The sequence below is a fragment of the Labeo rohita genome, chromosome 7, assembly GCF_022985175.1.
Source record: "Labeo rohita strain BAU-BD-2019 chromosome 7, IGBB_LRoh.1.0, whole genome shotgun sequence".
In the NCBI taxonomy this organism is placed as follows: Eukaryota; Metazoa; Chordata; class Actinopteri; order Cypriniformes; family Cyprinidae; genus Labeo; species Labeo rohita.
The window spans coordinates 19,514,055-19,645,752 of NC_066875.1; the positions used below are offsets into that span (position 1 = coordinate 19,514,055).

General features: G+C 37.4%; 1 protein-coding gene across 2 annotated transcripts; it reads left to right on the forward strand.

Moving 5' to 3' along the window:
• Positions 1-4,915: 4,915 nt before the first annotated feature.
• mtss1lb (MTSS I-BAR domain containing 2b) lies at positions 4,916-83,345 on the forward strand. Of its 2 annotated transcripts, none has more exons than XM_051114334.1 (14): positions 4,916-5,442; positions 17,848-17,909; positions 18,009-18,082; positions 57,757-57,841; positions 59,716-59,807; positions 60,082-60,156; positions 61,821-61,978; positions 65,069-65,176; positions 65,314-65,411; positions 68,446-68,665; positions 72,632-72,706; positions 73,579-73,755; positions 75,766-75,931; positions 77,067-83,345. In XM_051114334.1, the coding sequence occupies exons 1-14, from the start codon at positions 5,359-5,361 to the stop codon at positions 77,843-77,845; spliced, it is 2,253 nt and encodes a 750-aa protein (XP_050970291.1). In that variant the 5' UTR covers positions 4,916-5,358; the 3' UTR covers positions 77,846-83,345. The 2 variants fall into 2 exon arrangements, with proteins under 2 accessions (XP_050970291.1, XP_050970292.1); XM_051114335.1 differs by having other exon boundaries at positions 4,917-5,442; positions 68,533-68,665.
• The last annotated feature ends 48,353 nt before the right edge of the window (positions 83,346-131,698 follow it).

Below are 131,698 nucleotides of genomic sequence, written 5' to 3' on the forward strand. Positions count from 1 at the left end.
CTTAAGAGAACCACAAAACCTATTCATTTAGGAGGAGAACCTGTTTACACTGACATTCAGGTATGTTGCCAAAGAACTTTTGAAATGAAAATATGATAGTAATTCCCTGAATTTAATTCGGCAAGTGCCATTCCAAGAGTGCTGATATACAGTCAACAGCACTTGAGCTTTTACTCTACTCCGCTGCCTTTATGAGTGAATCCTTAAATGTTTCAGTCAACTGATTTGTTCAAAATACCGATTAATCAAGGTGCAATACAAATCCATAGCTGTGTCTGAAGTCACAAATTGTCGGTACAACATAAAAATATACATACACCCTGGTGAAAAAACCAGCATATGCTGGTAGGCATGTTTTGATGCTGGGATGCTGGTTAGGTATGTTTTGGTGCTGGTTTAAGCTGGTCCTTTGCTGGTTTTTGTTGGTCCTTTACTGGTTTATGCTGGTCATGTTGCTGGTCAAGGACCAGCATGACCCAGCATAAACCAGCTAAGGACCAGCACAAACCAGCACCAAAACATATATACCTAACCAGCATCCCAGCATCAAAACATGCCTACCAGCATATGCTGTTTTTTTCACCAGGGCATACATACATACACACATATATATATATATATATCTGGATGTATTACATTTGTCATGTTGTCATCATTGTCACATGACCTACTAGCATAATTCGCATTGCTTGCCTGTCTTTAACAAATCCTCTCAGTTCGTAGTAGGTCATCCAGGTACTTTCGCATATATGTCGTACTTTTCGTTTTATGAATGCTGTGAATATGGACATATTTCTCTTCACATACTGTTTTCCATCTACTATATATACTATATAAATCTCTGTCTTTATGAGTAGATCATTGAATTGAATTTTGACTGATTTGGTCAAAAACATCAATTCAGGATTCTTCTTTGGCTTTAATTGGAAATACTTTAACTTACGATGCAAAAAGTAACTGGAAATATCGCGTCTTACATGTAAATTACTCAGTATTAAAGAAAGGGTTCACCCCAAAATTAAAATTTTGTCATTTATTTCTCACCTTTATGTCGTTTGAAACTCTTAAGACTTTTGTTCATCTTTGGAACACAAATTAAGATATTTTTGATGAAATCTGAGAGCTTTCTGACCCTGACAGCAATTCAACTACCATGTTCAAGACCCAAAGGCAGTAAGGACATTGTTAAAATAGTCCATGTGACATCAGTGATTCAACCATAATGTTATGAAGCTACAAGAATAAATTTTGTTCACAATGAAAACAAAAATAATAACTTTATTCGACAAATTCTTTACCGTGTCAATTCCGCTGCGAGTCTGTCATGTTACTCTCGCGAACGCATGTTTTAAATTGTTAAATAAAGTAATTATTTTCATTTTCTTTGTGCACAAAAAGCATTCTCATATCTTCATAACATTATGGTGAACCACTAATGGACTATTTTAACAATGTCCTTACTACCTTTCTGGGCCTTGAACGTGTCAGTTGCGTTGCTGTCTCTGCAGGGTCAGAAAGCTCTCGGATTTCATTAAAAATGTCTTTTTTTGTGTGTTCCAAAGATGAATGAATGTCTTACAGGTTTGGAACAACATGAGGGTGAGTAATTAATGAGAGCATTTTTATTTTTGGGTGAACTATCCCTTTAACTTTTTGTTTAATGAACTGTCGCACACTTGCAATCTTTCTGTTTGTCTGAATAAAAACATTCTTGTGTGAAACTACTTAATGGACAAGTGAAGGGTATTCTATAAGCATTTAATTACCCTTTGTCAAGTCGATGTGTATCTAAGATCAGACTCAACAGAAAGAGATCAACAAAAGCCACTGGCACGCAGGAATGGCATTGCACACTTTGGCCATGTCACACCCACAGTCTGTCATTACATGCCTGCGTTATATGTGGCTCTAGTATCCACACAAACGGGTTTATTTTTGGAAAAAGTATCTCTGGCCCAGTTCCTTCTTGCCCTAAAACTTGATAACTTTAATAGAGCATGTGAATGGTCATAAAGCAAGAATTCAAATGTAAACACAGCTTACTGTGAGTGGAAAAGAGAGCAAAAACGTATTAGTCACGATGCCCTGTGGCCGTGCCCAAGTTGTTTGTGGTCATGCCTGGCTAGTGCACATAATAACAATGGTGCCCTGAGGTTGACGTATCACTGAATATGGGATATTGCATACATGTTGTTGTATTCCATAGCGTTGAAGAAGTGATTGAGCTGTATTTGGATGACTAGACTGCATAAAAGACCCCAAAAATGAGACAGTGGTTTTCTTTGGCTTTGAACATTTGAAAACTTTCCCAGAAATAGTTTGACGAATTGAATTCGTTTTTTCTTGTTATTCTCTCTCTCCATTTTAAGTATTAATAGTGTAAAGACCCAAAGAAAGGGGGTTTGGGGGAGGGTTTATGTTCCACCTAAAATGAATCTGATGTAATATACTTGGAATTTGGTTAAGGCTATATTAAAGCTTTGTGTTATTGTGTGGAAGAAAAAGAACAGTTGGAATGCCTATGTGTCCAGCAGAAGGTTAAACAATATCCATTACAGTACTGCTCTAGACAATAATCTATATTTTACACGAGAGGTAAATGGGATTGAGATTTTGTTATATATGTATATATAACCTTACAAAAATCAGCAACCATAATAAAGTTTTGAGATTTCATTACACAATGAAGCAAAAGGAAAATTATGTAACCATTTCTAGTTTCTCCAAATATGTATGACTTTTTCTGAGGAACTCAAAAGAAGATATATTTTTAATCAATTAGAAAAGATAACTTTGCTAATACACATTGATAGATATCTTCAAAACATATACATGACTAATTACATTACATTTTGAGAAGAATCTCTTCTAGAAGAAAAAAAAACTAATTTTCACCAACTGTAATTCACTTTTGATTACATATCTGTACCTAGTTATTACTTTTTCTTCTCTCAGGTAAAATTTTAATTCACACTCTGCAGATCTCTGGAGATTTGCGTCATCACTAACTCACATGTAAAACATGTTCCAACAACCGCAGCAGCACTGCTCAATCCCCGGTCATCAGACTCTGAGCTCATATTGTGCCAAATATAGTTCAGTTTTTGTGGACTGTCAGATATATGAGAATCCGAATACTAAACACATCACAACTTTCTGAAAAATAACAAAGAAAATGTTCAAGATAAATGATAATGTATGTATTTTAATAACAGTGGAGATAAAGGATGGGTGAAGCAGGTGTCTCGGTTCAGTGGTGGTTGGCAGGACAATTTGATGCTGATGCAGGCAGTCTAGCTGTCTTGCTGAGTAATGTATGAAATGGAGGAGAACCTTGTTAGACACAGACAGTGAAGATCAGCAAAGATAGGTAGCGAGAGAGGGCAAAAGAGAAAAGTTTTAGAATGAGGGACATTTACATTTGTGACCCTGGACCACAATTAGCACGGGTATATTTGTAACAATAGCCAAAAATACATTGTAAGGGTCAAAATTATCAATTTTTCTTTTATGCCAGAAATCATTAGGATAAAAATCATGTTCCATTAAGATATTTTGTACATTTCCTACCATAAATATATCAAAGCTTAATTTTTGATTAGTAATATGCATTGCTAAGAACTTAATTTGGACAACTTTAAAGGCAATTTTCTCAATATTTAGATTTTTTTGCACCCTCAGATTCCAGATTTTCAAATAGTTGTATCTCGGCCAGATATTGTCCTATCCTAACAAACCATACACTCTTAAAAAAAAAAGGTGCTTTAAAAGGTTCTTCACAATGATGCCATAGAAGAACCATTTTTGGTTCCACAAAGAACCATTCAGTCAAAGGTTCTTTACACAACCATCTTTTTCTTACCTTTTTATAAACTGAAGAACTTTCTTTCTTCCACAAAGAAACTTTTGTGAAACGGAAAGGTTCTTCAGATGTTTACGGTTCTTTATGAAGCTATTTAGACAAAAAGATTCTTTTATGGCATCGTGAAGCACCTTATTTTTTAAGAGTGTATCAATGGAAGGCTTATTTATTCAGCTTTCAGATGATGTATAGATCTCAATTTCAAAAAACTGACTCTTATGAATGATTTTGTGGTCCAGCGTCACATTTATGGTCCAGTCAGATCTTTTCTGACCAAAGTGTCTTAGAGTAATAGTTGAAATAAATACAGAACTGTTTATATCTCTCTTTCTGTAGCCAGTATCCTGTAGGCCATAAACAGTGCCTTGACTTAATTCTTGCAAAAAGCAGAGCAGAACAGTGGTGTAATGTGAGAGAATCCCAAAAGAGTTAAGAGGGAGAGATCTTAAAGCTATTTCTGTAAATATGACACCCAGTTTTGGAGACAAAGGCCACACGGGCTCTGTGACCTTGGTTTTGGATCTTTGCGAGAGGGCGTCATTATCCCCCTTCCACTGTGACGAGAACAAGATGATTGGGTTTTTATCACAGCAGTAAGACATAATCATGAAATCTCATTTCAGCTTCATTATCATTTATCACAGAATAACTTTGGCATTAATGAAGTCCCTGAATATGCAGATTGAATCCCACCCTTTATATCCAAACTGATATGGTTTTCATTAAAGGGATAGAAATTCTGTCATCATTTACTCATCCTCATGTCTTTTCAAACCTCTATGACTTTTTGACATCTGTGGAACATTAAGATATTTTGAGAAATACAGTTGAAACTATCTATCTATCTATCTAGAAGTTTTCCATTGTATTATGTTTTTCTTCCAGAATAAATAAGATCTCGTTTGGAAATTTCTGTCTGTCGGACTTTCAGATTCAGACTGTACAGACTGGATAACTCGCATATCGGTCTGTGTGTTTGTGTCCCGTCTCTCCTCCCTCTGGCCTCCATGTGACAAGAGAAACTGTTCTGCCCAATACGATTCGCATGGATCGAGTTACTGGCCCTCTCCGCTGCGCCGCTTCTGCTCAGTTCACTCACTCACCAGTCTCTACCGGGCGGGTGGCGCACCGACCCACCGCTCCACACACACGCACACTCCGCTTCTCACATCCATTCAGCTCGATTCCGCATCGTTGTCCGAAGATGACCGTGACTATTGCGGGGCCATCCACGAGCCTAACCTCCACCAACCGCGGAGAGTAGAACCGGAGCCGAGGAGAGAGAGAGAGAGTAACCCACCTCTCTCTCGTCTCTCCCCATCATCTGCCTCAATCCTTTGGGCAGCAAACCGACAGCTGAAGACACAGCGATTTCTGCTGAAATCTAGCTCTCACCCACAAAACACCCTCCTGCTTTTAGCTCTCAAGACGCGTCTCGTCGGGATATTGTGGAAGTAGTTTCACACAAGGAATTTTCTGATCTCTATTCACTGAAGATGGATAATATAAACGTGGAGTCGGTGGAGAAGGAGTGCGGGGCGCTTGGTGGATTATTCCAGGCGATTGTCAATGATATGAAGGTGAGAGGTTTGACACGACGCTTTAAACGCATGCAACCGTACATTCTTCAAAAGCGTGACCAGCATGCAGATGCAGAAGCTCTCAAACCCTTATCACTTAAGTGGCTTTGTGCAAATAACCATAATGCAATATGCAATCGCTTATTCACGTTAGACCGAAATGACAGGGGAGCGCTATGACATTTATTTTTCTTCCATAAGAGAATAGATAGATTGATGCATACAGGCCTTTATAGGTTATAGGCTGCATTCGATTATGAAGGCATGTTGTGTGTCGTTCAACTAGATACGGTTCGCCCTAATACCGGTGCGGCTGAATACACTGTATCCACACGAGAATGTTGTGCATGTAGGGAGGAAATGGAGGGGGTTTCACACACACAATGGGAAACAGACTGAACCGCTGCTGATTAAGCAGATGCAGCCGCTCGCCATTCCGTTTCACACACCGTGAGATTTGTTGCGTCTGTCTGAAGGATTGCAGCGTTTCGTCATATCATTGGGTCTATGAGCGTAAAAGAGCGGCCGCGCTCTCATGAAAACACCGTATTGATCTTCTGTCGGGTTTAATATTTTAACCACATCGCGAAAAGGACGCACAGTCGTTTTGAATGTCTGTTGACCGGGTTTCGGGATTCGTTTCAATGCATTAGTTTCATTTCTTATCCATGCATCTCATGCTCTGGCCAGTGAAACCCAATAGCAACCACATGACTTGTGGTGGACTGTAAAGACGCCTTCAAGCTGCTTGTTGATATCACAGTGTTTTATTAACTATATTTACAAAAAGACGTGATTTTCTTAAGGTGTAACCTCTAAGCAGCATATTCTCTTCTCATTCATAATTTAACTCATGCTTCTCCAGCACACGCATGATTCCATTTGCTTCCTTGCTGTTAAATGGGGGATTGCAAAATATGGGTCAGCTATCATGCCGACATGTCTGTTGAAGAATATTGAGCAGACAGTGGAATTGGCACATAGGGTCGATGAGGTTTGCCTCAGAGCTTTTCATTTCTGTGTCTGGCACAGTTCAGTCATGAACTGCCTGAGAGACCCAGATCAAGGCTTCACCTTTAAGATGTAGGTTGATTCAGGTTCTGGTCTTCCTCAAGCTCGCTCTGTGATTGGACCGCTTTTCCACGTGGATGCAATGCAGACATGCGGTTTGCACTCGCCATCCTCTGATGTTGCTATATCGAGATGAGGAGCTGAGGACCGAAAAGACAGTTAAAATATTTTATGATGATTACTCAGAGAAATTGCAGGCAATTCATTCAGTGATGAACCAACAAATGAAGTTATTGTTCACGAGCCAAGATCTGAAAATCTACCACTGTCTGCTCTCTGCTTCTGCCTTTGCGTGTCTTTGTGGGTTGTGGGTAGCCTGTGGGTATTGCCAGCTCACTTGTCATATGTGTCTCATCACCCGAATGTCAGTTGGATCTTCTTTGTTCCTTCTCTGAGATTCCAACAATACTGGAATAAACAAGGAGCCTAAATTCCCCAACGGAATCAATAAAGTATAGATTCAGCTTACTGTTCTTCTAAAGCTCTTCTTCATCACCCGTCAGATCTAAAGGATGCTGTTTGGAAACTAGCCTGTGGGAAAAATTAAACTGTATGTGAATAATTACTTGTTTCCTTCCAAATAGGAACAGGAAGGAATAATACGCCATGATTCTGTTTAAGGTGAATGTGAACATCAATTTCAAAATCAAGATAGGTTTGGTTTCGATGCAGAACTGTACTGTACGTGTGTGTTTTTTTGTGTGTCTGGCTCTTGGGAGGGCATTGTTGTAAAAGGGTTGTTATGAGTATGGCCCTGGATCATGGGGGGAGGATGATCGGATTTGAAGGGAGGGGGAAGGAGAAATGAGATGGAAAGCGTTGAGGAGTGGGCTGGGCTGTCATATTTAGGTTCACATTCTTACCCCCCTTCTTTAGGTGAAAGGGCCCTAAGCAAGCGAGAGAGGGACACCAGCATTAGACGATGTGATGATGACACAAGCACACAGTTGTCTGTTTGCCAGCTGGACCTGTTGTATATCACTGCTGTTTACATTCACATGCCTAACACTGAGTTGTGCATACCAGTCTGTAGAGCAGAGACTCTCATATAGACTCACACGCTCGGTCTAGATCTCATTCTGCCTGGCTACTGAATCTGAGCTATGCCTTTAGAAATCCTTCGAATGTTTGTCTGGAGATTGAACTGGGATCATGGGATATAAGGGTGTTTCATTGGCTTTGGGTGCTTTGATGCTCAAAGTGTTGAATTTTATTAAAATTAAATGTAAAAAATAATTGATTAATTTAATTTTTTTTTAAATTATATGGTAAAAATAAAAACTAAAAAAAAAAATTCTAGTTGGCTTGACTGATCTTAAAATATGAAAATCCATCATAAAAATAAGAATCATCATTTTGTATGAATTGTCAGCAAGGTAAATGACATATGTGTGCTTAAAATTATAAAGTTATAAATATAAAGGAAAATGTCCAATGATATGTCCAATCAAGCTGTTATTCTGTCAGTGAAGGCAAAGTGAGAATTTTACGTATAATTTAATACAAATATGCAACCCTGGACCACAATATAAGGACTGGATAAGGGTAAATATTTTTATTTTAAAATTTATACATCATCTGAAAGCTGAATAAATAAGCTTTCCATTGATACAACTGTTTGAAAACCTGGGATCTACGAATGCAAATAAATAAATACATAAAAAAAAAATACTGAGAAAATCACCTTTACAGTTGCCTAAATGAAGTTCCTAGCAATGCATATTACAAAAAGCAATGGAATTTACAAAATATCTTCATGAAACATGTTTACTTAATATCCTAATGATTTTTGGCATAAAATAAAACCTGATAGTTTTGACCCATACAATGCATTTTTGGCTATTGCTACAAATTTACCCCTGCTACCTAAGACTGGTTTTGTGGTCCAGGGTCACATATTAATTAATGTGTGTATTTAAGATGCACAAAATGTTAGGTAGGAAATTAGCTGTTATTTTAATGTTAATGTTTAAAATGTCATTTCCACCACTGCTTTTTTACCATTTAATTAGTGGACAAATAACACAAAATAGAAAGAGTCCACACAGCTGGAAGTGACCATAATTGAAGAAACAGCTGTAAATGTTGCTTACTGGTAAATAAAATGTAACAAAAATAACTGGTAACGTTTTACAATAAGGTGTCATTTGTTAACATTAGTTACTGTATTAACTAACATGAGCAAACAATGTATAATACATTTATTAATCTTTGTTAATGTTAATAAAAATACAGTTGTTCATTGTTAGTTTGTTAATTCACAGTGCATTAACTAATGTTAACAAGCACAACTTTTGATTTTAATAATGCATTAGTAAATAAATGCTGTAGAAATATTGTTCATTCCTAGTTTGTGTTAACTAAAGCAGTTAACTAAAGAACCTTATTGTAAAGTCTTAACAAATAATTTTTTGTCCTGTCCTAAGGCTTGTTCACACCAAGTACAGTAGCTGTAATGATAAATATAACTATAAAGCTTTAATAATTGCTCTGATTCTTTGAGAATAGGGAAGTCCACACCACAACTATAACAGTAACAGCATAGAGGAACAGCATAGTTGGAATCACATTCAGAATGATTTTTCCAGCTAATGAATGATAAAAGCATTGACTGCCAGCCAGAATCCACCCCATTTAAAGAGCTTGATCATTTAAAATGTCAGATGACATAACTGCTGTTTTCGTATAATAGACAGAATATTCTTGTGCGCTGTTGTGGATGTGGCTTTACTGCTTTGGTCAAAGAGTGAAGCTGAGAATCCTTGTGACCACTCAACTCATGTCCACGTTTCTCTTTATTCTTAATTTGGGAAAGCCCTTAGACAACAGGTTTGCAACCTCTATATGAGCATGTGTTTTCACCAGCCTCTTGTTAGGCTCGTTAAAGATGAATCAAGTTGCTTCGGATGGAGTAATTTTCTTGGCAATGTTCCAGGAATGCTCAGTGCGTCTTTGTTTGGCCTGTCAAACTCTTCTCATCTCTTATGTCTGCTGACATGAGGAAAATCTCCCAAAGCGTGATGACTATGGCTAAGCACTGAAATATGTGTCAAACGAACATTTTACTGCTCAGGTTCAAAGCGGGGAGCTTTGTTGTTGGGAATACTGTCATATGAGCCCAGTGGCCTCTTGGTAGGGCATCAGATTTGGAGCTGAGGATTGTGGGTTTGAGCCCCATCTGGGTTGCCGCATAAGCTCAGCTGATCCCGCAGCTGAATATGTGTCAATCTAAACTGCATTTCATTTTTAAAGCCCCTTCTTTCACACATGGTCCAACCTAATGGCCACAGATCAGGGGTGTTAACAGAAAGGTTTAAATGCAGTATCAATTAAGGGATAGGAGAGGCACATATTGCTCTTGAGACCTTTTTGACGTTAGAAATACATTTAAATGGTTCAAGGATCCCCAGAGATGGTTCTCTGTAAGTCTTTTATTCAGCAAAGATGCATTTAATGATCAAAAGTGAGAATATTTTTATTTCAAAGTACCAAATCAGCATATTAGCATGATTTGTGAAGATCACGTGACACTGAAGGCTGGAATAATGGCTGCTGATAATTCAGCTTTGCCATTACAGGAATAAATTACATTTAAAATGAAAACAGAAGACAGTTCTTTTACATTTGAATAACATTTCACAATCTTTTCGATCAAAGAAATGCAACCTTGCACGTAAGAGATTTCTTTTAAATATACAATAAATTGAAAAACCCTGTTTTAAAAGAAAGTTTGCATGAAAGAGTCTAGACATACTTCATTGTGTTTCTCACTAGCTCTAGCCAGAGCTCGACAGATATTGTTACACACAAAGGCACCTGTTCCTTTCAGCTTACAACAACCTTGTCATTAAAGTTGCACCATTTCTCTGACTGGTAGTCAATCACGGTAACCTCCCTTCCTTTTAAATTACATACAGCATCAGGATATACAATATCTAGTGTCTCTGAGTGGTTTCTATCATATAGCTTTCAATCAGACTAAGTACCCTTACTGAATGTGAGGAAGGAAAACAACAAAAAGATTTGAGTCGGGCCGGCTGGTTGAGTGTGTTAGAAAGATAAAGATGTATGTTTATGTACACTCAAATCAATCTCTGTCTATGCCTAACAGCTCTCAACCTTATGTTCTGCTATTATCAGGAAACAAAAAAAGAACGGAAATGACTTAAGGTTGCATGTAGGATTCGTGGAACCAAATGGAAGGAAAGGGAATGAAAATTTGCAGTTCAAGGAAAGGCACATTTATATCAGTGAATGGATGAGAAAGAAAGCGCTCGTGTTAGTGATTTCCATTATTCATTAGGGCATGATTTCAGGCTGCTGTGGTAAATGTCAGAAATAGAGATGATTTGCCCCCATCTTTCATTCATTCATTCATTCGTTCGCTCGCACCAAAGACCTCTGTGTACTGTATTGAGGGCCTGACAGCTTTGAACACACTGGCAGTTTCTGTCCTCTGCCCACAAAGGCACAAAGCCAATCAGTGCCGCTTCAAAGGAGCCCAGCGGAAGCAGGACAGCCAATCACGTTTCACGGCTTCCACTAGCCCCTTGATGTCCGTTCTCCAAATACGTGCATTCCTCCATTCCCCCATTCATCCCTTTATCTGCTGGTTGTAGAGGTGGAGGAGGTGACAGCGGAGCAGAGATTGTCTTATCAAGAGCATATCAAGGTCTCGGAGGTTCTGTCACAGACCCTTCATTAGTTATAGCTGACGGAAAGTCAAAAAAAAAAAAAAAAAATCAAACAGAGCATATCCCATTCAGCTGAAAAGGCATCCAAGTGTTATAATTTGTTTGTATTAGTATGTTAGCATAAGTAAGCCGCTTTGCTCATAAATTATGAAGCATACAATCTCACTGTTCAATCTGACAACAATTTACTGCCTGTCTGGCAGTGTAATTCAAGCTTGGTGATTTGCCAAGAGTCAGAGATGTGATGCGCAACAGACAATCTGTTAGCAATATCATTTCATTTTGTGCAACTCTTTAACCCTATAAACATCTTTGTTTATATACATTTTGATCAGAGAGAAAACTCAACATCCACATCATATATACCCAGCTAAATATTTAAGTATAGAACAATTAAAGTTGACATATCATGAAAATCAGACTTTTTCCACATTTGTGCTAGGTCCCCGGTACATCTACCAACCCAGAAAACGTGAAAAAGAACAACATAGTATTTTTTTGGTAAGCCTTTCTCTGCAAGCATGTGATGCAGAAAGAGATCTTATTATAATATTGTCGCTCTTTAATCTGCACATTTCCACCCACGGCGCCACCATTCTGTTTTTCGCAAGTGACAATAGTGGTCCATGCTAACTGTTCTGTCTTTGGCTGAGTACTGAACACTATTTAGAGTCCCAGCCTCAGAGGAGACAACAGAGCAGTGGATTTATTGATTTATTCACTATATATTACGTTGCTGCCGCACAGATCTAATAAAAACGTGATTTCTTTCCCAGCTGTTTAATTTCACAGACAAAACTGACTGTTTTTGTAGCTCGTGTGTTTTTAACATGAACTTGTGTGTATTTGACAGTTTAAGTGCATGAAAGACAACTTAGTTTAATACTCACATGCCATGTTACAGCCGCTTTCTGTATGTGTGTGCTTCGGATGTGTGCGCTCAGAACACCCCGTATCAGAAGTTTAAACTAATATGGCTTTAAAACGCATTATTTAAGTGCAACAGACATGATAATCAAAACCAAGTTGATGTTTTTGGCAGAGTATCTGAGGTATGAGCTGTAAGGCACAGCATTATTCTGAAAAAGGGGGTGGGGAGCAGTAGCTCATTTGCATTTAAAGAAACATGCATGAAAACTGTGCTTCCACTCAAAATAGGCATTTTGAAAATGAAATAATAAATGATCTGTGGGATATTCACAGACAAATTCTGAGGACACATGAGACTTATATTACATATTCTAAAACGGCACATAATAGGTCTCCTTTAAATATTCATTGCTTACATTTAACCTTCACAACTCACATAGTGAATAAAGATATTAACAATGAGGCGGCCCTCTTATGTACTTCTTAATGAGCTACTGATCAGTGCACAGTCCTCAAGGATCACTTATTACAGTCATGTGACTCTTCCCAGTATGAATTTCTGATTTAATTAAAGTTATTTGACTCTACCTTTCAGGCTCTGTAGCCCTCAACAAGTCTTTAGTTTCTCATTGTTGTAAGATGTCATTGTTGCAAAAAACTGAACTACACCTCTAGAGCCAAGTTTGTGTTACAACACAGTTCTAGCCGTAAGTACTTGAGCTTGGACATAGCAGAGAAAAGAAAAGACTGACAACAGACTTGCAAAAATGATACTGTAGATAAGTATATGAATTATAATATAAAAATCCATTATTGTTTAATGGCTGAAGCCATTGTTCGCCATTTGAATTGATTCAGTTGTAGAAATGGAATTAGTTTAATGCAGCTCTGCTTTTGTCTTCCGCAATCACCAGTGAAAGCAGCGGGGAAGAAAAGAAAAATTAAACCAGCAGTGAGCTATTCATTTTCAGAGCGTAAATGAAAATGAGTCAGTTGAACTTTGACAGAATGTGTCTTTAAGCTCTGAGGCAGTGGCTCCTCGTGGGATTCCATTAGCAAGAATGATGCCAGAGAGGGCTTCCTTTGTTAAGCCAGATCAATAGCAGGAAAATCAGTCTTCATGGACATCTATTGGTCTATGGATGTGTCACTTTTATAGTCTGGTTTAGAGGAACTGCATAGCGGACATACTGTAGTTTTGAAGTTTAGGAGTTAGTGGATTTGCTTAAGGATCACTGACAGTGATGGAGCTCAAATTGAGCAAGGAGTATTTCCCTGAATACGCTGAGCTGACCTTTGCAAGTGCCATCATTATAATCAATTGAATTTAATCCTCATCACATTATCAAGGCACAGGGTTTGTTTGCCCTGTACAGCTCTACAACAGAAGCAGGGATAATGGCTGACAGAATGTATTTAAGGCCAATGAGAGTAAACAGTGCAGTGGTTGATCAATACAGATGTTCATTCTACTATTCACCTGTCATGAGCAATATGATTCTCAGATATTTGAAATGATGTTGATTGAATCATATGTTTTTTTATTTTGTTTACATTCACAAGATTTTAAAGGCTATATGAATGCAATCATTTAGTACTTGGCACATGCATTAAATTTGTAAAAGATATTTCCTTTTCTTTATCTTGGACTCATTGTCATTGACCCAATGCTAAATCCTCTAGCAGCTGCCAGCTGTGGTAGCGTTGGCAGATTTTGTAGTATCACTATAGTGCACTCTTGCTTATGGAATGCATAAACTGGCTTTAGCTTTTATCATGTGCCAGGATTCTGGCTGTTTTTTGTTTTTTTTTGGCCTTATTAAAATTCACCTTTAATGTCGTTTCTCTGCTTGGTTTGGCAAAACCGAAAATAGCCTGCTTCCTTTACAGGGCCCATCTGAGCATGTTTTATCTCAGATGGTGGGGAGAGGTACTTATCCAATTGTTTGTGGATCACTTGGCAAGTCAAGAAAGAGATTGAATAAAGCAAGGGATAGAAAGATGGGAAATAACTTTGGTGAAAATGAGCCAGCTAACAATATTTGCATAATTGCAATCGTTGTTGGCCTGCTATTGGATTAGCCGTGTGAATATGCTAATGTCCGGGGATGGATGATGGGGGTGGGTCTTGTGCCTTATCACTCTCCCACAAGCCCCCCGAAGACGATGAACCTCAATCCCGTGCAGCAGATTAGGGCACTTCAAACGGTGCAGGGGTCCCCAGGGAGTAACATGTTCAGATTTCAGAGCAAATTAGCAGACATCAAACAAGCAGGACGAGATGCTGGATCAAAGGAGAGACGCTCACCATCTTTGTCAGCGTAGCAGCTTTTGTAGTGTCACCCGTGACTGTGCCCTTCTGCACTTGTCCTGCACTGTTCTTCATCCTTACCTTACACTTTCGTTCTTTCTCTTTTTATCCTTTCCCATCTGAAACAAACATATCTGTTTTTTAACACAACTAATCAAAATAAACCTACAGTGCTGTTTTGAAAGGATAGTTCATCCAAAATAGAAAATTCTGTCATTAATTACTCACCTTCATGTCGTTCTAAACCCGACCTTCGTTCATAAAATAGTCAATGTAACATCAGTGGTTCAACCTTAATTTTATGAAGCTACAAGAATACTCTTTGGCACTTTAGGCTATGCATTTTGCTATTCCCCCTGTGTCAGTCCCTTTTCTCTGTATCTCAAAATCAGTCTTGCTTCTTTTGACTGTGGGGCAAGGTGAGAGATGGCACAGGGGGGTTTTGGGTAATGTGTGGGTGTATGAGAAAGGGGAGGGGTCTTTTTCCAGTTGCTGAGCACAATCTTGACCTCCAGCTATGCTCTGAAGTGCGGCTAATTTCACCCCTTGACACACAGCGGTCTGAATCTGCCCTGCTCAAAGCTCAACTGAGCTTAGCAGTCTTAAGACGCTAACAAAGACAGCTGTGGCCAGAAGCTGCTTCACCAGCAGTTTCACAGGTACATGAAGATACTGTAAAAATAGAGCTGGAGATGCGATAGTGATAGTGAGATCGCAATATGATGTTTGATATGTTGAGTGATAATAGTAGGAGATTCTTGGGTTTAAAGGGATTGTTCCCCAAAAATAAAAATTGTCATTAATTGCTCGAACCTTCGTTCATCGTCAGAACACAAAATTAGATATTTTTGATGAAATCCAAGAGCTTTCTGACCCTTCATAGACAGCAACACAACTGAAACGTTCAAGGCCCAGAAAAGTAGTAAGAACATTTATTAAATAGTCCATGTGACATCAGTGGTTCAACAGTAATGATTTGAAATTATGAAAATACGTTTTGTGCGCAAAGAAAACAAAAACAACAACTTTATTCAACAATCTCTTCTGTGTCACAAGAGTATCACGAAACATGCGTGTGGTGCTGCTGACGCAGGAACCGGCATTCTGACGTAGAACGTCCGTCTCTTTTAGTCCATCATCTGGTTCAAATAAGTAAGGCTGGGCAAAAAATTGCAAGTCATCCTCTCTGTCGAAATCTTTAGACATGTTTACAAAGACTTTGATTTCATCGAAAATATCTTTATTTGTGTTCTGAAGATGAACGAAGGTCTTATGGGTTTAGAATGACATGAGGGTGAGTACTTAATGACAAAATTTTCATTTTTGGGTGAACTATCCCTTTAAAATTGAAGTAACAGAGATACTTCATGACTTTTGCTAATATTTTGGGAGCTGATTACAATATCAACTTCATACCACATTATAAAAAGTAGTAACCTTTAAATGTCACATAACAGAACTGTTTCTATCTGATCTTACCGTTAAATTTAAATTTGTTGGTACCTAATATATTTGGGTTGATTTAGTCACATTTTTCAGTTGTGATAATATTTTTGTAGATTTGTAGATATTACAACATAAAGCTCATTTTTAGGTTACTATTTTTCATGTCTAACAATGTCTTTTGTTATTATGATGATGTTTTTGCAAATTTGTAATGTCAAATTTCAATGTCTTACTAATTTAAACTGCTAAATTTCAGTCCCCAATTGAGCAATTTAGGGATGAAATTTAATGAAAAATTGTATTTTGAACATTTTTTAAATTAGATCTTATTGAAGTGAGGTTAAGAGAGAAAAACACCATTACGGCTTAGGATGACAGTCACGAGATTGTGTGTACTAGTTGTCATGCTTGTTAGTTTCTGCTCGGCTACTGTGATACTGCATTTAGCCCGTGGCCTGTTGTAAAGCAGACTTCACACAAAATACTTCGTCTGCTGCGTTTCCGTGGCAACTGGGCAGAAATGAACATGGCTCGTCCCCTTATCGCCGGACGACACTCCTATTCCTGCCCCAGGACAAACCACATCCCCCCAAATTATTATATGCATATAGATACACACACATTATGTATGTAAATGCCCACATGACTACAGTTTTTTTTTTAATCTATTGCTAACATACTGCTGCAATGACTATACATACTTGATTAAATTCATATTGACCGATGGCACATTTTTAAAAAGTACATACATTTGCTTTTATTAGGAATACTGATGGCATTCATACAATCAGGAATACTGATTCTATACAGCAAGGGTACATTAATTTGATCAAAAGTGACATTAAATATATTTATCTTGTTACAAAAGGTCTCTATTTAAAATAAAGGCTGAATATGCACTACCAGTCAAAAGTTTTTGAACAGTAAGATGTTTTTTTTTTTTTTTTTTTTAAGTCTCTTCTGCTTATCAAGCCTGCATTTATTTGATTAAAAATACAGCAAAAACAGTGAAATTGTGAAATAATTTTACTATTTAAAAAAGCTTTTTTTTCTATTTGAATATATAAAATAAAATGTAATTTATTTTTGTGATTTCAAAGCTGAATTTTTAGCATCATTATGATCCTTCAGAAATCACTCTAATATTCTGATTTGCAAATAAACATTAATTATTATTATTATTATTATTATTATTACTATTATGTTGAAAACAGTTAAAGAGAAACAGCATCTATCTGAAATAGAATTATTTTGTAACATTATAAATGTCTTTATCAGTCTTTGGATCTTTCTATTCATTAAAGAAACCTGAAAAAATGTACTCAACTGTTTTAAATAGTGTATAAATATTTATATTGTAATAATAAAAATGCTTCTCTAGCAGCAAATCAGCATATTAGAATGATTTCTGAAGGATAATGCGACTAGAGTAATGATGGTAAAAATTCAGCATTGAATCACAGGAATAAATTACATTTTAAAATATATTCATATGAAAAACAGTTAAATAGTAAAAATATTTCACAATATTACTGCTGTATTTTGGATCAAATAAATGCAGGCTTGATGAGCAGAAGAGACTTTACATTACACATCTGTTCAAAAACTGACTGGTAGTCATCATAGTTTGAGCGTTTAAACTTTTCAACACTGATGATAATGTTGAATAAAGAATGATCAAATTGTTTTTTGAGCAGCAAATCAGCATATTAGAATGATTTCTGAAGATTCATGTGACTGAAGACTAAAGTAATGATGCTCAAATTCAGCTTTGTCGTCACAGAAATAAAATATATTTTAAAATGTATTAAAATAGAAAACTGTTATTTTAAATTGCAATAATGTTACTGTTTTACATGGAATTAAAAAATCTTCCTGCTTCTAAATTTCGACCGGTAGTGTACGGAAAATGCACCAAACTTAAAAATGACACATTTACTGCTTTGCACATTGAATTCATCCTTACACAAAGTACGCATTCAAAACTCACCTTGTGTTTTTGTTCTTTTGCAGTGTTCATATCCTGTCTGGGAAGACTTCAGTGCCAAGGCCACCAAGCTGCACTCTCAACTCCGGTAAGTTCAGTCTCCGGCTCACATCCGCACCTGTCATGTGAGGTTTTATTGAATGCTGAGAAAAGACATCGTCATCAATTTACCCCATTTCTTTTTCAGAACCACGGTTTTAGCAGCAGTGGCATTTCTGGATGCCTTTCAGAAGGTGGCGGACATGGCGACCAACACAAGAGGTAGGCATGATCAGGGATGTGTAATAGTGTGTGTGTGTGTGTGTGATTGAGTGTGATTTCTGTTCAGCATGCAGGGATATGTATATCCCACTATGAGGGTTATGCATTGGAGTGTCCAAAATCAAGGATTATAGAAGGTACAGAGCCAGACCCCTCTAGATTTAATGCTCTCATCTGGCAAACAACGTGTGTGAGGATGTCTTTGTGTTAGTGGTTCTATTCGTGTGAATGTAAGACAAAAGATCATCTTGTTTTTAGGAATTTATTGGTTTTATCAGCTGCGTTATTCATCTTCATCTCTGGTGAGTTTTCAACAGTCTGTTCACATGGCAGAAGTGAGCGGATGTTGTAAATCCTTGACAATAATGGATAAATGAGAGGGAACAAAGACGTGCCTCATAGCTGTAGAGAGGCTTGCTGGGTGTTTTTGGTTATTTATGGCATGGTGCTTTAGTAATGATTTGACAGAGTCAAGATCTTCAAGGAGAATCGACGGACGAAAATAATGTTGTTTGGAAAATAAACCACCAGTCTCATTATGATTATATTACTGCATTGGGCTCTGGGGATTTGGAATTTTTTTTTTTTTTTTTTTCTTCATTTCATCTTGTGCCCTGCCTGAGGTAAAGAGTGTGTTTGAAGGAGTATGATGATCTGTGTTATTATGGGTTCATGTGGGCATGTTGTGTTTTTAATGAGCTGACGGAGCTGGGAGCCTTCCTCTGTGCCTTGTAAAAGCAGTGAGGATCTCATCCGACCCCAACTGTGATTCATAGGCGGCTGTTTTAGATGGAGGCTTTTGGGTACAAAAAGCAAAAGGGAAGTTTGAAGAGAGACTGAGAACAATTAACAAAAGAAACATTAAAAGTTACAAGGCTATAAGAAAGTGAGACAGCATATTTTCTTACAGCAATTTTATTTTATTATTGATTTTAAGTAATATATTTTACGTTTTTTATTTTAATTAATTTACTTTTATTTATTTCATATTATCGTTTATTTTATTTATAATTTTTTATAATTCAATTTTATTTTTTGTTTTATTGTATTTTGTTTTATTTTATTATTTATTTTTATTTTATTTATTTATTTATTTACTACCTTGTAGCTGTATAATGTGATCTACATTTTGTACATTTAATTCATTGTTTTATTATATTATATTATTTATTTTTATTTTTAATTTGTAATTGTAGTTATTAATTTTTATTTTATTTTATATTTGGTTTTGGTTTTATATATATATATATTTTGTTTTAGTGTTATATATATATATATATATATATATATATTCATTATCTGTTATTCTTTATATTTCAGTTGCCTTGGACAGATCATTGTTCTTAATTCTTTTTAATTTTCTAATCTAAAATTTGCTTCTAATTTAATTTCTGTGAATAAAATGTATGCTGCAAAATTCTTATAATGTTCTCTTTTCAATCTATTCTCAATTTTATTTTCAGTCAGTATTTTCTAATAATAATACTAAATTCTTAAAATGCGTCTTAAATATAAATATAATTTGTTATTCCAAATGCACATTTTTGACTAATTCTAAGCATAAATCCCACAAAATGTATTATTTTATTTCTTAAATACTTCTTAAATCTGGTCAGTTCACATCACTGTTGTGCACTGTTGTATCATTGCTCTGACTAGTAAATTTGTATAAATTATAGATGACAGTAAAGTTATGTAGCACAGAGCTGGTATCTGGGATGTAGGTCAGATGCTGCATCACACTCATTTTTTTCTTTAACATTATTCTAGTGATTTGATATGCAAGCCCTTGAGTCAAATTTTATTTCCTCTGTTGTGATTTAGACATGCATCAGCCATATCCCACATAGCTGAAAGGATGACAACGGCTTTCACGTTTACATTTTAGAATGAAATAAACACAATTTTATATTTCATCAGCCAATAGAAAGGGATTAGCATGAGATGGAGTAGATAAGAGTGGCGTAGATAACCTGGTGCTCAAGATCGTGGCACAGGTCAGGGCTCTTAAGCACAGGAAGCAGGGGTCGCATACTGCTCAGTGATCATGTGACCTGACTGATGTGAATTTGCTGAATGCCAAAGGGAGGGCGGCCGCCAAGGTCTGACACACCTCACAGACGTGCCCTGGAACTACTTCAAAGAGAGAGAAAGCGGCAAGCAGACAGTCTATGGATCAAACAGTGTGTGGACTACAGGGCTGCTGGAAGACAAAATTGAGAGATGGGGATATTTTAAAGGATTACTCCACTTCCAGAATAAAAAAATCCTATATCATCCAAGATATTCATGTCTTTCTTTCTTCAGTTGCAAAAAAATTAAATTTTTTGAGGAAAACATTCCTCAAAGGATTTTTCTCCATATAGTAGACTTCAGTGGTGCTTAAAGGATTAAAGTAGAGATGCACGATATTGGATTTTTGCCGATATCCGATATGCCGATATTTTTTCATCTCATTTTGGCCGATACCGATACCGATACCGATATATATCATTTTATTTGGAAAGTTAGTTTTTAACAATAACTTATTTGTTAGGATTAAATAAATAGTAATGAGTGGTTTACATTCAATCCCTTCTTTTTCATCAGTAGACTAGCATTATTTATGATCTGAATTTTGTAAATTAAGTTCACTTTTGCTATGTTATAAGCCGAACTTCGGATGCTTTCACTTTCGATTTTGCAATCTGAATACAACATTTCAAAACGAAAACAGAAAAGTAGAACTAAACTGGGTGACTGTGAGGGTGCTTTGCGGGACATGAACAGGACATAATTCATTGCTACAATTTCTTAATTCGTTCCTATGATTTATTAATTTATTAATTTGTAAAATGAGGGAACGAATTAATATGTAGTATTAACGAATTGTTAATTTATTCCCACAAAATATTTTATTTCCCACCCGCAATTTATCACAGTAAGAGATACGAAAACATGGATTAAAAGTGAATGACAAGAAAATAAACCTAAGAAATTAAAAGGTGAGACGGTGAGGATTTGGGAAAATAAAAATATTAAGTTATGTCGCAATTCGTGACCAACTGGCAAAACAGTACACCTTTTTTGCACAAGAATACCAACATGTTTACCTTCTCTGGTTTAACAAGCGGTCTTTTACCCTACTCGAAAACCAAATCCTCCGTCCGCAATCTTTCCAGAATAGTCGCGTCCTTTTTGCCGTCACCGCCTGGCTCGTGCTGACACTACAAATACAAACCAGGCTCTACACCCGAAGCGCTCACAACGAAAACTACTCTTCGCGTGATCAGTGAAATCCTGAATATGCCACGGCTTTGTAACTCTGTAACCCGCGCTGTATGGAGCAGTGCGACCATGTCAAATTTTAACTTGCACATTTAAAAAAAAAAAAAAAAAAAAAAAACAGTTTTGATCAGTCTAGAGCCCTGCAATACAAAGGCATTCAACATGGAAAGAAAGTAATAGAAATGTAGTCACTAAGTCATGTTTAATTATAATTTCTAATTATTTTATATGGTGCACTTCGCTCTGACAGGGCTGCAGGACACGAACATAATTATTTCCTACAACTTGTTAATTCGTTCCTACGTTTTATTAATTTATTAATTTGTAAAATAAGGGAACGAATTAAAAAGTCGTATTAACGAATTCTTAATTTATTGCCACGAAATCTTTTATTTCCCACACGCAGTTTACCCGCATAAATGATCCGACAACATGGATTAAAAGTAAATGACAAGAAAACAAACCTGCGAAATTAAAGGGTGAGACGGTGATGATTTGTGAAAAGAAACCATAAATATTATTAAGTTTGTGGCAATTCGTGACCAACCGGGAAAACAGGACACACAGCCGCTTATGGCTTTAAATGTATTGGCTCGAACGGCATGAATCCAAAAGTATGGTCGCTACTAACATTTGCCTGCTAACCAATTATTTAACTTATAAAGAATGCTTTGTACCTCACTTGTGTCATATTCACGAAAAATGTTTCATATGAGCAACAGTGTGTTTTGCCGTCGCGCCGCCGAAGAAAGAGAATTCACTGACCGCGCGCCGTAATTACTTTTTATTTTAAATGCAGATCATGTCATGTGCAAACACAGCCATTGGGTTTCAAAATACAACAAAGAGCACCATAAAACCATTTAAAATGTGCATTTAGCGATCTAGTGACTGGATATGAAACAGGCAACAGTAAATTATCCCAAATGGAACAACGGCGCGTTTTCTCCTATAGCCGCTGCTGCCACTGCACGTGCTATTGCTATGCATCATTCTATATGTGTATTCTCAGTTTAAATGCAGCGATCCAAAACAGTGAATCTACTCCTCATTCAGTCAAAACTTTGCTTCAAGAATGAGCCACACTGCTGACATGATCTAATCCCTAGCACACCCTTAGCACATGTGAGTTAACATATTCATCTTATCAGCAAAACATATCGGCATAATGTTTCATATCGGGCCGATGCCGATATTTACATTTGAAGTCATTATCGGCCGATTCCGATATCAGTCCGATAATATCGTGCATCCCTAGATTAAAGGGTAAAAATGCAGCTTCAGAGAGCTCTACACTATCCCAGCTGAGGAATAAGAGTCCTATCTAGTGAAATGATCTGTATTTTTTTTTTTTTTAATTCATATTTATACACTTTTTAACCACAATTCTTGTCTAGCTCTGTGATGCGCATGTGTAATATGTGCTCTCCGGTTCAAGACAGTTAGGGCATCTAACTAAAAACCCATCTCATTTTCTCCTCCAACTTCAAAATCGCCCTAGATCTCTGTTTGTAAAGGGTGTTTGACCTTTGCACATTCACTTTGTAAATACTGGGTCGGTACTTCTGCAGCGATGTAGGACGATTTTGAAGTTGGAGGAGAAAATAAGATGGGAGTTTTTCTTCATACCCTAACTGTATTGAACCAGCTCCATATGAATTGCTTTTCTCTACCTGATCTCATGACGAAAACATACCTGTGGAAACCTTTTTGCAAGATGCGAAATAAGTAAAATAAATACATATCACTTCAGTTTTCAACAGAAATGAACACTAGAAGCGGTTATACACAGTTATGATTACAGCTCCATGTTTCACTTTCCAGATGTTACAAGCTTGCTCGATAGCTCAGCCAGCACGGAACTGGACTTGGGATGTGAAATCCGTGGGTACGAATCCCGTGAAAAACATGACTTACGGTGAAAGAGCTGTCTCATCTTGCGAAAAGTTCCCACAGATATGTTTTTTTCTCATGAGATAAGGTTGGCTTTTCTGATGTAAACTTGCTCAGTAGCTTACCTGGTACATGTTTTGCACTTGTGATGAGAGATCAAAAAACAAGCTAAAATGGCATGCTTGCAATTGCGTTTTTACGTTACATTCGCTTTTGTTCATACTATCGGGTAGGTTTAGGTTTAGTGCAAATGGTACATTATTTTAAAAACGGCACAGAGCATTAGTGTTATAACACCATTTAACGGACATTTCAAGTCAGAACTGTAGTGACACGTACTAAACCAACATCACATAAAACTTACCATATGTACGTTCATCTGTTCCAGGGGGGGATAAACGAACACTTTTTTTAGTGTCACTCAGTGGACATTTCACATCGAATATGTCACAAAATGTACATGTTGCTACGTATGTCTCATCTTGCGAAAGGTTCCCACAGATACGTTTTTTTTTCTCATGAGATAAGTTTGGCTTTTCTGATGTAAACTTGCTCAGTAGCTCACCTGGTACACGTTTTGCACTTGTAATGTGGGGTTCTGTTAAACAGAAGTCATTATAAAAGAACTCAAAGACTTAAAATAGCTAAAATGGCATGCTTGCCCAGCAGATTCATTTTATTTTTTTCTCATGTTTGTTTTTAAGACTATTGGTTAGGTTGCAGGTGGTATGTCATCTTCAAATGCGAAGAAGCAATAACTTTTTAGTGCCACTCACTGGACACTTAATTCCCAAACTGCCATGATACGTACAACAATAAACATAATAAAAGATTGCCAGATTCATTTTCATCTGTTTTTGATAAAACAGAAAATGCTTTTACCGCCACTCACTGGATATTTCACTTTGTAAGTGTTGTAAGCATCAAAAAGCAATGTAATATCATTTTGCAGAAATGTCACCACAGGCACATTCTTCCAATGAGTATGGGTTGCATATTCATGTTTAGCTGGTAAAGTTTATGTTTGGGAGACAAGTTTCACCCCCTCCCCGTTGCAGCGGCACAGACTGCCACGAAGGAAAGAGGAGGGAACGGCAGTGAACCGCAATGAAACGGAAGCAAACACACAAACACAACCGCACACACACACACACACACAAACACACTCCAGGCCTTCATCCTCTCGATGGGGGTCCGCCACTATAGTGAGAGAGGAAGCTGATGCTTCCTGCCAGTAACTGCCTATAATCTGCTTCTCATTTACTGTTCTTTACTGCTCTTCATCCTAAAGTTCATTCTCCTCCTCCTGTCCTGCCATGATTGAGTCTAGCAAGCTCTCTTCATCTTCAGCATTATGTTTTGTGTTTGTACATTGGCTACGGATTAACTTAAAGAGACAGCTCACCCAGAAATTAAAATTGTCATCATTTACAGGCTCATGAAGTTACATGCCTCTATATACATTTCTGCAACAGTGAAATTACGTACTGCACGTTTCGCGGCAGTTTCAAAGTGAAATGTCCAGACAGTGGGGCTAAAACACAATATGTTCAATATGTGACCTTAGCACGTTTTTATTAGGTTGGTACAGATGCGTATTGCTGCGTTTTTATTACGCTGCTTGAGGTACATATTGCGGCTGTTCAGAATTCAAATATCTGGGGAGTGTCGCTAAAGGTTAAAGCTCTATCGCTGGAAATTTCCCCTACACCAAACCCAACCCTAAACCTACCTGATAGTGTTAACAAATGCAAAAGTGATTTAAAAATGCTTTTGCTGATGCTGCCATGCTACTTTATCTTCCTTTGATTTGAGCTGTTTTTTCGAACCGTAGTTTTATCACTCAAGTGCAACACAGTATCAAGTGAGCTACCGAGCAAACCTACTGAATCATATGTGACGACAACATTCAAAAGTATCAGTTTTCAAATCAAGCAGGATTTTAAAATGGTTTTGAAGCCATAACAATATTCTGCAAGTAATTGTACAAAATTTGGCTTTATTTATCAAAACTCTGTACCTTTAAATCATACTTTGTGTGAAGAGGAGTAAAAGTTGTTAGAGTTTTCCTGGCACTAGTGTTCATTTCAGCTGGAAACTGCTGTGATTCGTACATGTGGATACGTTTTTTTTTTTTTTTTTTTCAGTTTTTGCAGAAATGTATATAGATGCACGTCTCTCCAATGAGCCTATGTTGATTTACTCACACTCATGTCGTTCCAAACCCGACGTTCTGTGGAACCCAGAAGAAGATGTTTTAGACCCCTTTGACTAACTGTACAGACAAAACTGTGAAAAAAAATTCTTTTATATCTTCCACAGGGAAATAAGAACAGTTTTGGATGACTAAAAGATGATAGAATTTTCATTTTTGGGTGAATAATCTATTTAGACTGAGCCAATATCAAAACAAAAAGTACTTTGGCTTGTCTTCTCTGCCTTCCCCTCGGCCTCTCACTCTCTTTCTCTTCTTGCTGAGTCTCTCACACAGAGTTACTTTAAACTGTAATAGTATTTCACAATATTACTGTTTAGACTGTATTTTTCCTCAAATGGAGCATACTGTAAAAGACTTATTTCAACAAAAACGAACAAAAAAATCCTTCCAACCTCAAAATTTTGAACAGTAGTTACCTCTGGCAGGTATCGGTTAATGTCAAAACAATAAATAATATAAAAACAAAATTAAAATTAATATAAATTATTGAAAAATTAAAGTATAGTCCTATTTTTATATCATATTTATATTCTTAATGTAAAAAGACTAAATTATTTTATTTTTACTGTGAATGATCCCTTTAAGATTATGGATTCAGACTCTCTCCCTTAAGGAAAATCGGGGCTTTAGCCAAGTTTTTGGCTTTTTCACATGTGTACAATAAGTGGCAGGGGGAAAGAACACAGCGTCGGGAGGCCTAGATAATAATCTTGTTCTGTATGGATGGATTCAGTGGAGGGAGTCTGGCTGTGTGTGTGAAAACCCTAATTCATGAGCCAGAATCAAAACAAAAAGTGCTTTGGCTTGTCCTCTCGGTCTTCCTCTCGGCCTCTCGCTCTCTCTTTCTCCTCGCGCTCAGTCTCTCACACAGAGACTCTCTTTCCCACTCTGTTCTTGCCTGTGGTGGGAATGAATGTTGATAGATCGCAGTCTGTCCTGGAAGCCTGGCACGGGGGCTCGTAAAAAAAAGGCGGTCTGCAGATGTGTGCGCGGCGCAGAAGGCTCGTCCGGCGCTTCATAGGGGTGTTTTACTGCCCTGCCTGCATGAGCGGAATAGTAGCGACCATAATGAACATCATAAATCTGATTCATACACCAGGGGGCAAAATGGCTGCCCCTCATAGTCAAAGAGGACATGAAAAAAATGTCTGCCAGCTCAGCAGCCGGCAAGCTATTTGCAGGATCAGTTTGTGTGTCTGAGTGTGTTTGTGTGTGTGATGGGGGTTAGTATTTCCCCAGATGTTTGAAGTAGAGTGGTGTTACCATTCACACGGCCGTGTAAGCAAACACCAGCCAAACAGTCTGAGAGGAACGTTCTCAGTCGCCTTAACACGTCTATTTCTGATAGGGCCTAGTGTAGATTTACAAAGTGCACTCTATAATATCAACAAGAGATAGTAAATGCTGCTTGAAGTGGTGGACTGATGATACTTAATGAAATTTTCACCACAGGAGCAGCCACTTTTTATTGTATATATATATATAAATTCTCGTTGTAAATATGTCACTATGTCTGCTCTTTCTACAAGCATGCACTTTCTTTCGCCATCTCTAAATTTAATTAGCATTCCTCATTTCTCTCATCTGTTCTGCTTCATGAACGTCAAGCATGTGTGAATGTCATCCAAAATGAAAGGGAGCAGGTGCAGTTGTGAATGCTAAATGTACAGTTTTTAATTCACTACAATCCATTATTGTCCTGTTTGTAATAAGTAACTACTTTTAGAATGATAGTAACTGTAAGTGCTTTACATTGCTTTGTCACGAGGAAGAATAGTCTGATGCTGCATTTAAATGACAGAGGATCAAGTCCATCTGTGTCTGCCAGTCTGTCTCTCCACAGCCGAGTGTTTGACAGCCAGTGACCTTGAATGATCCCATTTCTGTCCAGTACAGCCGGACACTATTATGTCTTCTCCTTTTAGAGCTGCAATTCCTTTTATTCATTAAAAAAGATGCATTAACTATGGAGACGGAGTGTTTTGAGAACGCAAGCTCTGTTTATTAATATAATGGCACCTTAAAGACAAAAGAGGGTTTGTGTGATTAGGAAGAAAAGTGAAAAGAGACAACACACAACACACTACACAAGCCTTGTGATATTTGTTTGATAGCAGCGGCTGCCAAAAAAAAAGGATTAAAAAAGACAAGAAGAAAGGATCTTTTCTTACAAACCATCACTGGCTCCCATCAACACTCTCTTATTACAAGAAAATTACTGCTGCTCTTTAATTCTACGGGGCGGTTTGATGGTGCAGGACCTCCCACTAACATGGTGAGCCTGACTCAGCTTTCCCCGTATACCTCCCCAAACGCACACACACTCACTCCTGACCTCCTCTAGGGAACACCTGTTCTCACTGAGAGACTTGTACAGCTCAGCACTCCTACACCCTCCCAAACTATACTATCATTAAGACCTTATAATCAAGAAGCACTATTAGCGAATGACGGGAAAAGATCACCAGGAACAGGTTCTTTGAAGAGAAACACATTTTTTTTCCCACACTGTGATAAAGACCACCAAGATAGAAGGAGACACTTTTTCACTGTCAGTAAATTTCTTGCTGTTGTAGTTATTTCAAAGCACTGTAAGTTTGGATTCTAAACTTCAGCAGATAATCTTTTGTGGATTTTATTTTGAGCTACTGGCTGCAATATCCTTCATTTCTCTTTCCAACCTACAGTACATCAGTAGCTGTCTATACAGAAGTTTGTTCCAGAACTAGAATTTGATTAGTTTCCCATTGTCTGCTTTGTTTTCCAGACAGACTATCAGTGTGTGTGTGTGTTGTGTGTGTAAAACATTTTTTTCTCCAAGTTACTTTCTTACTCCAGTAGGTGGCTACAAGTGGCTATCTGTACGAGTCATTGAATTATTCACTCAATGAACTTATTTGTTCATTCAGGAAAAAAGGCCATTACTGGGTGTTGAGAAATGATTGTGCAGTGATTCAGCAAATATATTGGTTAAACATTATTACTGTATTTTAAGTGCTACAACGGTGTACCAGTTCTAACGGCATGGCAAAAGTTTAAGCGAAGCATGCTAACTGTTCTATCATTGGCTGCACAGATGAACAAAGAATACTATTTGGAGTCCCAGCCTCAGACAAGACAAGACAAGACAGCAGTGGATTTATTGATTTTTTTACTGTATATTACACTGCTCCACACATATCTAATGTAAACATGCAATTTCTTTCTCAGCTGTTTACCTTAAAAGACATATCCGACTGTTTTTGTAACTCCTATGTGTGCTTTTAACATTAAATTTTGTGTATTTGACAGTTTAAGCGCAATACGACATGAACTTCATTTAGTACTCACCAGTGGAATTTCCTCCAAGGAGGCAAGGGAGGCAGTGTCTCCTCTCCTCAAAACTGTGCTGTGCAATGATTAATCATGATTAATCGCATCCAGTTTTTGTTTCAAAAATATATGTGTGTGTACTGTGTATATTTATTATGTAGATATAAATACACATGCATGGATATATTTAAGAAAAATATGTTATGGTTATATATAAAATAAATGTATATATAATATTAATTGTATCAATAAAAATATATGCATGTAAATACATGTACATATTTTCATATACATATTATACACAGTACACACACGTATATTATGTAAACAAAAACATTTTGCATGTGATTAATCGCAATTAATCGTTGCACAGCATTAAAAATAATAGATATTACAAAAATAAAACATCGCAAATATGACATTAAAAGTCTAAAAGTCTATAAGTCACTTGATGTTATAAAGTAACTCTGTCCAACACCAACACCCGCACGCAAAGTTACAGTGGAGGCGTGCCTCCCATTGGTCCATTGACTTTCTACAGAGACCCCATAGCGTGCTGTGACTTTTCCGTGGGCTAAATAGCCCGCCTCGTTGGCAGAGGCTATTTACACTAACTCCGCCCACTAACGTGTTTTTGACTGAGTCAGTTACAAAAGACGATCGTCTAATAACAGCTCCAGTAGACACCCCCGCACACCACTGGTACACCATGTGACAGCCACTTTTCCGTGCTTCAGATGTGTGCGCTCAGAAAACCATATATTAGAAGTTTAAATTCAGCACGATAGACATGATAATCTGCTGTAATAAGCTGTAATAGCAGCCCTATTGTGGAAAAGGGGACGGGGAGCAGCAGCTCATTTGTATTTAAAGAGATATACACAAAAACAGCGTGTTTCTGCTTCCACACAAACTTGGCGTTCTCAAAATAATATAATAATTGATCTGTGGGGTATTTGAGCTGGAACTTCAGAGACACATTCTGGAGACACCTGAGACTTGTATTACATCTTGTAAAAAGGGGCATAATAGGTCTTTAAATGCAATTTTAATTTATAAATTTATAAATGATTTTTACTAATTTTGTACGAATTACTATTTTTTTCTGTATGTAAACATGCAAAAGACACACGTCTTCGACCATTGTGCAGTGCTTTGCATGTGAAGGCTGTGTTTTGATGTCCACTTTTGGCCAGCTTTTTCCTGTTCCTTTTGTTATTTCTCTGATTGTTTCTACCTGTGTCTTGTTAGTCTAATTAGTGTTTTCTGGGTTCATTTTTGGGTCTTGTCTTTACACAGTGTTTCATTGCAGTGCTTAATTTTGATTTTCTTGTTTTTGTTTTCCCATGTTCTTTGTACTGTACTTTGAATATTATTTAATTAAAAAATCTGAATTTTGATCCATCTCTCCTGTGTTTTTAAGTTCAGACGGTACATTTCCATCACTATATGAACATGCTCTGAAACAGCGTGTACAATATGGAAATTCTGAGGCTCGACTTTGCCTTAATGGCAATTAAATATTAACAGTGGTTTGAGTTATAGACCTAATTAAGATAGCATCCTGTGTAGACCCTCCAGCTCAGTCCCCGTGAGATGATTCACAAAGCTGCTCAGAAGCTGAAGGAGTTGTCAAAAACTGATTGAAAGACCCTCGTTTTTATACAAAGACTGCTTTCTGGTGTGTATGGATTATTTTAATCATACTGTAAGGTCCCAAACCTGGGTAGTCGTAGAAAAAAAAAACAACACAGAATGCTAAATTAGAAAGTCCAGTGTGAATTACAGCTCCTAGAGAGACATTTTATGCTCTGCCTCATCGAACTGTATCATCTTTTTCTGCTTCTCCTTAATTCCTGTCTTCTGATTGGCTCTGACAGCTCAATATGACCAGACCCTCGTTATAATAGACTAATGCAGGCGAGTGCATGTGCGTGTGTTTCGTGGGGCTCTTGGCATTTACCACAGGATGTCGACTGTTTTTCCTCAAGCTAATCTGAAATGCTGGATGCGGCGCAGTGGCACATGACACACAGGTAGACTCTGTACCCCACTGCCAGCCTGCTCATCGCGAGGGGAGGGCGATCGCTGCAGTGTTGCCTAGCAACAGAGACAGAGGTGCCCCTGTTGCTTGTAGTGTTGCTAAGAAACTGGGAAAAAATGTTGCAGTCGTTTACGGTGTTTGCGGAGTGGCAAATAGTAACATGGTAAGCTACAAGCAGAGCTGATGTTGTCACAAGCTGTTTCAGTGTTGTTTTCAGCTTGAATGAATGAAACGGTTCAATACAAACTTAAACCTTCAGGCTGTAGGTGAAAACTGATGACAAATCTGAACCAGAATTTAAAGTGTGGGCGAACAGAGAAGAGGATGTGTCTCTTGTCATTAGTAACAGAATCTCTGTCTCGCACATAGATACTCCCAAACGCAAACGCACACACCCGCCGCTCTCATTAAGAAGATGGGAGACTTGCCTTGGCAGCGCAGTCTAGTTTCTGCTGCTTCCCACGTACATGCTGCTGGCTGCAGGCACAAAGAGAGCCTGTGACACAAGGAAGTGTCCTCACAGAGCGGCTAAAGAGAGAGAGAGGGATGCAGAGGGAGGAAGAGAAGCAAATAGATGAGCATTGTGAGTGCAGCTTAATTAAAGACAATAATGTTGTTTTTGTAGCACATTCTCAAAAACAAATGGCTGACTCAGGGAGGTGGAGATGGCCTAGTTTCCCACTCAAGAGGAACTCTCAGCTTTTAAGAGAGTTTAGATGAGATGAGCTTTAGATGTAAAGAATTTTCATGAGAGGTGTAAGAGCGGTTGTTTGTGTATATACAGTATATTTTGTTCCTATGCTTGATTTGGTGACACATGTTAATGGCCTGTCCACCAAACAATGATTGGACAGCTGACCACCTTGTGGTGGGCCTCCAATGACCTGACCAAATAGCATGACCAAGACGATCACAAAAATGGAGAGTTCACTCAAAAACAAAAAAATCTGTCATCATTTACTCACCCTCATGTCATTGTGTCACATTCCTTCTCCCGTGGAAGGCAAAAGAAGATATTTTTAAAGAACCAAACAGTTTTAGCAACTATTGGCTTCTATTGTATGGACAAAAACACTGGGGAGGTTCTTCTCTTGTGTCCCACAGAACAACATTAAGGTGAGTATGATGACAGAATTTGCCTTTTTGGGTGATCCCTTTAAAAAATTTGTTAATTCCTGAATTAAAATTTCCTGATCATTTACTCACCCCCATGTCATCCATGTATTTCTTTCTTCAGTTGAAAAGGTTTTTGAGGAAAACATTCCAGGATTTTTCTCCATACAGTGGACTTCAATGGGGATCAATGGGTTGAAGGTCCAAATTGCAGTTTCAATGCAGCTTCAAAGGGCTCTACACCAGGGGTGTCAAACTCCGGTCCTGGAGGGCCGCAGCCCTGCAAAGTTTAGTTACAACCCTGCTCTAACACACAAACCATGTAGTTGTCAAACGAGCCTGAATGACTTGATTAGCTGGATCAGGTGTGTTTAATTAGGGTTGAATCTAAACTGTGCAGGGCTGCGGCCCTCCAAGAACTGAGTTTGATACCCCTGCTCTACACAATCCTAGTTGAGGAATATAGGCGGTGCGTTCAGTGTGTGACCGCCTTAATGGTCTTATCTACTGAAATGATTGGGCATATTCCCCCCAAAAAATTCGATAACACTTTAGTATAGGGACCAATTCTCATTATTAACTAGATGCTTATTAGCATGCCTATTATTAACATATTGGCTGTTCATAACTTACAACATGCACATATTCTGCATGACCATATTCTACATCCCTAGTCCTACCCAGTACTTAAACTTAACAACTACCTTACTAACTATTAATAAATAGCAAATTATGAGTTTATTGAGCCAAAAATAGTAGTTAATGGTTTGTTAATAGCAAGAATTGGAGCTTAAAATAAGGTTTGACCAAAAATTCTATACTTTTTAACCACAAATGCTCGTCCTGCACTAGCTGTGCAATGCACGCCTGTGACTTCAGGCATTACATAATCATGCTGAAAAGGTCATGCGTGGTTAGTTCTTCATGCTTCAGTTCAAAAAGGTAGGGTAGGGTGAAAAACTCCATCTCATTTTCTCCTCCAGCTTTAAAATCGTCCAATATCGTTGTTTTACCTTTTTTAAAAGGGTGTTTGACCTTTTTTGCACATTCGCTTTGTAAACACTGGGCTGGTACTTCTCCCTACGTCATGCGTGACCTTTCCAGTATGTCATGTGTGAAGTTGTGGACGCAGAGCTAGTGCAAAACGAGCATTTGTGGCTATAAAGTATATACATTTTTATTATTTTTTTTAGAAAGTGACAGAAAGACCTTTATTCTTCGGCTGTGATCATGTAGAGCTTTTTGAAGCTGCACTGAAACTGCAGTTTGGACTTTCAACCCATTGATCCCTATTGAAGTCCACTATACGGAGAAAAATCCTGGAATGTTTTACTCAGAAACCTCTTTTCTTTTCGACTGAAGAAAGACAGACATGAACATCTTGGATGAGATAATTATCAGGAATTTTAATTCTGGAGTGAACTAATCCTTTAAGCAAGTGAGTGAACTCAGTTCAGATGTATGGAAACATTGTATCAGAACTCATTTCCATTTGAAAGAATTTAAATGGGTCATATCATAAGGAGTTCTCCTTGATCTTTTGAGATAAAAGAGTTCATCGCACTGTATACTGTAACGGATCTCAAAACATCTTGCTCTCCAACCTAAAAACAGCATTTAATGAAACGAAGCTGCAAAAGCACATTCTGATCACTCACACAGTCAAGACAGGTGAATACATTAACACATGACCACGTAAGTGTTCACATCAAAACAGAGAGAAGACACAGTAAACACAGTCACACCCAGAACTAGACTTTGTTTGGATACGCATTTCGTGTCAGGAAGTCTGTATAAACATGGGCTCGTTGTTGTCTCATGTCCTTGTTTCACTCTCGGCAAGGACTTGCCCAAATTGAATGTTGCCAGGTAATGAAGAAAAGGCTATTTGCGCTTGTAATATTCAGTCAAATGTTTGTTTTCAAGGACTCTGTGTTTGCAGATCTGGCAAGATGGGAAGTGAAGTTTCAACATTTCCATTAATTTCTGCCATTAAGGCCCATTTTTGAATATTTGTGAACATTATAGGTGGCCATAATCACATTCATGATAGAATACATGATTGTTTTTCCTATATTTTGTCATGTTTTCATATTCACGCTTTTGAATCTTTATGAAACCTTTTGAATGAACGCCGGACTTACACAAACATTTGCATGTTTTCAGTGCTAGATTTTTTAATTTATTTTTAATGGAAAGGTGTTCCAATCTTTTTTTCCCATAGCATTATCGTTTTTCACTTTTGGTCACATTCCCAGAGCCCAAACTTTTTACTAAAAAAGGCCAAACTTTTAAGAAGTTGTCAGTGACAACTTTTATGCAATGTTGGCTTGGACCATACAGGGTCAAACAGCCTAGCACAGCCAAATACACAAATGTCCACACTGTATGAATCCACTGATAATGATGGATGACTGTGATATGGGTTGTGTTTATAAGGCATGAATGAATGTACGTGTTTTCATCTGCGTGTACGTGGAGCATGAGTGTTGTAGGGTGATCAGCGTGTGAGCCCAGGCCGGACTGAGCATAATCCCTGCTATTAAGAATCAGTAATCAGGCGTGATCTACTTCTACAAGCACTATTGCTGGCTCAGCTGGTGCTATCATCACACATTTCATTAACCCTACACTGGCATTCTCACTTTCTGTCTTGTCTTTGTGTCTCCTTCTCCGCCATTCACGGACTGAATATGTCAGTCAGAGAGCTTTTGATCTACTTGTGCTTTGTCTGCACTGCACCCTTTGTGTTCCCCTCACGTACATTTGCATGTCAATCCAGCACAGTAAGTGTGTCAGATACTTGCAGGCTCCACCTTTGCACCCCAGGCAGTCCCAGAATGTCTTGAAGGGACATGTGCTTTTCTAACATGGCCTGCAAATGACTTAAAAAGCTATAAACTGTTGAAGACATGAAGTCCACTCATCACATTGAGAGGATTGAGAGGTGACGGGGTCAGATGGACAGAGAGAATGAATATAGATCTGTATGATAAGATTATTAGAGCATGAATGAGGCCAAAATGAATAGGCATTGACAGGTTTATTGATGGAAATGTGAAGTGGATGTGCCCTCATCCCATGTTCTGCTCTCTCAAGCTCTAACCTTCCTCATCTTTGACTATTATAGTCTCTTTCCTGCCCTCTTTCTCTTGTTCCCAGTGGAAGAAGCACATTTATAGTGCCTCTATCTTCGTCTTTGGGCAACTACTTTCTCTTTTTAATACGTCTGCTGTTATTTTTACATTTTCCTGTTGATTCTCTCTGATTTTACCTGAATCTCTTTGTCTCTTGCTGTACTTCTATTTCTGTTGGTCCTTTGGGTGTGTTGGCACAGCAGTTGCCTCTGCAATTCACAATCCTGATTTAGGCTTTGTTGTTTTATATGCCCTCATATCTTTGTCTTACTTTGCTCCTTTTTTCTGTATGTGTTTATGTCTACAAATAGATGTCTCTAATGCACAGACACTGCTGGGATACTTGAAGCTTATAGTATAATAAGTACAGTACACACAACAGCATCAGAAATAAATATTATTTATTGTATCTTATAACTTTTCTTCTTTTCGTCAATGTGGACTTTTGGACCCCACTGTATGTAGGTGGAGGATATAACTTATATGAAAGCATATTAGGCCCAAAGAGAGTGGGAGAGGTTGGACTTTGGCAGGGGTTTGTGGGGAATCTCTTAGTCTCCCCTGGAGGTACATGGAGCGCATGAGGGTGCGGATTATGTCCCCGTTAAAGTTCCTGTGAATGGCCATCTTGGCCATTGGTGTGTTTGTCTGGTTTGTTACTATTGTCTTGTCATGGTTGAAACTCTGGACACGGAAAAGGTCAGCAAGGGCTGTGGGTTTTCAGTCCTGGTGAAATGATTACGGAGCTCTGCAGTGCCGGACACTTTTTCCCACAGCCTGTAGAATAAGGAGGGCTGGAGCTCAGCCAGATGGGATTGCTGTTAGCAAGGCTATTCTCAGGGAGCCCCTCCGCCCAGTGCAAGAGGGAAATCTGGACCCATGACAGAGGGGAAAGTGTTTAAACGCTCATGTTATGCTGCAGTGATGCTAAATTTACACAAAATGGCAGCATTTGGCAAAATGCTGGAGTCTTCCCAGACTGAATTTATGATAAGTTAAGTTATGACTTAATAAGTTAAGTCAACTTGAAATGTTGAAATGAAGTGAAAACTTAGATATTTGAGTTGACTAAACAAACAATTTGGATTGTTAAACTTAAAAGCTGGGCTTGTTACCCAGCTGCCTTAAAATTTTAAGTTGAATGAACTCAAATATCTAAGTTGTCACTTAGTACAACTTAACATTTCAAGTTGACTAAACTTTTTTTGAGTTGACTGAACTTAAAATTTTAAGGCAGCCGGGTAACAAATTATTTTAAGTTGAATCAACAAATAGTTTTTTTGCAGTGTGTTGTATAGAAGCCTGTTTCTGCCACTGAATAAAAAAAATAAAATAAAAAAGGTTATTGTTACTTTTTATCTCACACTTTTTTTCTCAGAATTGCGTGATACAAACTCGCAATTGCGAGAAATAAAGTCAGAATTCGGACTTTTTTTCCTAGCAATTCTGAGTTCTTATTTTCAGAAATGTTAGCTATGAGCTCCCAATTGCGAGTTATAAAGTTAAATTTTGAGGGGAAAAAAAGACATATGTTCTCAGAATTGCGTGTTTGTATCTCACAATTCTGAGAAAAAGTCAGAATCGTGAGATATGTACTCGAAATTCTGAGAAAAGAAGTCAGATTTGAGTTTATATCTTGCAGTTCTGTCTTCATTTCTCAGAATTGCGATTACATTTCTCAGAATTGTGAGTTTATTTCTCAGAATTGCAAGTTTGTTTCACAATTGCGAGTTTGTATCATGCAATTATAAGAAATGTAATCAGATTTGTGAGTTTATGTCTCACATTTCTGACTTAATAACTCGCAATTTGTGAGTTTATACCTCAATTATGACTTTATAACTCAAAATTGCAATCTATATAATTGTTTATATCTCACAATTCTGAGAAACAAATGTCACAATTGTGAGATATGAACTTATATATAAAGTCAGTGAGATTATATCTTGCAATTCTGACTCCATTTCTCAGAACTGTGATTTAATTTCTCAGAATTGCATTTATTTCTCAGAATTTTGAGTTTATGTCTTGTAGTTGTGAGTTTATATCATGCAGTTATGAGAAAAATAGATTTGTGAGTTTATGTCTTGCAATTCTGACTTTAGAACTCGCAATTTGCGGGTTTATATCATCCAATTATGAGAAAAAAGGTCAGATTTGTGAGTTTATAACTCAATTCTGACTTTATAACTGACTTTATAACAATTGCAATTTATATCTCACAGTTCAGAGAAAAAAGTCTGAACTGTGAGTTTGTATAACAATTCTGAAGGAAAAAAAATCAGAATTGTGAGAAAAAGACCTTTTTTTTTTTTACTTTTTATTCAATGGTGGAAACAGACCTCCATACTGTTGCCTTTGTAACAATGTTACAAACATTCCTACAACAGTTCCTACAGTACTTGCTTTGCAAACTTCAAGGATTTCCCAAAAATGTAAGGAGTTGCATGAATCCCATTATCCCTGTGGAGTGTTTGGAATGTCTGAAATACCCAGAATTCTGTTATGCTCCCTGTAATGAACTCGCTGACAGCAACTTTTTGTTTACTTGAGTAGTTCAGTGTATATGTTATTTAACATAATTGCCCTAACAGAATTTGATTCCATCCATCTGTCCAATCAAACAAATTCCCAGAATCTTCTTATCCGCCTGTATAAAGCAACATAACATAAGGTCATGAATGGATTTTTTGTGGCTGTGAGTTTGAGAACATGAGGTCAGACTGTCTCTTCTGTTCTATTCAGTTGTGTTCTAGTTTTTACAGCTATATGTGAAAATATATATATTTGGTCTGCAGAGTTTTTTTTGTCATGAGACAACAATTCTTATCAGAAAAAGCTTTGAAGGACTTTGTGATTAAAAAAATGCATTTTCTCTTACAAGAGTTCTTACAAATTTGTTTATTCTGTTTTTCTGTTGTATTTTTAATTGTATTAACTGTTTGTATTTATTCAATGTTCTTCAATTAATCTTCATGTGCAGTGATAGCGTGTGATGCTAATATGGTATTAAACATAAATACAACAAATACAGTTGTGTGTGTGTGTGTTAGAGAATATAAGACATTGTATTGATTGCTGTATTTATAGTAACACTGTTGTGGGGATTTTCTGAATGAAATTAATTTTTCATGAAGACACTGATAGACTGGCTAGTGTGGCATGCGTCAGTATGTTGTTTGCGTGTTTAATATGTGGTTATATCACCACTGTCAGTTTCAGTGGGATTACAGCAGGGCTAATAGTTAGTGGATATTACAGCACTATTGCATGTGTGTGTGTGGGCATGTGCTATGTCTGTGGTCGTATACGTAATCCTCTTTGTCACTGTGACACACAGACCGAGTTTTTATGAGACCTGGCATGCCTCTACTTACATACGCCTGTATGTTTAGGTCGAAGCTTAGCAGATGGTGCGTAATCATTGCAGCCATCAGGTTTAGAGGTTGATGGCATGTGTGTGACATGTGAAAGATAAACGCATGCATACCAATGTGCATTTACACACATGCTCATATGCAATTCTGCAGTGAATATAGAGAGCCGTAGACACTTTTCAATGTGTAGCATTATGTTGGAAGCTCCTCTGTGTGCTTTTATAGATTATTGGATTGTTCTGCCCATGAACTACATATTTTCAAATTTGTCTGAATTGCTTATCATGAACAGAATGATAAATAATAAGAGATTTCTGTTAATGCCTTAGAGATTCAGTAGCCGTGCTAAAATGTATGCTGATTTAAAGCTTCATTGCTGTTTCACAGCACACAGAATATGTTTGAGAAAAATGAATGATGATAACCCATATGAACTGAAACGTATTAGCATTATCTGCAAAAGCATTTTGAATACTTCATGTGTAACTATGCAAAAGGTGCTGGCTTTCACCCTTAACCACCCCCAGCTTGCCCTTTATCTGTCTGTTCATCATGTGTCTTTAGTTAAAGGAAGAGTAAAACATTTTTGGCTTGTTTTTCTTTCTTCTTAGAGCTGCTGTCCATATGTGTAGTCTGGAAGCTTTTGCCCAGGGAGTTTCTAATATATTTTGGGGAAAGCTTTCCATTAGCATCCCATTCATCCTAATGGCAGTTGCTTGGCTGGTGTTTTCAGCCACAGAAGTATGTGAACTGGCTTTTTGGAAATGCAGTCTTTCAGCTGAGCCGTAAGTGCAATTTGACTAATCATGCTGGAATTGATGTCATTTTCCAGTATGAGACACTGAAAAACAGTTCATACTGTAAAAACCCCTCTAGAATTTTTTTTCACTTCAGTAATATAATTATTTTTAAATGTTTTTTAATGGAGATTCTGAAGTTGACCATCCAAACCTTGACCCCTGGTTCATCCTCTCTTGCCCTGGAGAGTGTCTGTGGGCCTTTGTCTTTCCATCCCGTCAGCACTTCTCCTGTCCTGACAGATGCAGAAACACACTTCCTCTTTTCTCGTTTACATGCATACAATACACACACACTTTCCCAATCTCATCTCAGTGCCATTCCTCACTCATTATCTGTGCATCAGGAAGTGAGCTGCTTGAAACATGAAACATCAATGGGTCACATCCTTTTAACTGGTCATTTTCTGTCCCCAGAGATTGGGTGAGATTTCCACCAAATTCTTTATCTCTGGACTGCTTTACATACATAATGCACAGTTGTATTGGAAATTTGGTCATTTCTGGAATGCATCAACACAAAAAAAGAGAAATTACCTCTGCTGAAAAAAAAAAAAAAAACCCAGCTAAAACCAGTATAAGCTGGTTGGCTGGTTTTAGCTGGCCATCCAGCCTGGTCTTAGCTGGTCATAGCTGGTCAGCAGGCTGGTTTTAGAGGGATTTTGGCCACTTCCTTAGCCGGTCAGGCTGGAGACCAGCTGGAACAACCAGCTAAAACCAGCCTGACCAGTCCAGCCAGACTGGGAGACCAGCTAAAACCAGCTACTTCCATCTTAAACCAGCTAAGACCAGCCAACCAGCTTAGGCTGGTTTTGGCTGTTTTATTTTAATTTTTTTTTTTTCAGCAGGGCCAGCACATCCCAGAGTACATTCTTGCATGTAGATGTTTCAAGTGGTGTAACCCTATAGAATACATTATAACTAAAAGTTCAAAGCTCATATTTGGTGAACTGCGACCTATGAATTCCTATAGAAAAGATAAATGTTTGACCAACAAAGGATTTAAATGTCACTTTTTACATACTTTTGTAGCTTGCATTGCTAGGGAAAGTAGAGTATATGGTACATTGAACTACCTAGGCTCATTGCAAAAACATGCCTCTATATATATTTCTGCAAAACTGAAAATATTTACCTATACATGCAAATCACTGCAGTTTCCAGCTAAAATGAACACTAGAGGCAGCAAAACTTCGACAAACTTTTATTCCTTTTCACACAAAGTATTATTTACAGGAGTTTTGATTAATAAAGCCTAATTTTCACACAATTACTTGCAGAATATTATGTTACGACTTCAAAACAATTTTAACATTCTTCGCAATTTGAAAATTGATACTTTTGAATCTTGTCATCACATATACAGCTTCATAAGCACAAGTTTTCTAAATTAGTAAGTTAGTTCATGCAATACAGCATTGCACTTGAGTGATGAAGAACTCCGGTACGAACCCCGTGAAACTACGGTTCAACAAAACAGCTCAAATCCGCATAAGGAAGTTAAAATAGCACAGCAGCATCACTTTAGCATTTGTTAACACTATTGTAAATAGGTTTAGGGTTGGGTTTGGTGTAGGAGATATTTCCAACACGATAGAGCATAAACCTTTAGCAATTCTGAACAACCACAATACGTAACTCAAGCAGTGTAATAAAAATAGCAATACATGCCTGTACCAGTGTAATAAAAACGTGCCACAGTCATGTATTAAATGTGTGTTTAGGCATTTCACTTTGAAACTGCTGCAAAATGTGCAGTATGTAATTACGGTGTTGCAGAAATGTATATAGAGGCACATATTTTCATGAGCCTGGGCTGACATTGAATGTATTGCTATTTCTGTTTTTTATTTATTAAAATCAGAAAGCTAGGAAGTGGCTCCCTTATATCTCTTCATATTCTGTTGCCCATATTAATAGCAGAATCTGAAGTCATTTACATAATATTAATTCATACATAATAGGTCAGAGACTTCATCAAAATGTTTCCCCATATTTTGATACTCCTTTTTTTACGACTGTGATGGATATATGAATATTGTCTTTACATGCAGAGTGACATTTGAGAGTTTTGTTTATTAGAAATATTATTAAATTTCAGAATGAGATTAGTGATTGGAAGTTCGGATCATTTTACCGACTCAGACCTTTAAGTCTCCTTCAGCAAAATGAACTAATCTAGTAATTTTGTTAATTTCATTCTTTTTAGTGAAATATAATTAAAATGTTACGTGTTACCTCCCTAACACATCTACTGCTTACACAAACGTTGATCACACTACGAACAAGACACAACTATAATGCTATAAGAAACAGAAACGATTAATTCATTGTTTACCTGGGTCTTTAGTCTTTGATTAGCTCACCTCACCTCTGTCAAGTTTTCGGGTTTGAGTCGTTCATTTATCTATGCAGTCTGAGCCGGAAAGAGAATTGATTAGTTCATCTCTCAAGTCTTTGGGTTCGAGCTGTTTGTTCATGATGTGACAGCCCCATAAGATGAACGAACGACTCCAAAAACCCGAAGACTCGAAATAGGTGAACTATTTCCAGGATAGAACCTAATAGGATGTTGCGCATGCGCGACTTAACAAATCACTCCCTGAGATGACTCGTTTGTCCCAAGTCACATTAAAGATTAGTTCAAAATGAACGAATTGTTCAAGAACGATCCATCACTAAATGAGATATGACTGCAAGCGACACTGCGTGTGTGAGTGAATTTGCTCAATTTGATCAACAGTGATTCATTTGCAAATCTCCCATTGGTATTTTTTTATTTGTTTTTTACTGGGTCACATCGGTTTTTCACTGGGGCTAAAAACAATGTCATGTCTAAAGGTAAACAGTATGCTCCCATGTCTCAGAAGAGTGTGGGAATGGGTGAAGAAAAGAAAAAGTTTGGACTATGCACTATGGCAACAGCTCAAAAAAAAGTGAGCGTTTGTATTGTTTAGTGCTGGTGAGCTCATGTCCTCCGAGTGCTGTTTTTACCGCCTACTGTACATGGATCCATCAGCCGTGAGGTCATTGTGTTTCCTGAAATGCTTTGGCAACTATCTGAAAGAGTCGGGACGGAAAAAGAAAGACTAAGCAAGATTGGGTGGATTGATCCAAGAGCAGAACTGTCAAAGGGTTACGACAATGCCAAAGCGCGACAGAAAAATAGAAATAGACAGGGGTGAGGTTGTGCTAAATTATACTTGTTTGGCTAAAACTGCTTTTCAGCACACTTTTTATGTTTAATGAAAAAGACATCTGGTGTCGACAGTGGCGTTGGAGTATTTTTAGCCACAGCGCTGTTCCTTTGCCAAGAACTTCCTTTTAGAGTAAATATTTCTTGCCCTCTGTCTGTTTCATTCTCCCTTAGCCTCAGGAGGGCTGGGTAAGCGCTTGCTAATCAAACCCAGTCCCTGTCATGGCCTGCAGCCCAGCTGATTCCAATCATCCTCCATTACACCACCATAGTTAACAGCTGCGCTGATTGGCCGGTGGCTTTTGTCTTGCACTTCAGGGCCAATCGCCTGTTTTGGTTCATGTTAAAGCAGGTGAACGCAGGCTTTGAAGTGCTCACCATAAACTAAGCCAACATTCCAGATTATCTGCATTACAGCATAGCTCATAATGCTGCTAGCTGCGTTAATGAAAAGGTTCACCCAGCATTCACCTTTAAACCAATCCAATAATGCCTTTAAACTCTCTCTGACTTTGTTCATGGATGCCTTGATCTTTGCGTTGAGTTTCCATCTGGAAAGCATCAAACTCACAGTCTTACATGGGTTTAGAATTTGAAATTGTTTCTGACATTGAAGACCGTTGATAAGACGTGACTGGAAGGTTAATGTGTTAATGTGAGCTCTCCATGGAGTGTTAAAACAAACAATCAACGTTACTGATTAAATCTCACACACTCAACTGAGCAACTGAGAAGTCTTGTTTTGTTTTGTCCATCTTTCAGGTCACTGAATAACCAGGTTGATCTTTTGAAAGTGGTCAATTAGGGATTTTCTGGGGGCCTGGGATGACAGTGGTGGTTTGACAGACACTAAATGAGTCTTCTTCACGTCTAAAAACAGGCCTGGTCAGGGAGATCAGAAGGTTGCGAGAGGAGCACACTGACCTAGTGTTTTTGTGGTAATGAATGACCAGAGGGCCTGGTTGATCTGGATCTATGCTTCTAACTTTGGTGATGGAAAGTTTCATGTCTGGATTAGAATGGCACTTGATTGGTGTTTCAGTGTCTCTGTGGGTTTGTTGGCCTCAATCAGAGGGACATTGAGGCCTGCAGACCTACTTTCCCTCATAATTAGACTTTTTTTAACTGCTGATGTGTGTTAATGGACAGTATATGACTCGATAGAAGATTGGAGGCACTTGGCTCCTCTCAGATATGAACTGACCTCACTCTTAAGACATAGATGTCCTACTGGGCCTGAAAGAATATGGATCGTTGATATTTTTAGAATCACACTGCCATTTGGGATTTTCAACAGAGTATGTCTATGCAAACAACAGAAGGATGATTAAGCTTTGTGCATTAAATACACATACGGTATGTAAATAGTAAGGTTTTTAGATCATTCAATTGACCCAGCTGTACATAAGTTACCCAGCCTAACTGTAGCATAAAAGGACACTAAAAAACATGCACTTCAAAATGTTTCAGTATTGCACCCTTAAACTTTTTAGATATTCACTAAAGCTATTATTGAGTTATTGCAATTTAAAGGGGACATTGGATGCCCATTTTTCACAAGTTAATATGATTCTTTAGGGTCTTAATGAGAAGTCTATAACATACTTTGGCTAAAATTTCTCAGTGGTAGTGTAAAAAACACCCTTTTTACTTTGTCAAAATCAGCCATGTTCAGAGCGAGCCATTTATTGCATGTTTCTTTAAATGCTAATGAGCTCTGCTCACCCCGCCCCTCTTTTCTGTAGGGTGATGAACCACTCTGTTTACTTTAGCCGCATTTAGCCACGTTTAGCTGCGAAACTTGCTAACTAGCAACATTATTAAGAAAAGCAATTTGCAAAGATGCATAAAACCCCTTATACTCACTTCTGCTGTAGCTGCATCACGGATGATTCGCGCGAACATAGACGCATTTATGTAAATCCTCTGCATCTTCAGTGGCTCAAATATCCGGTGTAAATGTCGACTGCTATGGTCATTATTACATCCAGCAACAGAACACCTCAACAGACATTCTTGTCTTCTCCTGCACTGGAGTTGAAACAATGGCGGTCGGAGTCGAACTGTTCACAGCTCAATCAGGGCGGGTCTAAGGTAAGACGGTCATGTCAATCAATTATCGTGAAAGCAGCCTCTATTGGTGTGATGTCACACCGACAAGAAGCTTTCTTTTAAAGAAATTTTTATCATAATAGGGTGGTTGTGTACACACACTGCCAACACACATTTATGTTCAAACATGTAAAAGTGAGTTTTGCATCTGATGACCTCTTTAAGTAATTGCAGTTTAAGCAATTGAAATTTACTGAATTTACAGCAGCCATTACTCCATTCTTCAGTGTCACATGATCCTTCAGAAATCATTCTCATATGCTGATTTGCTGCTCAAGAAACATTTCTTACTAGTATCAATGGTTAAAACAGTTGTCCTGCTTAATATTAAATTATATTATTTCAAGACTATGCAAAATGTCAGCTTTTATTTCATTTAAAATATATTTTTTGTAACATTGTAAATGTTTTTACTGTAACCTTTTATTAATTTAACAAAGTAACAGAGTTAGCAAACTAAATAGTAGTTTGTATGCCCCGAGTGTGAACTCAATGCCTCAGTATCAAGTAAGATCTTATAAATAGCTGGTGCAACCCTACACTGGACTGTATCAGTGTTCTGTAAGGATGAGTATGAGTTCTTCCAGATGTCTCAGATGTTGGTCTCAAGCCAATAAAAGATGAGGACAGTGTCATCCAGAGACTTGTCTCTGCATGTTAGTTCACTATCTGCATTAATGTGGGGTCAAGAAAAAAAAAATTGCAAGCGAACATTTTAATTAATGTGTAAAAGCTGCCATGCATAAATCCCAGAATGACACGAGTGGTGAGATCTGAGAGAGTGTAACCTGGTGTTGATCATGACGTCAGGTACAGTTCACCGCTGTAGTCAGCCCTGTTACTGTAATGCAAAGTGACACACATACACTCTGACTCAGTGCTGCACCTCACCTGACCTCACGAGTCACTCTCCAGGAACTGAGCTCAGCCAGTGGCCGTGTCATCATGCATTATATGAATACATGTCACTGACTTACATATTAATTATAGTGTTATTAGTGTTAGAGTTCATGGATTCTTAATTGTAGAAATAATAATAATAATAATAATAATAATAATAATAATAATAGTGTAATATAACTGCAGTGTAAAATAATAATAATATATACATTTTACAAGAATTACATTAGTTATTTTACGTTATACAACAGTTCTTTCTGGTCCTCGAATCTGATTGGCTGATAAGAGTGTTGAAATTACAGTCCAGAACTCCAACACCAGTGTCACCGTTTGTGTTACTCCACGCAAATCCACTATAATGTAAAAAATAATACTGTTTTGTGTCACGGAATGTAGTTTTAAGAGCTTTTTATGCAAGAATGTACTTGTTTGAACTTCAAATATACAGTTTGTTAATAAAGATAATGTTTATTTGAAAATTTGCATCAACGTTTTCGTACATGCAAGCTCCAGAGTTCATTTCAGCGCTCATGAATCCGCCCAAGAGCGCCTCAGCTCGGCCAGATCTCAGGGAGTTTACCGCTGGCTTAGATGTCTCTGTAATATTTAAACATGAGTTGTAATTCGTTTTGGGTAAATCTAATGGCCAGCTTTTGGTCTCATTAATCTATAATTTGTTCCAAAGCTAATCGTTTTGGTAAGATCTCATCATGTTTATGTAAATTCAATGCTGTATATCAGCCTCGCAACTTTTATGATGGCTGTTGTTGTTTATTAAATATTGTTATTCACTGAATAATATTTTATAGAAATAATAGTAGTATTTAGTATTAGGAAACAGTGTGTGTGTTCCGTTTTAGTTACGTTGTTCTGCCATTAGATGGTTACAAGAGTCAGCAATAAAGACTTTTAATTTGAAAAAAAGAAGACAGTTTTGAGCAAGGAAGTTATTTTTTCTGTCAAAACAAGCTTGTACGAACCCGTTGCAGTAGGAAGTAGTTCTGCACAAAAGAGGGTTTTTAAAGATACTCCATTGTTATTTTATGTATTTACACACTGGTGCCTTCGAACTGTTGTATAAACACAATATCACACTCGTAGACGTGAGATATGTCTGTATATTGGCATGCTGTGATTACCTACGCCACTTGGCCTGCGGCCCGTGCCTACGGCCAAATCACAGCAGTACCGATATACAGACATAAGTCACGCCTACCTGTGTGATATTGCTTATTTACCATATGTCTTAATTTCTTTAAAGTTAAGTTAAAGTTAAACCCTAAAACTTTTATTTTGGAAAATCTGCAGGGAGACCTTTAAGTTTTAATGACAACAAGTATACATACATTTATCAATACAAAGCCAGTGAAATGCTAAACATAAAATATAAACATTTGTCCACAAAATGTTAAATTATGCAACAAGAAACTACTTAAATAAAAGCCTTTTTGCATTTTGATAAGTACAAATATTATAATGAGAAGGTGAAATTATTTATAAACAACCTGTAAATGTGTATGTGAGTGAGAAAATATAAATAAAATATGGAGCTTACAGTTAAAAGAAGTTAATCAGTATTGTTGAATAAATATTCAGTAACTTACGTTTAATTTGACTAGTTATTTCATTTATATTTCTTTTTTAGCTACTTAGCTTACATAGTTCCACTATAGCCAAAGCCTCAGACTTTGAGCGCCGCCAAGAAACACATTGACTAAAAGCCTGTATTAGATGCTGAAAGTCAGGAATAAAATTTGTATTATAGCGAATCGACATGATGAAAGTGTTTTTAATCACTTCTTTCAAGAGCCATTCCGTCTTTTTCAGTTCCTGCCAGTTCGCTAGACACCAGTCACTATTCTTGAGTGATTTTGGTGTGAAAGAGGATACTCCAACAAAGAACGAATACACTTTCACTGCAGTCAGTTTTAAAGTTTTCTCTTCTCTCTGCTTCAATTAATTTTCATGGTCACACTTTATTTTAAGGTCCAGTTCTCGCTATTCACAAACCATTAATTATGACATTTGCCTTAATAAACACCTAATTTGCTGCTTATTCTAGTTAGTAAGGTAGTTGTTAAGTTTAGGCATTGGGTAGGATTAGGGATGTAGAATATGGGCATGTAGAATGTGCTTTATAAGTATTAATAAACAGCCAATATGTTAATAATATGCATGCTAATAAGCAAGTAGTTAATAGTGAGAACTGGTCCCTATACTAAAAGTGTTACCATTTTCTTTTACTTTTCACACATATTCCTTTCATAAGCAATGCAAATGCAGATAGTTGGCACTCAGAGAATGGTTGGACCATGTTTTATTTATTTTCATGTCCACATTCCCAACTCAGCACTGCTGGATTAATGATTATGAACAATTATCAACCTAAACTGGGTCAGATCAACCCTGATTCCCCAACAGTCTCAACCCAGCGCTTTTTACGGTGTATTAACATTTCTTTTCAGTTCATGTTTTTATTCATGTGCTCGCCCTTTTATTTATTTGATGAAATTCACGCAGTGTCAGGTCCGACGCAGATTTCAGTGTCAGTAATTGTCAGTGATTCTCTATGCTGTGCTTTCTGAGCATCTCAGTCTAATCAGAAGCAGTTTTTGGGGGCAGAAGCTCTGAGGTACAGATGCATGCTGAGATGGGAATCAAGGCTTGCATGAATTATGCTATTTCATGTGCTGCTGCAGTCAGCGTTTGTTGTCTCGGTTTTTCTCTTTCTTCCTGTTAGCTCTGCTTTGCCTCAGCCTGCACACTTAAACAGCACAGTAATGTTATATAGTGAATTTTTGCTTCTTTTACAACAACCGCACATGTCTTTGCAAATCAAGATCATGCAGTGATGTGGAAATAATATTTTGTCATTCATAGCAATATAACAGAAGCGACAACAGATCATTTTTTCCGTATTGTGACGTGCATCCAAGTGAAACGGATTATCAAAAAAGACTATAAAATGTAGAGGGGGACATGGTTCTGTCTGTTGGTTGTTGTTCAGATGGAGGCCAATCTAAAATGTGAGCTTGAGGTCAAGTGTAAGAAAGTTTTGGGATTTAAAGGGATAGTTCATCCAAAAATGAAAATTCTGTCATTAATTACTCACCCTCATGTCATTCCAAACCCGTAAGACCTTTGTTCATCTTCAGAATGCAAATTTGAATAAATTCTGAATTACATTTACTTAAATATTCAAATTTTTCAGATTTATGTGTTGTATTTTTGTAGTAAAATCACGGCACTACATATGTCGACGAATGCCTGATGCTAGGAGACACAGGTCATCCTGGGAACTAGGCCACCTTGTGTGGTTTACACTACTGAGACTTATACATACTGTACAAACAAGCACCCTCTATAACCCATCTGACCCTTGAGACCCAGTTCTTCATAATCTCTTGTTTTTAATTGTTGCCTGTATTTGAGCCTGTACTGGTGTCTCTACATGGACTCATTTTGCGCTGTCTATTGATGTTGTATTATTGTGACGCTTCTGATCATTGTCTCTGTGTATAGCGCTAATAGATTTTCTTCTTGGATATATGATATGAATATGTAAAGTATTACTGTGTACATGCAGTTATATTGCAATGAAACCTGAAGTATGTGTGTTTGTGTGAGGGCATGTCTGCATTATATGAATGGTGCAGAGAGAAGAAAGGGGGCGGGCACAAATCCTTCAGCGGATTTCATGTCTCCTGTTGCTATGGCAAATCAGGAGCTAGAAGGGCATAAAGCCATAGGAGCAAAGCAAAGGAAACACTTGCGTATGATTCAGAGAGAGTGAGGAAATGATGATAACACCATTACCTTACTAAGGTTAGCTGATAGTTCATGAAAAATGAGCTTGATGTGAATGTTGTAAATAAACATCTTCTTTATTGAGTGATTGAATTAAGTTGAGGCTCTATAATAATAATAATAATTTAAAATAGTTGTCTTTTTTTCTTACACTGCATGTGTGTTTTTCTTTTGAGTCTGTGGGTTTATTAATATGTGGGAAAGACAAGTCTTGTTTGACAGCTGCCTCTACCTCCTCAGTGATTGTTGACCTGTTCTGTCAGATCTGTTCTGTGTTTATACACGGGTGTGTATGGATGCGGCTCGATCTCATATGATTGTTGTGGTTCAGGACTCCAATGTCACCTTCAACTCAGATTATGATATATATTTATACTTCCGGAGACCATATTACCACAAAAGTATCAATGAACAATGAAGTATGAAATGAACAGTGAACAGAAATTTAATAACGGAAACCAATGAGCATAACTTCGACACAGGAAATGTTTTGATGTCTAAATATAGTCTGAAATAAAAGCAACTTCAGGGTGTTTATCAGGTTATAAATGTACAAATCTGTGTATTGTCAGCATATAAATTATAGATGCTGAGCGATCTCAAGAGATGACCAAGTGGTGACACATACACTGACCAAAATTATAAACCCAACACTTCGTTTTTGCCCACGTTTTTCATGAGCTGAACTCAAAGATCTAAGACTTTTTCTATGTACACAAAAGGCCTATTTCTCTCAAATATTATTCACAAATCTGTCTAAATCTGTGTTAGTCAGCACTTCTCCTTTGCCGAGATAATCCATCCACCTCACAGCACAATGCCACAGATATCGCAAGTTTTGAGGGAGCGTGCAGTTGGCATGCTGACTTCAGGAATGTCCACCAGAACTGTTGCCCGTGAACTGAATGTTCATTTCTCTACCATAAGCCGTCTCCAAAGGCTTTTCAGAGAATTTGGCAGTACATCCAACCGGCCTCACAACCGCAGACCATGTGTAATCACACCAGCCCAGAACCTCCACATCCAGCATCTTCACCTCCAAGATCATCTGAGACCAGCCACCCGGACAGTTGCTGCATCGGTTTGCATAGCCAAAGAATTTCAGCACAAACTGTCAGAAACCGTCTTAGGGAAACTCATCTGCATGCTCATCGGGGTCTCGACCTGACTGCAGTTCGTCATCGTAACTGACTTGAGTGGGCAAATGCTCACATTCTATGACATCTGGCACTTTGAAGAGGTGTTCTCTTCACAGATGAATCCCGGTTTTCACTGTACAGGGCAGATGGCAGACAGCGTGTATGGTGTCGTGTGGGTGAGCGGTTTGCTGATGTCAGTGTTGTGGATCGAGTGGCCCATGGTGGTGGTAGTATGGGTAGGCTTATGTTATGGACAACGAACACAGGTGCATTTTATTGATTGCATTTTGAATGCACAGAGATACCGTGATGAGATCCTGAGGCCCACTGTTGTGCCATTCATCCACGACCATCACCTCATGTTGCAGCATGATAATGCACGGCCCCATGTTGCAAGGATCTGTACACAATTCCTGGAAGCTGAAAACATCCAGGTTCTTGCATGGCCAGCATACTCACCGGACATGTCACCCATTGAGCATGTTTGGGATGCTCTGGATTGGCGTATACAACAGCGTGTTCCAGTTCCTGCCAATATCCAGCAACTTCGCACAGCCATTGAAGAGGAGTGGACCAACATTCCACAGGCCACAATCAACAACCTGATCAACTCTATGCAAAGGAGATGTGTTGCACTGCATGAGGCAAATGGTGGTCACACCAGATACTGACTGGTGTCAGACACACACACACGCATTTTTAGAGTGGTCTTTTATTGTGGCCAGCCTAAGGCACACCTGTGCAATAATCAGCATCTTGATATGCCACACCTGTGAGGTGGATGGATTATCTCGGCAAAGGAGAAGTGCTCACGAACACAGATTTAGACAGATTTGTGAACAATATTTGAGAGAAATAGGCCTTTTGTGTACATAGAAAAAGTCTTAGATCTTTGAGTTCAGCTCATGAAAAATGGGGGCAAAAACAAAAGTGTTGCGCTTATAATTTTGGTCAGTGTAAATATAAAAGGTTAAAGATCCCAAGACTGAACCATGAGGAACATCGGTGAAAATAGAGATAATCTTAGAGCTAATCTGAGATAAGCATATCAAAGCACCTGTGTCATTATTAGTAGTAATTTATTAGCAAGAAAAAGTGCACGTCAAAGGTTAGGCCTGTAAGGTCTGGTGAAATGAGGGCAGGAATGTTGTGGACAGGGTGGAGACTGGTCTGTGTGGGGGTTTGAGGCCCTGCAGCCTGAAGTCTCTCTGACAGACTTTCATGTTCAGCAGCTCAACAGGGAGTCATGAGGCAACATGCGCCACACATCATCAGGTCTCGTGACGGAGAAAAAAGGGATGTCTGAATTACTTCTAGGAAAGCGGTGGTGAGGGGTTCGGCGAGCAGTGGGACATTGAGAGGAAGAGAAATAGTGGGGGAGGAAGAGAATGATATCACAAAATGCATATTCTCCTTTCTTCCTGTGGTGGCTATACAGTGATGGTTATATTAGTTTGTAGTGTTTTTGGTCACACTTTCTTTTAAGGTCCCATTCTCACTACTACTGAGACTTTTGTCTCAGTAAACTCCCAATCAGCCAGTATGCTACTAATATCAACCTGATCTCATGACAAAAACATGCTTGTGGGAACTTTCTGTTTTGTGACATATTCGATGTGAAATGTCCACTAAATGATGCTAAAAGTGTTCAGTTTTTTTCCCCCAAAGAGATGAAGGTACATATTGTACATTTTATGTGACATTGGTTTTGTTCGTGTCACCGCAGTTTTGACTTGAAATGTCTGTTGAGTGGCAATATAACTTTAATTCTCTGTACCATCTGCACTACACCTAAATCTACTCGATAGTATGAACAAAAGTGAATGTGACGTAAAAATGCAATTGCAAGCATGCTGTTTTAGCTTGTTTTTCGATCTCTCATCTTTCAGCTCTTTCATTGTGAGACATGTTTTTCACAGGATTCGTACCCAAGGATTCCACATCTAATTCCTTGCCAGCTGAGCTAGCAAGCAAGCTTGTTACATCTGGAAAGCAAAACATATGGAGCTGGGGTTGGGGTTGAACTAAGCATGAAACCTCTAAAACAAAACTATTTATACCTGACTTTTATTTGTTTAATTCAACAAAGTATCTAATTATATGTAGTGGAAATGCCAATGGACAAACTATTTGAAATGTCCAATAATTTCAGCATCATTTAAAAGGAGACTGCTGTAGTAATAAATGACTCCTGGAGAGCAGCGCAGTGTCCTATCATGGCGGCATCTGTCCCGTCATTCTGCACAGACTGATTGATTTTTGCACCACTCACTGGCCTGTCTGTCCTGAGACCTGCACTGCTCTACATGTTTCACCCACCATCTGTTGCCCTGGAAACAGCAGAGAGGCTGGACGGTAGAAACTGCCCAACTGCCCATACACTGAGTGAAAACACTCATAATTCATTTCTTACTTGAACATTAGCACAGCCGTTTTTATTTTCATTCCTTTACTATATATGGCTCAGTACATCTTCTACTTTATATTTCCTATTCTGTACCACTGGTGCTCAACAGCGTCTGATGACCTAGATTTCACATTGAACATCAAGTAGTGAACCATGGCCACACCGATATTGTTTATTGTACAAAGATAAATGGCGTACACAATTATTATGTGAATTGTTTTATAGTTTATGAGGGCCCCGTCTGTGTTGGCCTACTTTTGCTATCTTGAAGCTACCAAGTGACAAAAGAATTTGCACTGGATTAGCCACACAGGTAACAAAAATAAGTGTTTTCGTTGTTTTTTTTTTTAATATTTGTAATAATTAAAATTTTTAACTACAGTGTGGATATATTTATTAGGGCCAAAGCACCGGTGGTGAGAGGAACTAATGGAATTGCTCAGTTTCTTCTTCTTCTTCTCCAAATTGAATTGCATTTTTGAGGGCCTAAACATGCTCGAAAACTCATAAAACTGGACACGCACCAAAAGTGGTGAAAGTTTACACCTGAAATAGGTTTCAGAAGTGGGTGTGGCCTTCGGTAAATTCGGTAGACACGTAACACACCAATACCTACAAAAAAATTTAAAACGAACGCCTCCTACAGATATAAACAGATCACAGAACACTAAATTTGGTCAGTGTAATCTAAAATCCTTTGCAATGTTAAATTTCACTTGGCGGCCTGACAAACTTTGTTTCGCCATGAAACATTTAGGCATACAATGTCCGATCTGCACCAAAATTCACATGTTCGGTAAGAGTCCTGTCCTGACGCATGCTCATGACCATATTTAGTTATAGTCATAGCGCCACCTGCTGGCAACCAGAAGTGACATGGTTTACTCTGTAACGAACTCGTCCTAGAGATTTAATGACGTCAACATTATAATTGGTCAGTCTAATCTAAAGTCCTTTGCGATGTTAAATTCCGAAGATCTTGAGTTTTTGTTAAAGGGTGTGTCCGTGGCTGGCTGACAAAGTTTGATGTTTCACCATGGAAAAGGAAATTGTTATAACTCAGCCATACAATGTCTGATCTGCCCCAAACTTCACATGTTCCATAAGAGTCCTGGCCTGAACACATGTAAAAGCCAATATTCTGCTATAATCATAGCACCACCTGCTGGCAACAGGAAATTACTTGTTTTACACTAACTCAAACTTCATATGTTTGATCAAAGTCCTGGCTTGAAGACATTTACATTCCAATGTTCAGTCATAGTCACAGCGCTACCATCTGGCAGCAGGAAGTTTAGCACATATAAATGACTTTGATATATTCCTCCTATATTTACCACTTTAATTGCACATTGCTCACTGTTTGCTGTTTTCCTAAAGCCTTCGGGTGGCGGTAGGCCTGGGTGCGATGGCCTTTTTAATTCTGCTAGAAGCTTTAATTTAAATTTAGCATTGTTTCAGTTGGGAGGCACAGTTCCATGGTTTTCTTTATACTAGAAGTTGGTTATTGTATATCTGTTCGCTGTCGTCATCAGATTTGCTTTGTTTACAATGAGACAGCAAGTCAAGATTAACGAAAAGAGTGTTATGTAAATGCACCTGTACATCAGCTATTTGTGAAACCTCAGCTAAACATTATAGACCTGTCTCTCTCGTGTAAGTGCTCTGTATGTCTTTCTGCTGGTCGTCAGCCAAGTAAATGGCCTTGTTTATCCAGTTACTCTATTCAATTAAGTTCGGAAGCCACAGGAGGAATTCCCGAGAGGCTGATCTCATCCATTTTTGTCTCAGATGGAAAATGATGGAAAATGATCATACAGCTGACACAGAAACACACACACGAAGTTATTATCAGGTGTTGGCAAGTAGCAAATATTCGGCCAGAATATCTGCTGGTGATTATGGAGCACACAACCATTTTGATGAGCATTATGGGTTATGATGCATAATGGTAGGGATGTATTGGTATTACTATCAGCCAATATTAAAATTCTGTTCTGTCTTATCTAAATAAATAAATAAAACACAAATAACCACTTTTTTACACCATTCCACGTGTTTGTCAACTTGTGCTCTTTCGTCTTACTCATCTTCTCTCAGAATGGTCATTTTCACATTGTGGTGACTAAATGTCATGAGAAAAATCAATATGTGGGGGCTAGTGTGGCGGTGAGGGTCTTGGCGATGAGGCCAACAGTAAACACAGACTGCTGTAACAGATGGAGGCGACAGCAATCTGTGAATACTGCCACTCTGTACAGATTACTGCGGTAACAACAGTACACTGCTTCAGAGCACACGCTGAGCCGGACATTCTCAAGTGGCCATCAGAGACATTTCAATCTGATATTTTCTCAGAAATGGTTTGCGACAGACACCCAGTGAGAGAACTGAGCACGCACATGGAGAAAATGTAACATTAGCCAGATGTCAGCTGTCTTCTTTTACATTAAAGTTGCGATGAAGCAGAAGTAGTGACGGATCATTTCTTCCATATTTTGATGTACATTCAAGTGAAATGAATGGGTTGTTCACTGGATGAGGGCAGATCTGAATGATTACTTGTAGACGAGTGTGAAAAGGGGTGGGGTTTATGTGGACTAAATGATTGGAGAAGTCCGGTATACGTCACTGGAGAATCATCTGACATTTTCACCAGAAGACTGAGTTATGGCATTTTGAATTACAGGATTATAAAATGGGGAAAAAATAATTATCTAATAAACATAAATGGATGAATCATTCACAGTAAGGACAATAACAGGCATTTAGAAAAAAAAAACAAGGTTAATTTTCATTTCATGTCAACTTTATTTTTTGGGGTATATTGTAGTGGAAGATAACCACAAAGAGAAAAACTGCAGAAACACACACACACACTAAAGATGTCTCATTTCAGAAGCAATTAAAATGTGTGAAGAACACCTCACTTGCTCCTTTTCCATTCTCACTCTTTCTCATTCCCAGTTTTTGTCTTTAGTAATTTATTCTAAGGTATGGTGGCACTTTGACATACGGCAGTGTATCATCTCACTCTGTGTGTGTGTTTGTGGGATGGATTAATGAATGGTTGCTGGGTAGAACAGGAGGCATGAGGCAGGAATGTGTTAATTATGAATGGAGCTTCTCTAGTGGCTTACTGGAGTCTCATTGGAGAAACACTCTGTTTGTATGCATGTGTGCCTTTCTGAGTGTGTGTGTGTGTGTCGGCATGCATGCACGTTTAACTCATTGCACTCAGAGCAGCCATGCAGAAAATCTGTTAATGAACACATTACTGTTATCGCAAAATGGCAATAGATAATAGACACAAGAGTCAAAGGCATGTCAACACTACATCTCACCCCAATGTCATCCAATATGTCTTTCTTCAGTCGAAAAGAAAAAGGTTTTTGAAGAAAACTTTCCAGGATTTTTCTCCATATAGTGGACTTCAATGGGACCCAATGAGTTGAAAGTCCAAAGTGCAGTTTCAATGCAGCTTCAAAGGGCTCTACACGATCCCAGCCGAGGAATAAGGGTCTTATCTAGCAAAACGATTGGTCATTTTCTAAAAAAAAAAAAAAAAAAAATGTACATACCATAAATGCTCATCTTCCACTAGCTCTATGATGTGCATGTGTGTTAGTTCTTTGTATGTGTACTTCAGTTCAAAAATGTAGGGTAGGGTGAAAAACTCCCATCTCATTTTCTTCGATGCGTTGTTTTACCTTTTTTTGTAAAGGGAGTTTGACTGTCTTTGCGCATCCGCTTTGTAAACACTGGGTCAGTATTTCTGCCTACATTGTGTGTGCGTAATTACATAATGCATTAGGTTGATAGTGCGAGACTAGCATTTGTGGTTAAAAATTATATACATTTTTTTCTTTTTTTTGGAAAATGACCAGTTGTTTTGCTACGAAAGACAGTTATTCCTTGGCTGTGATTGTGTAGAGCCCTCTGAAGCTGCATTGAAACTGCAATTTGGACCTTCAACCTGCTGATCCTCATTGAAGTCCACTATATGAAGAAAAATCCTGGAATATTTTACTCAAAAACCTTAATTTCTTTTCGACTGAAGAAAGAAAGACATGAGCATCTTGGATGATTTACCCTGTAAGGCCTATATTACTGAACTGCTCTAATCTGGCTCAATCTCATTGCCTGATTTGGAGATCTGAGATCTGCTGGAAATCTGCGGTCATCACAGTCCAGGATTTATTGCTGGCATGTAGGTTTTCATCAACCTGAGAATAAACTGAAAGTACTAATGCAGAGAAGAGATGGGTAAATCATTCCCTGCAGCCATTTCGGAGATAGAGAAGCATACACTTTTAATGTTTATTGATGCAGTGACTCGTTTAAACATGACACTGAGGTAGTTGGCTAGTCAAATGTTCACATTTTAATAGTCATATAAAAGACACAATGTTTTTAAATTGTAAATAGTCATTTGTTTCTTATATCGAAGGTCATGGTACATTTAAATCTAAAGGGCTAGTGGAGTTTCAGGCTACACTTACAGACTTCTCAGTTTAACAATTCAGTTTGACATGTAAACACTTAAGGGAAATAATAGCTGTCCAGGCCACCTTCTTTGGAAGAAAGCACACTGCCTCTTATAAATACTGGGGTCAGGATTTTCCAAACGTTTTTTTTTTTTTTTTTCCAACCTGCTGCTAAAAATAGCCTAATTTATACTGTGGCTACAGGTTTCACACACACGTTGGGGAGTCTTTTAAATTAAACCACTTTATTTGGACTGCAGAAAGTACAAATGACTGATTCATGTTAATAATAAATATTTGAATGACTGGAAGTTGTACACTTGATGGTCTTTAAAACGCTAGTGATTTAAGTGCAGCTTATAACACTCTGGACTGCAGCCATTGTTTTTTTCCATGCTGGTTTTGTGTTCGCTATGCGTAATTTAAGTGATGTTCTGACAGGTTTTTCATCTCTTGTGTCTCCTGTAGGTGCCACCAGAGACATCGGATCAGCGCTGACCCGCATGTGTATGAGGCATCGCAGCATTGAGGCTAAACTACGCCATTTTACTAAGTACGGAAACACTTCTCCTGTCATCTATGTGTCGTAGTTTAGATGTCTATATAGAACACAAATACATGTATGCATATGATTACACATATCACAAGAACATACTAGAGCACAAACAAAGGCCAAACATTCTAGTTATGAATTTCATACAGAAATCATATATGAAACTACAAAAATGGTGTGTCTGTTATGCAGTATTATTACAGTCTCTTTGGAATTCTTGATTCTTATTGGATGATTTTGGGATTCTGTGGACAAATCTTTCATTTCTCTCTCTCTTTGTCTAACAATAGTCAGCTTAGTCTTCAAATCAAACAGTATTTCATGTTTTGTTTTGCTGTGTTTTGTTGTTTTTATAATGGCCAGACCACATTTTTGTTGATGGTTTTTGTTTTGTTTCATTGATGTCCTGTTTTGTTCTGTTGTGTGATTTGTTTTGTTTTTATTTTTTGTTTTGTTGTTTTGATAATGACAATTTTTGTTGATGGTTTTTTTTGTATAGTTGATGTTTTTTGTTTTGTTTTGTATTTTTGTTTGTTTTTTGTTTTGTTTTGCTTTGTTTTGTTGTTTTGATAATGACCAGACTGTATTTTTGTTGATGTCTTTGTTTTGTTGTTTTCATAATAAATTTTTTTTTTTTTTTTAGTTTAGTTTAGTTTTGTTTCATTTGGTGTTTTGATTATGACCAGACTGTAGTTTTGTTTTGTTGTGTTTTTTTTTTTTTTTTTGTTGTTGTTTTTGTTTTGCTTTGTTGAAAAAACATTTGTTTGATGTTTTGTTTCATTGATGTCTTTTAGTTTTGTTCTGTTGTGTTATTTGTTTTGTTTTTCTTTTTTCTTTTGTTGTTTTGATAATAATTTTTGTTGATTTTTTTTTTGTTTAGTTTTGTTGATGTTTTTGTTTTGTTTTGTTTCTTTTTGTGTTGTTGTTTTGATAATGTCCAGACTGTAGTTTTGTTTTGTTGACCAGACTGTATTTTTGTTGATGCTTTTTTATTTTGTATTGTTGATGTTTTTTGTTTTGTTTTTTGTATGTTTTTTTTTTTTTAGTTTTGTTTTGCTATGTTTTTTTGTTTTGATAATGACCAGACTGTATTTTTGTTGATGTCTTTTTGTTGTTTTGATAATAACAAGACAATAGTTTTTTTTTTTTTTAGTTTTGTTTCGTTTGGTGTTTTGATTATGACCAGACTGTAGTTTTGTTTTGTTGTGTTCTATTGTTGTTGTTGTTGTTGTTGTTTTGTTTCATTGACAAGACCATATTTTGTTGATGTTTTTTGTTTCGTTTTGTTATTTTTTGTTTTGGTAATGACCAGGCGGTAGTTTTTTGTTTTGTTGACCAGGCTGTATTTTTGTTGTTGTTTTTTGTTTTGTTTTGTCTTGTCTTATTTTGTTTTGTCTTGTTTGTTGTTTTGTTTCATTGACCAGACTGTATTTTTAACCCAGAGCCTTTCAACTCTAATTAGAATTATTTCTCTTCACACTCCTTGACTGAAAATTCAGATATGTTTGGCTACACGTATATCTGTTGGTTGTAAATAACAGGACACTGAGCTCTGTCCCATGCACAAATGTAAACATCACAACACAGTATATTCGCAGACTCACTCTCAAAGTCTGACGACGCTGTCAAGACAAGACAACACAAATACACACACTATTCACACTTCATTAAAGGACATCTGCTGACAGTCTAATGAATGGATGCCTCAGACTCTAAGCCACACTGCAAACCAAAGCCTCCATTTCTCATGGTCTGAACCCCCACAGGGTCGATGATATTTCCTCGTGAATGTTCACATTGCTCTGTAATTGAATGAGAACCTCTGACTCAGCTATGAACGGCTGAGAACATGATCCTCTCTTCTTTGCTCTCAGTGCTTTGATGGAGAGCCTGATCACTCCTCTACAGGACCGTATTGAAGACTGGAAGAAGACAGCCAATCAACTGGACAAGGACCATGCCAAAGGTGACTAAGCACCTTTTTGTCCATATGCACACATGGCAGTCCTTACAAAGAAGACAGCGTACAATTTTTTGGACCTGATAATGTACTTACAGTGTAGTTACCGAAGAAAGTATACAGTAACTACACGGGTTAAGGTTAGGTTTAGGGGTAAGTTCAGGGTTAGCATCTAGTTATTATTACCCAGTTATTGTAATCGCCATACATAGTATGTACACGTGCAACAGGACTGTAAAATAAAGTGCTACCAAATTTTCACACATTTCATTTTTTACAGAGTACAAACGGTCTCGTCATGAAATAAAGAAGAAATCTTCAGACACCATGAAATTACAGAAGAAAGCCCGGAAAGGTAACACACCTTTTTTCACAATATTGCTAAAAAATAAAAATTAAGCATGACAACAAGTTGGGCAATTTATTCTGTGACATACTACTACAAACAACACATATACTAGCATACAAGTGTTTTAATGTCAGTGAAAGTAATGGATCGATATTACACAACATTGCCCTATTACAAAACAGAAATATGTTGGGAATAAGTCAAGGACATTTCCCCAAGGTCAAAACTAGCCTGTTTATTTGACGTTCAGAACAACCTGCTGTTTGTATGCCATCAGTGTTGAATGCATTTTTAATGGTCAGCGATGGACAGTTGAATCTCGGAAGTGTTGTTAAAACTGCATAGGCTGCGTAGAGTGCACAATGTGCTTGGTGAAATTACTGATCCCTTCATATGGACAACAATCCTGTGCAATGTAAGCAACCCCCTCTGCTGGCTGAAAGGCAGAAGTGCAACTCTCACCTCATTTGCTAAGCAGTTGGTGTTCATATCCCAGCAGCCAATAATTTCTGCTTTTGAAGATAGGATGACAATCCTGTGTGTTACTAGGAAGACTCCAGTGTTAAAGGATAAGCTCCCTATTTATTTTGTTTAGTCAGGCATCTCATTCCTTCTAAGACCATTTCGTTTGATAAGATTACCTGTTTGATTTTATTTTGGGTGCATTGCGCATTAAATCGTCCATTTTTGGCTGATTTTTGAATTTGGTTTTGATTCAATTTGCTGTGGTGGTTTGGCTTCTCTGAAACAATTTGGCCGTGAAATGAGCTGAATTGCTTCCTAATACTAACCCTAACACAGTGCTCTCCCTCCTCTCTTTCTCTGTATCTCTTTCTCTCTGTTCCTTACCCTCTCTTGGATTCCCCCCCACGTTGTGTTCTCTCTCTTTTTCATCTACTCTCCCTCTGTAGAGCTACAGGGTAAGTATGTTTTTTCCACACCAAGCTGCGGCTCACTTAGATTCTTCTCACTCGTCACTCTGCATGGCCCTTTAACCCGGCCTCAGCTCGAAGAAAAACCCAGACACGTCTGCAGACAGTTCTGTGGCCGTCGGATTTAACCCCCACATGACATCTTGGCTTGCCAACTTACAACGAGTGATTTAAGATCACAGCCTTTCTCTTTTCTCCCATTATAACACCTGAGGGTTTGCTTTGTGCATGATTTTGCTGATGCCGTCCCAGCATGCATGCTGCTTGTGTTCCTGGAAGCATTTCTACTGCGGATAGCTGACTTTGCTTCCTCAGCAAAGGTCACGACCATCTCTAACAATCTAGTCTGCATGAGTTAACCTTTTAACTTCCTCTGGGAGGTTCCATGTGTTTCATTAAGAGTAGAAGATGTTCGACCGCAGAGTTCAGAGGCGTCTGTCTCCGTTTGTTGTGTAGGTGCTAGTTGGAGTAGTTCGTTTTGTTCTGTGTTCACATTACGTCTGTGTTGTTGGAGGCTGGTGGAGAGAATGATTCTCATCTAATGCTGTATCTTCTCTTGTGTTCTGCCTCCTTTCATTATTTCTTCTTGTTGTCTTTTACGTTCTTCTAATTCTTCCATCGACCTGCTGTTTTGTGTGATTCTTTGGCCATTTTTTCATTCTGTCTGTTCTTCACTTTGTTTCATCCCTCTTCCTTTTCCCCCTTCTTTTCTGTTATGCTCACTGTTGCCCCCTTTAGGCCGGGGGGACCTTCAGCCACAGCTGGACAGTGCAATGCAAGATGTGAATGACATGTACCTGCTGATGGAGGAGACGGAGAAGCAGGCGGTGCGGCGTGCTCTAGTGGAGGAGAGAGGACGCTTTTGTACCTTCATCAGCTTCCTGCAACCTGTAGTGGTACAGCCAACTTCATTTAAAGACCTTATTTTTGGTTTTTAAAAGAAACCCTGGGTATTAAGACTTGGAATGACTTGTAGAAAACCCATGATTTAAATTATTTAAAAAACCCACATCGTTTTAAACACATTTCGGACTATGCAGGGGCGCCATTATTTCAATGATGTGAAATGGTTGCACTCAGTGAGCTACTGGCGCGCTACTTGTTGCTATTTTTACCACAGCACAAAAAAATAAAATACTGATACAATGCCACATTGTGCGGCTTTTGGATGTAAGCAATAAGAGAAGTAAAAAGAATGAGAAGATGCCAGTGGGTGAATAAAACTTCCTAAAGGCCCACGTCTTTGTTCTCTCCACTTTAGCCTTGGTGGCTTTGAGGCTTTTAGTCGACCACAGCTACTGAAAGAGCTTACAAACAGCAGAGACAAAAACACTACACTCTTAAAAATAAAGGTGGTTTGAAAGGTTAATGCCATAGAAAAAACGTTTTTGGTTCCACAAAGAACCATCCAGTCAAAGGTACTTTAAAGAACCATCTTTTTCTACCTTTTCATAAACTGAAATGTTAAAGGTAAATGTTAAAGGTTCTCCATGGAGCCATTTAGACAAAAAAGGTTCTTCTATGGCATCGTGAAGCACCTTTATGTTTAAAATTGTAGATGCCATCCAGGCAGGACGTAAACATGCCGGCGCTTCTCATGACGCCGCAGCTATTGATGGAGTTTCTCAGTGTGGATTTCACTCAATACGATTGATGGTACGGCATTTGGTTTAATCCTACACTTATATCCATCGTAACCTGTAAACTCTTTCAGTAGCTGTGTTCACCGTATCAGTATTTTATTTTTCAAGTTGTGTCGTGGTAAAAATAGCAACAGGTAGGGCCAGTAGCTCACGGAGTGCAACCTTTTTTACAGCATCTAAATATTGCTGCCCCCCCATAGTCTAAAATATGTATAAAACAATGTAGATTGTTTTAAATAACATAAATCTTTTTTGTGTTTTCTACTACAAATGGGGTTCCCTTTAATATTGAATGCAGCACTGTTTAAAGGGGTCATCGGATGCAAAGTTCACTTTTTCATGTTGTTTGAACATTAATGTGTGTTGGCAGTGTATGTACACATCTACCCTATAATGATACAAATCCATGCAGTGGTTTTTAATTAATCAGTAAAAATAATATCCTCTTTTTCAAAACCGTTCTCAGATGCCTGTCGTTGTGGCATCACACCCACAGGGGCCGCTCCCATGATAGTTGATTGACATGTGCGTCTTACCTCAGATCAGCTGTCACAGTCCAACCTCCATTGTTTTGATGCTGGAGCAGGGATGTAAGTTAGACAAGAATATCTCAGATTAAGGTGTTGTGTTGCTGGATGTAATAATGAACATAGTGGTCGTCATTTACTCCCGACATCTGAGCCGCTGAAGATGCAGTGGATTAAGTTTGTTTGTGAAGGGAATGCACCTCCCGATCTACATAAATGCGTCTATGTTCGCACAAATCATTCGTGATCCAGCTTCACCTACAGCAGAAGTGAGTATAAGGTTGTTTTTTTTATGAATCTCTGCAATCACCTAGTAACGTACTAGTTAGCAAGTTTAGCGGCTAAACATGGCTAAATGCGGCTAAAGCAAACAGGCTCGTCACTCCACAGAGAGAAGAGAGGGGCGGGGGCGAACAGAGCTCACTAACATTTAAAGCAACCTCAACCAGAACAGGATGATTTTTGCAGAGTTGATTTTGGCAAGGTAAAAAGGGTGTTGTTTTATACAACCATTGAGTATTTTTAACCAAAGTATATTATAGACTTTTCATTAAGACCCTAAAGAATCATATCAACTGTGGAAAATGGGCATCCGATGACCCCTTTAAAAAGCCTCAACAGGTGTTAGAGTTTCCATGTACATAGCCATTCAGAAGCTTGGGGTTGGTAAGATCTTTTTTTTTTTGTTGGTTTTTAAAAGAAGTCTCTCGTAGCATTTTATTTTACAGTGTCCTTTTTACATAGGTTACATGTACTTACTATAGTGATAACAGCAAATGAAGCATTATTTCACTCAACTATCCCTAGACCAAGCCCTAATTCTAATCTATAGTAAGCGCATTGTTAATTACCATAATGTTGTTAGTACTCCAATGTACAAATGCATATAAAGCAACACTGTAAAATAAAGTGTAATTAAAGTCTGTAGTCTAGGCTACAGTAAAAACAGCAATATTGGGAAATATTGAAATTAAACATATCTGCATGCATTTGTATTAATGTGTGAAGAGTTTATTTGCAAAAACAGATAACTCCATTTTTAACAATTTTCAAAAATCCTGTTTTTTCATTGTGCATTCCAGTTAATCTCAGTCAAACTGCAGTTGGGTTATTTTGATTAAGTAAAAATAACTAAAAACATACAGGTAACTAACACAATAAAACACAATAAAAACATGATAACGTAATGAAAAACATGATTTTTGAAGTTATCTGTTTTTGCAAATAAACAATTCATTCAAACAGCCATTACTCCAGCATATCATATCACTCGCATATAATATGCTGATTTGATGCTCAAGAAACATTTATTATAATTATATTATTATTATGATGAAAAAAGTTTTTCTTTTTAATATTTTTGTGGAAACCATGATACACTTTCTTCAGGATTCTTTGATGAATAAAAAGTAAATAATAAAATAACTTTTTTTTTTTAAAGCTAGTGTATGCTGTTCATTCACTCTCCAGTCTATCTCTAAATAATAAAAAATATTTAATAATAATAACAATACAGTTAAATACAACTTAACTCCTACAAATTACAAATGATCACTTTTTTTATCTACAAAACTTATTTTAACATAAAAACAAAAAATGTTTATGTTTTGAAATGTAAAGAGAAAAAGTCTCATCAATATTTTGTTTTACTGTATATGGTAATGATAAGGATAACCTGTCTTAAGAGTTGATTTAAGCTAAATGAATAAATGAATGCCCTTGAATTGAATTATTGTCTGTAATTTAAATGACATTATGTGATGTTAAATTAAGTTCTGATCTATGAATCTGTGGTTCTGTTCTTGTGTAATGTTAGAATGGAGAGATTGCCATGTTGGGGGAGATCACTCATCTCCAGGCCATTATTGATGACCTCACCGTGTTAACCTCAGACCCCCACAAACTGCCCCCGGCCAGTGAGCAGGTGCCCATCCACCTTATACACTCCAGTCACCATGTAGCATGTGCTGTACAGTGCTTTACAGAAACAAACCATAGTACGACCATTAACACAAAGACTGTCTCTCTTTCTTTCTTTCTTTCTTTCTTTCTTTCTCTTAGGTAATAAAAGACCTTAAGGGTTCTGATTACTCTTGGTCCTACCAGACTCCCCCCTCCTCTCCCAGCAGCTCCGGCTCCAGGAAAAGCAGCATGTGCAGGTGGGAACAAGAGTGATAAAAACATAGATTACATTATGCTGCCAGTAATGTTAACACACTTATTAAATCTCTATTCCTGGTTATTAGCCTTTTTGTCTGCTGGATAGATTTGTTGCTTGTGCTGTGTACTATGTCGCTTGGCTTTTCATTATGGTGTAATTGCTTTGAAAATTGCTGTTTGTTGTAAAAAGACAGTGCAGTTTATTGCAAAATATCAATTGCCAAATGACAGCTTGTACTTGTAACTAACTACCCTGCTGGAAAATCAAGCGTATGCTGTGTCTTGGGACATGGAAGCTGGCATTTCATTGGTTTAAACTGGTTTATAAGCTGGTCTAAGCTTGTAGACCATCCTTGATCAGCAAACCAGACGCCAGCTGTTCTTACAATGTTGAAAGGATAGTTCACCCAAAGATGAAACATTTTGTCATCAATTACTCATGTCATTTTAAACCTTTAAGGGAGAAGTCCACATCCAAAACAAAGATTCACATATAATGTACTCACCCCATTGTCATCCAAGATGTTCATGTCTTTCTTTCTTCAGTCGTACAGAAATAATGTTTTTTGAGGAAAACATTTCAACATTTTTCTCCATATAATGGACTGGTATGGTGCCCCGAATTTGAATTTCCAAAATGCAGTTTAAATGCGGCTTCAAACGATCTCAAATGCGGTTGTAAACAATCCCAGCCAAGAAAGAAGGGTCTTATCTAGCGTAACAATTGGTTATTTTCATAAAAATAATACAATTTCTATACTTTTTAATGTCAACGCTCATCTTGTCTCACTCTGCCTAAACTGTTTTTGTTCTGGTTCATGACAGTTAGGGTATGTCGAAAAACTCCCATCTCATGTTCTCCCTCAACTTTAAAATCATCCTATATCGCTGTTTTACCTTTTTTGTTGAGGGTGTTTGATCTTCTTTGCATGTTCACTTTGCAAAGACTGGGTCGGTACTTTTGCAGCGATGTAGGATGATTTTAAAATGATTTTTGAAGTTGAGGGAGAAAATACGATTGGAGTTTTTCATTTACAACGCATTTGGGATCATTTGAAGCCGCATTTAAACTACATTTTGGAAGTTCAAAATCTGGGCACCATATCAATCAATCCATATCTTTTCTTCAAAAAACATAATTTCTTTATGACTCAAGAAAGGAAGACATGAATCTTGGATGACAATGGGGTCTTCCCCTTTAAGACTTTCATTCATCTTCAAAACACAATGAAACCTGAGTGATTTCTGTCGCACTATTGAAAGTCCATTCCACCAAAACTAAAATGCTGCCAAAAGTGCTTCATAAAAGTAATTCATATGACAAAGAGACAAAAATCACTTCATATGCTGAACAGATTTAATCTAGGCTTTTAGTCACATATAAACATTGACCAACGCACGTACATAGAGCACATCAAATATGGTCTACAGAAGCTCAGATGTGACCCTGGACCACAAAACCAGTCTTAAATAGCACAGGTATATTTGTGGCAGTAGCCAAAAATGCATTGCATGGGTCAAAATGATAGATTTTTATGCCAGAAATCATTAGGTTATTAAGTAAAGATCATGTTCCATGAAGATATTTTGTAAATTTCCTACTGTAAATATACCAAAATTAATTTTTGATTAGTAATATGCATTGCTTCAAATAAGATTTTCTCAATATTTAGATTTTTTCTGCACCCATTTTCAAATAGTTGTATCTCAGCTAAAAATTGTCTTGTCCTAACAAACCATACCAATATCAATTTCATATCAATGGAAATTAAAAAATGGACTCTTATGACTGGCTTTGTGGTCCTGGGTCACAAATGTGTTTGTGTGACAATGTCTTTATAAACTTTATGAGCTTCAGTGGAATGGGCTTTGGAAGGACATGAGAGTGAGTAAATGATGACAGAATTTAAATTTTGGGGTGAATTATGCCTTTAAATCACATAAGCTAAGGAAACAAGCTACTAGCTTAAGTTTGTTTTTCCAGTCAGGCTATATATTGTGTGTGTATATTTTGAATTCAAGTGTGTGTATTGAGAAAAAGGGGCTGCTGATGTTACTGCTGCTGCGTTACACAATCTCACTGTATGTTGACATCACATGTAACCCCGAAAACATAGAGACAGAGCACTGCGGTTATGAAAATGTTGTTTTGTATTCCTCTAAGAGTCTTGCTTTAAACAGGCACAGTCAATGCTTATTGATTCATGCTATTCATCCATTGATTCCTTTAGATGAAGTCAAGGATGAAACATAGCAATTAGCTACAATTACAATTAACACAATTACACCAAAGTAGCTTGTTTAATATCATTTTATTGCTTTTATAATTCTCTAGCAATTAGTGTCTGATGAATGTAACTTCAGTGCTTTGCTCTCTTAAATGAATACTCCAGGTTAAAACCATTTGCAAACCCCATTAACAGAATCTGTCTAATATTCCTGTGTTGTTTTTAACCCGGAATATGAAATAATTACTTTAAAACAAATTGAAAGCATTTCAAGATCACTTTTACATAACCAGTCCCTGTAGAGTTTTTTGATCAGACCATTAGTGTTTTGCTTTGGCTCTAGGGCCAATTAAGGCTTCCTTTTTAATAGTGTCATTTAGTACCTGTTTGTGTTTGTTTGTGCCGCCTCGCATGGAGTTGTGGGGGTTGATTCAAGTGCGTTGGTCTCGCACGGCCGACACAACTGAACGCAACCTTCAATCTCCATACTAGGGCCTCTGTGTCACACCTGTCAAACTTTGTCTTACATATGTTCTCCCTCTGCCCCCCCCACCCTGACCTTCATCCTTACCCATCAACCCTATCACTGCTTGAGACCTTTGTTCATCCATCTCCTTTTTTTTCTCCTCAAATATTTGTTAATCTTTATCATGTTTTTTTTTTCTTGACTTCATCTTGTAAAACCCTCTTCTGCTCATTCTGACCTTATGGGTGTGGTTCACACCATATAACCTGCCCATATATGACCCTCTGTACCCCACCCTTGCACCCCGGTCCTCTGTCGCACTTTCCCTTGCCCCTGCAGCAGTGTAAACAGCGCCCATAGTAGCGCCTCTCGATCCTCTGGTGGCTCTCAGACTCACTCACCCAGTTCGTCCTGTCGCTACCGCAGCCTGGCCCAACCGCTAACAACCGCTGCACACCGCCTCAGCAGCGTCTCCTCCCACGACTCCGGCTTCATCTCCCAGGACGCCAACGTCTACTCCAAACCCCCATCACCCATGCCCTCCGATATAACCAGCCAGGTATTTGCTTCAAATTATGGTTATTTTGAAATTATGGTAACATAGGGTTTCTGACATGAATGCAAAACAAAGCTGTGATGGATAGAAGTACAGTTTGTTCAATGAATTGTAATGTTGTTTAAAGGGATAGTTTACCTAAAAATGAAAATCATGTCATTAATTACTCACCCTCATGTTGTTCCAAACTCGTAAGAAATTTGAACACAAATTAAGATATTTTTGATAGCACTATTTATTGTTGTAATAGATGGTAAATATTTATTTATGATATTTATTTACAATACTGTTCAAAAGTTTGGGGTTAGTAAGATTTTTAAATGAAAGAAGTCTATTATGCTCAGCACGGCTGCATTTATTTGACCAGAAATACAGTAAAAACAGTAATATTGTGAACAGTTACTATAATTTAAAATACCTGTTTACTATTTTAATATGCTGTACATTACCAGTCAAAAGTTTTTGAACAGTAAGATAAATGTAATGTTTTTTAAAGAAGTTTCTCCTGCATTTATTTGATCCAAAGTACAGCAAAAACAGTAACATTTTGATTTTTTTTTTTTTTTTTTTTACTATTTAAAATAACTGTTTTCTATTTTAATATATTAAAAAAATGTAATTTATTCTGGTGATTTGAAAGCTGATTTTTTATCATCCTTACTCCAGTCACATGATCCTTCAGGAATCATTCTAATATTCTGATTTGCTGCTCAGAAAACATTTATTATTATTATTATTATTGTTGTTGTTGTTGTTGTTGTTGTTGTTGTTGTTGTTATAATTATTATTGTTATTATTATTATTATGTTTAAAACTGCTGAGTAGAATTTTTTCAGGTTTCTTTGATGAATAATAAGTTCAGAAGAACAGCATTTATCTTTAAATAGAAATCTTTTGTAACATTATAAATGTCTTTATCATCACTTTAAGATCAATTTAAAGCATCTTTGCTAAATAAAAGTCTTAATTTCTATAATTTCTCCCCCCCAAAATAGCTTTTGAATGATATAGTGTTACAAAAGCTTTCTTGAACAGCAAATCAGCATATTAGAATGATTTCTGAAGAATCATGTGACACTGAAGACTTGAGACTAGAGAAAATGAAGCTTTGATCACAGGAATAAATTACAATTTGTAAAAATATACATTTAAAATCCCAAAAGATATTAGATAATAAAGTTGTAATTGTGAACCCACCAAATTATAGAGCTAAATCTTCTCCTGCTGGCAAAGCAGTGACTGAAGTTGACGCCCCATAGAATCTCTTGAAGAAACCACAGTGTTACTGTACATCTATGTCCCAGCTTCAAACATGCAACAACGTTCCCTGTCTGCATCTGAAAGATTATAGTGACCTCTTGTGGACAAGATGTTGAACTACTGTATGTCAATCAGTTCTTGACCAGTGGTCAGAATGTAGGCAGATTTTTTACATTCTCTGTAAAAATTGTGATAGAAAGTGGTGCAGAGCTTGAAATGTGCTTGTAAAGCATTGTATGTGGAACATAGGCTTTACAATATATACACAGAGGCACAGCTTTCCTATGCACTTTCTTTGGAGTAAAGCAAGAGAAATGCACTCGTTTTGGAGCTTACAGGCTACTCTCTCACCGTGGAAAGAAAAGGGGATTTTGCCCGCCCGTGAATCTACCAAATGCATGGTTGAGGTGTGACAGACAATGAAGAATAAGCATATTGAAGGGTCAGCCTAGCATAGATAATTCGGACACACGCCAGGTAGTGATTCATGATTCATGCATATCATTTTTAGATAGTAGCTTGAGCACAGGAAAGAATGACGCTCATAGAATGAACCTAATATTTTTAGTTTCAGTTATAAGTGTTGGAAATTGTGGTGGCATTAGTGACAGCTTAACCTCAGTGGGGCAATTTTTGCTAAATACAGTATATATATATATATATATATATATATATATATATATATCTTGGAAAAGGAAATTATAGAAATTAACACTTATTTAGCAAAGATGCTTTAAATTGATCAAAAGTGATGATAAAGACATTTACAATGTTTCAAAAGATTTCTATTTCAGATAAATGCTGTTCTTCTGACTGTTATGCTGACTGTTTTCAGCATAATAATAATAATAATAATAATAAAAATAATAATAAATGTTTTTGAGCAGCAAATTAGAATATTAAAATCGTTTCTGAAGGATCATGTGACTGTAGTAATGGTGCTAAAATACAGCTTTGAAATTATGGGAATAAATGACATTTTAAAATATATTAAAATAGAAAACAGTTATTTTAAATAGTAAAACTTTTTCAAAATTGTACTTTTTCAAATCAAATAAACAGATCAAATAAATAAGCAGAAGAGACTTCTTTAAAAAAAAAAAAACCATTAAAAATCTTACTGTTCAAAACTTTTGACTGGTAGTATAGGTGGTCAAGAGTTTTGGACTAAATTAGTAAATAATAATAATAATTAAAAAATAAATAAAAAATATAAAAATAATGTAGACATGAAAACAACCAGCAGATGGCAACAAAAGAAAAAAAACAAGAAATACAGAAAAAAAAAGAAGGAATCCTTTTAGGAATCCTAAAATCTTTACTGTTTGTGTGTTTGTATTTTGTTGTGTTTTAAAGCTTTAAAAATTTCTTTGTAAAAAAAAATAATTGTAACAATTAAAATACACTACCCTTTAAAAGTCTGGGGTTGGTAAGATTTTTGAAGGTTTTCAATGTTTTTGATGTTTTATATACTCAGAAACTGTGAATTTGATTTGAAAAAAACAAAACAAAAAACAACAGTAATAATATGAAATATTACAATTTACAACTTTACCTATTTCCTAATTTAATATATTTCAATATATATATTGTGTTAAATTCACAAAATCCTTCAGAAATCATTCTAATTTGCTGATTTGGTGCTCAAGAAACATTTTTCAAAAAAATATTTCATTGACCCCAAACTCTTCCGACGTTTTACCTCCCCACTGGTCATTGATTTTTCTATTCATGAAGGGTCCATTTATTGCAAGGAGTACTGTACCCTTTATTTAGTACTAACCTGAATAAGATATTTCACATGAAGATGTTTACATGTAGTCCACAAGAAAAAAAAAAAAAGCTGAATTTATAAAAATAACCCTGTTCAAAAGTTTACATACACTTGATTCTTATTAAAGGAGAAGTCCACTTCCAAAACAAAGATTCATATATAATGTACTCACCCCCTTGTCATCCAAGATGTTCATGTCTTTCTTTCTTCAGTCGTAAATAAATTATGTTGTTTGAGGAAAACATTTCAGCATTTTTCTCCATATAATGGACTGATATGGTGCCCCGATTTTGAACTTCCAAAAGGCAGTTTAAATGCGGCTTCAAACGATCCCAAATGCGGTTGTAAATGATCCCAGCCGAGGAAGAAGGGTCTTGTCTAGCGAAATGATTGGTTATTTTCATTTAAAAAAAAATACGATTTAAATACTTTTGAATCTCAAACGCTCATCTTGCCTTGCTCTTTTAAACAGAAGGAAGATGTGTACATTTTTCGTATTCTGCCTAAATATTTCGTACAGCCCTTTAGAAGCTACAGAAGATACTTACATGTTTCCCAGAAGTCAAAATATTTTACATTTACCCTGATCTTCAAATTCAAACAGTTTTCACCCCCCCCACTGTGCTTCCTTCTGGAGCATCAGTGAGCGTTTGAACCTTCTGTAACTTGCATATGAGTCCCTCAGTTGTCCTCAGCGTGAAAAGATGGATCTCAAAATCATACAGTCATTGTTGGAAAAGGTTAAAATACACAAAAAACACTGAAAAACCAAAGAATTTGTGTGGCCTGAAGGATTTTTTTCTGAAAAAAATCTATTTGTGAAGGGTCCATTTACTGCAAGCAGTACCATAAAAAATACAAAGAATTCAAACTTTGACAGAGACCCTCTAAATGTTTCCCTGCTGATACCCCATCTTTTATGGTCTTTCTTTCAGAAGTCATCGAGTTCAGCATCCTCAGAAGCATCTGAGACCTGCCAGTCAGTTAGTGAGTGTAGCTCTCCAACAACAGTGAGTATCAAGTACTCTCTCCGTAAGACATACACGTGCTGAAACTGTCAGTGATATTTTGGATTGTCTGTGGGACCCGTGAGGGTTGTGCTGCTGATTGGCAGGTCGGGTTCTTCTCTGTCTCTCTTGCCGGTTTCGTCTTTGTGCTGTCATTAGATCTGATCTTTCCTGCCACTCTCAGTGTGTATCTGCAAAGCCACACACACAAAGGCTCCCAAGCCCACGAGTAAAGGGAAGGGGGTCTCTTGCAACTCTGACGGTCTCGATCTTATCTCTCCATTCCGCAGTTTGGCTCGTCCTTCGCTACCTTCCGCCCTGCTCTCTCTCACACTGGCTCCATCAGGCCTTTCTCTGTCATACTTCCTGCGTCCCCACCCTATAACCGCTCCCCTGGATCCAACACACCCTCTCCCACATCCAAGGTTCCTTGCTGGAAGGTTTGTCTCCATTGGCAATTCTCATTGCAGTTTTGTTTGTTTCCTCTTCTTTTTGTGTGCGTTCGTGTGTTGAACATGTGCCTGAATAACACTTACTGACAGTGTTTTTGTTTCAGCTTCATTCTGCTTAACTTCATTCATTACCTCATTTTGCTTTTTAACACGCACCTTTTCTGTTGGCTGTTTGATTCTGGTTTCAAATCTCTGGCTGTGAGATTTGCTAAACCGAGCAGACCACGGAAGGTACCTATTCGTTTATTCAACTCAAAAGGTAAAGCAAACGCTAAGATTGGGCTTTTTCTAAAACACATAAGACCGTATTTCTTGAAAGGACACTCAAACTGCTGGATTGTGGGCCAGTCTTCTCTCTCGCCCCTGAGACCGTTGAATTTGTTGCTATACACTGACCTGAATTAACTGCGTCTACTTCCTCAGGACTGGTCCAAGGTAGGTTCCAGCGAGCAGCCGCTGGCCAGCACACTTCAGAGGAGGAAAGAGCCTCTGGATAGGCTGAGGGAGGCAGAAACCTCTCCTCAGTCACAGGGGTATTCTGGGATGCATTCGGAAGATCCCCAGAGGCCAAGGATGAACCCGGCCACTATAGCCGCCAAGGTAACTTTTACTATATATGAAACATTCATCATTTGTTGTGGCGAAGACAAAATGTACCTGTTTGCTTAAGGCTGTTTCTTCAAATATGGGCTACTCTGGCCTTGAGTACTTAATAATGTAGTGGTTCTCCACCTGGGGCCTCAGCACACTTTCTAGTGGGCCATAAGATGGCTTAAAAATATTAAAAATAACAAAAACAAGCTAAAAATTAGCTAAATTAGCTAACAATTAACTTTTTTCCTTACCATCTTCCATTTTTAAGAAAAAAAGTTTAAGAGGTTTCACGGTCTTGTAAAACTTATATAAGAGTTTTTTAAAGTGTGATTTGTATCTCTGGACAAGCCTTGAAAACAAATAAATTCTTAAAAGTTATTTCGAAAGGAATTTTTTATAATGTTAGTTATGCCAAGCTCTAAGATATTTTGTCAGGTAGAAATTGCTATTTCTACATAAAAACTCTGCAATAATAAACAACTAGAAAAGTCAAGTATATGCAATGGAAAAACAAATGGTAAGACCTGAACAACACTAATGGAATTACAGAATGTAATTTGTTAAATGATTTAGTTTAATTATTTTAACACATTGCCACTTACCACTTAATTTAGAACATTTTAAAACGAGCTGAATAGTATTTTTGACAATGGGGGATTGAGAATACAGTTGAGGTCAAAGTATACAACTTGCAGAATCTGCAAAACGTTAATTATTTTACCAAAATGAGAGGGATCATACAAATGCATGTTGTTTTTTATTTAGTACTGACCTGAATAAGATATTTCACATGAAGATGTTTACATATAGTTCACAAGAGAAAATAATAGTTGAATTTATAAAAATAACCCTGTTCAAAAGTTTACATGCCCTTGATTCTTATTCTCTGGAAGTCCACTTCCAAAACAAAGATTCACATATAATGTACTCACCCCCTTGTCATCCAAGATGTTTATGTCTTTCTTTCTTCACTTGTAAAGAAATTATGTTTTTTGAGGAAAACATTTCTGTATTTTTCTTCATGTAGTGGACTGCTATGGTGCCCCGATTCAGTCTTTGCAAAGTGAACATGCAAAGAAGATCAAACACCCTTAACAAAAAAGGTAAAACAGCGATAAAGGGCGATTTTGAAGTTGAGGGAAAACATGAAATGGGAATTTTTCGACATACCCTAACTGTCATTAACCGGAAAAAAAAACAGTTCAGGCAGAGTAAGACAAGACAAGCGTTTGACATTAAAAAGTATATAAATTGTATTATTTTTATGAAAATACCTGATCCTTTCGCTAGACAAGACCCTTCATCCTCGGCTGGGATCATTTACAACCGCATTTGGGATCGTTTGAAGCCGCATTTAAACTGCATTTTGGAAGTTCGAAATCGGGGCACCACACCAGTCCATTACATGGAGAAAATGTTTTCCTCAAAAAAAACAAAATTTCTTTACGACTGATGAAAGAATGACATGAACATCTTGGGTGACAAGGGGGTTGAGTACATTATATGTCAATCTTTGTTTTGGAAGTGGACTTCTCCTTTAATGTGTTGTTACCTGAATGATCCACAGCTGTGTTTTTAGTGATAACTGTTCATGAGTCCCTTGTTTGTCCTGAACAGTTAAACTGTCTGCTGTTCTTCAGAAAAATCCTTCAGGTCCCACAAATTCTTTGTTTTTTCAGCATCTTTGTGTATTTGAACACATTCCAGCAATGACTGTATAATTGTGAGATCCATCACACTGAAGACAACTGAGGGACTCATATGTAACTATTACAAAAGGTTCAAATGCTCACTTGATGCTCCAGAAAGAAAAACAATGCATTAAGAGCCAGGGGTGTAAACTTTTTAACAGAATGAAGATGTGTACATTTTTCGTATATTGCCTAAATATTTGGCCCTTCAGAAGCTACAGAAGCTCCAAAGTTTAGGTCTATATACAATATGCACACACATTGAGCTACATGTGTGTAGTCTGTGCTTGATACAACTGTTTGTATGTATTGTGTTATGGTGCAGCATGGTGAGGATGTCTCCCCAGCTGCCAGTGATCTAGCTATGGTCCTGACACGAGGCCTCAGCATGGAGCAGCAGAAGAGCAGCCGAGACTCCCTTCAATACTCTAGTGGATACAGCACTCAGACAACCACCCCATCCTGCTCTGAAGATACCATCCCCTCACAGGGTAATTACACACTCAAAAATACTCACTTGTTCTCAGTAAAGGCCTGTTCACACCAAGAATGATAACTATAACGCTAACTATATTAATGTTCACACCAACACACAATATTACTCGTTTACACAATATTACAAGTTAAAGCCGCAGTTGTCGTCTGCTGAGTGCTTTAAATAAAATACTGTTACAATGCCACATTCTACAGCTTTTGGTTGTAATTTACAGTTGATGGACAAAAAGCGAAGTGAAGCAAGTCTTTAATACTTTCCTAGCGATAAGAACAGGGGAAAAGAATGGGAAGATGCCTGTGGATGAATAAAGCTTCCTAAAGACCCATGTCTTTGTTGTCTCCACTTTTGCCCTGATGCCTTTGAGACATTCAGTAGACCACAGCTACTGAAAGAGCTTACAAACAACAGAGACAGGAAACGCTAGATGCCATCCTGGAAGGCTGTAAGCATCCTGACGCTTGTCATGATGGTGCAGCCAATGAAGAAGTTTCTCAGTATGGATTTCACCCAACATACAGAGGGGTTTAGACTCCTTGTGGGCATTTGGTTTAATCTTACACTAATATCCACCTCCACCTGTAAGCTATTTCAGTAGCTATGGTCATCATATGAGTATTTTTATTTTCCGAGTTGTACTTCGGTAAAAGCAACAGGTAGTGCTAGTGGCTCACCGAGTGCAACCATTTTACATCAATGAAATAATGGCACCCCCATAGTCCAAAATATGTATAAAGTGATGTGGATTTTTTAAATAACCATGGGTTTTCTACTATATATTTCAGTAACAGACATAATTTATGTAATATTAAGCCAAATAAGTCTTAATACCCAAGGCTTTGATTGGCTGTCAGTGTTCTTATTTGTTCTTATTCATCAACTAGAAGAAAATCATTCTGAATGTGATTCCAATGATATCATTTCACTGTGTTCATTATCATTATAGCTGTGTTGCAGACTTCCCTATTCTCTTATTACTAGAAAGATTTTTAAAACTTTGTAGTTATCATTATCATTATAGTAATCACCCTTGATGTGAATGGGTCTTATCACACAGATATTTATTCATTATTATTTGAATTTAAAATAAATGATAAGATTTGACAAGTTACAAGTGGGATTTCTTTTGTCAGGCTCCGATTACGATGGTTACTCAGTGAATGGTGACACTGAGGCCGACGGTCAGGCTGAATTTGATAAATCCTCCACGATTCCTCGTCACAGTAATATCGCCCAGAATTACCGGCGCATGATACAGACTAAGCGTCCCGCCAGCACTGCAGGCCTGCCTAGTGGAGTGGGCGCTCTGGGCGGACCACCCGGCGGAGGGGGCGGTATCCCCGGCACAGCCACCATCCGCCGAACTCCGTCTACGAAGCCCGGGGTGAGGCGCACCCTCTCTAACGCTGGCCCAATTCCTATACGCCCACCCATCGTGCCAGTCAAGACCCCCACTGTGCCTGACTCACCCGGCGGGTACACAGGCCCTCCCGCCCGCGTGGGCAGTGAAGAATGTGTCTTTTATGTGCCGGATGACGCCTCCCCGGGAGCGCTGGAGTACGTGAAGGCTTCACCGAAGCGGCTGAGCCTGCCTAACACAGCCTGGGGCTCAGGGGGCGTAGGCGGCTTAGAGATGAGCGTCTACGGCCAACCGGGCGAAGAAGATCACTTGCTGGCTGCCAATCGCCACAGTCTGGTGGAGAAGATCGGGGAGCTTGTGGCCAGCGCTCACGCCTTAGGTGAGGGCCAGTTCCCTTTCCCCTCGCTTCCAAACCAGCCTCCGCCAGGCCCCGAGTCCCAACCCGATCCCGAAGCGCCCCAGGAGGGTGAGGACATGCTGAGGTCTATTCGTCGAGGGGTGCGACTGCGCAAAACCGTCTCCAACGATCGCTCAGCGCCCCGGATTTTGTGATGCCTCCTGGAGAGATGGGAGAATACAAGCGAAGTAACCCAGAAAAAAACTTCACAATGACTCTTTAGAAAATGAGCTATGAAAAAGAGGATTAAAAAATTAAATGTTTAAAGTCATTATAGAAAATAATGAATAACAGTAATGAAAAAAGTAAATGATATGTAACAGCAGGCTCAGGCCACTATAACTCTTAGCGTGTCCGAACGCATGTTTGTCTTATTAACACGCCCATCACCGCGGGATAGTTGAACTGTAGTGAGACAATTAACTACTGACAGAACAAGGGACCAGGATGTTTGGGGGATTTTTGTGGTCCCCTCCAGATCTCCGCGTGGTCCCCTTAAAATAACGGCCCTCCCCAAATTATGGACCCCAGGAATCAGTGCTGGAGAAGCTCACGGGGTACACAGGGGCTCTTCGCAAATCCTTGCCCTACACAACGCTCTCTCTAACCCCGCCCTCACCTCCAGTAAAACTGACATCACATCCTGAAAGTCTTGTGGTATCGCTGTTGTGTGTTGGTCTGCAGTCTGGAGGTGAGCAGGGCTCTGCTGCAGGTCAGCTCGTGGTTGCGTAGAGGGACAGGATTTATCTTTCGTTTGTACACTTGCGTTGTCTTGTTTGTTTTATTTACAAGCAGTTAATCGCCTCCTAGCTCCTAAGAGTAGGAAACGTTCATGTCAGGTATGTGGATTTTTGTAGAATTAGGGTGAACAAAACGCCATGATAATGTGGAGCAATAATGCTTTTTTTATTTTTTTTTTCCTTTGACGGGGGAAGGTTTCGAAGATCAGCTTTTAATAAAGTTGTGCGTTTTTGATGTTCAGGTCTCTTTGGGGAAGCAGATGCTTTCGAAGACTTCTTGTTGAGTCTAATTATGGCTTATTTAAAAAGAAAATGAGAAATAGAAAGGATGCAGAGCACTTTTAAGGCGTCGTTTTGACCACTAGTTGTCACTGTGGCCACACTGTGTGTGGTGAATGCTGTGAGACGGCGCGGTCACGTGCCCTGGTACATAGGGAGACGAATGAGCGTGGCAATGTCATGATATAGGAAAAAAGAGAGAGAAATGGGATGTGAAGCAGAGATGGAGGTAAGAAGAATGATTTGGCAACACTTTACAGTAGGATCAATTTGTTAACACTATTAGTTAATGTATTAATAATATCATGAACTAATAATGAACAGAATTTATTATTCTAGGTTAATAGTAACTTCTACTTATTCTAATTCATTTTTTACATTTCAAGCAGTATAAATTTTGACCCTGGACCACAAAACCAGTCTTAAGTAGCACAGGTATATTTGTAGCAATAGCCAAAAATACATTGTATGGGTCAAAACTGATTTTTCTTTTATGTCAAAAATCATTAGGATATTAAGTAAAGATCATGTTCCATGAAGATATTTTGTAAATTTCCTACCGTAAATATGTCAAAATGTAATTTTTGATTAGTAATATGCATTGCTAAGAACTTCATTTGGACAACTTAAAAGGCGATTTTCTCAGTATTTTGTTTTTTTGTACCCTCGGCCAAATATTGTCCTATCCTAACAAACCATAAAAGGCGATGGAAAGCTTATTTATTTATTTTCATGATGTATCAATCTCAGTTTTAAAAAAAGTTGACACTTCTGACTGGTTTTGTGGTCCAGGTTCACAATTACCATCAGCTAATGTATTATGAAAAAACACTACACTAGCATTCAAAAAGTCTAATAAAATATTAATACATTTATTCAGCAAGTATGCATTAAATTTATCAAAAGCAACCGTAAATTTACAATGTGACATAATATAAAAAACCTTTCTATTTGTCAAATAATCCTGCAAATAATTAATCACAGTTTCCACAAAAGCAGCCCTGATAATCAAAAAAAAAAAGGCTTTTATTAAAATAGTATATTTGATTTGACGTTTTCAAAGACTATAAAAATCTTACTGCTTCCCAACTTTTGAACAGTACATATTTATAAATTAGCATTAACTAGATAAATATATATTTTTTATGTATGTTTTATTTGGTGTTTGTTAGTGTTTTATTAAGTGTTGTTCATTGTTTATGATACCGACTGCATTAACCAGTTGAATCTTATTGTAAAGTGTTACCAATGATCTTGAAAGGGAATTGGTTGATGCATTATATTTAATTTCCAATTTGAGCATTTAAAATAAGTACTCGAGTTTTTCAGGAAATGTTCTTTTACTTGTCAAGCCTCAAACCACAGTCCCCCCGATATCTTTAGGAGGGGTGGAGAGAACGAGCTAAGATGAAGGCACACACCTGGCTGCCATTTTTTGGGACATAAGAATGAACTTTGAATCTGCAGAGGGAAGAAGGGATGAATAAAGGAGGTGGAGAGAATGAACTCTGGGAAGAAATCTCATCCAGTTGTTTATGATAAAAGCATTCCACTGCCTGTTTTAGATGATATAGGAGTAAATACCTATGACACGAAAGGTCGCTGGTTACCCCGGCTTACCCGACGTGAAGAAAAACAATGCTCTGTGATGATACTGGATGTGGAAGTGATACGTAGAAGGTCAAAACATAGTTTTAGTCATGTAGTGTCTGTTTGTGAGTGACTTTCTGTTCTCCCAAAACTCCCTATAACCCCTGCGGTCATAAATAGTGCTGTTGCGCCAGACACTTGCTCCTTACTCTGACTTTTGGGTTGTTTTTTTTTAATTATTTATTTTGCATAGCGCACTCTGTTTTAGGAATGCCTGTAGCGTGTTCAAAAGGAAAAAGTATGTCTGCTTTGTGACAGTATGTACGCCTGTGCCGATCTCTCGTCGACAATAGTGCCGTTCTGGAACGCAGAGGCCGTATTGTGAATAGGCTGGAATGAAAGAACAAGGTTATGGCAATTCAAAGCCCACACTGCCAGCCAATGAGCAGGTCAGAACTTTGTATATATTCATATATACATACAAGAAGGTGAACAGTACAAGTAGCTTCACTAAAAAAAAAATTCCCCATACAAATGTTGTCTTGCAATGGGGGTCAAGAGGTGGGTAGGGAATCAGTTGACAACAGAATTGAGTTCGGCAGCAATATAGTAAAGTTTGCTGGACAAAAGTCATATCTAAGTGTTACATATCCACATATTTCATACTTCATAGCCTGCTTTACGTAGTAACAAATCACAAAGATAAAGTTCTCAGAAGTTCCATTCATAGCATTAAATACACAGACACTTAACGGCAAGACGATACGACAGGAAGGAAGATGGAGAGTTGATGAGAAGTGAAAGAGAAAGAAGAATGGGATGAGCAAGAGTGAGAAAGACAAGGCCAGTGGAGAATAATTGGTGAAAGAAACAGGTGGGAAGCGAAGCGAAAAAGAGAGAAGGAAAAAAAAAGACACAAAAGCCTGATTGCAGGTAGTTGGCTTACTGTTGTCTCTTTATTGTAATGTCAGTCTCTACGGGTTTCTGCTCCCGAGGTCATGAAGCAAGATGACAGTTTAAAGTCCCTTTGGAGAAAACTGGGGGATAGAAAAACTACCACTGTCATTCATGAGCTCAGCCTTCAGCGTCTCAATACTCACATACTCACACACAGCAGATAGACTCTTTTGGTTCTCAGGTGATTATACGCACATTTTCTCTTTGTTTTGCAGTGTTTAACATTACTCATGTCATGCTCATTTGTCTCCCGCCGAATGTCATGATATGCTCACTAAAGGCAGCCATCACAATTCAGCTGTGAAAATACGATTTCATTGGCCTGTTATCTTACACTTGACGTTCGTGAAGCTCAGGAGTCACAGTTTGTCCAACAAACTCTCATGCCAATTTGCAACCATTTTACGAGTTGGTGAATTCATACAATTGCACGTTTTAGTATTAGGTTAAGGGTGAACCTTCATGTTACGTTTTTCTAAACATCGCACTGTACAAATTTATACAAAATCACCACCTTGTAAAACAGTTGCACTTTCTCATGAGATCGGGTTGGTTTGTCCTTGGAGCACCCCTAGTTATTTTAGGAATTATCAGGGAAGAAGTGGTTTAGAAATATATGTGCTTTGATGATGTGTACATGTGATTTTTGAGGGCAATATTTTGGTTGATATTCTATCTTAAACTATCTTGAACTTCTCCCACTCTCCCCTAAAAATAAATAATTACAAAACGCGTCCCTATCCACCTTATTCTTCAGCGCCGAACAAAGCCCATGGGCGAGACTTCCGGTTCGTTCATTAGCATACCAAATAAAGAATAACAATGTGCAGTAAAGGTAAAACTGTTTGCACTACAAACCAGTGTATTCATAATTAAGATACATTAACATAATATGGTAAAACACACCAAGTTGCAATACCAAGGAGCAAAACAAGCTTTTGTTATGTACAGCTAAAAATACCTGAACGCGGATGCGATCGGAAGCCTGACCCATAAAATGTACAAATGGCCACGCCCACGCTTGCGGTAAAAAAAAAAGGTGAATTGAGCCGATTCGCCTGGAGATACATTAGCAAGTAGCACACTGGGGATTTTGGGTGAATAATAATAAAAAAAAAAACAAACAAGTGTCTTCAGTTCCGCCTTTACAATTTGTTGGTGAGCCAAACGAATGCCAAAAAGACGTGAATTGGCTATCCTTTGTATTTACATTAAGTAATAATTGACCAAATCCTATAGAGTTAGCGCACAATCAATGAGTATAATGTTAGCCTTATGCAACTTTATGCCTTTTTGATATTCACTCATGCCAGCTGCACTCTAGTCGTTTCTCTGTCATCCCATTTCCCTTGTCATTGTGTTTCACATGTCTAAAATGGCTACAGACAATAAATGATCATGTGGTGCGGGTGACAAAGAGATGAAATGCTCATTTGGGCCGGAACACGTGCAGCCTGCCTCTTCTTCAGCTACTCACGCGCTGTTCCTCGAAGATGCCCTGAAAGACACCCGTCTCCCACGCTCGGTTCAGCCACGACACCGCGATTTTCCCTCGCTGTCATCTCCACAGAGAGCTCTCGTGGAGGGAGGGCTTGGCAACCGGGTGTCATGGAAACTGAGCCGTGTGTCTTACGCCATTAGTCTGAGTTGCGAGTCTTTTCTTTGCCGCTCGCATATAAGGAGCATCACGCACATGCCTCACAAAACAGAGCCCAACCAGTAGTTTTTTTCAGCTCAAAACTTAACCGGTGTACTTGATTATGTTTCTTAATTTCATTCTCGTGTAAAAGCTATGACGTGTGCATTTGTTTTTGTTTTTTTGTCCGACCCCATCCCTCTTTCCTCCTCTGACTGAAGTTGAGTAACGCTACAGGTGCTGTTGTCTCTGTCTTTCTTCTTTCTGCTTTTCTCTCTTTTCTGCTTTAATTTATTGTGCTGTTTTCCTAAGGCTAATTTGCCACTGTTGCTGATAACATCGTTTCCTTTTTGGTAATATTTATCCTTCTAATTTTTGTTAAGTTTAGTCACAGCTAATGTAACAAAACACACTGTGATGATTCCAGTATTAATAAAAGTTGTACTTAAACTGTGTGTGAGGTGAAGAATATTCATTATAGCCTATTTATTATTCATTGTACCAAAGCATTTGTGAGGGGAAGTCATGATTATGAGAAAGCCAGTCGAATATGTGGCAAAAACGAAGTTATGAGATTAAAAGTCATAGGCCTAATTGTGACAAACAGCATATGCTGGTTTGGTATGTTTTGAAGCATGGCTGTTGGTTTGAGCTGGTTTAAGCTGGTTCTTTATATGCTAGTCCTAAACTATTCCTGCTCAGGACCAGCTCAAAACCAGTTCATGACCAGCTGGACCATCAGCCATGCTTCAAAACATATACCTAACCAGTACCTAAATGCTGGATTTTTCAACTGGGTATGAACATAAAAAGTGACTCGATCAGATTTGACCTTTTATGTCATAATTGTTTTACCTCATAAGTTTGAGTTTTTGTCCGTATTTCGACTTTTTATCTCATTTACCAAAGCATGACACTTTTATGACATGAGCTAATAATACAAGCACCTTGATAGCACACATCACGGAGACATCTATTTGACGTATTTTTTCATCTGCAATGTCTATATGATGTTACCTATCAGATGTCAAATAGACATTTAGAATGTCTTTAAGATGTTTATGATTTAGAATGTATGTAGCCTAAAACTGACATCTCATAGATGTCTATCGGATGTTTGCACACAGCAGATGTTTTCCAGATGAAGCAATCTTTAACAGACATCTTGCAGATGTTTGTCCCACAATTATAAGTGTTAGTTAAAAGATAATACCTCTAAATATTTGTTGTCCAGAAAGGCATAAAACACGAGTGATTGACATTCACCTGAAAGTGCAAGAGGCTTGACTGAAGGTGTATAAGGACAGATCAAATCTTAAAAACAATCCCATTTAGAGGGTAAATGTTTTGTTTTAGACGCCAGGGGGCGCCAGAGTGTTTGTGACTGAATCTGTGAGTGGAACTATACATTCAGCTAGAGAAAGTTTGTTCTAATTCTTCAAGCTGTTTAGAGTCTAAAGTTGAAACACAAATAAATCTCGTCTTTCACGCCGAAAATAAATAACTTGCAAAACCCTGTAATTAAAATCACAAGTCAGTCTCTAAGTACCAATTTTGCGCTCATCAGCTTTATAACGACTTTCAACAGTGGAGAGAAAGCCCGAGATTAGCAATTCAGCCTCCAGCTTTGTGTTATTTGCTCAGAAAGCCCCTGAAGGTGTATAAGACAGTCCCAGCTGCACACTGGACTGCTCGGAGCTCGAGTGTGTATCTTCAATGATAGTCAAGTCGCTTCATCTATATAAAACACTTACCCGACTTAATTAGAACGTCTTTTGAGCTCGTCATCTCTCCGGTGTGTTCTTAAACCACACGAATGCAACTTTAATTAAGAATAAGTAGGCCACGATTAATTTAAGAAATCTTAACAATGATATTTAACGGGACAATAAAGGGATTAGAGAGTGTAGAACGAGGAAATAGTGTTTATACTATGTGCTCATTCAGTTTACCATCCCACTAATGGCATACTCACAGATGCCTACCCACGCTGGATACTGTTTGGCTGTCTACTGAACCCTGTAGGTGAGTAACATGATCTTAGTTTCCCATTTGAGTTGCCTGTGTTGGAGGAACTATTCTGAACGTGTCTAGCAATAAGCAAATCATACTTTGAAGTAGGTCAGCAGTCGCTAACCATCCGTTCTTCAAACCACTTGTCGCCGAGTCCGCGGTTTTCCCGCGGCTATTAACACTGTGCTTCGGGTTGAAGCGACCCCAATAAAGTGATAATAAGCACCTGAATTGCAAATTTTACCGGGGACCCCACCAAAAAAAGTGTATTTTAACCCCGGAACGCAAATTTTTACCGGAGGACTCCGTCAAAATGCAGTTGGGATGGTTTTGAGCTAGTTTTGGGATTTCCCTGGTGAAAAAAACAGCATATGCTGGTAGCTATGATTTGATGCTGGGATGCTGGTTAGGTATGTTTTGATGCTGGTTTAAGCTGGTCTATGCTGGTTTATGCTGGTCATGTTGCTGGTCAAGGACCAGCATAAACCAGAAAAAAGGACCAGCATAAACCAGCTAAGGACCAGCATAGACCAGCTTAAACCAGCATCAAAACATACCTAACCAGCATCCCAGCATCCCAGCATCAAAACATAGCTACCAGCATATGCAGGTTTTTTCACCAGGGTTGTTGTGAAAACCATTCCATTAACAATGTATTAATTTTGTTTTTGTGCTAATGTTTTAATATATATATATATTAAAGACCAGACTTTGAAATGAACATGTGGCCAAACGTTTTACGATGAAGGACCAAAAATCAAATGGAACTGAGAGCCGTGGGCTGAAAGTAAATGTTGTATTGATATGCAACTACATTACATAAAAATATATATATTAAAAAAAATCTAGTCTTTACATTTCAGTGCAAAACTAAAACAAAGTTAAAACAAAAAGATAAATTAGAAATCAAGACATGTTTCAATGGTATGTTTTTCTTTTTTTTTCCACCTCTCTCTTGTGATATGGTATGGTGGGCTAAATCAAGGGTCATCATGGGCCAACTTTGACCCTTGGGTTCTGGTTTGATGGATGGGCATTTCATCTCATGGTTAACACACACAGAAACACACTCTCTCACTCACACCTACAAGCAATTTAGTGTCTCACATCTTTGGATTGTTGAGGAAACCCACATCAACACACAGAGAACTGGCACAATAAACAAGGAGTTTAAAATAAACCTAATCAAGTGTTTACACTATTTTCCACTAAATACATAAGAAAAATACTCTGAGGGACTCAAATTTGTGAACACTGTTTTAATTTGCTCATGTACTGTACATGAATCATCCAAACTAAACAGAAATGAATCAGACTTTCCAACACCTGAGAGAAGGAGCAAGGATTGTTTACATGCCGTTTACTTATTTCCTCACCCAAGACTGATTGTGCTACTGCTAGCTTACTCATTTTTAAAAATAGCTTGTTAGTAGTTAACTGCATTACGTAGTGCTGCTAGTCACTCCCCAGCACTGCTGTAACCAAACTTTCCTTTTGGAATGACTGAAATCTACTTCATTTGAAGAATCCTTTATAGAAAACCTGGTGATGCGGATCACATGAGAGGGGCCCTTCCATGCTTGACCTCCTCACCTCAGATAACTGAGTGCCTTTGAAAGGTACGCGTTCACCCACCATGACAAGAGGAGCCACTAATCTGCCCCTCACACCCCCTGACTGCTCTTATTGGCCGTAATAAATTTATATCTATCGCCTTCCACCCTTCTCCCACATGTGTGGATGTGTTCAATAAAATGTGAAATGAAATTCGTGTCCACTCGGTGCCTTATTATCCCGCCACTTATCAAGGAAACACAGAGAGCTGGCATAGGACTCAAGGGGGGATTCTTCACGCCTCTGTTCCACCTACACAATCCAGAACGATTTGGAAGGAAAGGAGAGGAAGAATGTGATTTTGAATCTATTGGCTTTGCTCAAAATCTACTAAATCTAGGTATTCAATTGCAACATATTTTATGGTTTTTTCACATTAATTTATAAAAAAAATTCTCTTTCTCAAATTTATCAAAGATTACTTTATTAGTAGCTGATTCAATGTTGTGGTATTTTTCAATCAAAATTCCTATATGTGAGACTAGACAGTGCACATTTCAATCAAGGGTTTCATTCAATTAAATAATTGCAGGTTCATGTCTTAAATGCTAAGTGAGAATAAATTGTGTTAAGTGTGGTCACAGGATAGGCATTTTTTGATGGTTATGCTTGTTTCAGGAAATTATGAGGAAAATTCCGAATGCGAATGTAAAGAATTTGAATCAATATTGACTTGGCCAGCTAGATCGGCAGCCACATATGCTGACCCATTCTTATATTGTTCCTACTGGCCTTGAGCATGGACACTGCAAGACATGATTTTTGTACAAGTCACATTCAGCAATGGTAAATTGTATATCAGTTCCACATGAAATGGTAAAGTATCATGAATATAATTTGTTCACATAGGCTAAATGAGTTGTTTTGAAGTGACCAAATTAGTTCAAAATAGTCCTGATAATTTACTCACCCACATGTCATCCAAGATGTTCATGTCTTTCTTTCTTCAGCTGCAAAAAAATCATGTACTTTAACCACAAATGCTTGTCTTGCACTAGCACGTTGGAAAAGTCAAGTGTGGTTAGCTCTTCGTCTGTGTATTTTGGTTTAAAATCATCCAGCATCTTTTTTGTAAAGACCATTAAACTTTCTTTGCAAGTTTGCTTTGTAAACACTGGGTCAGTACTTCCGCCTATGTCATGCATGTGTCCTGCAGAGTTTAGCTCCAAATTGCCTCAACACACCTGCCTGGAAGTTTCAAGTATACCTGTTAAGACCTTGATTAGCTGGTTTAGGTGTGTTTGATTAGGGTTGGAGCTAAACTCTGTATGACACCGGTCCTCCAGGACCGAGTAATGTGTGAGGTCGAGCAAGTGCACATTTGACCAAGAGCATTTGTGGTTAAAAAGTACAATAAGTTGTATTTTTCTTAGAAAATGTCAGATTCTTTCGTTAGATAAGACCCTTATTCCTCGGCTGGGATTGTGTAGAGCTCTTTGAAGCTGCATTAAAACTGCAGTTAAGGCCATTGGCCACTATTGAACTTGACTATATGGAGAAAAATCCTAATATGTTTTCCTCTAAAAACCTTAATTTCTTTTGACTGAAGAAAGAAAGACATGAAAATCTTGGATGACATGGGGGTGAGCAAATTATCAGGAAATTTTCATTCTGGAAGTGAACTTCTCCTTTAATCTACACTGAAATTTTGCTAGTAAAGTTCATAACAAAGAAACAGAATTAAACGTGACGTTTTGAAATACAATATCTGAAATACTGTTTTCTTGCAAAACATACTCCAGTAATATTTGCTATTTCGTAAAACAATTTTTACAGTGTATTAGATTGCACATTTTAGAAAATCCAGTGTTCATACCATCCATCCTAAATAGTATGTGAGTTTAGAATAAGTCTGTCCCAAAGCATAGTATGTTGAAAAGGTAGGCCAAAAGTACCTGGACGGTCTACTATATCAGGGTAGATTTTACTGTGTACACTCTAAAGGCCAGTTAACACCAAGAATATAATATAAAGATAACTATATAAGCATCCACACCAGCGATGATATCATCTGTTTATTGGTGTATGTTTGTCTGCCACTTTAAATTCTCAAGCTCATTATAGCAGCATGGATTCTGATTGTGTGTCAATGTTTTTATTGTTCATCAGCTGAAAAAAAATAGTTCTGAAAGTGATTCCAACGTTATGGTTTCTCTATATCTATATTCTCTATAACGTTATAGCTGTGGTGTGGACTCTACACCATAATATTGGAAACGATTTTTAGAACTATATCTTTATTAACGTCTCAGGTTACGTATGTAACCCTGGTTCGCTGAGAAGGGAACGAGACACTGCGTCCTATAGGGGTCGCTATGGGGAACGCCATCTCTGTGACCCGTGTCTGAAGCCTACATACAAAAACGACAACAATGTTGGCCGGCGACAGCCTATGACATCACTTCCAGCGCGACTCGTCACTGCTGGTGCGTCACTACTGGTGTGACCACAGTATAAAAGGACGCCGGTAGAACATTCGCTTCTTCATCTGAAGCTTATGCCCAAAGCATGGTGACAAGACTAGAGGATGCAGTGTCTCGTTCCCTTCTCAGGGAACCAGGGTTACATACATATCCTGAGACATTCCCTTTCGAGGAACTTGAACTGCGTCCTCTAGGGGACGCTATGGGGAATGGTTATACCCAAGCACCCATGCTGAGGGGAGTGCTAAGTACCAACTCCCTTTAAGGGAGTTGCCCCTGAGACGTAGTGATGGCTGTTAGTGACATTATCCACTTCGGCCAAATGCCTGAGCTGCATACCCAAAGGCTTACCTGAAAGGGGTCAGAAATGCTGGACGCGGGGTAGAGCTCGAAGCTTGGAATCAGAAGATATTCCACTCGGATATGGCCGAGTGCCTAGGGTTTCGCCTAGGTTTGGCCTGTCACCCAGCGGGCTATCACAGGCTCTGCATAGGTTCGCTCAGGAACTGTCCTACAGAACATAGGTAGCAACACCCTGCTCAGGAATGCTTAAGTAGAGTGGGACCCAAGGTGACCGGGGGCAACCAACCGAGTGTGAAACCCATATCATAGAGAGTATGCAGGAACTAGCGCGTGTATTACCGTTACTTGGGGACTTAGCCTGGCAGATGCTCACAAGGTATCAGCAAGGATACATACATGGAGTGGAACCCAAGGTGGCCAGAGTCTGAATCAACTCAAGAAGGGTACGGGCCATAAGCTTGTGAATCCTACCATACAGGATTTTAGAATGGACACAAAATCTAGGTGCATTCTATACCAAAGTGTGGATTTAAGAAAGTGCCCAAAGGTTTGTGTGGGCACTTACCATAAAATGGATTTTAGAAATACAGCTTCTTCAGAAGCGGTGTGCTAGTAGATAACCCTCTAGATGAGGGGTGCACTGCTAGGCATTCCAAACAAGGCTCCAAGGGGTAGACAGTAAGGGCAAACCTCAGTTGCCCAGTTGGGGTAATGCTCAGAGCCAACCCTCATAGTGGGGGAGCATTGCTACGCCAAACAGACAATTAGCCGCAGCTAGCTGTCTGATAGTACTGCCATGGAGCCGATACACTTGACCAAAGTGAGAGGTCACTGCTTCAACACAGGCTTCTAACTCCTGAGAGACAAGAGGTGACAAGCTCTTAAGAGACCCTCCCGCAGCGAGGGGAGCATAGTCATGCCCTGCCAAAGAGGCCTTGGAAATGTGATTTGATCACAGGAGATCAGACATTACAGCAGAGACAAATCCGGTTCAACTCAGTATGGCTGCATAGAGAGAGAGCAGTGTTGTAGGTATTCTCTTGAGGGGGCATAGGCCACTACCAACCCAAGCAGACCTGTGCTTACTATCTCGATAGATAGTATGGGCCCCCGTTCTAGCCAGGCCCACAGAGAACAAGGGCCTAGATTCATAGTCAATGCTCCTCCAAGCACTCAGAAGGGTTTCTGCAGAAACACTTTTCACTCACACATTGGTGAAAAATAGTGTGGTCAAGCCCACTCCTCGGAGGGGTGACTCACTAGATCTCCAAGACGGTATGAGGTTAGGTCTGTATGACGATTGGGTAGATACCCTGAAACAGGAAGCCCCTCAGGGCGGGACGCAGATGGTGTGTCTCAGTCAGGTGGCCTCTAAGGCATGCTTGTCCAGCCAGGGGTGTCCAGGAGCATAAGGACTTGCCTAACAGAAAGAAAAACTACTTACAACCCTAGCAGGGGAGATAGCATTGATCAACCCCGACCTTGGCCTTAACCGCAGAACGTGTAATTTGACGTCACTGCTTCCAACAAGCATAGTGTGGAGTAACCTTTTGTCAAATTTAAAAACATCATATAAAATGATAACTTAATTTTAGCTTTTCATCAGCTGTTTTCAAAACGAGAGGGAGCATGTTTTTTTTTTCCTTCCTTTTTTGTCATAATTGACAGAAATATGTTAACGTGACACATGACTGGAACTCACTGAAGTTGGAAGTGGAACATTTCAACTCAGATGTTCCCTCTTCCGACCTTGTCTGGAACGTGGCATTAGAGGGGTTTGAGATACTAAAAATCAACATTTAACCTGGCAAAATATTTATTTAAAGTTATCTGTGTTATGTTTCATCTGCCACCACAATGTGAACTTTTATAAACTTTTAAATGCATCATGCAAAAAATATGAGCAGAGTACTCCACATAAATATTCAGGGCTGGCAGATCAAAATGTTACTACTTTTCTCTCCCAGTATGGTAGAAAGTTAAATTGAAATGTGGAGGATGTTAACTGTGACAAGATGATTAACAGGCCAGTTTACATTGACATGGTGCGTGTAGCTATTCGTCAGAGTGGTCCGATAAAGGCGCAATTGTATGACATGATCAAAGCTGCCTACTCTTCCACTACACACTCAAAAATGTGTACTTTCTCTTCACCAAGAAAGTACATACTTTAAGGACATAGTATAAGTAGCCACACTGGGACGCAGCAAATAACTAATTTTGATGTATAGATCTCAAAGTTTCCTTTTTTCCCCCAGTGCAATGAAAATAGTGAATTATAGTAAAACTTACAGATAAATTTTACATGTCAGCTAGTGGGAATGATGCATGACCCGCCATGCCCTTTTATTCTATTAAGCTCTACAAATGTTTTTGACTTATTCTATCACAATGCACCCTTGCCAGCATTATTTATTCTTTCAAGGCGTTTCATCCCATTGCTGGCATTACAAAGTTATTAAACTAGATAAGAGGTTAAGATGTGCTCCTGATAAAACCCACACACTGAATGTCCCTCTGAGTGTGAAGATAAGAAAGCAAATGAATGCTGCACAGGAAGGATGTGAAAGAATTAATAAAAGAAGAGAAGTGAAGCTCTTCAGTATGTACATCAACTGCATGTCAGTGCTCTTTACAAAGAACAACCATCAGTCACGAGTAAACGGACACGTTTTATAACTACATGGGTTATTTTGTGTCATTTCAGACTGTTGGAATATAACACTGGATAACACTGAATTCGGATTATATGGATGTAGAGGTGCAGACGCCAGGGTCTGATTATCACTGTGATAGGCTGAGGGTTGACATGCTTAAAAGAGAAGACAGGAAGAAATATAAATGTACACATTTTGTGCAGAGACAAATGAAGATGACGCCTTCAGGAGGAAAACCTTTGAAAAAATATCCACATCAATATGCCAAGCGATTATCAATCTGTTGTGCCGGCGAAAGAAAGCCACACCAAGGAGAGGTCGTGAAGGCACGTTGTAAAGAGGTGTGACAGTGTGAGGAATGAGAAGAGAAAATAACTGCAAGAATGTGAGAACACTGTGGATAAGATAAAGAGGGAGAGGGAGAGCACACATAGGTTGAGACAGACGGCAGAGGAAGCCCTTGGGGTGGGGCTGCCAGTCTGCAGTCATGGGATTTGTTGCTCTGACAGCCTCCATCATCGTCACCTGCATCTTTTGCACTGAGATCAGCCTCATGACTCAGCGCTTCCTCTCATCCACTGTAGAAGACAGCTCTGGGATCCCCACTTTAGGGATATATATGACACTAATGAAGAAATCAGACTGTAAAAAAAAAAAAAAATTGTGAAGACTGTATTTAAGTTTAGTAGGATCACTGACGGGGGGCCATTTTTTGTTTGTTTGTTTGTTTTGGTCATCAAATGCAAAATTCACTTTTACATGTTGTTTGAACATAAATTTGGCAGTGTGTGTACACAACCACCCTATAATGATAAAAACCCACCCAGTGGTTTTTATTTAATTTGTTTAAATAATATCCCCTTTTTTAAATCAAACTATTCTCAGCATCTCACGGACCAAGGCCGCTCCCTCAGTTGTTTGACACAGCCGTCTTACCTTAAACCTGCCCTGAGTGAGCTTTGAACACCATTGTTTCAATGCCGGATCAGGAGTAGACAAGAATGGCTCCTAAGCGATTGAGGTGTTCTGTTGTTGGATGTAATTATGAACGTAGTTGTCGTCATTTACTCTCGACTTCTGAGCCACTGAAGACGCAGAGGATTAACGTTACTTTAGTTTTTGAAGGGGATGCGGCAATCCATGATCTGCCTAAATGAGTCTAAGTTTGCGCAAATCATTCATAAGTATAAGGGTTTTTATGAATGGTCGCAAAATCGCATTTCCTAATAACGTGCTAGTTAGCAATTTGCACGGCTAAATGCAGCTAAAGTACACATTACGGAGAGGGGTGGGGTGAGCAGAGCTCATTAGCATTTAAAGGAACATGCAACAAAACAGATTGCTGTAAACAGAGACGATTTTAAGAAAATAAAAAGTTTTTTTTTTTTTTTTTTTTTTTTAAGAAAATTACATTTTTACACTATTATTGAGAAATTATAATCAAAGCATGTTCTAGACTTCTTTCTTTCTTTCTTTCTTTCTATACTAAAACGGTAATACTGTGAAATGTTATGCAATTTAAAATAATTTTCTATTTTAATATATTTTAAAATGTAGTTTAGCCATGTGATGGCGAATCTGCATTTTAAGCAGCCAATACTATAGTCTTAAGTGTCACATGATCATTTAGAAATTATTGTAATATGAGGATTTTCTGCTCAAGAAACCTTTTTTTTTATTATTGTCACATTGTGCTGCTTAATATGTTTGTGGAAAATATTTTCAGGGTTTGATGAAGTTTTTACTTTGGCTGACTAAAATCATTACTTCTTTAGGAAAATGAAACTTTCTTTCAATTTCTGTCATTTGAGACAACTTTAAAACAAATATTTACACATTAGGAAATTTCCTGGAAATGAAAGCAGTTGAATTTAAACCACTTTAAATATTAATTGCTATCATAAAAGACTGAAGAGACTTTCAGTATAAAGAAAAATGTTTCTGAAAGAAAAAAAAAAAAAAAAACTACCCAATAGCTTTAATAAATATGCAATCAAACGAAAACCAAGACTACTGATGTTTGCAAGATGATTACTTTTTAGCTTGTTGTGTTTCTATGTCTTTATATCAAGTAAATATGCTTTCCAAAAATACAGTTACTTCCATTTTGAAGTAAAACTTGGACTTTGGGTAACACTTTTGACTCTGAATATAGAACGTTCTGTATACTGACTGATAACGGTCATTTAGTTTTAAATGAATGAATGAATGAATATGCTTTGTTAGATGACTTATGTATATAAAACAACTATAAGTATGCCCACAGTTTAGCAGTAAATTTAGAGAAATGTTTGACCACAGAATGTTGCAATTAACCAATCAAAATTGACCAAAAAAAAAAAAAAAATCCAGAACTCATTTCATTTCAGGATGCACATTTTCTTGGTTTGTTGATTCTCTCTATTCATCTCTATATACATACAGTATCAGTGCACAATCAATGTCAGTTTAGATTCAGGTGTGATACACAAGTATCTCTCCTTTCTCAGAAAATGAATGCACCAAAATTCCTAATGGTAAATATAAAATTGTGGAGTTGGGGCACATCAGGAATGCAGATATACGCATGAATGCAAGAATTCAACAAAATATCATCTGTGGCATAAAAGAAAATATTTTATTGCTCTGCCAAGGAAAAATTCTTCTGTTGGGATGTGGACTAATTCTGTTATGTTTTGGGTTAATTATATTGTGTTGTCAACTTTTGTTTTCTTGGTAAATTATGTTGTGTTGTGCACCGCAGGGCCATGGATCCAATTGTTTGGTACTGAGAAAGAAGAGAATACAAAAGAAGAGGGAACAGAAAGGTACAATGTGTCTTAAAGGGTTAGTTCACCTAAAAATAATAATTCTGTTATTGTTGACTCTTCCTCATAGTGTACAAAAAGCTGAATGATTTTTTTATTTTCCTCTGTGGACCACAAAAGATATTTTAAAATGGTCTTTTTCTGTCTTTCCATAAAATGAAAGTCAAAGAGGGGTCAAATATTATTTATACCAACATTCTTCCACAGAAGAAATAAAATCATAAAGGTTTGGAACAACATGAGAGCCTAAACTTATTTATACAAAAATGATAGACTTGTCAGAAAAAGTCAAAACGATTATCATCTTCCCATTCCTTCTCTTTCTGTCTTGTAACAAAAGCTCTTTCTGTTTCTTAATGGTGTCATGATGTAACTCCTCATTGAGGTCTGGTGCCTTGGTATTTTTTCTCTCTCTCACATCATCATCTCCACTGTCATTCAGTCACTCTTTTGTGCATCACGGTGCAGCGCCTCTTATTTCCAGATAAACAGCATGGCTCGCCGGCACACTAACACGGCAGTGCCCAGTCGGCCAGTTCTAATTAATTGCAGCTAATGAGGAGCAACATTAGCATATCAATACTCCCTTCGTGTCTGCTCTATCCAAGCATGGACAACACAGACTCATCTCTAGCAGAAGAAAAAGCATATGGTTGATACCTCACAAAAACACCATTAATTAAATAAGCTCCCCTCATGAAACAACCTCTGCTTCTCTGTGTTTTTTTCTTTCTTTTTTTAATAACACTCATTTGGTCCGCTATTATTTGTAGCATGCCTCACAGAGAGGAGAAAGAATGTGCATAGCTGCGTTTTTCTGCCCTATTCTCCCTGTCTTTGAATGGGAAATGGAAATCAATGTGGTTTTTGTATTGTAGAATCTCCCCATCAATACTATGCAGCTGAAAATGATACACTGTTTTCCGAAGGAGCACAGGGCCATTTATTCCAGTGCCACAATTTTTAGGAGCACTGCCAAATTTGAGTTTTGTTGACGGCAGTAGTTCTGGAGTTTACTGTAGGCAACTGCCTCCTAGTAAGGTAGAGCTGTTGTATATTTTACAACAGATAGTTGTAGTATCAGTATCGGAAACTGTTTGTAATATTCCACTTGTCTGTGTTTGTTCTAGACAATCCAGTGGGGATTTTTTCGGTGACTCTTTCTGCCAGTTACATTATTACACCAGTAGGATGCCATGTTACTGCCTTTATGAGTGAGTCACTTAATCATTCGTTCAGCTGATTCCATGAAAACGCCACTCCATTCAGTAAAGAATGACACTACAATTTAACCTGTGCAGAATTATGGATCCATCCAACGTTATGTATCTCATGACCAATTCGTATGTATTTTAAAAGGTGGCTAATTCGTATGAATTTGCACAACCTCACTTGTCCGATTTGTCTAGACCCCAGTGACGGGTAGGTTTAGGGGTGGGGTTAGGGGTAGATCTAGGGTGACCCCCTGTCCCTCTTGTCCCACACGTCACATACTGAGAAAATGCCCCGCATTTTAATCAGCCAGTTGGTTTTCATTTTAAGAAAATGTACATGAATTAAAAACATGAATAAGCACATATGACAATGGAATTAAATCAGTATTTACACTGCATAGCAGTAGTAAATGTATCTGATTCACACAGTAGATGTGTCCCGCAAAGTCACATCTACTGTCCCGCAACAGATCTATTGCCAGGTTGTCACCCTAGGTAGGTCATTCGTATGAATTCATACGAATTGGGGAACTTGTAAAATATATACAGTTTAGCAAAAATCATATGAATTCGTATGACCTCACTCACTTAGCCACCTCACAAAATATGTATGAATTGCCATGAGATCTGGTTGGTCCATCAGTTGTGTCCTTTTAAATCCTTGTTATGAATTGTCCTTTGAATTGGCCAGTTTTGAACACTTTAAATTGGAACAACCTTTCAAAATAACGGTCATGATGGTTCTCATTTATCCCATTTGGAACACAGCACAAGTGTTTTATGAGTGAGTCATTGAATTGCTCACTCGCCTGATTCACTCTAAAACACTGATTCGTTTAGGAATGAAACACGTGACAATTTTTACAACTGACTCTTTGTATCATTCACTCAACCAATTCATTTAAACCATTAAAGACAAAAAACAAGTGAATAGTGGACAAATCCATGTGAACAAAAAAACAAAACAAAGAAAGATGGATTAAGGCAGTTAAAAATGGTGTTAAATTTAATCACTTCTAGGGCCGTAACAGGATTTTTGTGTCCTGTATGAAATTGTGAAAATTGCACAAATAATAATAATAATAATAAATAAATAAAACATTGATACAAATTAAACTATTAAAGTTTTCTCAAGTTTGTAGGTGTTCACATACAGAAACCAAATAGTCAAATGTTAAATAGCATTGCATGGACTTCACTCTATAAATTGCATATAGATTAATTCTTGTTAAAACTACAAAAAAAGTAATTCAGTCAAGAGCAGTGAGTGAATTTCCTTTTTTTCTTGGTTTAACACTAAGGACACTGACAGCAGCTAGTAAAAAGTGACCACGCCTCCAAAATAATGATACACTTCCGATTTCTATCTCAACTGTTTACTTTTACTTAAGACATAACTGTCAGTTTTTCGAGGATATTCGCCAAGAGGGGTATTTCGACATAATTTTGTAGATATTAAGCGCAAGAAGACAAGAAACTCCATTCAGTGTCCACAAGCTCTGAGACGCAGCTCGCTGTGCGCATGGAATACAGTGCACGGGTGCTTAATTAAGGTTTTAAATTGTTTAAATTATCAAGACGTATTTATTCGTTTTAGTGCAAAAAGAAGAGAAAGAGAATCCAATTCGGTGTTTGCTTGCTCTTTGAAATGCATCTTTCTTGTATGCACTCCAAACCCAGCGTGTGAGTTCTTTCACGTCGTCTTGTGCTTAAATGCTTTAAAATGTCTTATATGTTTAAACTGGAAATGCTTAAAATCATGTGCAAATGATAAGCTTTCGTGATGACACACAGCAGTGCAAAGTATACAAAGTATGTTGTGTACATTTCCCCTTGAATCACAGGCTGTGAAAAAGGTCCTTTTGAAAAAACTGTATTTAAAAAAAAAAATACAGAAACTGTTATTCATACAGATTTTACATCATTTTTTCAATGCTTTGGCAAGCTTATAGCTATATGAATTTAAGAATCTTGGACTTGTTTTCTTAAGAAGTCTTGAAAAGTAGAGCTGAATAGAAGAGGGAAATCAATAACTTCAGATATTGGTGCATCTCTCTCTTGTTCTTGTCAGAGACAGAACTCGGAAGAATGACGCCTGCATGCACCTTCCTAGAGTATGTTATTCGAAGATGATTGAACAGGGGAAAAAAGAAAAAAGAGGCAGTGATAGCGGTTGAAACAGGTTAGCAGCGGGGAAAACAAGGGCAAGAAGTCTCATGACACTCAAGCAGGCTGCTTGGGTATGACGTGACCTTTTCTTCATCTGGGTATTTATTCATCAAAGACTCACTCTCACTTTTAAACAAGCTTAGGGTGGCAAGCTTACACAGTGCTTATTAAGTAGCCATCTTGAAAGACTGACTCCCTGTCATGTTTTAATGGATGGCATTTTTGATGCATCTGGCAGGGTGTCTCATTCAGTTTTTCCACTGCACTTTAAAGGCGAAGGAATGGGGACAAAAAGCTGAATTAATTAGCTTCTTTAATTACATGTTATCCGAAACATATTCTCCATGGGGGTAATTAACAACAATTTATTTGGACACACTTTCTTCTTGAAGGAGGTAATGTTGCTAATTGGAATTATTTTTAAGTTGTGTGTTCAGCAATTATGTGCACTTTTTCTTTTCCAAGACAAGCCGTGAGAAATGTACTGTTTCCAATTGCAGATTTAATAGATACATTTACAAAGCGTTTACTGGTTTTGTAAACGCAATAATATTCGAAAGACCTCCGAAAAGGCAAAACACACAGACGAGCCCACAGGGTAAACTGACTCAATTGCCTGTTCTTAGTTCAAGGAATTTCATGAATATTCACGTTAGTGATAGAAATATTAAAAGACAGAAACAACAAACTGCTTCTTTGTAAGTAGGTTAGAGCATTTGGATTTTGAAAGACACATTTATGATGGTCTCTGATGAACATCCTGGTACTGCAGCCATTTTCATGAGATTGTTTGGCTGTTGGTAGATTAGCTCTGTGCTTCAGACATTTTTTGTTTGATTAGAAGCTGTAGTAACTAATGAAAAGAAGAAAAACAATAAGCCTTTAGTAATTTCGTCAGGCAAATTCAGAAATAGCTTGTGGAAAATATAATCTGGCATGTTAGCTTGGCAACGCCATTCACTCCATAGCCTTTTAAACAAGCTGTTAACTGTTATTTTGACTGTTCTCTGATCTGTTTTGAGTATACTTGAATTCATCATGCTGAACAACCCCTGACCTTCAACAGAAACACAGTTTTAAGACACTTGCTTTGACTATGCTTCATGTGAAGCCTACCAGGTGAGCAAAATACTAATTATGTTTAATTAAACATTGTGAGTATCGAAAATTGTCCTTTTGTTGGAATCTCTCATTTGCAGTGAAAACTAAATTCATTTATATTCAAAATAGACGTTTGAAAAGCAGAAAATATTGTGAGTGACTCGTGAATCTCCCCTGAGCCTGAAAATCTCGCTTTGATCAACCTACAGGCCACGACCTGTAGTGTGCGGCCGGTATGCTGTAGTCAATAATGTATTACCATGGAGAGTAATATAGCTGGAATATGAAATACACTCTGACTAAAGAGCAACCACATCTACATCATGTTTGATATACTGTGGCAGAGACAAACTGCAGTCTACACTGTCACAGTAATGCTGCACGTTGTCCAAACAGCAGTGTAGAAGAAAATGTTATTTCAGACACAGTCTGGCCATCCCAGGTGTGCGCATCATGAAATCAAAGATTCTTCCTTTATGATTCCCATAGATCGCTGCTTCATTCAAGGCTGCATGGGAAAAAGAAGCTCACCTGGGGTGAACAAGATGCTCTTTATCCACACAGACTCCATAAACACCTTGGTTATATTGGCTGGGTAAACAACACCAGCAGGTAAATAACACCACGTTTTCAGCCCTAAATCAGAAGAGGAAGAAAAACAACAAATTAAAGGGATAGTTCACCCGAAAATGAAAATGATGCTAATTAAAATTTCAGCGATGCGGAAATTGCAGACGGAATCCAGTAATAAATGGAATTTACAGTTTAACACGGAATGTCACGGAATTTGTCAAAGTTTGGATGAATTAATCAAAAGTAGGTAATTACACTTAAATCAAGTCACAATATGGACTAATATTTGTAAATATTAAGCTGCAAAACGACTGAATTCCGCGTGTCTCTGTGTTAATGAATGGTGCAGATGCATGGTTTTGTTTACTACTGAAGTGTGTGTGACACCTGCGGTGATATTAGCGGCTGCCGCCTCACTAAAGGAGAACATAAATACATGAACAACATCTCCAGAACTGCTCTGAGAATCATTTTATAAGCAGTTTACCAGTTCATTTGATTAAAAGTATTGTCATATCATATACACATAAATTTAAAGGTATTCATGGCAACGCGTCAAAATAAAAGTTTGGTTTAACGTGAAGGCATTGCGGCAGAAATACATTACTATTGTTCAGCAAAATGTACATGCATACTACTACTAAAATTATTAAAACCTTATTTTTAAGCAATAATCATATTTCTTCAATGTTTTACTTGTAATACTAAATCCCTTTATTTGCCAAAAAATAAAAATGAAATTTCATTAATTAAAAGATAAATGAAAATAATGCATTATGCCTTAATTTGATAACCAGAAAAATGCAAATACTCAAACCAGAATTTCTGAGAAAAATTAACATTTCACAAGGCTACTGTAAGAATAAATGAAACTTGTTTTTATCTATTCAAATAATTAGACATGCTAGAACACAGAATTTGGTAACAATAAAACATAAGGTGGGCAAAAATAAAACATTTCATAGGGCCCTAAACATGTAATTTTTGTTAAACTTTCAATAAACTGATGCTAAATTGTTTAGGTTTCAATATTTTAATTAATTAGACATGCTTCTTGATTAAAAATGACTCAAGACAAATTAACCCTTTAAGTTTACTTCACCATATTACAAACAAATCCTAATCTAATTATGACTAACTATACATTATTGGAAAGGTCTAAGACTCCTAAATAGATATTTTACCATATTTTTGCATTAGAAATTATGTAGGAAAAGTAATAGATTAATATATGTCAAGAGTGCCACTTAAAATATTTACATCATAACATGAGTTCTGACCTTTGTTACGAAAGACTTTCTTCTTTGCTTTTTTCCTGTCATGCTTTAGATGTCATAAGAAATTATATATCAGCTCAAAGCTTAAAATCTCAAAATTCATCCTTTGAAAGGCATTTTAAAATCAGACATTGCATTACCATGGAAAATGTACATTAAAATCATATTACAAAATGTTTTAATTCATGAATTATAAAAAACAGAATCCAGGAAAATTAAAATGGGAAAAAGGGAATTTCGGGAAAAATAAAACAGAATTTGGAAAAAATTATGTGCAGGTAGTTTTAAAATTTAAGTACAATGTAAATACATGTATGTACACAATAAGTACTATTAACACTACAATAAGTGTATTAAAGTACTATTAATACTACAATAAGTTTATTAAATGATTAATTTCAATGTAAGTACATAATAGTTAAGGCCACTTAATATAAAGTGGGAACGTCCGAGTTCTTTAAAGGGGACATATCATGAAAATCACAGTAACTGTGACGTAGAAATAGGATCTTATTATAATATTATGCCCCCTTAATCTACATGTTTCCACCCACGCTGCCATTATTTTGTTTTTCCGAGCGACAATGGAGAATCAGTTCTAACGCCATGGCAAAAGTTCGGATGTGTGCGCTCAGAAAACTGTGTATCAAACGTTTAAACTAATATGGTGTAAAATGCATGATTTCAGCATGATAGACATGATAATCAAAATCAATCAGATGGTTTTGACAGTGTTACGAACCGTACACTGTTTTTCTTGTGTATGTTCTTTTTGTTCTGTCACTTTTAGCGTTTCTAGGTACCGCCTACCCTTGGAACTCTATTGGCTGACGGGGGTGTCATTCATCGTTGATCACCTTTAAAACGGAAGCGGCAACTGGAAGATCTGTGCTGTTTGACTTGGCGTGTCACTGGTTGTTTGTTGTGTCCGTTTGTCTGCTACTACTTGCGACACTAGTGTGAGATTTGTTGAAATGATCTGTGTAAACTATTGGCATTTGTGACACCTGAGTTCACGACGAACCTTGTGTGTCTTTGACACTTTTAGCCCGCTTATGCTCCACTCAAACTTGTGATCTAATTGCTGACTTACAGACAACGGAGACGTGGAACAGCCTAGTAAGTCACGTGACGTACATACCTTGCACGTAGGTTTTATTTCTGTATTAGAATCACCAGTGTAGTGAAGTGCGCTAAATGTGTGTATTTTTGTGTTTTTTTAGTTAGCGTAAGTTCAGGGCGCATTTGCGCTGAAGACTTTTCATATTTTTGTTTTCTTATTTAGAGGGCCGGGAGGAGACAGTGGGGTTCTTTTTGTTATATTTATTTCTTTGATTTTCAAGCGCCACTTCTAGTTCCCTCTCCCGTTTGTCTTGGTTATATAAATTATTATTGTTTCTTATGTTGTTTTCCTAAATGTTGTAAATACTCATGGTTGTGGGAGCAATAAATCTTTTGCGGTGCTAATTTGTTGTCCTGCGTTTCTCTTGCCAGTCTTTACCTTCAGCTTTTTCTTCTGGTCATCTCAATGTTACTCCTTTTAAATTCCTAGACAAAATTTCCATCAAGGTTGTAACAACAGAGTATTTGAGGTATGTACTGTAAAGACACAGCCTGATCCACTCCAATGACTCTTTTTATTTATTTACAGAACATAGAGCTGTACTGAGATGGATATGATTTGTTTGGACATTTATTTCATATATCAGTCAGTGTCATGATCCCAGCCTTGTGTTTAGGTGTTTTGTTTCTATTGTCTTCCTGTTCACCTCATTTGTTCAGTTCTTGTCCCTGTGTGCCTGTCCTTGTTTGTTCCCTTGGTTATTTCTGTTTGTCTCCATGAAAATGAATTGACCACATCTCTTTCCCTGTTAGTTCCTGTGAGCCACTTAAGCTGTGTATTTAAACCCTTGTTTTTGCCCTGGTCCTTTGTTTTTTGGTTGTTGGTTCCCTGTAGATTCCCTTGTCTGGTTTTCCTGGTTTGTTCCTGCTCTGCGTTTCTGGTGTACATGTGTTTTGTTTAGTTAATAAACCCTGCTTGAACTTGGATCCATCTAATCTTGCTTTCATTCAACTCATCATTAAAGTCAGGTAGCTGGGACATACACTGTAAAAAAAAAGTCTGTAAAAAAACGGAAGAAGTACTGGCAGCTCATTACCTGGACTTTGTACCGTAAATTTACAGTCTGTTAATTTACAGTCTGCCACCAGTAAAAAACAGGACTTTTTCTGTTTTAATGGTGTATTTATATATTTATATATATATATAAAGCAAATAAATCCAGCACAATATACAAATTGAACATGGTTTATTTTTACTTCATGTAAACATTCCTAAAAGTGCATTCAATGGCTTTTGTTTGCCTTAAGTGGGTTAGGACTAAACAACATCAAATACTCAATTCATTTAACAATGTGTCAACTCAGGCAAAATGCCTGTATTGTAAAAGACAGTTTAGCTTTAAACAGTAACAGACAGAATTTCAAAAAAAAAAGAAAACATGAGCATCTGTACAATACAGGTGTTGTACTAAAAAGTGGTCACAAAATGTAAACTTCAAACTGTAAAACAGTCAAGACTCAAAACTTTTTTTTTCTTATAAGAGAAAACAATATTGTTTAGAGGGATAGTTCACACAAAAATGAAGACCATAAGACTTTCATTCATTTTTAGAACACAAATTAAGAGTATTTTTAGTTAAATCTGGGTACTTTCTGTCGCTCTGTTGACTGTCTATGCAACTACCATTTTCAAGGTCCAGAAAGGTATATAGTAGTCAACATTTGAAGTGGATCAAAACCTTTCGTTAAATTGGTCCTAAAACCAAAAAGAATACCTGTTCTTGTCTTAAGACAACTTTGATGAATTTTTTTTTGATCCACTTCAAATGTTGACTACTGTATGTGACTCCAGTGGCTTGACAACAGAATTTTGAAGTTCATTGTAACAGAAATATCATTGAAGTGATGCAATTCATTATAGGGGATGTATTATTTCCCATTTAACTGCATGTTTAATGCAAGTGCCATTTTTTTCAATTTAAAAACTCAAATATTACATGGATTTTCGAAATTGTTCATGCAAGAGTCTTGGAGGAATGTGCAGCCACTTGGTTGCCTTCATCTCAAACCATGTTCAGGATTTCTTCACAGGAAAATTCTAAAAGAAATGGATATGACAAAAAATGAAATGAATTAAACTGAACTACAGAGTAATATGCAGGTTAGAGATGGAAAAGTAGTCATACAGTATTTTAAGTTCATTAAATCAACTGCAATCCATAATACTTTACAACTGTTTACACATTGCTTAACTTACATTTCCAATAGTCTCCATTTGCATCGGTCATATGAGCTTGTCAAATCAACTATGTCCTAAAATATACTTCATTATTTTCAACTAAATAAACAACAGCACAACCAAATGCTTCATACACTTTTTATAACATACATGTTGCTTACTTCTGTATGAACTCCAGAGTAAGTGCCGCCTCCTCTGGGTATTTTGTAGCTCAGAACTGCAACAGGAAAGAAGATTTGTTCATTAACTTCTCAAAAGACAGCAATCTTGAACTGCCCATCACCTTAAACAAAAAAGACATTACAAAATGACCATATACATAACGACAAGCATCTCTGAACACCTTTGAAGGCGTGCTCAGCAAACGACTTCACATTGTTGTAAAAGTCAACAGAATAAATGACTCAAAGACTCAATTTCTTTTCAATATTGAACACTAATGTTAAATGAAATTGAATACAAACCCACCTGGTTGCCTTCATCTCAACCCTCATTTAGGATTTCTTCACAGGAAAACTCTAAAAGAAATGGATAATGATAAAAATGACATGAATGAAACTGAACTACACAGTAACATGCAGGTTGGAGATGGAAAAATCAATCATACAGTATTTTAAGTTCATTAAATTAACTGCTAACCCTAATACTTGCCAATTAAAATATTTGTTTATAAATTGCTTAACTTACATTTCCAATGGTCTCCATTTACATCTGTCATACGAGCTTGTCAGATCATCTGTGCCTTACAATATACTTCATTATTTTCAATTAAATAAACAGATACACATTTCACAACATACGTGTTGCTTACTTCTGTATGAATTCCAATGTAAGTGCAGCCTCTTCTGGGTATTTGTAGCTCACAACCACAACAGTGGTCATTAACTTCTTAAACGACAGCAATCTTGAACTGCCCATCACCTTAAACACAAAAGACATTACAAAATGACCATATAATAATGACAAGCAGTTTGAACACACCTTATACACACAAGGATGATAACATGCACAAGTAATCAATCCAATCATTTTGGTAACGTTAGCACGTTGTCTGTGACTTGGCTTCCGACGCATCAGACAGCAAACAACTTCACATTGTTGTGAAAGTCAACAAAATAAATTACTCAATAACTATTTTCTTTCTGATACTTAACACTAATGTTAAATAAAACTGTTAATAAAACAGAATACAAACCCATGATAAGAATGCAGGTGTGTTTGAGATTCACAGTACAGCAGCAATCACGTCCTGTCATTAGAAAAGAAAACGAAAGAAACACAACGGTCATTTTGACATAATGTCGTGTGCATTTGTCCATTAGAGTAAGAAAGATAACTCGAGGAGCTGATGTTACTGGACCGCGGACCTGAAGCGGCATTATTCTGGCGCGGTACCGCGCGTCGGACGCCTCTGTTTACACAGTCGCTTCACAGACAGCTTGATAGTAACCTTACCGAATTAGTTTGTGTTTTGCACTTTATCTTCCGTGTGTGTAAAACAGACAATAAAATGTCAAAACTTACCTCATTTGTCAGAAAACTCCACGAGGAAGATGTCTGACGATATGCAGAGAAATGTTGAGTGCGGCGGCTCCGACGTTCATTTGCCATACAAGCCAGACACCAACTAAATTAACCTTACGTAAACAATTTATGTGACATTCATCTCGTTTACCACGAAGAGTATATGAAAAACATGTTTCCCAAATTCGAAAGCCGACATTAAAATGAAATTTTGACCCAGAAACTCTCCGCGTCTTCTCTTCACTGTTTTCGCGCCTGTGTAAGCCACCAACGTTCTTGTTCCCACAATGCAAAGCGTAATTCAAAAATACGGAAAAACACCTGTAAAAACCAAAAACGGAAAATTTCCTGTAATTATTAGGGTATATCCTACTGTATTTTTACGGATTTTTTTACAGTGTATTATGTAAGGTAATAAAATGGCTGACAGCATCATTAAGTAGAGCTAAAAACAGGAATGTCTCAGACTGTACTTCATAGCTAGAGCTGCTGATCCACAATGAATATTGTTTCTTCCTCCAAACACATTTTAGAGGCTTTGCCTTCCAGATTATCTTCTGTTCTTCTGTTTTCCATCACACACTTCTTTGAACTGTTATCATCCCATCTGATCTGTTACACTGATAAGTTAGAGGCATAGCCGTAATGAAACTTTATGCCTAAATGAGATGCTTTGCTCCGACAAGATAGCTGCTTCAATAAGACATTGCCTTACAAACGGCTGTTTATTTCTTTACAAACACAAACAAAAGGAGAAACAGATGGTTTCAAAAAATGAGATGAAGCTGAAACAGTAAAGTACAAAAACTGGATGACAAATGTACTCGGAAAGAGCCACAGTGCATATTTTATGTAAGGGATTTCAAAGTTTAACACCAGCTGTTTGACAACACATGATTAATTGTAGTTAATTAGAAATATTTGAAGAGGATTTATTGGATTTTCAAACAATTCCAGGGACCTCCAAATATGAGGATCCCCTGGTGAGCAGCTATATATTCATGTATACAGAATCATTTATTTTGCATGTGAAAAATAGTAAGCTATAATTTTAAGTGACAGTAATATTATAAAAACAACATATTGTTTGTAAAATATATATATATAAAAAAATGTCATTCTACTAAGATCAAACAAAAATATATAAATATGTATTAAATATGCATTTTTGAATCAGTTCAAATTAGGGCTGTCAAACGATTAATCGCGATTAATTGCATACAAAATAAAAGTTTGAGTTTGCCTCATAAATGTATGTGTAATTATTATGTGGGGCAGTCATGGCCTAATGGTTCGATTCCCGCACCAGCAGGAATTGAAGGTGGGGATTGTGAATGAACAGCACTCTTTCCACCTTCAATACCATGACTGAAGTGCCCTTGAGCAAGGCATCGAACCCCCAGTTGCTCCCCGGGCACTGGAGCAATGGCTGCCCACTGCTCCGTGTGTGCGTGTCCATGTGTGTGTACATTGTGGGGACCAAAGGATAGTAAATAGTAAAACCTGCGGTCCCCACAATGCAAAAAAATGATTAAAAATAGTAAATGATGTTTATCTGAAAGTGTAACAATGCAAACATGTTTTCTGTAAGGGGTAGGGTTGGGTTAGGGGATAGACAATATCGTTTTGTCAGTATAAAAAACTATAGAAGTCTATGGAAAGTCCCCACAGTTCACAAAAACAAATGTGTGTGTGCGCGCGTGTTCACTTCTCACTGCTGTGTGTGTGCACTCGTGATGGGTTAAATGCAGAGGACCAATTACGAGTATGTCCATACTTGACAATACGTCGTCATTTTCACTTTCACTTTCATGTACACTGACCATAATTATAAACGCAACACTTTTGTTTTGCCCCCATTTTTCATGAGCTGAACTCAGAGATCCAAGACACAAAAGGCCTATTTCTCTCAAATATTGTTCACAAATCTGTCTAAATCTGTGTTAGTGAGCACTTCTCCTTTGCCGAGATAATCCATCCACCTCACAGGTGTGGCATATCAAGATGCTGATTATTGCACAGGTGTGGCCACAATAAAAAGCCACTCTAAAATGTGCAGTTTTATCACACAGCACATTCGATGGCGTCTGGCACTTTGGAGAGGTGTTCTCCTCATAAATGAATCCCGGTTTTCACTGTACAGGGCAGATAGCAGACAGTGTGTATGGTGTTGTGTGGGTGAACGGTTTGCTGATGTCAGCGTTGTGGATCGAGTGGCCCATGGTGGCGGTGGGGTTATGGACAACGAACACCGGTGCATTTTATTGATGCCATTTTGAATGCACAGAGATACCATGACAAGATCCTGAGGCCCATTGTTGTGCGATTCATCCACGACCATCACCTCATGTTGCAGCATGATAATGCACTTCTCCATGTTGCATGGATCTGTACACAATTCCTGGAAGCTGAAAACATCCCAGTGACTATGCTTGCATGACCAGCATAGTCACCGGACATGTCACCCATTAAGCATGTTTGGGATGCTCTGGTTCGGCGTATATGACAGTGTGTTCCAGTTCCTTCCAATATCCAGCAACTTCACACAGCCATTGAAGAGGAGTGGACCAACATTCCACAGGCCACAATCAACAACCTGATCAACTCTATGTGAAGGAGATGTGTTGCAAATGGTGGTCACACCAGATACTGACTGTTTTTTGGAACACATTCATGAATATATTTAAGAAATATTTACAAGTATATGTATTTATTATATATTTTTTTAAAGTTTAAATTACGTATAAATAAAAATGTACGCGTGTATTTATATATACATAATTCACATAGTACACACACATATATATATATATTAGGCAAATTTAAACTTTTATTTTGTATGCGATTAATGGTGATTAATCATTTAACAGCCCTAGTTCAAATTTAATTGTATAGCACGTTTCTCAACAAATATACTGTACACAGTGAGTTAACCTGTTTGAAAACTTCTGCATTAAACGAATAGTTCACCCAACTAAATGGGTGCTGTCAGAATGAGTCCAGATAAAAGCATTACAATAACTCACAAGTAATCCACACACATCAATTAATGTATTGTGATGTGAAAGCTGCATGTTTATAATTAGCAAATCCACCAGTAAGGATTTCAAAACGTCACACAGTTGCTTCTGGCTAAAATACGATTCCTCCATCCATAAAAAGTTGTCTTGTTTAAATCAGGAGTGAAATAAGCATAGATCAAGCACAGTTTAATAATGAAAACAGACCAAAACAGTGCTAAATTAATATGGTTTTGACATGAGACATCAAGGGATGGACTGAGCAAAGGATCTATTCCAATGAAGAAACAAACTTATCTTGTACAAACTAAACGTGCGTACATTTTCAGCTAAAGTTCATTTTTGGGTCAACAAATCATTTTTTATTCCTTATTCTCCTTTCCTCATAATGCCTGAAAGCTCCAGCAGCCTGCGACTGTACAGCTTTGTGTTCCCCATAACCTTTTTCTTTGCACTTTTTGTTTTCTTTATTCATCGCTCTTTGTATTCAGTTCATTTTCATTTTTCCCTCTCAGCGTCCTGCTCCCATCCAATCTCACCTTCATCCGAATCTCTGTCTTCTCCCACATTCTTTCTTCATGTCTTTCTGATGTTCTCCTATATCATCCCTCCCTCCTTTCGTCATAAGCCCCCTGCTCTGCGTGCACCAGCCCCTGCTCATCTTCTTAATCTTCTTACACAATTTGCATATTTTCTCTGTAATTTTATTCGCTCGCAGTCTTTTTCCCCCCTTCTCCCAGGTTGCATTTAAATAATACAAATCTGTTCTATATTTGTCAACTGTGTGATGATCTTACATTTATGAATATAATTGAATATGTTCCAGCCTTTGGAAGCTGGTGCCAGAGGGCCTGAAAATAACAGAGAGGCATCTGGAGCCCCACTTTATAGATCTAGATTCCAATCATAATGAAAGCCATTTGCCATGTTCTTTGCCCTGGGGGCTCCCGTCCTCCAGCGGTCTGACCAATAGACATTGTAGTGAAGAAGTGTGTCAACTTTCAAAGGGTAGATGAGCATATATCATCTCAGAATAACACAGTTCAAAGTAGCAAATCATGGATTTTCAGATGGCAAAAACATCCATGCAGTGCTTCAATGTTTACTGTACACTAATCAGATAAACCACATACAAGTCATGGTGTTTATGCTATTATGTTCCATAAGTGTGTTTTATTTGGTAAGGTTTATGATTCAGAGATACCGCTGGTAGTTGGATTTTAAAAACATAACTGAAAACCTTTTTGAAAATTAATAATATAATAATAACATGGCTGACAACTTTTAGTTAGGTTAATAATTTGGTAGTTTTTATGTTTCTATTTAGCTTTAATTTATTTTTATTTCAGTTTAGAAATTTTAACGACAGCGTTTTAGTGCCACGTTAAAAAATAAGATTACGAGATTAAAGTCGTAATATTTTGAGAATAAAGTAGAAATATTAGGAGAATAAAAATGAAATATTTTAAGACAAAACTTTAATAATAATAAAAAAAATACTTTAATAATAAAATTGAAATATTTTGACAATAAAGTCAAAATTCTGAAAATAAAGTCAGTGTTTCAACAATGAAATTTTAAATTATGAAGTAAAGTTGAAATTACGAAAATAAAGTAGAAATGTTATAAAAATACAGTTAAAATATTTTGAGAATAAAGTCGAAATTACAAGAATAAAGTCTAAATATTTCAACAATAAAGTCAAAATTCTGAGAATAAAGTCAAAATGTTTCGAGAATAAAGTCAAAATTCTGAGAATAGTCGAAATGTTTCGACAATGAAGTCAAAATTATGAGAATAAAGTCGAAATGTTTTGACAATGAAGTCAAAATGTTTTGAGAATAAAGTCAAAATGTTTCGAGAATAAATTCAAAATGTTTCGAGAATAAAGTCAAAATGTTTCGAGAATAAAGTCAAAATGTTTCGAGAATAAAGTCAAAATATTTTGAGAATAAAGTCAAAATAAACCTGCGAGAATTAATTTGTAGCAATAACAAGATTAAAGTCGAAATATTTCGAGAATAAAGTCAAAATTCTGAGAATAAAGTCGAAATGTTTAGAGAAAAGACAAAATATTTTAAGAATAAAGTCAAAATAACCCTATGAAAATTAATTTGAAGCAATTACAAGATTAAAGTCATAATACTTTGAGAACAAAGTCAAAATTATGAGAATAAAGTAGAAATATTATTTAACAGGAACTCATAGATATATGATTTAACAGGAACAGTGTTACTTTGTGCCCCTTTTCAGAAAATAAAATCATTTCAAAATAAAGATCTTCCCCATTCACTTTCAAAGGCTGGCCATTTTGACAAGTGTGACTTTGTGCAATTTTGTACAAAATAAAAGCATTTAAAAGCAAACTTCCTGATTAAACATTAACACACACTAGTGTGAGAAACAGTGCAAATGTTCATAAATGTTTATCTCATATTGTGAAAATTATTCACAAAAAATGCCTTTTTTCACTCAAAAAATTAGGTGCCTACTTTCAGATAATTGAGGCCTACGATTAATTCAAATTAGATAAAGCCAAAATTAAGAGAATAATGTCGAAGTGTTTCAACAATGAAGTTGAAATGTTTAGTGAAAAGACAAAATATTTTAAGAATAAAGTCAAAATAACCCTGTGAAAATTAATTTGAAGCAATTACAAGATTAAAGTCATAATATTTTGAGAACAAAGTCAAAATTATGAGAATAAAGTAGAAATATTACGAGAATAAAGTCATAATATTTTGAGAATATATTCTAAATTATGAGAATAAAGTAAAAATATTACGAGAATAAAGTCATAATATTTTGGGAATAAATTAAAAATTATGAGAATAAAGTAGAAATATTATGAGAATGAAGTCAAAATATTCTAAGAATAAAGCTGAAATGTTGAGAATAAAGTCAAAATAAGCCTCTGAGCATTAATTCGTAGCAATTACGAAATCCAGCCTATTTTCTATAGTATATTCTAGCCCATTGCACATGCAAATGACCCAGATTGGGCACATCGACAAAGTCTCAGCAAAATCAGTTTTATAGCCAAATACAAACAATATGTCTTACAATAATGTGTTTTTCATGCTCTTTAATGTGGTGTGACAGATCACTGTATTTGCCTCAGTCTAAGTGGCATGTGAATCAATCCTCTTTCTACTTTATTCCTTAAATATTTCACCCTTACTCTCATATTTTTTTTTTTTATGTGGTTTTTTTTAATTTTTTTATTTTTTTTTTTTATGTGTTTTTTTTTATGCCGTCGTAAATGTTAGTACTTTCTTTTTTTTTTTAGGTAGTCAGGTAGTTACGTTTTTCATCTAATACTTGCATTTAATTTTATTTAAACTTTATTTCAATTAACAAAAAACAATATTTAATAGTTTGTTTCTGTTTTAGTTAATAATAACACTGAGATTTATTACAAAGCCATAACCGTGTAAATGTTTTTGTAATTACTAAAGACAGTAAAGTAAATATAAATATAATGTAAATATAATAATAAAAACTTTCAAGCATTCAAAGACCTCTTTTCATGATTAGGTATTTGCAAAATGTAACAAAAGTGTCCATAATAGCGCTAAGCACCATTTTCTCATGACATGATTCCTTCAATTAGAATAAGGAACACCCACGTTAACCCTTTGGTTGTGTTCGGATTCCTGTCACACTTGTGGTGTTCTCAGTCAAAAATTACCGGACTCCAAACAATTGCTTATAAATCTCCCATTATGCTATATTATCACCAAATATTGGATTCAATTTTTTGTCAACTTGTTTTCTTTCATTCAGGACTGGTTTTGTGCTTCTATTTGCATCCGATTAATCGTAGACCTCATTTATCTGAAAGTTGGCAAAACTGTACAAAATTGCAGAAAATCACACTTGTCAAAAATGGCCGGCCATTGAAAGTGAATGGAGAAGAATGAAAGTAAGAGAAACAACTAGTGTTCAATACCATTTTGTGCTTGCAAACATAAAGGCCTTGGACCTGTGTGTGTATGCATGTATACTCACACACACACACAAACTATTGTGAGTATTATATCTATTTCATCCTACCTTGAACTGCATGCAATATGCTTTTATGATAACTCTCTCTGTGATAAATCTCTCACACACTCACACGCTCAAACTGCCTGGTCTTTAGCCTAGGTTTTGAAGCTTTCATGTTCTCACAGAGTAGACGAAAGTTTACAAATAAATGCTTTAGCACAGAGCGCACAGTCAGCTTGTTGTTACATGATATTGTCTGTGTTTGACAGTGTCAGTGCAGGATAAATATAACAGTTCTGGCTTGTTGTTCCATGAAATGTTATAATGTAACTAATCATAATGTGTTCTTTCTTGTATGTCACGATGGTCAGATTTAACAGGAACAGTGTTACTTTGTGCCCCTTTTCAGAAAAAAAAAATCATTTCAAAATAAAGATCCTGTTTTTTGGATCTTCCCCATTCACTTTCAAAGGCTGGCCATTTTTGACGTGTGACTTTGTGCAATTTTGTACAAAATAAAAGCATTTAAAAGCAAACTTCCTGATTAAACATTAAAGCACACTACTGTGAGAAACTGCAAATTTTCATACATTTTTATCTCATATTGTAAAAAATTATTTACAAAAAAATGCTTTTTTCACTCAAAAAATTAGGTCCCTTTTCAGATAAATGAGGCCTACGATTAATCAGATGCAAATAGAAACACAAAACCAGTCCTAAATGAAAGAAAACAAGTTGACAAAAATATTGAATCCAATATTTGGTGATAATATAGCATAATGACAGATTTATAAGCAATTGTTTGGAGTCTGGTCATTTTTGACCGGGAACACCACACATGTGAGTAGGTGAAATAAATTCAAATAAAAGTACTTATACCCTGTGTGAACAAAGTCAGTAAGTTGGAGTCCAATGCGATAACATAACTAGTATTTTCGGGAAAAAGAAAATCTTTTCCGGGTCAATTTGACCCGAGCACAACCAGAGGGTTAAGGAACAAACCCGTGTCTGTGTTGTTGTGAAAAGAGCTACAGCTTACTATTCCCACACTGACTATTTTTATTATTATATTATTGTCTTATTATTAGGGATGTAATGGTACACAGATACCAAGGTTCGGTACGTACCTCGGTTCGAGGGTCACAGTTCAATACGATTTTGGTACAACAGAAAAAAAACACATCTACTATGCTAGGTTTCTTTTCATTTATTTTAAACAAACAGTAGTACTACTTTTTTTTTTACCTACATGTGAAAATACTACATATTATATTAATTTTTATTAATTAATGTCATATATAGGCTATAAAATCTGCAGTACACAGTGAACCAAACATCTGTGCGCCCGCCTCACTGTGTCACCGTTAGAATGCGACAGAAGTCTATAATTTACACAATAAATAATACTTTAGCATTTGGATGCATCACAAATATGGAAATATTATGGAATATATGAATTTGTTCTGAATGAGAGAGGTAGGATACAAGAGCAGAAAGCTTCATTTCACAGACAGTTGAGTGTGCAAGCCTTTAAAGTAACGTTATACTCCTTTGTCAGTGAGAGACACGTTCAGAATCAGCACATGGTCACTGTCTACTGGTCTTTGTTTTTAAGTGCGCAACTCCTGGCATTCGCTGTTATCAAACAGCGTTGCATTACTGTGGGCGCCCCTTTCTGGATTGAGGGTGAATTGTCTGTATTCAATGTAAGGCCTCATGCACCGAACCGAGATGCCCGTACTGTAATGGTTCGGTACGAATACATGTATCGTTACACCCCTACTTATTATACATTTATATTATTGTCTACCTACTTATGAATGATGCACAAGTAAGGGAGAGAAGGAGAAATGGGATAATCTGTAAAAATTACATACCAGTCTACCTCTATTTATAATTTATCTACATTATTGACCCACCAATTCAGAACTGGACTGCTTTTCTAGATAATCAAACTACTGATCTAGTTAGACCTAATGACTTTGTTGCATTTTGCCATAATGAAAAGAAACAAACCCCTGTAGCCTTTATGGAAACAATCCCTGACATTGTCTGTGAAATCGCCCCAAGTCCTCGAAAAAGATTGCTGAACAATGGCAAGAAAAAATGCAATGTATGTCTTGCGTCAATTTGCTTGTGTTTACCACGATGGCCTTATATTTTGCTTGTACTTTCATCTTTTCCTCAGATTTTGATGTTTTGCTCTGTTTCACAGACTGCTGGTCTACATTACTCCTGATGGCTTGTTTTCCTCCTTTGATGTTGCAGCGCTCTTAAAAGTCTGTCCGAAGCCGTAAGGAGAACGAAGCACTTCATATCGATATACTGCCGTAGTCCTCATACACTCTGCTTGCGATCCATATTCAATTGATTCTCTATGACTCTTCACACTTGTTAGCTGCTCGTGAATTGCAGGCCCTCTGCGGTAAAAGACTCTGTTCTGTTCGCCTCTCCAGTGAATCGAAATTCTCTCTGTGTATAACATGTCTGTATGCTTCACAGGCTTAATATTTCACACTTAGGGAGAGCTGGCATCAAAGAATACACAACTGCTGCATTTTACAACAATGTTGGTCACTGTTGTGTGTGGTTTATTCCATCGTTAGTTTTTATATAAAGGGTTCAGAGATCTTTTTCGTTATGCTTTACTCCCACTGAGGCTTTGGCTTCCAGCTGCCAAGCTGAATGAATGCTCCTGATGAAGAAATGATTCATCTGGTTATAATAGCAGCAGATCCTGGGAGTTTATACTCTGCCTGTGGGACATGCCGTAAGGAATGAGTGCAGGATTCCTGCCTGGAGCCTGTCAGGACTCTGCTGTGATGATTCTGATCCATGAAGAGGACGGGCTGATTGTGGAGTGTTTCATTCTAAACACTTTCATGGGTCGATGACTGTGGAAGCTTGTTTTCACCAAAAAAAAAAAAAAAATCAATCAATAAAAAAGGTAACTGTTTATATATATATTTATATATATATATACTTTAAATCCCGCAGTTTAGACTTTTGCTTTTTGCAGTTTTCAGAATTGCTTCCATAGCAATTCCATAGAACTGATAATATACAGTTTTAAAATTTACATCTTGCAATTTCTGTTTCAAATATTAGAACAATTATTAAAACAGTTATTGTTATCACTATAGTTATTGCCCTCAGTATGAATGATTTTTTTCCCAGCTGATGAACAATAAAAACATTGACAGCCAAACAGAATCCACCCAAGTTGAAGTTTAAAACAACAAACAACATAACTTCATTACATGTTTACAATAAACAGAATATCTTGCTTTTGTGTGGACACTAGGGCCATGTCCACACTAATAAGTTTTTGTTTGGAAACACAAATTTTTCTCTCCGTTTTGACCTTCTGTCCACACTGAGACTACGTCTACATTAATCCGGATACATTTCAAAACGGAGTTTTCATTTTAAAATGCTCTCCGTCCACACTAGCGTTTTCAAGCGTTTTCCAAAAGTTTTTCATCAACACTGAAACGTAGGAAAAGGTTAAATTCGCCATACTGCGCATGCGTAAAAACTCACTGAGATGATACAGACGGAAGAGACTGTTTTCACGCAATTCTTGGCAGGATTATTTATAGAAATATCTAATCATTCACTAACACGTCCATGTCGTGCGCTCTAATGTTTGATCTAAAAAGCAGCTGCCCTCACGTTTAGCTGCAGGAGTCAGGATAGCAACTGTGAGTACATTTTCTGTCATCTTTTTAGGACTGTAATCTGAAGAGTGTACAAATATATCTTTAGCAGCAGTGTAAAAAAGTGAATAGCACATAAAAACCACAATTACTGATATAAACATGGATATCTATTGGTACAGTATGCGTCACATGACTAAACATGCGTCATCGTTTTCAAAAGCCTCCGTTTTCACAGTCCACACTGTAACGCGAAAACAGCGTTTTCAGATTTATCCACTTTGGAGAGTGTTTTCAAAAAGCTCAGTTTTCCTTGACCAAAAACGCCATCTCAGTGTGGACGGAAGGAGAGAAAAAGATGCGTTTTCAAACAAAGACAGAGCTTGGTCAAGGAAAACAGAGCTTTTTGAAAACGCTCTCCAAAGTGGATAAATTTGAAAACGCCGTTTTCGCGTTGCAGTGTGGACTGTAAAAACGGAGGCTTTTGAAAACGATGATGCATGTTTAGTCATGTGACGCATATTGTACCAATAGATATCTATGTTTATACCAGTAATTTTGTTTTTTTTGTGCTATTCACTTTCACACTGCTGCTAAAGATATATTTGTACACTCTTCATATTACAGTCCTAAAAAGATGACAGAAATGTACTCACAGTTGCTGTCCTGATTCCGCAGCTGAACGTGAGGGCAGCTGCTTTTTAGATCAAACCTTTTTAGAGCGCGCGACATGGACGCGTCAGTGAATGATGAGATATTTCCGTAAATAAAATCCTGCCAAGAATTGCGTGAAAACTTATGTCTGTATCATCGCAGCGAGTTTTTACACATGCGCAGTATGGCGAATTTAACGATTTCCTATGTTTCATTGTGGATGAGAAACATTTGGAAAACGCTTGAAAATGCTAGTGTGGACGGAGAGCGTTTTAAAATGAAAACTCAGTTTTCAAATCTATCCGGATTAATGTAGACGTAGCCTAGGGTGGCCTTTATTTGTGAACTTTTGAAATCTTCTGCTCTCATCCTCCCAGTCAACTCTCCCTTGTGAGAAATGGAAACCAACCAAATTGGACTACGTTTAGGGTGTGCACAACAAAGGTAAAATTCTTTGTCTTAATGACCATAACAGCATGGAATTAATTAAATTAAATTAAAAAATTAAATTAAAACAAGAATACAGAACAGTATTGTTAGTCTTAAAATGTGAAATTACGTTGACGTAGTACTGTTGCGCTTCAGTTGTTCCAAGTTTGAGTCCTGGCTCAAGGACCTTTCCCAGTCCCGTCCCCCTCTCTCTCCCACTGCACTTCCTGTCCACTTAGTGTCCTATTGAAATAAAAGCACAAAACAGCAGAACATATTAAAAAAAAATAAATAAATAAAAAATTACATTACAATGCTGCTGATGAGAATCTTTGAAAAACTGCAATCTGATCTACAACCCCAATTCCAGAAAAGCTGGGAACGTTGTATGAAATGCCATAAAATTAAGAATATGTTATCTGTTCATTCTCTTTAACCTTTATTTAACTGACCAAAGTACAACGAAAAAAATCCAGTATTTTCAGTGGCCAACTTTTAATTTTATTTTTTAAATATAACCAAATTTTGATTTTCATGGCTGCAACACACTCCAAAAAAGTTGGGACAGAGACATATTTAACACTGTGCCACATCAACTTTTCTTTTAATTACAATTTTTAATTGTTTGGGAATTGAGGATACTAATACTTTGAGATTTGCAATCAAAATTGATGTCCAGTCTGGCTTAACAAAAGAAAAAAATCAGATGCTTAGCAGTCTGTGATCGTCGTTGTCTGATCATACATTTTCAATAGGAGACAGATCTGGACTGCAGGCAGGCCAGTCTAGCACATTCAGTCAGTGTCTCCAGAACCACGCTGTTGTACATGCAAAATGAGACCTGGCATTGTTTTGATCTAATAACCATGGACTTCCCATGAAAGACGTCATCTTGATGGCAGTATATGTGTCTGTACAATCCTAATACATGGCTCCATTTCAGTGGTATCTTCGCACATATTCCAGTCACCAATGCCGGTTTGCTCTGCTGCACCCCCATACCATGACAGTCGTTTGTGTTTGCATTTATCACTGATGAAAGTCTGGATGGTCCCTTTGGTCTTTGGTACTGAGAACTCAACGTGCATCGTGGACTCGTCTGACCACAGCACATATTTTCATGATCTTTTTGACTATCTGAGATAAGCTCTGGCCCAGAGAACCTCATGGCATCACTGCATTGAACCGATGGATATCTTTCTGCTAGTAACAGAAATTCAAGTTCCTTTTATTGATGCAGCTGCAGAATGTGTTAAGTGACAGTGGTTTTTCTAAAGCACTCCTGAACCCATGTGGCTATATTTAACACCGCAGCATGATGGTTTCTTATGCAATGCCATCTGAGGGCTCAAAGGTCATGCACATTCACCTGAGGTGTCTTGCCTTCCCTTACACAGACTGACATTTCTCTGGATTCCCTGAATCTTTTCACAATATTATGTGTGGTAGTTGGTGAAAGACATACATTCTTTGTGATTTTCTATTAAGAAATATGATTTTTGATTAGTTTGACACTTTTGTCATGAAATTTGGCACAAAGTGATGAGACATGATCCAACTTCACCTGCAAAGACTGAAATGCTAATTTTATACCCACACATTGTATCTTCACCTATTTCCAAACAGTTAAATTTGGATATTCTATACCTTTTTTCTTAAAAACACTGGAATTGTTTTCTTTGTACTTTAGTCAATTAAACAAAAGTTATGAGAATGAATAGACAAGATATTGTTGAATTTTATGGCATTTCACAAAAGTTTTCTGAAATTGGGGTTGTAGATCGTGATGACAGTCCAATGTGTGCCTCGGCTGCAGAAACTAGAAAGAGGTTTTGTTACTCTCTGACAATCTGCATAATGAACTGTGTTTGTTCTTCAGTCTTTAAAAGGAGTCTGTTGTACTCTTGGATACACCTCTGTGCAACACCTCTTTCCTGCATTTGCATTGTTTGCCCAGGTACCAGGATCTTCATTTAGGAAGAAAAATGTAGAAGTTGCGAGTGTTCTGCCATTCTTGTGACATGTTGTCAAGTATGGTAACCAATACTCAGAATTTCTGCATTTAGCCCACACAAGTGCACACAGACAACAGTGAGAACGCTGCTCACACACGCAGTGAACACACACCCAGAGGAGTGGGCAGCCATTTGCAACTGGGGGTTCATGAGATCGCCTGCCCATCCAGTCCTGATGGGCAATGGTAAACAAACAATGGAAGAACAGAGGCTGGGACGATGCAATGAGAGCTGCTTATATAGGCTTGTAATGATGATTGACAGGACTGAATGATTAGGCTCCTCCCGAACCTACACTACCGTTCAAAAGTTTGGGGTCAGTAAGACTTGTAATAGTCTTTAAAGAAGTCTCTTATGCTCATCAAGGCTGCATTTATTTGATTAAAAATATAGAAAAAAAAAGTAATATTGCAAAATGTTTTTACAATATAAAATAATGTTTTTTATTTTAACATACTTTAAAATAGAATTTATTCCTGTGATGAAAAGCTGAATTTTTATCAGCTGTTACTCCAGTCTTAAGTGTCACATGATCCTTCAGAAATCATTCTAATATGCAGATTTATTATTAGAATGATCAATGTTGGATAATATCAACAGTTGTGCTGCCAAATATTTTTTGGAACCTGTGATTTTTTTTTTTTCAGGATTCTTTCATGAATAACAAGTTTAAAAAGTACAGTGTTCATTCAAAATATAAATATTTTATAACAATGTAAATTATTTATTATTAACTTTTAATAAACTTTTAATTATTAACTTAATACATCCTTGGTGAATAAAAGTATTAATTTCTTAAAAAAAAATAAATAAAATAAAATAAAAAAATAAAAATAAAAATGTACTGACCCCAAACTTTTGAACGGTAGTGTACATTTGGAACTTCATTTCAGTGGCTTGCTCAGGGAACCTCAGTCATGGTATTGAAGGTGGAAAAGAGCACTGTACATTCACTCTCCCCTGTTATCAGTGAACAAAATCTTTGCTAATATCACCAAGCACCTGTTGATAAAAAGATACATATTTTGAGCAGACCCTAAATGACCAATTATCTGGATGAAATTCTGCATACATTACATCCTTCTAGTGGAGATACAGATGAGGGTGTGAGAGGTTAACATTTAAAAAAAAACAACAACTAATATCGTTATCATTTATAGTTATCATTCTTGGTGTGACAGGGCCTTTTATTAACCTTAACACACAATCATAAGGGTCTGCTGGGATCCTCTCTATGATATTTTCTGTCAGAGCTGGGTAGGTTTACAAATTGTAGCCCGTTACTGATTCCAAATGACATAACAGAAATTGTAGTTACCAATGTATATTACACATTTTAGGTAATATAATCAGACTACTTACCAAATTACTTTCAACCTAACTCATTTACCACATTGATTTAAATATGATGTACCATATAGAGGGCATGCATTGACGTCACTTTCCCACTTTCCCCGCTTTTCCCACTTTCCCCAAAAACGTGAGTATAACAAACGATAATCAGTTTAAACTAGAGGTTGCTGAACCTGATATAACGTTCCTAACAACTTGACAAATATCCAGTGGTCAGTGGATATTGATGCAGCCAGAAATCGTGTTTTCAAACACATATATGTGTCTGATTTTGACGTCGGGGAAAATAAATAAAGCAGATTTGCTTGTGAACTCATTTTGTAAATACAAAATTGGTTGGTCTAAATCCCTGTGATCACTTATATCAATGATATATATATATATATATATATATATATATATATATATATATATATCATATCGTTAAGCTGAAAAACACATATAGTTTTTGTCAGTGTTTATTTAAAAACATCCAGTTTTGCAGAATTTAAGATGGTAAATATTTAGTTGATGAGTTGTCAATACGATATATTACAATACAATATATAGGATATGATTTTACTGCACAATGCAACATATTAACATGAAATGACAACTGCAAATCCGTGTTTCACTGCCTGGAGATTATTTGTTTCTTTGAATTGCAGCGATTAATTTGCTTCTCTTTTCAGTAGCTTTCAGCAGTCTGTAAAAATATACCTCAGGTTTCTTGTCAAATGTCTTTGTACAGTTAATCGCAAAGCTCATTCTGTTTTAGAGGTGTTTTGTGTGTTGAAAACAGTCTATGGTTAAAACCAATGCTGCCACTCAGTGGGCGGAGCCGCAGCCACTCCAGCTGATGGTGACGTCACATGCATACCCTCTATTGGTATAAAAAAACAAAGAGAAAGAAAATATATTTCATCCATTGTTATTAACAATATGAAGTGCATTAAACATCACATTATGGTTTCCCAAACAAGAGTTTGTGAAGGAACTGCAGGGATGTGAATTTAGTTAAATCATAAAAGTGTAAAATTAAAATTAATCAGTTTAAAATAACAACAATCAAAATAAAACACTTACTAAAAAACATTTTATTTTATTTGTTCACATTTTGTCATGTGACCAGTTAGTATTTGATACAATGTTGTAATGTTCAGAAGCACTTTCTAAAACTGAAAGGATTTTTTGTAAATCCAGTGATCAAATGCTGTGGTTCCTCCCATGGGCATCGCTAGGCCATTTTTAGGGAGCTATATATGACTGCTCAGCCCCCCCTAAAAAATTGTGAACAGCTCCATAAACTGTACACAAATTCGTGATCACCTCAGTCCTCTTTAAATTTCATGAAGGCGGCAGGCTTCAGCTCCTCCCCGAGTGCGAAATAGAGGACAAGGTGTGTGTTTATCAATAGATTGTTATAATATCTGCATCTGTGCAGTTTTTTTTGTCATAAACAGAGTTTACAAAATATCATGGGGGAGCAATCGTTTTTACTGCGTTCACCACACTCGTCACACCACAGCTGTTTCCTCCAGCGAAAATGAAGCCCTTAACACATATGAATGCATATTAAATAAAACAATCATGTTGCCATTTTCATTTGAAAATGTAATTTTCAATATAATACATATTACAGTGCATGTTGCAAAAAGGTTTGCTTATAATAATTTGTTACCATAACATTTTAAGTTCGGTCAACTCAAAAAACATTTATTCAGCTTGAAATGTTAAGTTGTACTAAGTGACAACTTAGATACTTGAGTTGATTCAACTTACTTACCTTGCTTTTAAGTTTAACAAACACAAATATCTAAGTTGTCACTTAGTACAGCTTAACATTCAAGTTGACTTAACTTATTTGAGTTGACTGAACTTAAAATTTTAAGGCAGCAGGGTAACAAATTATTTTAAGATGACTCAACAAATTGTGTTTTTTGTTTTTTACAGTGTGTATATGTCTGTGTGAAATCAGAAAGACTTGTATTTGGCTTATTCAGTACTTAAATGTTATACCTATTTATGCAATATAGTGAACTACTGCACTATGTTTAGTAAACCACCCCTATTAATCAAACTTTTTTACATTTTAGTTATATATTTATTATTATAAATAATAATAAATATATAAATATTATTCACTGGGGGCTCAGCCCCCCTAAAATGAAAATCCTAGAATCGCCCCTGGTTCCTCCTAAGTTTCTGTGTAATTAAAGCCATTTGACTGGTGACTGGTCTTTGTGTGAATTTCCACAAAGCTAGTAGACTTTCAGAATGTACAGTATGTAAGGAAAATTTAAAAGATGAAAAAGAATTAATAAATAATTTATTACTATTGTGTGAATAATACGTAATTGTGTAATTATTAAAAAAAGTAACTGTAGGCTGACTATATTTTAACATGTAATATAATCTAATTACAAGTACATGATTTTTGGATTCTGGATCCGACTATGTAATCCAGAACCCAGCACTATTTCATGCTTTATTTATTAATTTTTTCCTACATGTTTCTACATGTTGGTTGGACCATATGGCTTTTCTAAGAGATATTCTCTCTCTCTCTCTCTCTCTCTCTCTCTCTCTCTTTCTAAGAAATAGTAATTAATTAATGCAATTTCATTCTTGTAATGAGTTTTTCTTCATTATAATGGCAAAACAGTTGTATCACCCTGACATTTTCTGCCTTTATGCCCCCAAAATTATCGGAATGAATTTTAATGCAGAAATTGCTCAACATAGAGGAGGTGTATTCAAGTCATTATGTGTATAAATTGCATATTTAATGTATTTTTAAATAAATAAATAGATCTGCCGTTGTGTCTTTGACCCTGATATCAAAGGTCTCCAAATGCTTCTCTCTGCCAAACCCAAAGCCTTGTGTGCCTCACACTGACTTTAAAAAAGCGAGACAGTATACAGCAGAGAAAAAGAGAGTGTAAAAATAAGGTTTCCGCAGTAAGTGCAGAGATTGGTTTGAGTCGTTGGGCTCGGAGCGTGCCTGATTTGGCCTGCTGAAATGTGAGAGCTGTAAGAGGATTGCAGTGGTTTCCTGCTGGCCAGCTTTAATCAGTGCAGAACTGCAAATGTCTACAGCCACAGATTATGCGGGGATAACATGACAAGGACCCAGTCCTGCCAGCCTGACTAGATAACACATGGGGCACTGTACTTACTAATGAGACAGCGAAGAGGAGCCGGGAGAGAGCAGGAGTCGTATGTGTGTGTGTCCATGTCTGTAAGAGGTACACCACTGTGCATTGTTTGTGCCCATGAGGATTGTCTTCATAAGCCCTGCAAAATGCGATATGTGAAGTCGAGCGTGTATGAGCCGTATCTTTGTTTTTCTCTGTTTGCCTTTGAACGCAAATCAACATTTGTTTACTTCTCTTTGTACATGCGTGTGCATGTGTGTGTTTATGTGAGTGTGTGCACATCGCCCGGGGCCAGATAATACAAGAGAATGCCAGTGAACCTTGTAAGAGCTACTGTCGTAATCCGGCCAGTGCAGACGCAACCAAGCTGAAACAATACCGATCTATCGGACTGTTCGCGCTGACCTGAGATCAGAGACTGGACTGAACTGGCGAGCGGGCTCTGACTTTTACCTTATGAAACAATGCACATAATTCATCGCCTGACTGACTTCATTCCTTCAGCATGACAGAAAGCTCGACAATACCGACCGTTTCTGCTAAAGACTACCCAACAAAACCAATGAGGAGGCCGAGGTTGGCAAACACAAAAGGACGGACAAATAGCTTCTATTGTACGGCAGTAATAAAGATGATTTTTGAGATGTACCATTAAAGCTTTTTGATATGTTAAAAAAGCGTGGTGTAAAGTAGAGTTCAGTGTGCTGTCGAAATCAATTACCCACCGTCAATAGAGCGCAATTGGAAAGCAACATGGAAATAGAGACGGAGCGGAAATGCTGGGACAGAAAATGAAATGGCTCGGTCTGACCCTCCTTGCTTGAACATACTGACTAAGCAAACTACATAAGACTGCCTCTTATTGATTTATTATTTAAGTGTCTGTTGTGAAAAATTACAGTGCTGCTGCCTATGGACCAATTCCCATTGTTGCCAAAAAAGAGAGAAAAAAAAATACAATTTGTGCAATTTACCCCTCGTTAAAATAAATAAACAATTAAATGAAATGCACTGAACATTGCTTTAGGGGAAAGCAAATTTGGTCCTGGTGCTGTTATCCTGCTATCCAATCAAGGTAATCTGCTGACACCAAACTCTTGTTAAACATGGTAATGCAGACAGATTAATGTGCAGAAAGCCTGATAGCATCCAACGAGGTCTTAATTAAAAGTGGGATGTAGGTATAGATGTGGAATATTTGCTGGAAGTGTTTCGAAGGAGACTAATTGGTGTAATAATTGCTGAGACGCAAATAGTTCAATTAGAAACTGATTGTCTCATTACGGCAGTATACAAGTTGACAAGTAGCTGAATTCCCCTAGGCTCAACAGGAAGAGAGTGTGACACTGGGAAGCATTGGTGTGCAGGTAACCTGGATGCAGGGTTGCTCAGACTGCATAACAAAACCAACACAATGGCCAATCAAAAATAGCCCAATTATCAGAAGGCAAAATGTGCCACACCATACCTTAAATAAATATTTTGCAGTCAGTTTTGGTAACACTTTATTTTAATAGTCCACTTTAGACAATCTACTAACAGTAAGTAACTTTGCAACTGCATGTCAACTAGTCATTAGAGTATTAGTAGACTGTCTGCTTAATATCTTATAACACTCTTCTAAACTTTGCAAGTATATGTCAACTTATTCTACTAACCCTAAACCTAACCTAACAGTCTGCTCTGAGAGTTAGTAGACATGTAGTTGTAACCAAAAGTGTAACCAAAAAAATCTGTAATACAGCCAAAAAAGCATAACGACTAAAGCTAACGCTTCCGGTTTGGGAAAAGAGGGAAGATGCTGTTTTCTTTGAATGGATGTCAATGGAGGAGAGGCTCCACTATGCTGAAAAAATAAATTTTTTAAACAGCTTATCATTTAATGAATTGACCACCTATCTGGTAATTTTCAACGTGTTTTAAACTAAACTATATTTCTTTTTGAACCATTTTTAGAGTTTACACCGAAAAACAATATATATGTGTATATATATATATATATTCAGATTATCTCAAGAACAGTGCGCAGAGAGCTTCATGGAATGGGTTTCCATGGCCGAGCATCCAAGCCATACATCACCAAGTGCAATGCAAAGCGTCGAATGCAGTGGTGTAAAGCATGCCGCCACTGGACTCTAGAGCAGTGGAGACGCGTTCTCTGGTGTGACGAATCGCGCTTCTCCATCTGGCAATCTGATGGACGAGTCTGGGTTTGGCCGTTGCCAGGAGAACGGTACTTGTCTGACTGCATTGTGCCAAGTGTAAAGTTTGGTGGAGGGGGGATTATGGTGTGGGGTTGTTTTTCAGGAGCTGGGCTTGGCTCCTTAGTTCCAGTGAAAACTGAATGCTTCAGCATACCAAGACATTTTGGACAATTCCATGCTCCCAACTTTGGCTGTTCCAATTCATTCCTATGGTATGACTGAGTGTCGCACAACTCCACACAATGAAATTCAATGATGTCAAGGCTGTAAAGTGATTGGTTATCAAAGCACACGTTATTTATGTTGACCCTTACGCTTTCTCCAATATAAGTAATACAGACCCTCTCATCTCCCAATAGTAAGAATATCTCTGGAGATGCCTCCAGCGCGATGGGATATAACTGATTATGTTTGGCTGTGATTGGTTCATGAGATAAATCCCGCATTTTGCGTTTGTGCGTTTCCCGGGTTGGCACATAAGTCTGAATGAACAATATATTGGCATTAATGGGAAAACTCATTTTAAAAAGTAAGTAAACAACTCACACACCACTTTACATCAGAATAAGACTTAAAATGGCCTGAAAACATGATTTGTGGAAGTTTTTAGTGAGTAATCAGCAAATCTCAGTGTTTGTGCCCAGTATACCAAGCTTGGATGACTGATCATCCAAAAAATTAAAAATAGGTTAAAGGGGAAGAGGGCGAAAGAATGAACACTCTTTTAGCACCACTCAGTGGACATTTCTGATGGAAACTGCAGTGATATGGTATATGTACTTATTGGTACGTATTCAGCGTCTTGCAGAAAACTACGTTTTCGCCATGAGTCCAGGTTGGGGATGCTAAAGTATCACTCAAAAGTGCATAGAAAAAATACTGATTTTTGAGATACTACTTTTTTGATGTTCTGTATTTTGCCTACTGTATAGTAAGGTAATATTAATATACAGACGTAGCAAGTAGCAAAGGAGAAGTCCACTTCCAGAACAAAAATTGACAGATAATATACTCACCCCGTGTCATCCAAGATGTTCATGTCTTTATTTTTTCAGTCGTAAAGAAATTATGTTTTCTGAGAAAAACATTTCAGGATTTTTCTCCATATAATGGACTGATATAGTGCCCCGAGTTTGAGCTTCCAAAATGCAGTTTAAATGTGGCTTCAAACGATCCCAAATGTGGTTGTAAATAATCCCAGCCGAGGAAGAAGGGTCTTATCAGCATTTAGCACAGTATACCAGGGTGCATTACCCAGTCATTTAACGGCATTTACTAATCTATTGACATTTTTCAACCTGATTTGCTCGAATCCACTGGGGGCTAGATTAAGGGGTGGGGTTAGGGAGGGACCTTCATGATTTTATCCAGCTGGGTAAAGCAGTTGATAAATGCCCACTGATTGGGAAATGACCTTTTAGTTCTGCCAAGACCCCCTTCTCAGTGACAGTTGTGTTTAAGGTCAGGATCCTCAAATCTGGCTCACAGGATCCACTTTCCTGCAGAGTTTAGCTCTAACCCCAATCAAACACACCTAAGCATGCTAATCAGTGTCTTTAGGACCACTAGAAATTTACAGGTAGGTGAGTTTGATCAGGGTTGGAGCTAAACTCTGCAGTGCATTAGTTTTCCAGGGCAAGATTTGAGGAACTCTGGTTTAGGATTAGATCAGGTAAGGGGCATCATTTTCACTACACGATTTAAACACCCACCAGTTTGAAAACGCCCACTTTTGTCCTGCAGAGATCATTCTCCAGCAGTTTAAAAGTATCCCAGTTCTGTGAGGAAACTGCAGACTTGGCAACCCTGCTTGGGTGGTTGAGTCTGGTGAAGGAGTTACTTTATGTTTGTGAATGCATCTTGATGGCTGTCACAGTGTTTGAAATAATTATCTGGTTGGATACCTTGGAGGCTGAGTGTGTGTTTTTGTGCGTAGGGGAAAGTTTGCATATAACCGCTCATGGAGTGTGTTCACCGGTGTTTTTGTGCGCAATCCTTTAAAGAGGCTGTGGGGATTGAGAGTTGGGCACTGCTTTGATCACACAGGATAGGGACTGCTGGCACAGGCACACTGAGGAGTTTGCTTCAAGCCTGCATGTGTAAAAAAAGTGTCTCAGTGCATTTCACTCACAGACCTTGGAATGCCAATGTAGATTACACCCCCTACTTAATGATGAGCTGTGTCGCTAATGGTGGCTGAGCACCGAAATTGTTTTTCCACTGCGTGCAAATCACATCTCTTTTTATCCCATGTAAATTATGCTTATTCCAGGCAGCGAGCAGGGACAAGCTGTGTTGTTTCTCAGTGACGCATCCTTGTACCTGTTTGATCCACCAGACAGATTTGTCTTTTGAGAAACATATAGGCCTACATGAAATAAATAGTTAAATCTAGAACGGTTAAATAATTCGCTGTGACAAAATTTACAAATCAGGCTTTCAGGAGAAATCTGCTGATGAGACAACTCATCTCACCTAGTTTGTTTGCTGGGAAAGGGAATGAGAATGTACTGTATGGAGCTGGCAGTGTGACATTTGCTAAAAGAATTTTTGTGTTAATGACAGAAAACTGTCATTGTCGGAGGGGATTCGGAGCAGGTTGATAAACAAGCAATTGGCAACAAGCAACCTTATTAGTCTTTATGAGCCAATCACTTCATTCATTCACTATTCCCTACCCTGATCTGATCATGAAAACGTACCTGTGGGAACTTTTTCGCACAGTGCAAAATATGTACCAAAAAGTACTGCAGTTTCTAACACTAGAGGTGATAAAACAGTGAGCACTTGTAATTGTTTTCATACAGAGTTGTCATTATAGCTCGATGTCTTGCTTTCCAGAGTTTTTCTGACCCCCGCCAGATTAGTACCCCCCTAGTATTGGTTTGTGGGGTTAGGGGGTAATAATTTGGCAGGGGCACAAAATGGGCACAACACCAAATGTAACAAGCTTGCTTGGTAGCTCAGCCACCGCAAAAGTGGACTTATGACCCAATCCTTGGGTACGAATCCTGTGAAAAACATGACTCATGATAAAGGGGCTAAAACATGAGAGTTTGAAAAAAACAAGCTACAACAGTATGCTTGCGATTTTGTTTTACGTCACATTCGCTTTTGTTTATTCTATCAGGTTTAGGTGGAGTACAGATGGTACATTATTTAAAAAGAGTAACAGCACCACTCAACAGACATTTCAAGTGAGAACTGCGGTGACACATATAAAACCAACTTCACATAAAACGTACATATGTACGTTCATCTGTTCCAGAAAAAAAAAAAAAAACATTATTTTAGCGCCACTCAGTGGACACATCTTGCTAAAAAAAGTTCCCACAGGTACATTTTCGTTATGAGATCAGATTGACTATACCAATTTGCTCAAAAACTCGGATTCATTCAAGAACAAAACAACTGTTTTATATCTCACATTTATATCCCAGTTTATATCTCGCAATTCTTTCTTCTTTTTTTCTCAGAATTGTGAGATAGAAACTCAAAATGGTGAGTTATAAAGTTCAGTTATGCTTATATCTACTAAATAGCTAGCTACTTAATAACTCGCATTCATGTCTTATTTAAAAAGTCCCAATTGTAAGATATAAACTCGGAATTCTGAGAAAGTCAGAATTTATATCTTGCAATTCTGAATTTATTTTTCAGAATTGTGACCTTATTTCTCAGTATTGCAACCTTATTTCTCAGTATTGCGAGTTTATATTTCGCAATTCTGATCTAATTTCCCAGATTTGCAAGTTTATATCTTGCAGTCCTGAGAAAAAGTCAACTTACAATTGTGAGAAAAAAGTCAGAACTGTAAAACAAAAGCACGCAATTACTTTTTTATTTATTTATTTAATTTAATTTGTGGTGGAAACAGGCTTCCATAGAAAAAAAGATATTTTAAATTGTAATAATATTAACATTTTGTTGTATTTTTGGTCAAATAAAGGCAGCCTTGGAGAGCATTCTTTTGAAATATCTGTATATTTTGAAATAACATAATTCTTTCAATTGTATTAAAAATGATACCAGTCTTAAAGGGGTCATCGGATGCCCATTTTCCACAAGTTGATATGATTCGTTAGGGTCTTAATGAAAAGTCTATAGCATACTTTGGTTAAAATTTCTCAGTGGTAGTGTAAAAAACACCCTTTTTACCTTGTCAAAATCAGCCCTTTTCAGAGCTAGCCATTTCGTTGCATTTGCCTTTAAATGCTAATGAGCTCTGCTCACCCCACCCCTCTCTTCTGTGGTCTGATGATCTGTAATGTTTACATTTTGCAGAGTTTACCCGTGAAACTTGCTAACTAGCACATTATTAAGAAAGGTGATTTGCAAAGATGCATAAAAAACCCTTATACTCACTTCTGCTGTAGGTGAAGCTGGATCACGAATGATTTGTGCGAACATAGATGCATTTAGATCGTATGTAATGTGTAGATCGCCAGGCGCATTTCCTTTAAAAAAAAGAAAGAAAGAAAGTAACATTAATCCTCTGCATCTTCAGCAGCTCAGATGTCGGGAGTAAATGACGACTGCCATGTTCATTTTTACATCCAACGACAGAACACCTCAATTGTTTAGGAGACATTCTTGTCTTCGCCCGCACTGGAGTCAGTACAATGGTGGACTGTTCTCTGCTCACTCAGGGTGGGTCTAAGGTAAGATGCAGACATTTATGTTTAAACAACATGTAAAAGTGAGTTTTGCCTCTGATGACCCCTTTAAACTTTTTATATAGATGAACTATTAGATGAGAAAAATTGAAAAAGACACAGTCTTGGTTGATAATGATGAGGTCAGTGACGGACAGCAAGTTCTCATGGAGATGAAGTAGATGAACCCTACTATTCAGACTGGAGCAGCCTGGTGATGATAACATGGAGCACTGTGGGGGAACGAAAATTGCAGCACCTCAAACAGGCTTGTCAGTGGCTGCTTTGGGGTGGCATGGGTAATGATGGCCTCAGGCTGTGGCTGAGGCTCAGAACAGCAGCAGGGTGGCAGCGAGGAGAGGCTGAGGGAGCTTGGGAATCTGACAGGGGTGAGAACTCCTGAATGCTAATGCCTTTAGTGTTTGGCTAATTGGCTAATAATTCACAATACATATTCACCAGAGAAAGTCACCCTCAGAATCTGTGTGTCCAAAACCAGATGAAGCCAAACATTTTATGTCCTATCCTAATGCCCCTGTCTTATAAACTTTAATTTCGCCTCAAATGAGTAGCTGACGTGCTGTAAGGGACTTTTGCTGCACCCTATCATGGTTCAATGTCATTTATGGAATAAATGGGAGCTATCCGGTCGGCCATCTACTGTTTATCAATTAGTTCATTAAAGCTTCATTTGTATCCTCTTCCACCTCTACT

Coding starts and splice junctions, on each gene's coding strand:
- mtss1lb (XM_051114334.1), top strand. CDS start 5,359: ATGGATAATATAAACGTGGAGTCGGTGGAGAAGGAGTGCGGGGCGCTT. Junction 17,910..18,008: donor AAGCTGCACTCTCAACTCCG/GTAAGTTCAGTC, acceptor TTTCTTTTTCAG/AACCACGGTTTTAGCAGCAG. Junction 73,756..75,765: donor CGGCCACTATAGCCGCCAAG/GTAACTTTTACT, acceptor GTTATGGTGCAG/CATGGTGAGGATGTCTCCCC.